This window comes from Anopheles marshallii, chromosome 2 (genome assembly GCF_943734725.1).
Source record: "Anopheles marshallii chromosome 2, idAnoMarsDA_429_01, whole genome shotgun sequence".
NCBI lineage: Eukaryota > Metazoa > Arthropoda > Insecta > Diptera > Culicidae > Anopheles > Anopheles marshallii.
The window spans coordinates 4693456-4837634 of NC_071326.1; the positions used below are offsets into that span (position 1 = coordinate 4693456).

Consider the following 144179-nt stretch of genomic DNA (forward strand, 5'->3'; position numbering starts at 1 on the left):
ATTTATGGATAAAAAAAAATGCGTTAATAAACAGCATCCTTGAGATTAACAACAATGATCCATGCATCCATGGGTTTATATAAATCTATCAACAGGATCTTCATCTTCTAAGTACTTCCAACAATTCGGGACCCATACGTGCATCAATCGGTTCATCATCTGAAGGTGAAACAGTATCACAAAAGCGAGAACAGCTCAGTTTGGGAACGTGTATGACCACACAAGTTTAGATAACGTCCCCGTGTTGTGTCGGTTTTTGCGAGCTGCTGACAAACATGCAGCAGTCAGACATGAAACGAATAATCGCTAATGGTTATTATTGTTATAAAATACAATTAAAATTAAAATTGTACCCTTCCCGAAACATCCGTACGGCAAGCAAAGCCGCAAAAACGCGTACCAGCAAATGTGCCCCCGACGACCAGCTTTTCACTGGCCAGTGTCGTTCTTGCGTGCGTTTTCCACCGGCCACCGGAGTGGGGTGAGGTTCGCTTTGTGCAGCGATGAAAAGCGTACTTTCGTTCCGCCCACCCAGCCATACGAGTTGGGCCGGTATGAGGGCGGACTTAAGCTCGGCGGAAAACACATTAGGCGGGTTTTGCGATATTATACCCGTTGATGGGTACCGTAGTAGCATCTGTTTCTTGTTGCATCCATTTCCACCGTTCCGCCTGGGTGGCGCTCGGTACCATCTCGCCAACAACTGCTCCTCTGGTGGAGGTCTGCGAACTGAATTTTACGGGCTCATGGTTGCCGTAAAAGTTCGCTCGCTATGGAGTGATAACTAGCAGCTCGGTGCACATTTATTGCTTTCACATCGACGATTTCTCGACGAAATTTTCTTATGCTAACGAGCAAAGTTATGCACCTTGAGTGCATTCCCTGCGTGCGCGATCGACGAAGGCGGCAGGCGGTGGGATCGGGCACAGCAAAGGAGTACATATTTGCTTGTATCAATTATTCACGTGGATGTCACAACTGTGTTCGCTAAGATGAAGATTACGTGAAGTTGAGCCCGGTGGGGTGGAGCAGTAATGGGGTTGGGGTTGGGGAGCGGAGCAGGATCAGATAAACTGAAGGAAAGTTTGATGTGTTGTCGCAGTAACGGTGACTACCGAGTCCCGCAACCGGGTGCTACCGTGTGATTACGCCAGCTAGATGACGGACCCGCCAGTCGACCTGTTCCATTTCACTGCTGTTCCGTGTGGAAAGCAGTAAAAAGTCCCATAATTTAGAACCGGCGCAATAACGTAAAAATAACGTACAAACTCGTCCCGGCTTTCGTCCCATTTCGTCGATCGTGCATGAGTGGGAAATGCTCAGTCATCAAGAAAAATGCAATCAGATAAGAAAAGTTTACCGATGAGTGTTAGTTGAGCCGGGGCTGATGGCAGGCGACGGAATGGGTAGCAGTCAATCGGTGGATAGTCGATATCATGCAGCACGAAGTCAAAGCTTAATTGCTGCACTTGAGCACTAACGCTGAAATGGTCGGAATCTGAGTGTGCCGTACACTCTCTGTCAGCCTTCCGGAGACGAAGCAAGGCTAATTGAATAATTCTGTTAGTCCGTTTGATAAAGAACGACGATAAATTGTATTACAGACATTAGAGATTCTGGTAAAGTTTTAATTATTGTACCATTCGATTAGCGAGACACACATCCATTTGTTGTGCGGATTTTAGACGTTCAGTTGGTTTATTGACGGTGATTTTTTAACGTTGGGTGAGTTAAACCATTCGCTTCACATAACTATTTGAGAGTCCATTTTGATAACCACGATTTCAACCATAATGCGCGTTGTTCAGAACAATTACCTAGTTGCTAATTAATTCTATTCAAAAATATGTTTATTTATCAAATTACATCTGCTGAATAACGAATTCATGTTTTATATTGTGTCTTTAAACCATTCAACAGCTTGAGAATATAGGACTCATAGGAAAATTTATCATTTACCATCTCTTATACTCTGTACTATATAGAGTAGACGTCTTCGCTCATCCTATTGATATTTGCTTGTACATGATCACCTCCAGATGTTACGGATAGGTTCGACTCTAAATGAATACGGCGAAGACATACACGATAATATTACATCATCGCTTGCAGATAAACCAAGGAGTTCGACGACTGTTATTCATGACACAACTGTATAACAGTCTTATGTGATGCAAACTGCTGATCTTGAGCCAGATTATTGCTTCAGTTATCAGAAAATTCGGGCAATTAGGTATGATCACTGATACGAAGCACTAAAAAAGCAGGAAAAATTGTCTACATTGGGTTATTTAATTGGGGTTTTGAGAATTGGCAGAGACATTGAGAGATCTAGACCTAGAGAGCCATGGATGGAACATATTTCACTAATCTGAACTTTTTTATTATTCCATTTATCAACATTTGATGGAGAAAATCTAGCTTTGCAATAAAAGATTTTAATGTCATTAATTAGAGTTTACGAGAAGATTACATCTAATTTTGTCATTTTTTTGTCATTCTATTAAATTTCAGCAAAATAATTAAAGTGAGCTGAGTATTCAATGAAAATAGATGCAACTTCAAGTTGATGTTCCTATTTGTCATGGCGTTTTGAAGTTTCGTACACTTAAAGCGAATGCAACAAATTAGCCGCTGGCACAGAAGCGCCCGTACTTTGTCAAACGTTCTGGGCTAGTTCTAAAACAATTGTAAGTCGCTCAACTTTATTCTGGAGCACAAAAATCCGCAACCGTTTCGAGTTTGACCGAAGGCAGTAAAACGGTAATGAAATGAGATTAAATATTACCTTTCCCCGTTGGATGACGGCTTCGCAGCGCCTGCTTTGCTGGAGGTTCGCTTTGGTGCGCACCGTTTGAAATAGTTCCGGGTTGTTGTTCCCCTCCCGCACGGTTCAGTTATCGTCTTGTGTCAACGTCAAATGGTGTTTTACATTGTGTTCAAAAGGGAAGATAATCGTACCTTCGCTTGTACAATCGCGGAAGCAGTCCGCTCAGCTGTTTACCTTCTTTACTGTTTGATCGCATCCGTGCCATCCGTCTTCCGTTCTGCGTGGGATGGTGGAAAGAAACTTTTCTTTCGCGAAAGTTTTTCAATTGCTGTTTCGCGCACGGTTTCCATCAAATTGGCACAGTGCTGCGTCGTGGTAGGCGCAGCATTTTTGGCACAATCGAAAAACACAAAATGCTTTGCGTAGTTCGTCTGCAGCAAGTCGCCCGTCTGAGCGCGGCTTTGTCGATGGTTCGTCAGCAAAAAAAAAAAAACAGCTGCAAAACAAGATGCTGTAAACTACCGGTTTCGCTGCCCATTAAATTCGAAACCGACAGCAGCACATTACAAAATTAGTTGAACTTTTGTCGTAAAAGTCGTCCAGTGGTGATATTGAAGGAAATGAGCATTCTCCGAGCCGTAAACACCTTTGCAAGGGTTGGAAGCGGGCAAACTTTATCATTAACGTCTGGCGGCGAAGCCATAAATTCCCCTTCATTATACTAACGCTCGCCCATATAGATATTGCATTTTCGTTCAAATCCCATGCACACACTGCATTGGCCCTGGGTGTTTGTGTGTGTGTATTTCTACCGTGTGACAGATCCATCACCGTCGTCACTTCGGGTACTTTGGGGCCTCGTCTATTTCGCACAGTCACGTTACACTCCGCTCCAGCACGCTTTTCCCGCAGTAACGCGCGTTGGAAAAATGCATCACCGGCCGTCCTTCGGTCGCCCATAAATGACACCGGTATGGGACGATCCCTGCCAGCCGAGAATCGTTCGCCAAAGCCATCAAAACCGGATTTTAATGGCACAAACTTTAAGTTTTCCGCAAAAGCTCACCCGCAAGGGCGGCAGCTCCCGGGGCCGCTGTTCGTCCGGCCCGACTCCGGAAAACGGCACACTGTTTCCGCAAGTGTTCTGACGAGTGTTCTGTGTGCTGCTTTGCACAAAGAAGAAAATATAATTCATTTCCTGCACCGAACAAAACGCAAAAACAGTGCAAACGCTGACGATAACAGCAAACCACGACGGTGAAGCCTTCGACCGCCTTTTTGCACAGATCCGCTAAGCGAGTTTGAGTTTTTATGGTTCCTTCGAGTCGAGTTGGCTCTAAAAACCAAAGCAAAACAACAAAAAAAAGATGCGAAAAAGCTTTAGCCCACGGTGCATTCATTCGGTGCTGCGCCATTGCAAATGGGCAACGTGTGCACACACGTATATATCGCTTTCGGCTTGAGTGATTTCGGAATTCATATTTAAAATATATATTTTAGGTATAAAGTAAACTTTTACGATGCAATTTCGAAAACAAAATAATAATATTTTTAATATGCATCAACCACCGCCATGCTCCGTTTGCGTTTTGTTGGATGATGGCGCTGTTCGGATGAATGATGGAAGGCCACAAGGCCACCGAGAGTGGCTCCGGAAATGCAGCGGGGCATGTGGTTGTGTGCATTTCAAACACACACACACACTCCGGTCCGTTGGGAAGGATCTTTATTAGCCTGGCCGGGGTCGTTCGAAATGAGCATTTTCAGTTTTCCACATTACGAGTTTCGAGTTTGGTTTTTATTTCCTCATCGATTCGTACGCTCGCTCGCCTTTTTGTATGGCAAAAATAGACTAGTTTGTCCTTCGGCTCCTCGTTCCACCCTCGTTACCCTGTCGGAGCCTTCCTCACCTGCCCGATGGTTGTGAAATTGGTTGCATTTGCATCAAAGGCCACCCATTTCGAGTTTCTTCTAGAGTAAACAGTGTTTGCTGTTTCTTTTTCCTCTCATTTTCTTGCGGTGGCTTTTTCCTTTTGATGGTTGTGGTTGTGTTTTTGTTGTTGTTACTGTGAACTCTGCTTGTCCGGGGGTTCGGGAGCTCCAAATTGGAACCCTATTTTGGACCAAATCTCATAAAAACGGTGACCGTAAGAGCTGGTTATGAAAAATCATCGCATGTTTACCGCACGCTGCCACATTCCCGGCATGCAAACATACGGTCAGGCCGTCTAAAATCTCGTCATTAAAAGTTGCTTCCACCCGGTGGCCGGTGTGGATATGTTTTTGCGCCGGCTACTTCTCACCACAGGCAGGAGGCAGCCACACTCAATCGTCACCGTGGTCATTTCGACGTAAAAGAGCGATGGTTTTAATTTGTTTTCCCTTTGTCCACCGCCCGGCCCGGATTGGGAACTGGACGACGGATCTGACTTTTGCCGCATCAATCGTATTAGACCTGCCGACCCGCCGCCAATAGCTGGCATGGCAGCCCGAATAGCGTGTACCACACCGGACAGCATATGTGTGAGCTTTGAGGTTGTGTCCATCGACCAGAAATCAAATACAAATTAATTTACGGTGACTTTTATTGCTTCGTTTGCGGCGGTTGTTCGTGTACGGACTCGCGTTTGCCGAAATGTGGCACCCCAAAATGATATATCGCTTGCCCGGGCCGGGTAATTCTTCGTGATGTTTTGCGTCTTCCCAAATAAAACAAAACCTCCTTCGTCGAATGTTAAAAAAACAAGCATACATGTGCGCCTTGGCGGGAATTAGCGTACCTTCCCAAAAGCCAGTCGACAAAGGAAAATCATCATCATAAAACAGTCCCGCTGGACGCACGCAACAAAGTTGCAGCGGAATGTTGAATTTCTAATAAGTTAAATTTCTGGCGCGCAATAAAAATATGGATTGATTTTTATAACCCATGTTTTTGTGGGTAGAGTTTTACTTTCGCAAAACGGTGATGATCACTTTTTCCCCGAATCACATGCACGACTGGGTGGTTTGGGGGGGTTTTTTTATGTGCCTGGCTGGAAGAAACGGACGGGTTGCCGATTGCAGACACTGTCGGCAAATGTTCTGCGATGCGTTCTTTCTTACGCCGGATAGTGGCGAATCCCACAAGGATCTGGCGAAATCCTTGCGTTCAATAAATATTTAATGTGTTTAAGTTTAATGGCACCGGCAGCATAGCCTCGCCGATACAATGTTGCACTCAACAGGTAGGATCGCTTCGGGTGTGGATGTTGATTTAAAGTTTCTTGAAAATTCGAATGCAACCGTCCCGGGACGACTCCACCATACAATGTATCGGCTATACAACACTTTTATGATGGCTTTTGTGCGAAATATTTTCTTCCGAGAAATCCAACTAATTTGCGGTGCCTGTGCTGTGCGGTGGGTAATTTGCAGTATTGCTTTTTGAAGGATTTATGAGTGAAGAACTGTTAAAAAATGAAGAAACTGTCTACGTTTTTTTTTTTAATTCGAAGCTTAAACCGGAAATATTCACGCTTCACGTAGAATTTCAAAATTTAACTCTTTCTATTTATTCATTTTATCATAGTTCATGGGTATATCTATAAAAACGGGGTTTTAATGATAGCATTTTTAAAATTATCGTTAAATTAAGATAGTCTCAAATGTTAAACACATATTTCTCTTTTTATCTCCAAGATTACTCGTCATCACCTAGCTCAACTGCTGAATGAGAGACTTTTTAATCTGCAGGACAAGAGGCATTTAAATTATCCCTTAAACATTCTAAGCTAATCAAACTCTTGAAACAGCTTCGTAATTTTGAAGTTACAGGGTTACAGCCGTTAAGATTTGGTATCAGATATCCTCAGTTACTGAAATACCTCAAACAGTCAAGCAATTTCATGGTCTTTCGATTTTCGATTGGAGTTAAACCATTAACTAGTACTTATTAGACTCTTCCTCACAATATTTTCTGTCCAAGAGTTTGATGCGTTGATTTCAAGTGTTCAATTGTGATTTATCGGTTTCCGATACAATTTTATAAACGCGTCTAAATAATTTAGTTAACCATAACACTCTAGTCTTTCTTCAAAAAAAGAGTCTTTAGTCTCAGTCTAAGTCTCTAGTCTTTGCCTTACCATCTATTCTGATCGCTACTGGAGGATATCCGGGAGTCTTGTTTGATAGGCAAAAAACACAACACTTTAAATAAGACGATCAGTTTGAAAAGATCTTTTTCATAGGAGTAACATATAGGAGTAACATATCGTAAGAAATATAAGGATTCGTACAACATTAATCATTACTTAAAAATATTATCTGGATAAGTGGATAAGAATATTCTTGTTATAATTATATTATAATTATCTCGTCACCGAGACAGCCGAAGAATAATTTTTAATCAACTTCCATTTATATCCATTCGAAATAATTGCCTTACTCAAGTGAATAGATGATAAAACGCATTATTTAACCCAATTTCACGTTATCAACAATTACTATTTGTTCGAAGCATGCTCAATAAACTCGGCACATAAACACGGCTGAAGCACCACTTTGAAGCCGGAAGGATACGGGAAGCCCTCACGGGACGTGTAACCTGCTACATGATTGCAGCAGCCCTTGACGCGCCAGCAGGTTTAGGGTTTGTCGCTGATCAGTGGTTTGTTAGCAGTGTCAACAATCTTCTGCGAGCGAATTCGGCTCAAGTGGGTACGCTTTGGTTTAGGTGTCAGATATTTGCACATCACGGTCTCACTCATCAACCCCCGGTGCGTGTGCAGTTCCCAGCTCCGATACCCCGGGTCGGCTACGGGGTACCGTGCCCGTTTCCCTTTGAACATTAGCTCCTGCCAGCAGTCGGGCTTATGTAGCATCGGACCAGCAATCCCTTCGTGCGTTGGCTGGTCAGGGACTCCGATTTCAAAAGCTCTCGAGTGGTGCATCTGTTTGCCTGCAAGCTAATACGTAGATTTAATCAAAACCATACTTATTGAAATGATCAATCAAAATCCACCCCAAAATCTCTAGGTATCCCGTTAGCATGCTTTCGGTTTTCCGCCCTCCCTCTTCTGCCGTTTCGACCCGAACCGCACCTCCCTTCCGCCCGCTTGTTCGATGGCCATGTCAATTGTCCGGTAGGGGATGTCCTTGTTTGGAACCTCATTATTGCACTGTTATAATGCGATTTAATCCCTCTCCTCGATGGTCATGATGCCACCTCTGACAGGATGGTCTCGCTCTCTCTCTCTCTCCCCCTCTGTTTGTCACATTCTAGCGCTTATTCGCTTTCGCTCAAACCCACACGGTACGATGCAACTAGAACCTGCCAAAAGCGCATCAGTAGCGCAAATTTGAGGAACAAATAGGCACAGAAATGTGGTGGGCCCGAAGACTCTCGAAACAAATGTTTGAAATCAAATCAAACAAACAAATTTACATACTCTTGAGCGAGTGCAACCACCTCCCGACCGGTGGGTGGACGGGCGGATGCACCGTGGGGTTGGCGCAGGCGAACGAAAATGCATCAGGGGACGCCTAGTGTGAATGGAGTTTGATTTTGTGCACTTTTTGAACCATAGTAGCGTTGGGGTGGTACGGAATCTGGGCATCGGAATGACGATACAGCATGCGATACAGGCCCGGAAGTAAAAAGGGAGTGCGGGGCACGGGACGTGTCTGTGTGCGGCGAAGGCATTAAGTGCTACCCAAACATTATATGGGTGTGAAACAAACAATCCTCTCGGTGTAACCGCACTCCAACGCATTTCGCATCGGTGCACTATTGCATGCCGTGTTCTCTGATAATGCGCCACCAGCACGAGCAGCCATTGCAGGTGTTGATGGTGCTGGTGCACACGCTTGGCATGGGTCGGAGTTCATTTGAGGGTAGTGGTGAACCACTCCAGCTCAAACCACTTTCCGCTTTCGGTGCCCAGCCTGCCGCCCAGCCTGCCGCCCAGTCCCGCCCAGTCTGCCTCACGCAGTCTCCTTCATTTGACACAAACTGTCGAGTGTTGAGAGAAGAGGCTTAGGAGGGTGGTCGAGAATTCGACTAGCTCAACTCGTTCTTCTTAACTCGCTGCTCGGCTTGTCGCTATAGATTCGCAAGGGATGCAACGGCTGGAATGGATATACAATTTGCTTCTTTCATCCCGACCAGAAGATTCTGGCGCTGCTCGAAATCGTTTTCTCGCCTTTCGCTCAACGAGCGCTGGCAAATGCATCAACATCAAACGGCATAACAATGTAGCCGGCCGGTGAAGGTCTCGGCCACTCTCGGGATGATCCGGTGCATCGGGGAGGGTTTCGGATTGGTTCGCTCATGTTTAGGGAAACGTCGGTAATTGCTTACGAATTAAACGTAATTACGAGACCGGCGAAGAGCGTCGAATCTTCTGGGGACTGGCGATGAGCGGCTCACGACAGGACGAGCCGCGTCCTTTCAGCCCTGCCATGGAACGGGGCAGGAATGGGACAGCAGTGTGCCAGAATGGCTGCGTGCTGTGCTTCTGGGAAAAACGATTTTCAAGTGATACACCACCACGATAACTTCTTGAAATTGGATGCAAAGACACTGGCCCCTAAAACGGGCTGGTAAAATGCGTACATTTGACTGCGTGACCGGACTAAACGAAAGGAAAAGTAGTACAGCTGAAGGGTACAAGCTGCAACGCATTTCCCGTTGGAAAAGATTGGTCCACGGTGCGTTGGAGAGGGTTGGATGCGTTGCAGATGACGGATAGGTTGATTACAGTGCAATTGTTGCTGGCAACTATGGTTGAATTGGATTAAGATTAACACAATTAAATTTGTTATTGTTACGAGGAGTTGAACACGAGAAGAATTCTTGAAGAGTGTCCTTGGATTTTATATCGTTTACTCCTACTGAAAACTGAAAATTCTTGTGCAGTAACACCCTTACTTTTGACCAGCTTACACCTCCACTGTGCATTGTCATCAGCTGAAATCCTCATCTCAACCCAATTCTTTAGAATCAGTGAAACCATTATCGAAACCCTGCGTCTTATCCATTCGATCTGTTTTCAAATGGTGTGCTCCGTGTCAGTCGCCACTAAGCAACGCTTTAATCTGTATCAGCTCAGGCCCCTATCGTCGATTTGCATCTGTATTTATCCTTCGAGGCAGCGAGGCGACGCGGGCAGGATGGCGTTACACTCCAGCGCGCACCTTGAAACTGCAAAAGAAGCTACAAAAGAAGTTCATTTAAACATTCGCTTTCGGTGGAATATTTTTTTTTCCTGCATTGAAGTTCGGTGTGTGCATTCTGCAAACCTCGCTAACAACGTTCTTGCTCTGCTCTGCCGTGTTCTGCAAAAGGCAAATGTTTACTTTCGCTTATTATTGCACGGGCTGCGAGTGCATTTAGCAGCAAGGAAAGGAAAAAAAGACAACGCCAACAGTGCACGTTAGCGTGCCCAGATCCTAGCCAATTTTCGTACTTTGCTCACGGCGACGACTGGCCCCGTTTTTGGAAGCTGGCCCCGCCGTACGTCCGCTCCGATTTCCGAGCACGGCCGCAATGCAACACACGATTGCGCTTTCGAACCAGGGCCCCGTTTTTCGAGAGGACGAGGACGCTTTGCAGACGCGAAATAACACCGGTGTGAGACAGTGAAATTATTCACTGCACACTCGCTTGGCAGGATTGCCGGGAACGCGCGGGCCTGCGTTTGTCCCTTTTTCTTCCGTCCGTCGGCCGTTGACCGATTGCCGTCGAAATGCAAATGGCTTAAAATGTATCTACATTAGAATTAGATATTATTAGGCTGTCATGTCACAGGGCTCGGATGATTATTTTCCTTTCTGCAACTGCGACCTCGCGCCTTCGCATCGCACGAAGTAATGCGGATGGATGCGCGCTACGGTACGGAGTTTGTGTGTGCATGTCCGTTGGAAATTGGACCAAATGTCGGTGTGGAAGATGCGATCGTGTCGCGTCGATGTTGGTCGACTGTTGGGCTGGGAATTGGGATGAGATAGATGCTGCAATTAAGGCAAGGCATATCAGTCGGACTGATTCCAGGTCGAACGTACAAAGGCCTGTTATACGCGCGCGGACCAGTTAAATCAGAAGCGAAATAGTGCTGCTACCGGTAGACCATTACACTCTCGATTAAAACGAGGGGCCCATTTGCTTCCATTTCAATGCGCTGCAAGGCGACGAAAACTGTGCATAGCAAGCACTGCAAACATTTAAAGCTAAATAAATGTAAATTGCCAGAGTAGCCCTTGCAATTTATTGAAATTTTTAATGACCTTAAAAAGTCTTAGTAATCCGTGCAATCTACGTACGTTGCTCTCAGTCAAATTGCTCACCGTTCAGTTCATTTTGGCTTAAATTGAGTAGGAAAGATGCTCTCTTATTTGGAAACATTTCCAAAGCATGTATTTGCTATCAATTAGACAACTGTGGGTAACTTCTAATATTTTGGAAAGAATTCCCTTCGACTGGAACGGACCTTCATCGACCAATGTCTAATAACAGGAGAATTGAAAGGATTTGTTCGTTCCTGGCGTGAACAGACATCAATATCGCATTCATCACTATAGCTCTGATGATGTTAGATGTTAGCTCTAGGATGACGCTAGGGAACCTTATATGGATGCTTCAGGAAATTAAAACAGTTTTATGGATCGTTTCAGGATTGCACTTCAGACATCAGAATTCAAATTAATTTCTTGTGGTTGATCAGAAGGACTAAGATTACTATAATCAGGATGAGAACATTGCTTATTCTTTTTGAAAGTTCAATGTTCTCAATGAAAGGTTGATATTCTGGTAGTAACAGGAACTCCAACCTTGAACTTTGCCGCAGATCCCATGGTTTATTCACAAAAGTTACCCGGTCATCCCAGCCTATTCTTGTACCATTAGAACAAAACTTAAACTACCAAATTCGAAAACCACCGAATATAATTTGCAGCTTAATATCTTCATTTGCGATGCACGAAAACGAAAGAACGTTGACAGTAGCGCGCACAGGGACGTAGAGCATTGTGCAGCATTCGTTAGGCAATCGGATCGCGTCATGACAGTGTGGTCCCTGCTGGAGCGCTCGTCCGTCGTTCACGTCCAAGGTGAACCTTTTGTCGGGCCGAGCACCACCACCGCCCAACTGCTGCTCCGACGTCAATGACAGGGATGTGACAGCCAACATCACTATCACACCTGTGTAAGCCGGGTCCGTGGTGGGCCACCGCGCATGTTCCCCGACTCAGACACAAATAATCCATAAATCATCGAACGTCTTTGTTACCCGATGAGTGGCCTTTCCGAACGCCCGCTGTTGCTGTCCTCACCTCGGATCACACGCGACACAGGCCGCGCACCAATATCGGGACCGGATCATTTCACTTTCTAGAATCGCGACCGTTTGCGTTAGCGCGGCACAGTAAGCATTGGGAAATAAAACCAAGAGGACGTAAAAACGATCGTGGCGATTTGCATCACAACGGCTCAAAATGTTAGGAAGACGTTTTGATCGCGAGATTGGCCGACACGAGTCGAATGCTAATTTGATTTCGATTATTGGAAGATAATTTATTTCTCATTCTTTCCACATCTCCCGTCGATTTAAATCGTGTGAATCGATCCGATCAAGAAATCAGTCATCGGAGTGTTCGGAGAACTGTGTCTAGTGGTCGTTCACCTTTGGGGACGCTGGGTTGAATGGACAACCAGAGGATCAAAATGCATAACAGTTTATTAAGTAACTTTATGTTTTAACTAAAAGCGTACTGAAGACCGAACGAATATCCCCATGACTTCAACGGGCGAATGCACATTGAAGTAAATGAAATTAAATTTGGTCCGCTTTGCTGATGGGTTGGCCAATTCTTGCGGTCTGATGTTGGGTGTTTGACAAAAAGGAGAAAGAAAGGTGCAAAACGCCATTTGCACAATTTGACTGCAGCTTCACCGGACGCAAAAGGATGGACGCTTTTCCTAACCGTTTCATTTTCAAACCAATCGAAATTCGCCGGTCCTTTGGTGAACGCGTTCGGATCGATGCAATTGTTTTCGCCGCTTGTAACACAGCACAGTATGCATGCAATTTGTATGTAAAACTGATAATACAATTTTTCACTTTTCCTTTTGAATTGAGAATTCCCTGCAGAACGGTTTGCTAACAAAAAAACGAAGCATCGTTGTTGTAGCGTTCGGAGGAAGAGGAACTCCACTCCAAACTACACACGCACCCACGCCAGATGATAGATATGCACACACACACACACAGATACACGAAAAAAAACGTAGAAATCGCGTGATACACAAACATGTGCGCTGTGAGCAGCGGTGGCCGAAAAATAAAAGGAACATCGCCGAACGAGTGACACAGTTTGCATTGAAGAGTTCGCGCGCACGTGGCACGAGGGCCAGTTGTGAATATGGATCCAATCAAACATTTATAAATTATTAATTTATTCAATTTTCCGTTTCCCTGCATCGTTCGGTCTGGATGGAAAGCTTTGTTGGTGACATTGGCCCCGGAACTCACCGTCCCCGGTCGGATCTCTCCGCCAGGATCGCCCTTCGGTTCGGAACCAAGCGCCGGTTAACGCCGCGGGGTCCGTTGTTTATGTAAATGGACAGGTCCCTGGGGAGGGAAAACTCCCGGCATACGTAAAATGCACCCAAACACACAAGCGCCAGATCAACCGGATTCGCGCCGAAACTAGCCGCCGGGCAGAGTCTGTCCCCGATACGCACTTGAGTTCACCGAAACTCTGCCGGGGGAGCGATCGCATTTGTGCCGAGGCAATCTTATACGCCGGCATTTGATTGTTTTCGACTGCGAGTGCATCAGTGCAACCTTCAGATGTTCTTTGCGATACGAACGCATCGGTAGCCGGCTGAACGGGTGGACCGTTGAACGATGAACCTTTCCATTGTGAAATCGAATTACTTCTTGCAATAGTTCACAGTGCTGGCAGTGATTCCTCCACCTTGCGCCATCGACGACCGGCCAAATGGGTTTGAAGTTTTAATCAAATTATTCAAATGTTCGAAATGCATTTTTCGACGGCCGACCGTAAAAGAAAGGCGCAACCATCGCGACCATTTCTTGGGCGACCGTAGCAGTAGGCACAATTCGATTAGATTGTGCCGGGCCGTCGAGTGGCGGTTTGCTCATGTTTTTGTAGATACATCAACAATCGAACAAACAGTGTGTAAAACAGCGTTTTGGGCCACTCTGTGCTGCATCTCGCATCGATTGTGTTTGCTTGGAAGTCATCACGAATGAGCGAGCGGGTGGAGTTGACTGATGCAATTCAATAGACGATTCGGGGGATTTGCTTTTGGTTTGGAAACATTTGCGGATGTTCGGACCTTCGTTTAGTGGAGCGTCATTGATGTGAGTTAAGCTGGGTTTTGGTGATGATTTTTTCACTATATTTCTACAGTTGAGGTTACTAAAAAAGGAACATTGCTAAGCTGCACGAAGAGCTGCAATGAAAAATGCAAGTATACTGAAGGTTTCGAGAATATCTACTGAAACATTCCAAATCAATGGACGAACAATTGACGAAATTACAGAAGTTGTTCTCTGTGTTGTGTTGTTCAAGATCTTGTACGAAAAGTGCTAGATTTAAGTATCTCCTTAAATCTTTCATTCCGTTGCTTATTGACGAAATGCCAGAGTTAGCCTTATCCTTGTTTGTTTCTACCGGGCTCCAAAGAACGAGTTGTATTATGTCTTGAAGAACTAACTAAACATTTCTGTCAAATAGTTCGATATTTTTCACTGTAACAGAAGTAAGTTCAAACCATAATTTCGTTTATTTTATGAACTATTATTTTATACGATTTTTAAGACTATTCCAAGTATATGAAATTTACTTCGAGTTGCAAAAAACGATGATTTCTACACTCTCTGGACATTGATGAATGTCCAATATTTTGAACATGCAGTTTGAAAATAATTGATGCACATTTGTTTTACATTATATTCAGTAAACGTTCATTTACAAGTTGTGAGACGTGTTTTTATGTACAACAAAAGCACTGCACATCTGCCATCAGAATTATCTAAAGTACTTCAAGAAATGATTAGTCTGCATAATAAAAATGTAGTAAAACTGTGCATTGAAACATTGTGCTTATCGTGCTGTTAAAAGTGACCAAATGATTTGAATGTATTTTATTTTACTAAATTACATTCCACCACGAGCAAAGTCGTAAATGTTGCATCCACCACGGCGTTACTTCCCCGTCCTTGGCGGCTTACAGTGCTGTATAATGACCACTGACAAATATCGCAATTATTAATGAGCGAAAAAAGGTAAGAAATGAAGTACCACCCCGGAACAGACGTAAACTGGTGCGTTTTCCGTTGGCTTTCGGTTCCGCCATCCCGCTCCCACCAGAACCTTGCCCGTCCACCTGTTTCGGAGAGTTTCGCCGGCAGGAAGATTTGCTGCAAGATAGTCGGAACCAGGCCTCTACCACGGCTGCATTTATTATTATTTAAATTAGCCTAATAAAAGTGTGCAAATAACTGTGGCCGTCCGATGACGGAGTGACGACGGTGAAAAGCGCGCTTAGCGGGGACCACCGGCTTGTGTTGTGTAGCGGTCAACGGACGCGTTTCTTATGGTAGGTGTATACCCCATTAACAGGCACTAAAGGATCAGTTTTCGAAGCCGCCACGTTGGGAGGCCCGGTGGGCCGCTGGTGAGCCGGGAGGGTCTGGCAATAAAAGTTCTTCTGGCGTTCGGCTCATTCGACATTCGACAAGTTTTATTGGCAATTTCTTGCCGGCAACTTCGCCGGTCCGTCATCACTTTCCCACCGCTGGCCAATGCGGCGGCCGTCTACGGGAGTGGAGCAGAAGCGGTACATTTCCGTTGCTGATTATCATTCAATTAAGGGAATCGTACGCTTGTTTGCTTCGAAGGTGCGGCAAATGCAACTGCAGTTTGGTACGCGTACGAGCGGGTGTGCGCGCGTCCAACATGAGGAGTGCTGATTGATTTCTTCGCAAATTTATGCAACGCAAAAGTGTACCGGGGTGGTGCTGCACACCGAGGTGTTACAATGTAAACATGCAACCAGCACACTGCTGTTTGTTGTGCAGTGCGGTAAAGTACGGTGGAGGACAGCGAAGAAAGATGAAGCGAGAAAAAAAAAGCAACCAGGATTACACGCCGACAGTAAGCAAACATTGGCTTGTAGCGAGCGTCAAACAAACAAATGCACATTCTTGTGCCGTTTCCAGCACTAAGCCCTTCTAAAAGTACCCCAAAGCGAATCGTTAATCCGCTTAAAGGCACCGAATCTTCGCTAAATCCTTCCGCAATCCTTGCCAACAATAGGTCGAAGCCGACAAATCGACACTCGACTAAGCGCGCCGGACACAACGAGTCCCAGTAGCTCCCCGAAAACTCCCCACCCCAAGGGGATGGCGTGTCGCAGCATCACAACAGGGCGACCGTCGGCACCTTGGCACCGAGGATTTCGGATGATGGCTATCGAATCGAAACAATTCAATCGGAATCGCTTTGCACAACCCTCCTTCCGTCCAGGTTCCACTCACGCTGACATGGAGACAACCCGTCACCATCCGTATCGTTTGCCGGGAGATTTGGAATTCTACGTTTTGGAGGATAAAAATTGATACACCGTGAAAGTTTCGGCGTATTTGGTATTATCTCATTCGCTCCGCTGTGTGTATGTGTGCTTTTTTATCCTTCTATTTGTTTGTCTTCTCAATCAACGGATGGCGTGTTGTAACTGGAACGGTCCGGTCTTCCTGTTTTGATTCCAGAATGAAACAGTATTGCGCTCTGGTCAACCGCCGAGCAAACCGCAAGTGTCCGTTTTCGACGCGATGTAATCGTAACCAGGCAGGACAAACATTGAAAGCGCGTGTGGCTGCAAAAGGACAGAAATATTTGAATGCATACAGTAAAGGACATTTTTCGACTGTCTCCATCTTGGTCTTCGTTAGCCACACGAACTATTGGTAAAATATTTCAAAAGGTTATGCCCTTTATCTGTGTTTCTGAGGTTGAATTGAGCCCTTTTTAAAATAAATTAAACCACAACGCAATACTTAATAACATCTTTGTTCATCATTCGATCTTAGTTCAAATCTCCAAAACGTTCATTCCATTCGCTTGGCTTGGCCTATTGAATTTTTGAGCTTTAGAATTCCCATCAAGAATTCAAATATAAGGAATATCATAGTTTAAGCAGATGATTTTTATGTAACCTCTCATTAACTTATTCAGAATATAGTAGTGTTACATTGATACTTTACATATTGCCGAATTCGCGAAGGTTGGACGAGCGACTTGACGTATAGACCAAATAGATGGTTAATAATCTTCCGGTATTGCTTGTGGGTAAGTATATTAGTAAATAAAGTAAATTTCATGCAACATTTGACCAATCAATGGTCAACCACCGGCCACTGTGTTCCCAGTACATATCGAACGCTCCCGCACGTGCGCTTGTTGAAAAACGCTTGTTGGGGCTTACCGGAATCCCGGAATCCCACCACAAAGGATACGTTGATTATGTTGGTCAGCACCAAGCGCACACACCGACAGGACCGGCTGACCGAACCGAGACAGACTTTCCGGCCCGGAGATCCTTCCATAGTGTGCCGTTCATAAACAATTGAAATATAATTATTTGGATTGGATTTAGTTAGTACTACAATTTGTGGCCAGCAACTGTTTTGTTTCACTGGCGCGCTGGTCAGTTTTTATATCACAAGCCGCGTGTATGTTGGTGTTTTTATTTAGATTTTTTTTCTATTTTGCGCTTGGGTTTCATTTGCTTTATCCTTACTCAACTCACTGCACCGTGGCCGTGTTGGGGAGGACCAGTTTTACAGTTCACTTTCGAGCACCATCTGTCATCGAGAGCTCCCAGTTCCGGACGACGAATTGCGCGAACGATACCGTGTACCGGACTGGCAGAGTCCACCGGACGGTCCCTGATCCTGGGACTGACAGGCCCATACGGTCCCCGAGGCCATATGTGCGGTGGAAGCGAGGACGGTGCAACGATGGGGAATATGTTTCCGTTTGTCCACATTGAAGCGCTGGCGCTCGAGTGGAAGTAAGTGATTTTTTGTCCGAGTCCGTGTGCATGCAACTGCAACATTGGAAACAAACCAACGTTCGCCGGATGCGTTAGACCGTGCACCGTGTAGCCCCAGGAGGAAGCCGCAGGATAGCTGATCGGAGATAGAGCCAGCAAAAAATATATATATTTAAACGTACATTTCCACTGCGCTTCTGTGTGGCGCCCCATAGGTGGACCATGAAGGGTGGTCAGGTGGCCCTGGTTTTCCACAGCATCATGGAGCATCCCATTCGGCCTTTTTTTTTACTTTGTTTTCCACCACGCCGTTTTGCAAATGCCGTGCATCCGCTTTGAAAACAGATGACATTGAATTGGACAGGGTGGGTCCTCTCCGCTGGGTGCATAAATTGTAGGTAGATTGTTTATCGCGCATCGGGTGACAATGACAATCACAACATAATTACGACCACATTCGCACACGCGCTGCGGAGCTACTAGCCGACTGGCTGGAAGCGCTGTCGCAGAGGATTCCGTTCGAATAATTAAACACAAATATTGGAAGCGTTTAAGAGAGCGAAACGGAAGAAAAAGCGATCGCACCGGAAAGAGACCATTCCGCAGCGTGTACATGGGGGACGCCACTGCCGATTGACGTCCGTTCGGCGAACGGTTCGAGATGTAGCGAAACAGGTTGAAGATTGAACAATTTTCACACCTTTTCCATCGACGGAAAACTGGGAGTTGCAGTTTGATTGCCCTCGTGTTACGCGTCGGTGGAAAAACGTATTGAAATGAATCGAGTTTTTTCGACACAGCGCGAATGTTTCGAGGCAAAGAACCCAAAAAAGTGTGATATTTCCCGGTACGTGGTTTTGTTTTATTCTTTCTATTGGGTCCGATCGAAGGGCAAAAAATGGATGCATCACAGTCGGTCTATTCTAACCGGTGATGGAACACATCGTATGATCCGTGTCCAGTGACACGCCACTGCAAATTGCCAGAGGACATCGGATTATCCTCGTCTGTCAGCGTGCCCGCTCCACGTCCACCGATGCTAACGGCACCACATTATGGTCGGTTTGTCGCAGAAGAGTAATTATAAAACAATTTAAGGCAAACTACATCCACACAGACACACACTCCACAAAATGAAACACAAATAATGTAATCTATTTTCAACCGGCCGGGATCAAAACGGACTGGTCCGTGGAGGTTTTTTTTTGTTCGTTTAGAGCTGGTTGGTTCTCTTTCTCCCGCGATACAGATGATTGGGGATGCATCGAATAAAGCAGTACGGGGGAAAATAATGCAGTCCTACTACTACTGCTGCTACTACTGCGATAAATTAGTGAGGAAGGCCGGTGCCGGGTGGCAATGCATCAGCTAGTAGTGAAGATAAATGTTATTTAAGAATTTGAATAAAATCGATTGGGAATATGATATCCCGATAATGCTTCATGCTTCACGATCGTTTCTCACCGCTGTCGATGTTTAATTTCGCGGTGATCAATGAAGATTATTGTGCTGCGCTGTGTGCTGACCGATGAAACTTAATAGCAGCGCCAGGGGATGGTAATGCAGCGTTTACTCTTGGCCTCTTTCGAGTGATTAGCCTTTTGATGATGATGATGGCAGGGCTGCCCACTGCCGTCCGATGTTTTGTTGGCGAGCGTGTGGTTTGTTTCGTGGACGGTAATCCCTAACCATCCGAACGGCGTTTGACTGAATCGGGTTTTGCTCGATCTTGCGTACAATCAAATGGGCGGGGGACCGCAATGTTTGCCGAAGGAAAATAGCTATCCTCCACGCGTTACATCGGCGATGTATGATCAGCATTAAGTATAGATTATAAAACGTTTTATTAGCAGCGAAACTAATTATATTGTGTAGCAGAACCATGTGCGAATAATCTAATTTCCAATGCATGGATAATCAAGCATGAATATAATCGCGTGGAAAATTATCTGCAAATACAGGAAAATTACTTGTTGGCGTTGGATGTTGAATGAGTAACTTCGAAATATTTTGCAAAGAAAGAATAAATATTTGGATTTTACGAAAGTTCGGAAATATTCGAAGAGCAGGCAAGAACTTTTCGTTGTTGTTTGTGATTGAAAAGACTGTCACATTACGAGTTTTTTAATCTGAAATAAAACGCTACGTTGGACCAAGACATCGAACTCCATTGGCAGTGGAAGTCACTGGACAAAACATGGTAGGGAATTCATTCAGAATAGATTCTACAAAAGCAGCATGTTAACCAAATGACCAATGGTTTTAGAAGTTCGAGTAAAAACGATAGACATATCATTCATCTAATATAACCTCCAATTAAACCACTGAACTAAAGTTAGTTTCTTGATCATTTTTGTATTGCATAATGGTTTCTGGCTTCAAATGGTTCGACATGTTTTTACTGCACTATAGAATTGTTCACTCAATTCTATCGAATATCGAGAAATCAAAAGGAAATGTAAATGTATTCTTTATGACATTTCGAGCTGCAACTATTACACATCAAGCTCCAGGAAACATGAAGATGTCATATTGATAATGCACTTTTACTTGTATTTGGGTGTCTTTCCTTACCTTTTCGGGTTCTGCAAAGTATCAAGATCATTTGGGATGATTTTTACCTGTCAGCACAACGGCGCTCACGAATTGCTCCGGGAATACGATCCCAAGCAGATAGCCTCGTAAACCTTGCTGCATAAAACACTGGAAGATTACGATGGCTGTGTTTCGATTAGGTGTGAGGGGTTTTTGTTTTTATTTTCCTTTTTTTGACTAATCAAACAGCTCCATTTGCTTTTACACTTGGCAAACACCTGTATTCCGTCACGTTTCCGTGCATCGTTTCGCAAAACCATGCCAACGAGTTTTCGCGATAAGTCCAAATGAAATTTTCGTTGCAAAACGCTCGAACAAAAGCAGGTACGTGGCACGGTGCGGGAAAATGAGTTTCGCCAAAGTTCGGTCATGTTCTGACGGTTAGATTTGCTCCTTCGAGTGCACTTCCTGCAAAGATAGTCGGTTCAGCTACTCAAGCGCTCCGCTTTCTTGATGAGCATTTATGTTTACTCCGGTACAATCGATTGCCAGCTATTGGGTGGGGTGAGGGGTTTGGGGTGGGTTGGAATGGGTCGAGGGTGAGTATCTTATCGTAGTGCCTCATCGTGCTGAAAGCGTATCGATGCTTCCCATTTCACAGCAAACATTCTCTCCCGCACACAAACACACATACTCACGTTCTGGTGGTTCGTGCATGACCACGATCTCACCCGCATCTACCACCGTGGTGGGCCACGGATGATTATGGGGTAGCAAACGGCACGAAGAACCTGAAACCCTTATCCCAATTCCGAACCGTTCCGTACCGAGGTTCAGCACGGCATCTTCGCATCGCCCAGGAGTCGGAGGAGTAGTGTGTGGTTTTTGTTTTCGCTCTCCTTTCTTGTCGCATTTATGGCTTTCCCTATTTTTTTGTGTATGTTCGCGACACGGACCACGGATATACTGCATCACGAATACGGCAATCATGATTGCCGGCTTGATGCAGCTAGCACAAAACTAGAAACAACTACCAGCCGATCTGCTCGCTGCGGACTGCAACACTGACGACGAACAGGGTGGTACAGAGGTTAAAATGTTCTTCGGTTTTGTCTCATCCCATCAGGTCCTTGCAGAGTGCCACGTCTGATACAACAACTGATGAACTTAGAACGAAATGAGCTTCGATGACACTACAGACAAAAGCTTCATCCCCGTACAACAAACTTCCACCCAAGAATAGCCAACTTAATTTGCCCTTCCTGGTCGCGGAAAAGTGAATCTTCTAGACGAGAGAAAAGGATCCCAAAAATGAAACTCGATAAACTCACCGATACGACCGGTAATTAAACGTTGTTTTGATGCCAAAGTTCAGCTTGAGCGGTGTTCTGGAAATCCTGGCATCGAATATAATTTAATCTCCACGATAGTTGCCTAATTTCTTTCTTCCTGTACTCAGGGATGTTGGAAAATCCTTGAGACGGTTACACCCCAACACCAACAAAACAGTAACACATGAAAGTTTTCTGTAATAATATTAATAATTTATTTACGGTTTTGCTTCTTTTGTTTTGTTCCATGTTTATTTCATCCTCCTTGCATGTGTTTTGCCAATGGTACAGCCATAACATTGGCCTGCGTTTGTTTCTTTTCCTGCCTTGGGATCGAATCAATAGATTTTACATTCTCGGTTTTCGGTATGTATTTTGCATCGCCATTGCGCCACCATATTACACTTATCTTGATTTGCCTTCGTTACTGTCGCCCGCTGCTTAAACTACTAACACATTCTTACCAAGGTTCTGGTAAAACTCTGACACCCAAGCACGGGTGGAGGGCTAAAAGGAGCACGTGGGAGAAGGGGTTTTTTTAACTTCAAATGTTGCTGCATTGTTTGCCGTTCCACAGTACTGTATCTCACCCCGAGGCAAACAATACACGTGTTTTGTTGCTTCACCTGACGAGTTATGCTTGCATATTGATACATGTCTCAATATGTACATGTTGTGTTTCTTCTGCTATGTACAACTTCACGGCTGACTCTGTCTCCTCGTCTCGTCGCTGTTGACTCTAGTCCCCCTCATTTGCTACTATGGAGGGCCTGCTTTCTTTGCTATATGTTGAGTTAAATAAGTTGAAGTTAGTGGGTGGCTATAAAGGTGGTGCGATGTAAACTTGCATTTGATTTTGATCGTTTTTTGCTCACATTGTGTAGGTGTACGGGCTATAATTTACAGGACAAGATGCTTAGCAAAGCGAGAGCGTTCCGAAATGTGTTAGGCCTAGCGGTAGGAGGCCTGCTTGCGCCCACTGTATGTGTTTTGGGTTTCCTTTATGAGAAAATATACGCACTTATATGCCTGTTGAACAGCATTAATGGGGTTGCGTTTTCTTTTATATAGATGCATTCTTAGTGACTGACGACTGACGATGTATCAAATGGTTCAAAGTACGGCTTTGCAATTGTGTTTTCTTTTCCGTTGTTTAGGCGGAGAAAGAGTTTAAGCTAATATTGTATGCTCTTTTTCGCCACATCCTTTACATCGCATTTGATGGCGTAAAATAGTTGCATTTACCGTCCTCTTGTATCTCTTTCCTACTTCTTCCGTTTATTACCGTAGTGTTTTCGTGTTTTTAAATGGAACATTACACCTTTCATCTCCCGCCGACCACCCTTACTCTGTACACTTGCATCCATTTCGCGTGCACCGGCATGTTGCATTTCCTTACATTCAATTATGTGTGTGTTTGTGTTGTTGTTTTCCCCGCTTTAACGTTTAAATTCGACTGTAGCATCCTCCTATGCTGGCTATGTTTCGACTGACTTTCGTGTGGCGCACGATTCCCCTTTGCTCGCTGAAACATAACGACAATCAACACATTCCTAACGCTAAACTTAGCACAATAAAAATAACTCTATAACCAATCAAACTTAGCACAGTTAAAACCTCCTAAAAACGTTGTACGATCGTGTGCAGGCGTGTGTTTGGGTGGGTGCGAGTGTGCGCGCGCTTACGGAGTTAAAAAGGAAATAAATCGAAATCAAAGCATAAGCTTGACAATAGAAGCAAAAACGACACAATTCCTTTTTCGACACAACAGAAACAAGAACAGAGAAACAAGAACACTATCTATAGCGGTGTGCCGAATGCCTTCCTGATCATCACGATCTACCAAAAACTATTAAGCTAACATTGAACAATATGCTGCTGTACACGCGCGTATCACAATTCGATTCATTACTAGCCATTTTGTTTTCTTCGCTCACGTCCGGCACAAAAGCACAAAAAACACACCTGTAAAAACCTTGTTCATCTTCCATGGGAGATGAATGAATCGGTTCCTATAGTTCCCATTTCTATTCGCTACTAAAAGAAAAGAAAAGTAGTAACAAGTAACTAATCGTTTGTAGCGCCACTAGGGCGCTCTAGATCACCCATTACAGTTCGTTTTTTTTCTGTTTTGTATTCTGCCGATGATGAGTTTCGTTCAGTGAGATTTTTCTTTTTGCGCACACTGCGGTGTTGTGCCGAGGACAATTCTATCGAAAACAATACTTCTCTACACATACTGTCAGTTGTTGGTTGTCGGTTGCTCTTCGCCACGCGCGTAGAAGTTAACAGTTTTCGAATTTTGGTGGGAAATGGCGCCAGAGTGAAAAGATACAAACAAACAAACAGAAAAACAACAGGGCGCATTTGTAATATGAAGGTTTGGTTTTAGCTTATCATGTTTTTTTCCACTTTCACTACGGCTTGCTCCATGTTCTCGTTATAGACAGTAATAATTCTACATCTCTTACATGCGGACTCATGTGTATTACATGCACCCATAAACAAAACCATTCACAATCATTTCTGCACATTTTTTTTACATTTATCTCGTTATTTGTGTGTTTTTGTGTGTGGTTTTGCATGTTTTTGTTTGCTTCCAAACAAAAATTCTATTATTTATCCTGTACACAACATTTTGTATCACAGTGTAGACCTTCGTTGCACGATCGAAAAATATCAATAATCTGCTTTCGCTGCTTTGCCGCAGCCACACGTCCTTCCCATTGTTTAAACGGTGGTGGTGAAGATTTAATTTAAAACACAACTTACGGGTGCCGCTTCTCTCGGGGTTGTTTTTTACGCCGCCTCCCATGTGTGTCTCGGTGGCCCCGAACGGTCGGTTGGATTGTGGTTTTTGGAGGGCGAGAGTTCTCGGCTCATGCAACGCTAAGGAACGGAACTGGATCACGAACAGTACCAGTAACAGCCAGGACTAGGTAGCATCTATGGGCTTACGAATGATTTGCTTTTGTGAGGCTCCAACCGGTCGATCTGTTTGGTAGAAAAGGCGAGAAGATGGAGGAAGAAAAACCAGGCTACGGTTAATTGGCAGATAATGCATTATACTGAGCTGGAGTGAGCTGTGCCATTTGGAAGCGAAAATCACCGTAAAGATGGTTTGCGTACGGATGTAAAATCTTACATGCTTGGAATGCTCACATCTAACACCGAAACAACGAAGCGTACATCAGATGCATCATCTTTAGATTTTGCCAGCATCGGCACAATTGCCACGGAGACCTTCGCGCAGATTGTTCGAACAAAGGAACGAATGTTTTTAAACAGACAGAGCTAACACCCCCTACAGTCCACCGCCCGTTGCAGGCAATAAAAAAAGCAATTCCCTCAAATGGAAACTCATAAAATTATCTCTGAAAACTAGTAAAATTCACTAGCCCGTAATGGCCGATCAGTGCCGACGAACCGGTTCCAACTGGCGGCAGTGTTTTGCTATGACTAAATCCCCATCTTGCCACGGTTCCGCCGGTAACAGCAACCGATTCTCGCCCTTATCTCCACCCGGCACGGAACCTTATCCCTCCGCAGAGACACATTTGAGGTTTTGAAAACAGCTCACACTCCATTTCGCCGCGCTTCACTGCAGGAGCGCACAAAACCGCAGCTAAGGTCGGTACATTGCGCTGCCTTCGAGCCGGTCGCCGGCAAACTACAGAAAACCTAGGCGCATCAGCAAGCCGCGGCCAACCGAGGCAGGAGTGCATCATAAGCCGCCCAGGCAGCATCGCCCAACAACAATAATCATGAGTTTGATCGCCCGGAAATGCGCTCCGTCTGCATCAGTTTCGTTTAGTGCCAGCGTGGCCCGACCAGCACGGCACAGAGTCACCGAGTGGTGTGAGAAGAATTTGCGTAGTTTTTTTTTTAATGCGTTTTTCATTATACAAAGTAGCTTGTAAATTATCTGCTCGCAGATGTCCTCCAGCTTTTATTACCGTGGCGCTGCGGCACTCGGCCGTGGTCACAATGTTGCAGGCGGCAAAACGTAGTCTAACTCTAATTCGCCGAGAACTACCGGGGTGTCTTTTCGCGTCTCGACCGATCGGCGGATAATCGTAAAGTTCGTTATCGATTGTAGACATATCAGTGTCTGCAGGCCCAGGTACGACACTGGTCATCCGGCGTCAACGCGCTGGTCAGCATCGATTGCACAGTTTTTGACCACGTTATCGACCGTCAGCCGTCAAACTTACAGCGCAAAAGTGTGCTTGTGCACTCAGCTGCAAGCAAAAATGCATGAAAATTTGCAAAGAAACCCCGCGTAGACATCTTCAGCGCCGTCAGGAAAAGCGGACTCTCTCATCACACGTTCACGTCGGCTCCCTTGGTGGATATGTTGGCAGATATTTACGACCTATTTTACGACCGTAGTAAAGTTGCATTTAGCGCGTCTTGTAAGACGCTTTTTCTCACCACTATTCTGTCGGGAGTCGGCTGCCGTCAAGTCCGTCGGGCGAACTAGTGTTATTCTATGTTCCCTGCGTTTCCACACCCTCACCGTTCGTCCCGGAATGCGAATGCCTGGTCTGGGAGGTTTGGGGCCCCGCTTGCTCCACGCTTGTCTATCGCGTCCCCTACCCAAAGAATCGATCATCAAAAGATGCAAAGATTTGCCAGATTCGCGATAAGCCGGGAACGTGTTTTCCGAGTGGGTAAATGCTGCAGCACACCGTGCCCGCTTGTACCCTTTCCCGTAAGGCAGTAAAATAGAAAATTATTATTGCCTGGAATATATATTATTTCCTAATGTATTGAGCGACCTCGGGAAGCGATGGACAAGATGTACACCAGCGAGACCGAGCGAGAGAAAGACGTGGATGCGGCTGTCGGGGCGTTACTGTTACCTTTTGCTGCGGCCTCTCGGTATAATGCCGTTTTACGACGATCGTTAAATCTGCTGGGTCTGAAACTCACCTCCTATTGCAAACCGTCGGTCGGTGCGTTGCATCACGATACACGAAACAACCAAACGCCTCCGTCAATGCATAATGCATTCCGGAGTGGACTCTTTCAATCATGCGAGTGTGCGACGACAGCAGAGTGTGCTAACGGTTGCAAAGTGTATTGAATTGGTGCAAAACGTTACGATCTTGGAAGATGCACTTGAAAGGGTGCTTAAGAGCTATTGAACAGAAGGATGCAGAGGGCTGCAACCAGTTAGAACGGTCTTGCCAACTAGACCATGGGGACTGCAGGAATGTCAACTGCTCTCCAAAGTGATTCTAAAACAATCGCTTGTTGTGGAGGTCATTTCCATTCGTTGATGTATCGTAATTACAACATTTTTCATATACCAATAGCTTTAACTCGCCCAATATAGAACCGCTGCTCTTCGAACACAGCACATTGTTATTGATTTGACCGGGCACTATTTAGGGAAGCCACCAAACCACTCGACACAATCGAAGGTTAATCAAACACTCCACACCAAAGTGTGCCACCAAATTAGTTACGACGAGTGTGGAATGCAAAAATCGTATTATTTACCTATCGGCATGCAACGGTGCACCGCGACTGAGTCCCCCATTAATGATGCATCGGTGGATAACGAATGGACTAAATTTATTCATAACTTTGCCAAACCACCGTCTGTGCGTTGCTACTTCGTCAACAATCAGCGACAGCAGCGGTCGGGTCCAAACTGCATTTCTTTTGATGCGTCTGACGGATGGTGGAGTGGACCACTGTCAACGCGGGCTAGTGACTTCCATCCGGCACTACCGGCCAGCGCTACCGATTTGAACACACGCGTCCGTCACTGCACAACAAGAGAGTTAAGCAGGCGAATAAAAATAGCAACCAAAGTGCGAATATCGGGTGTCAGCGGATCGCATCTCGCTCGTTCTTGCGCTCGCGCCGTTTTAAATGCATATTTACAATGCATGTGCGGAGACAGCTGAAGCGCCTAAACCTAAACCCGATGGAGGCTGCAATTTATCGAACGATGGTGAACTGGGGGCGCAATGGTGCCCGGGAGGGGTGGTTGGATTGTTTTGATTTGTTTATTTCCGCTTGACGAATGCAGGTCTCCAGTTCTTTCACTCGTGACGCTGCCCCCGTCCAACATCGGCATAGCGCAACGGCACCTTTTTTGCACACACACCCTCTTGATCCGGCAATCACGCACATACACGCGGACTGCTCCCTCTTCAGCTGGTAAAACACCCCTGCTGGGGTGGGTCGAAATACCGGCGGCATCACACACTATTATTACATTGATTGTTGCCCGGCGAGTGAGCGCAAATCGGGACGGGTCCACCGGGTCCAATGATGAGGGTACCGAACGCGTTGCATATTTTGTGTATAAATTTTGAATAATCGAAACAACGATTCCGATGTGGCGTTTTTTTTTTCGCTCCCCTTTTCTGTGCCGTTGTCAGCACTGCACCGCGAACGTTTGTGTATATGTAAAAAGCGCTCGCCCCAGGGCTGGCGATGGTTGCCAGTGAAGTGAAAAATAGCCATTTGGTGTTTGGAGTGCGCGCTGGAAAAATGGCCAGCGACAACGTTATGCATTAGCGTCGCTACTGCTTTCACTGTTGCACCAAAACGCCCGATGCAGCTGGTGCTGCGCCCATCGCCCGTCCATTTGTGGGTGATTAAAAATAAATATAAATAGGAAATAAATTATTTGCCGCCCGGCCCGCATGTATTATTTTTATTTAGAATTCGCAAATACATCGTCCGGTTAGTGCCAGTGGCTGCATCAAGTACCAAAAGGGTGAGAAGGTTTAAAGAAGGGGGAGTGGACGAGTCCAGTGGACGAGAGGCACTTTTTTGTATTTCCTCACCCATATCAATAACTAAACGTTGATTTGGCTGTGAATGATTTATTGAGATGCAAACTCAGCTCGGCCACTGATGATGATCGATACTGGGCGAAGTAAAATCGGCCCCGAGCGCAACCACTGACGACAACATTTTGCGCACTCCTTCTTTGCTGTGGAGTCACTAACGTCACATCGTGTGAAGATCAAAGTTCCTTTTGGTTTCCATTTTTTTCCATTAACTACAATACCCATCATCTTAAAACCGAAGCTGAAACATACATCAATCGAACTTACCTTATCGAACAGCGGTAGGCAGCACTCTTGCACCGGAAAAGGCGGCACAATTTAGTGGATGGTAGCAATTGAAGCCTGTTGAGCAGAGAGCGAATTCTCTACCGCACTCGCGTAGAAAAATGCACCCTTCGGTGGCGTTAAGCGGTTGCTGCTGGGCGAAGACGAGGACGTCTGTTCCTTTGGTTCGGCCAAAGCCTGCTGTTGCTGCTGCTGCTGCTGCTGCTGCTGTTCCTTCCGATAGAAGTGATCTACGTGGGGCAACTGCAGCGGAGGCTGATACCCGAGAAAGTGGGTGTGAAACATCGGTACGGTCGTGGACTCGCTACTGACGGACGGATACAGGCTGGACGGCAGAAGCTGCGCCGGAAAGTGCGTCGAGTAGAGCGTCCGATTGACCGCCTCCAGCCCGGGCAGCAGCAACGGTAGCGCAAAGTTGTTCGTCTCGAGCCCGTTGTATTTGTACATCGGAAGCCCGAGTCCGTTCGGCTTCTTCAGCAGATCGAACCGGTCGAAGGTGCTCTTGGGCAGCGAGTAAGGAATGCGCTGTTCCTTCTCCTTGTCGTAACACTCCTCGACCGGCTCGACACCGGCGTCCTTGAGCGTGAAGGACTTTTTACTCCGCCGCACCGACTCCAGGTATGCTTCGTACGGTTGACTCTGGTGACTCTCGTCCCGCTCCGGCGACTTGTGCGAGGTGTGCAGATCTTCCGGCTCCCGGGCAGGACTGAACGATCGCGCCTTTTTACTCGCCGCCTCCACGAGACTGTCGTAGACGGTGGGCTCCTCATCGGCCACGGGCGAACGGTCCGGCGCGCCGCCACTATCCACTGGCTGGGTGTACCGTTTGTGATGGGTCCGTGAACGTCCACTGCTGCCAGTGGGCGGCCGTGGCCCGTGACCCCTCACCACGGACGCACTGTCATCGAACGCGATGCAGTCGCCGTCGTCACGATCACAGCCGGTGCTACTACTGCTGGCGGATGGTTTGAATTTGGTGTCTAGGTTCAGGGCCCGGTCGTCGGCACGCGGTGTTTCGGCCTGGCGCGAACACGATCGCGACCGCGACAGTGAGCTGGACCGTGACCGGATGGTGGAGTTGGTGCGGGTCACCGATATGTTCTCGTCCTCGTCGTCCTCCGTCAGCCGATCGCTGTTGGGATCCAGCGAAGACTTGACCAGCGCCTCGTACGTCTTTATGGTTCGTTTACCTTGGGTCGTGCGTCGTACGGGGTGAAAAAGAGAAAGGGTGGATAAGAGAAAGCAGACATTCTATTAGTACCGATCACACTTGCATACTTGAACGCCCCGCGCCAATGGCCACGGATGCTCGGGGTGAAGCCGTCGCGATTACCATACCTTGGCTGCACGGTTTTGATTGATTGTAGAGTGGGAATAAGTGGGATATCGAAAGATACCGGGCTAGATCACCACAGGTGGTGATGTAGCGAGAGGTTATTGATTGATGTGCGGATGTCCCTGCCCTTGGAAGATTGGCAGGGACACTGGGAGCATACATTCAGGCGCTGAGGCGCACTGAACGCAGTTGGCCAACAGTATTATTGATACGCGCTAAAGAAACCCCGGACATTTCTTCGCTTCGATTTGTACTCTCTAACAATTGAATCGCTGCACACGCACGTACACACATACACTTTGCACACTACCGTACAGTTTGATTGGAGATGACGATGGCATGGACCGTAGTACGACTACGACTTTGCGGTACAGTGTGTTTCTTTTTTCCATTTCCTTATGTTTTGTTTTTAATTAAGTTGTGGCACGATTACGATGATGTTGACTCAGGTATTGGTTGAACGATGGTTGGAAGGTTGATTGGTGAAGATAAACTACGCTAAACTATTCGCTACTTAGTGGAACACAGGTTGCTCTCATCCGCCGTCTACATTACACCTCGCCATTTAACTATCCTAACACTTTGCGCCCCTCGTCGCGCCACACATTGTTACGATTCCATACGTTACTCTTGCCTTTTCCCGACGCCCAAATGCGGCGGGTCGGTGGCAAAAGAAAAGAAAGACACCAACGAGTCTTCCGCAGCAAACAAACAAGCTCCCGAAACTGCGCACTGCACAACAACAGTAGTAGCTTTACACCGCCGGAGCCCGATCTCACAAGTATAGCTACACGTGACAGCCCCAGAACGGCTGCAGGTCAAAGTTGTCCTCAAACCGTATGTACACTGGCCGGCCAGAGAGGCGATAACCGGGCGCGAAAACATAGAAAAGAACGCAAAACAAGAATAGATACAGTTGGGAGTGATCATTTGGATCGTTGAGAGATTGATTGCATGTGGGAAAGCGGGTGCCGTCGAATACCCACGATCGTGAAGATACCAGTTCGGAGCAAGCGGGGCTCTAGCGGGTCGGCAACACACCAGACCCTGCCACTCGCTCTATATGTACAACTTAGCGCAACAAGCGGCGGTTTGTGTGTGTACTGTAGGCCGCCGAACCATTAAAAGGACACCTCGCGCGATTTGGCTCTGCACCGTGACACTACTACTGGACTTTATCTCCCGGGACGGCTCTCCTGCTGCACGACTGCGCGTACCGTCCACTACTTAAACACTACTTTGAACTTATCGGCATCAGTTGCGTACGTTTCAATTAAAATAGCACAGAACTATCGAATTCGGTTCACCAACCCCCTCCCGACTCATTCCAGGTCGACACCAGGTTGGCACACACACTCACACATACACACACACATGCACATATACAAAGACTGACTGAAGGGTGGAAAGTTTATCATCCACTCTGACGGGTGGTGTTGCGTAACTCCACGCCATCGAACATGTTCAGATTATGCAATCGTGAGTATTCGTTGACCACCGCTTGACCTGTGTTGAACATAAATGAATGGAAAGGTAAGGCTTGAAGGTCACTGCTGTGATGGCGGAAACCAAATACTTGGGATCTTTAGCAAACATGTATGGAACATGCGTGTGCGCTCGCTTTCGCTTTCTGGGAAGGAAGGATCAAGCTGCACATCTTCAAACGGAAATCAAAGACCTTACCCTACAGCTAACGAATATCTTTCCAATTCCCTCTTTCCTTCATGGCAGTCTAGATGAGGTTTCTTGAGAATACTTTGCAAATGTCTAAGATGGATCGAGCAAAACACCAAAAAGTGCCCTCGGAAAATGTTTCCAAACAGTAGCAAATAACTAAACACGTGAAGACATAACTCAAGTTATCTGGCGGTTTTCTCCAATTTGGAACCCTGCTCTGTACAGCAAACTTCGACTCTGAGGTAGGTGAGGGAGGACACGCTCTCGTTTCGTCCTCTGGATGGCGTAAGAAAACTTTGGTCTTTGCCCTTCTCCCTAGCTGCTCTCGTTAGGCACAGTAGATGTCTAACACGGTGATGAAAGCGATGTCGAACGACACCATCATCGCCAGCTTACCTTCGTCGATCCGTTGGTGTGCTTTTTGTACATCGCCATCGGCGCTCTTCAGTATGACGTACATCAGGGGCATCATCTCCCATGGGTAACCGAGCTTCTCCAGCAGCCATTGGGCCCGCTTCACTAGCTCATCGTCTGGAATGAAAGGTGGTGGGAAAAGAGGGAAGAGAACCATTTCCATTTCGGTTGAAAAGCTTGCTGTGAATTCAAAATGAGGATGAAGAATCTGTGTCCAACTGCTGTTTCTGAGCTTTTCTAGGTTTATGTTTATGGCCGGTGAACATTTTCTCAGCTTGAACTCCTCACTTTAAACTTCCGTTTTTCAAAGGGTATCGTTTATAATCTTATCGCTCCATGGAAATAACGTCACCCTGTTGGGTCATTATGAGCCGCTTATCGAAGGTGTCAATCGCGATTGCAAATGAGAACACACGATGATGTTCATTAGTTTTTTTTGTTTAATTTTTCCCACCATCTTGAGGGTTCCTTATTCTGCTCCCTAATGCCGTTCCGTCCTATCCTGAACGTACTGGAATACGCGACTTGACCGTACAGTGAAAAATGACTTTCCCATCAGTACGTGCACACAATAACATCATCATCCCGAGGTGGAGCGCACCACCTGGACCATCGACCCCCATATGCTCTGTTCAGCGGGCCGTGCGATCCCCTTACCACAGGCGTATAGAAATTCAACACTTGAAGTTGCTTTTTCAAAACACAAGACGCTATAATAAATATTCCATAATCAATCACTACGCAAAACGGAACGGAACATTGGATGCGAGGCACTGCTATAGGATGCCGTTTGCCCCTCTTTCTGCTTGACCCTTCTGCTACTTCCTTCCACACGGGTTTAGGTGTCGCTTCCACCACACAAAGCTTACGGAAGATTTATTTTATATTTGCACTATTATCATCATCATCATCAGCAGCGGCAGCAGCAGTGGAAGCAACATCATCTTCGTCATCATCGCTGCAACCACTCGACACAGCGCTACTACTCCGGCACGGCCAGCGGAACCGCGGTATCGACTTCAATGCCCGAGGGCAACCTTAAGCCTGCTCCCCCTTTGTACTGTGTTCTCCCTGCCCCAAACTTCACCCCGTTGCATTCTCCCGGCGAAATTGCCCCTACGCGGCCAATGCATCCAGTTAGCTCGCGAGTGCAGCCATTCTGACACTTTGAAAAGTCACTTCAGTCATGCTAATCTTGTGCTTAATTTAGCTTCAATCTTCCGAGCAGTATGCACACACTATCTTCACGTCTTCCCTCGCCCGGCCCTCATCGTCCCCTGTCCTTCCCGCGTGACGCGCACGCACGCCCGTTTGTCATTTGATTGGTGGAAATAAGCTTCTTCCCACTCGCGCATTCCGCCCATTCCCCCCGGGCTGTTGCTGGATTTCGAGCGATCTCGTCTCATCCGGGCTGGAAATGGTATTGCATCAGAGCTGTCAAAGTGTCAATCCTGCAAACCGGGACGATATGCTGAGCAGGATCCACCGAAAACGCAAACCTCCTCCATGGAGGGCAGCCCACCATCCCCGTCACTAGAGTCAATAGATCATTGTCGATCTGCCTATCTATTTCTGGCATTTTGCAGCTTAACCGGTGGGTTTTTTTGCTAGAACAAGGTACGCTAAAGGGCACCACTTGAGGATTGCTGATGGTGTGTAATGTAATAGAACGAATCGTTCCATTGGGACGGGGAGATATATCAACCGTTCACTTTCTGATCATGACAAAACGATCGTTTCTGTGAGTTAAAAATTAGTCGCAATTTCTCGTAACTTGCTGCAAACGATGAGCAAGCAGTTAATCACCAGCGGTACCTTATGCAAGCGTGATATAGATGAATCAGAAACAATTCTCTTCAACTTCCAAAACACTTCTTTATCACGCCATCATCGTGAACTTCAACTTGACTTATTCAAAACTGCATATCTTTACCTTTTTTTTGGTTTCTTTAAGCTGCTCTTAAGACAACAGTTCATTTGTACAATTATGTATTTTCATTCGCACCAAACCATGCTGCAACAACTCCATTCGCGATGGGATGCACATTCGCATTGCAACAGCACCGTCGTATCAACAAGCATCGACACAAACAACAACAAACACACACTCAAGCATTTGCCACTCGTACGTATCCGATGCGCACGGGAAAGGATGCACGGCCGAGCCGAGCCGAGTATCCCATGCCGTGCCGTAAGGAAAGCGATAAATTGAATAATTGAGCAATATTTTATTCATCCAGACTAAACAAACCATAATCGAACGATCGTCGTCGGTCGAAGCGATTTGTGGTGCCATACCTTTGCATTTGTGCGGCGGCACAACGAGCCACCCCACCCTCCCAGCGCTGCTACCGGATGACTCAGCAAGGTTAGAACGTGCATCGCGACCTTCAACGATGGCGCGCCACGGCCGGTAGATGAATTTTCGATAGTGGTGCGCTATGCACTTTTGCAACTGCATTACCCACGCACACACACAGAGAGACTCACATATCCGGAGCTGATTTTACGATCCTCGCGCATGTAATGGGAAATGATTGTCGACGATAAATCATACTTGCATTTCTGCCATAACCGACCGGGGTAAAACGATCTGCCACCGCCAAAGGCGAACATCCAGCCAATTTGTAGATATGCGGAAGAACACACATCCCCACTCAGTGTGCAGCAAATAAACTTGCTAATTGATGTTGATTGCTTTCGATTGCCTCAACGCCCCCGAGCGTGTGCATCTGGTTTCTGAGCAGCTGAAATCCGAGCTTCCGATAGTCCGCATTCTGTGATTGCTGTTGCATCCAGCACGGGGTGCCAAAAGGGTGCTACGAGAGCCCGATCTTATTGATGAAAAAAGAAACATACACACACGGTTGTTTTTATGCTTCTTACCTTGGCTGTTTTTTTCGCCCATAAAGGCACCTCCAAGCCGCCGCTCGCCACTCCACCCCGGAATGGAGGTCTCATAGGCCGGCCCGTTTGCCGGTGCTAATTTAAATAATCACCCGGTTTTCTCTTTAAGCTGTCACCTCGTTCGTATAATCTCAGATAAGACTGGCCGACTGGTTCGATTGCCGAACGCACGTGGCCCGATCGAACACCGACCCGGGGCAGGCCGAGTCCCTGGGCACGGAAAAGGCCACCGATCGGGCAGCACACACGCCAGCCTAACGAATCAATCGGATCGTTTATCACGAGCCCCGTTTGATTCAATTATTTTAATTTTATTTTTCGTGCGATTTCCGCCCGTCCGCGCGATACACGTTCACGAATCCGGACCGTGAGGCATGCCTCTTGCTGGCATCTGTACGACCTTGTGTTAGCAACATGTTACCGTAGATGGGAGACCCGCGAGTACATTGTTCATCGAGCACAGCCGTACCGATTAATTTTATGGGCGGCATTTATAAGTATATGACCCGTCAGGATGTTAATCAATCTTTGTTTTATTTGGGTGGGGATTTGCATTGCATTCTGAGCTATGACAACTAAATAGCCTGTAATTCCACGGTGGTTGGCATTCTTTTTACAAAATATGTACACTCAACAAGTTGATTAAGTTTAAATAAACACATTTTAGCTTGAATTTTTGCATCGAAATCCTTTTAATTGCTGTTTTCTGATTGATTTTCTCTTGATTTTAGATATTTCTTCTTAGCGGACGGCTAGGAATTGAATGTGAACTAGGCATTCGCTATAGAAGTTTCATGTTTCGAGATAACTTTTAATTCTCTTTATCTTTATTTATTTTATTTAATAATTTAATAGAATTCTCTTTCTATTTGATCATTTAATTGATCTTGATTTTACTACTTGATTTTACTTGATTCAATATTACTACGACTTACCTTTGCTTTGCACTTTAATTGATTCCTTCTTAAGTCATTCCAGATGAAATCTGATTTACGACTTTAGAATTATGTGAAATACATACAGACAAGACAAGAGCAAAAATATAAAGGAAAAGTACATTTTGATTTCAATTTCTATTGCAACATCGTCGCAATTTCGAGGTTCGTTTAAATTCCTAACTTCAAACATGGTGTTTTATAAACGAGTTTATAAAACACTAAATTGTATTTTCGCATGATGGTTAGTGACGATTTAATTCTTGCAAAATGTCAAAGTTAATCAAAAATTTAATATTTGTTGGACCTGTTTCAGTTCAGTTAAGCAACCTCAAAACTAAATATTTCAATCGTAAAACATTCTTTATCTAAATATTCCTCAACAATGTTTAAGCCAACCTTAACCAAACCGAAGGCTTCGGCTAGTGAATTTTTAAAAATAGAATCGCCCGTTGTTGTAGCCATTCAAACACAAAAGCTCAACTGGGGTGTGTTCATTCCATAAGCTCGACGCACAATGCGCTGGAAGCGTTCTTAAAACAGTTCCTCTTCATTTCCAAACTCGCGTCACTGTGTTCCTTTGTCTTCATCGGCACAAACCGTGTGCATCTTCAGCAATTTTCATTAGGTGTCCTTTTATGCGTACGGTAGCACGGCATACGGTAGTTGTTCATAAACGTTTTTCACATCTATTTCACTCCTTTGTCCACCGCACCGATTCCAACTTGTCGCAAAAACACGCCACATAGCGCGGTGATGGCAACGAACGTACGAACGATGCCATTAAAAAAGCAAGCGCGCACACATTTTCCAAATTTTCACAGAACACACAGGATGATCTAATCTTGCTGGACGTTCGGTGAGCGTGTGTGTGTGTGCGTGTGTGTTTCAGCATTATTCGCGCTAACATAAACATCCTTGTTTCACGGGGAACCTCATCTTTTGCGCTTGCAGCCATCGTGCGAGCCGTTTTCCTTTCGTAACCGCGCATTGCAGTCCTTTTGGCCAAAGCCTGCCCCGGGTGAAAAGTGCAGCAACAAATACAGCAGAAAGGAAAAATAAACCCACCCCTCCCAGGTGCTCGGAAAAGCTCGTTTCCCAGTGCAGACGAATGCGAAACATGCAATAAAATACACCCGAGCATGTCCCGGGCCAATGGTGAATGTCGGACGCCGTGGCACATCGGTGTACATCGTCGAAAGAAAACTCTCGCTCGTTCGGCGAGTTTCTTTCTTCCTGCAAGCTAGAAGAGAAAGCTCGCTTCATGCTCGAGGAAAAACACCAATCCCCATTTCTCGGAAGATACTGTTTCATCCTTCCTTCGTCCATCCTGAATCATCCATTTTCCGGCCCCGAAAACTGCGGTCCCGACGAACGATGTAACATCGTGATGGGTACAAGCAGGTCGTCCTACATACCGAAGGATGCATAGCAGGATGTTTGCTGGCCATTCGCTCCCATTCCTCGGCCGGCAATCTCGGAGTGCAGAGTGAGAGTGAACAGCATGCGGCAGCATCAGACTGGGGCAACATAGAACAAAAAAATCCGCGAGCCAATGTTCGGCTTTTGGCGGCTCAGCATAAAACGATGTCGACACGATTTTCACGCTTGCTGCGCTGCGCCTCCACAGATCCTCGCTGGTCCTGCAAGATGTGGAACACGTGCTCGGTCGGGACAAGCCAGTGGTGGCGAATCCACGTGTGCAGGTGGGGAAAAACTTCAGCTGCGAGCGATGGAGCGCGAAAGAGAGCATTTGGTAGCTTATGCTTGCTGACCGGCAGTCAGAGCGGGAACAACAGAGCGACCTTCCGCACGAACCAATGGTGGGCCTGACTCCGCCTTTGTCTTATGTTTGCACTCTGGCCCTGTCTCGCTCTCGCGCCAGCATCATGCTCGTTGGGCGCAACATCGAAGTATGCTTGCCACCCCACACGTGGAACATGTGCCCCGGTTTATGCTGCCGTTTGCCGTTGGTGGGTGCATTGCAAGCGTCGGGCGTGCAGACCGCATGCACATGCTTGAGCTTCTCTCGAGTTTGCTCTTTCTGGTCCCGGTCCGGACTGCCTTGGCTGCCGCCCGAACATGCTGATTTATGTGTGTTTTTATATGTATACATCTAGTCGCGCACTATCCCCCGCTAATCGCTGGAGATATGACGCGATCGTACCACGCTAGGCACTCGGCGTTCCTTTCTTTTCTTTTCGCTCCATTCTGGAAATGGTTTCCATCTTCGCTGAGCGTGCAACTATTACAACATATCGGCCGGGACTTACCGCGAATGCCACACCGAACCATGGAACCAATGGAAAGCCTCGAGCCTCTTGGGTTGGAAAAATCACACACACCCATCCACTAAGGCCACGATTCGCGCGCGGGGGAAAAGCGAACGGGCAAAACTTACACATCGCAGAAGGAAAACGTTCTTTTGGCGCGTTCTCACACAATCGTGTTGGGAATCGGTACGGGCTTGTGGAAAATAATAACCTAACTTTATGATTGGGTAAAAGCATCGGGACAACTTTAACTGCGGCAAGACTAGTGTAATAGCGGTAAAGCATCGTAAAACCCGTTAAGTCGTAATGATGTGGATGCATAAAACTTCAACCTTCTTGTGTGGCGTTATTAGAAGAATTGAGAAATAAAAGTTGTATAAATTAAAATAACATTTGAGCTCTAATTTTTACGAATAAAATATGTCTTTAATCATTAGTCAGTCCGCATGATGTTTGTGGGAAAAAGTGACCATTCCTTTTATGACACTATGTCGACCTTCCTGAGGGTCGCGAATGTGCCCCTCCTGGGTGGACAAAAAGCCTTGGAACTGCGAAGCTTTATTTGCATATAAATACCCTTTTTTCTGCAACAACTTCATTTACAACCCAACTAAAGATTGATTTACAGCGGATCAGTGACGAAACCCGGTGAAGCAAATTGCATACACAGGTTTATGACACTTCTCATGCGTACGATGTTGCTTGCGCAAAAAAAAAAGGCAAGCAAGCAAGCAAACTCGCCATGTGTGTGCCAGCGCATATATCCGCTGATTCGATTTCCATCGACCGGCTTTTAGTCTTGCATGGTCATGCCAACCCAACCGGACCGGGTACCTCCCCGTTCTTTTACCCCGCTCATCCTCCCTCCCTTTAGTTCTCGCATCGTTCTTCTTGTTCTAGAGCTAATTGGATCATAAAAGCTACAAAACCGCAATTTTGTATCCGACTTCATCCTCTCCGCCATGATGTCTATGCTGTGGCGTAGTTATTTTACCAATTCGTTGCTACAAATCTTCCACCATGAACGACGTAAAAAAAAACGGTTCCTTAGCAGCCCTTTCAACATTTACCCAGGGCGAGCAATTGCACTCGCACGCTACATGAGCATTGTAAAAATAAAATAATGAAATCCAAAAAAACTGAAACACGACAACAACACAATATAATGACGATGGAAAAGATGTAGAAATTATCGCGCAATACAACGCAACGGCGACGGGGAGTTCTATTGCCGAACGGCCGTTTCCCATTCTACAAAGTGACTGATGCGATTCCTTCAACTGGAAGGAAATATAAACACAACAATAGCGACATCAGCCGGGCCAGCCAGCCTTGTCGGCCATCCTTGCCGGTGCTGGGGGCCCGTATGGAAAGCCATAACATTATAACAAATTACGAACGTCTCAGCCGGCCGCACGGCTTATGCTACGCTAAAATGTAATAAAAATCATATTATAATTTACGATCCTGTGCACGCTCTCGCATACCCGGGCCGGCTCGGCTACCCTTTCAACGCCGATCGGTTCGTGGTTTCGCGTTTAACGAGTGGATTTTAGATATGGCATCAACGGTAAGAACGGTGCCGAAGATCGGAGACATGCAGCCAAGCGGAAGGTGTGTGCGGGGCAAAGAAAAACGGGCCCCGGAGTGTGTTTTATGACGAGCTCCGGACCTCTTTGGGAATTGAAATTCACTCACGCGCTTACACTCATTTGCGCGCGGTGCAAGTGTTCGAACGAAACTGACAGATCGCAATTGGCACAACGAATGGGGTTTAAAAAATTGAAATAAAACCTCCCACTCCCCACCCAGTCTGGGTCAGTCCAGCCCGGTCAGAAATGAATTCGCTGTGGGTATTGCCCCGGAGCAGTGCGTGGCCAGCTCGGTCCAAGTACAACTACACGTCGTTAGCGTACCATTAGAAGGTTTTATTACATCTTGGAGAAAATTGAGTACAAATGTAAAGCCAACCGAAAGGCAGCTGATGTCCGCTTTAGACGCAGAATTACTCTCCCCAAACACAAAGTGAGAATTTGTTTTGCTCCAGTACGACCCCACGTTCAATTGAACACTGTTGTGGACAAATTAGATCTGTGACATTTGCCCAGTTTAAAGCTGCCCTAATGACATGCGACAATAGTTCGAGAATAGTTACATTGTCTTCCAACGATCAGCACTCTTGCAGTAGCGACACATCAACTGTGGCCTCCCGCACACTCGCCGGAACTGCATTTTATATGCGTTTCTGTCCGAAAACACGCCATGTACAGCAGCGGAAAATCCACCGTTTCCAATTCATTTCATCCACCGTCTTCGATTTATGACGCACATTCAAACATCTTTATCGTTTCTTGCCCTTTGTCGCTGCGTGCTTCCGTGTTATGCCGGTTGGCAGACGAAATCACCCTTGCATCATCAGCAGCCCCAGGGCTGCATACGACCGGCGCCGAAAAATGCTTGGAGGGCAACAAAATGCAGAAATGGCAGCGGTATTTCCGTGTGCATGCAATACGAGTTCGCACTGCATCATACTCCCCCCGAAAAATATATTTGTAACGAGGATCTCATGCGCTGTTTCATAAACAAAGTCGTAAAAAATATTAACAAATCAGCCAAATTTTTTTAAAGACTCATCAAAAGCAAGCATGCAACGGAATGCATCTTCCATGCTGATGCTCGTAACATGTTGTCCGGGAGTTGCTGCAGCTGAGCTCGTCCCCGTCTGCACACTTTACCGATGCATTCAATTGGAAATGTTCGCTGTGGGATACTTTACAGGAGAGTTACCAACAATGACCGTTGAGCCGTGTACGGCAAGCTTGACTTTGGTCCGTTTCTTGGCTCTCCACCTCCACTGCAGCAGGACTTATTAGTTTCCGTCAAAAACTACACACATAAATCAAGCAATGGATCAAAGGGCGGAGAGGTTGCAGAAGGAAATAGGATCGGAAGTCGACAAGGCATCTCGAGCTGCCAGAGGCGCTCGACACCGAGGCAAACACCACGGAGATGGAACAACAATCCGTTCCACATTGAAGCGAGGAAAATAGGGAAAAACTTTTCCAAGCTCGTAAAACCAAGTATGTTTTACTGCCGCAGACGCGCTGTTCGCGCTCACACCCTGGCACGCGGCTCTCACTCTACGCGGTTGCGGATGATTCACGGATTAGTTTTGGACCGGGATCTGTTCAACCTTCAAACCGCCGTCATCCTCCAGACGTCGTGACCTCGGGTCGGATCGTGTAACCGGCTGCCGCTCCGGTGAGAACCGCGTAACCGAACCGAATTTCTGGCAAGTCGTAAAAATGGAAATGCGCATATTTTCAAGCACGTTTCAGCATCTCTCGGCGGTGCGGTGTTTGCGGTGTTTGGCGCTACCCGAACACACAGATTGTCCTTAAGGACTTCCGGCGTCGAAAGATGGCGGTGTAAATCCATCCAGAGCGGACATAAAACTACAACCGCTACACTTTGCGTTACGACGGTCGCATAAAAAGAGATTCAATAAAAAGATAGAACACTGAATAGTGCAGATTATGCTCGTTCAAAAGATGGAAAACATCAACGACTAAAAACATGTTTTAAAGTACGACACGATGCGTACGATACGATGCGTACTTATCAATTGATTCCATGCGATATTACAAAGTGACACAAAATGCTGGACCCGTTGGGGAAATAAATCAGATTATCAGTCGCATCCCTATCCCGGGCCGCTATAACCTTTCGTCCACCCGTCATCGCGCTTTATTGCCTCTCCAAAAGCAATCACAAATAAATAAACTACAAATTACCACGTCACCACGCAAATTTCCGATTACCGGCTAATGAATCTCGTCCCGCTGCGTGCGGATCACGGGCGGAAAACCAGAATGCACCGGCGTACATGATTTCCAGCATGTTGTACTTGCTCGTTACAGCGAAAGAGTAGCCGCGTATCGGCCATTGAACCATTGCAACTGGAGCTAACAAAATTAAGGAAGGCAAAAAAAATACTGTTTCACAACCATGAAACAAAAAGCCAGCGGAAGATGCAACAAAAACGCAGTCACTCACTGACATTTTAATCGCGCTTTTATTAGTGTTTTTATTTTTTGTTTTCACTCGTTTTTAATCGCCTGCGTTAACGGAGCGCCATTTGCGGTGCAGATAAAAAACCGACGCACGAGGATCGCGAGGCTGGAAAATTGATTTTTAATAGTCTCGTTCGCCCGGCACCATGTTCTGGACGATCTGGTGGCGGGTTACGAAAAAAAACGAATGGAAATAATCAAAAGACTTGTTCCACACGCCACACGCCTGTGACTGGAAAGAAATAAACAAAACGATCCCATCGTCCTTTTGCAGTATTGCCACATACTTGCGACAGTTATTTGCTGCCGCCACTCCGCGCACAGTGTCTGTGTCTCGTTATCACGATCGCTAATCAGTCTCATAACGATGGTAAATATTAAAGAAAAAATACCCACTTCCAGTTCGAAACCGTTCGATGCAACTGATATCCTTGCGAATTCGTTCCGAACGATCGGTTCCCTTTCGATGCTCGCGATACGCAACGACACTTTAGCTTGAGTTTAATGACATTCACTAGCGGGTTGGGTGGGATTCCGCACATACAGCTGCCCTCGTAAAACGGCAAACATTCCAACTGCTGTTGCACCTTTCGGCCAGCACACGTTGGTGGTGATGGCCGGTGGAGCCGTCCGCTTTGCCATAATATCCGTTTTTACGATCGATTTTAACGATCGAAATACGCTCGATGAGGTTTCCAGGTGCCAGGATGATGGGGACCTCCCCGCATGGGGCCGCGCCTATTGAGCGATGAATCAGGACGACTGCCAGGCGGACTCTCCTAGCCGAACGGCCATAAAACTGATCACTCACCCAAAACTAGACACTCCAGGGTTCTGGCTAGTTTGTAACGTGTTGTTTATGACCGATTGACCTTCGCCACGGTGTAAACGGTCCTATTAGTATGGCTACACTTTTGCACAACAAATAGCGACCCGCTGCGTAGGGTCCATTTTATGACAAGTTGCAGTCCCCGATGACATCATCACTTCAAACGGAGAAGTTAAATAGGTGCGGCATTGTGTGGTGTTTGCTTTTTGGCCACCTCAAATAATAGAAAGTCAAACATCTATAACGAGCTGTCCGGAGCTATGCGTCAGTTTGAAGTCAACCATCGATGAGGATGCAGTAGAAATGGCACATTCAATTACAGCCTTTGCTTGGATGTAACTATTTTACCGCTGTCTATAACCATTAAAACGGCATTTAGTTTGAAAAGCATTTCCAATAAAGAGGGAATAAAAACAAGCTTTCTGCCCACCTTTTGCCATGCATTGCTCTGGTTCGAGCCGTGGTCTTCTTCAGACCACCGAGCGCGCACCACCATTTTGTTACTAATCTGAATTATACATGCATTTGGGGCCCTATTCCCAGGCGCGTTAATGCAACACACCGTGAACACCGTTTGTGCAACGAACTGGAACGGAGAGGCAAAAAAACAACAAAACAAAAAAGTGCAGCGCCATTATTCTATCTCGAGCGTGTAAAACAAGCCTCGCGCCACGGCTAACCTGGCTGCACTGGGTGAAATTAAATGTGTAGCCGTACAAAAAGAGGGATTGGCCTGCGGGGTCGTTAGGCGTACACGAGCAGACTAGCATTTGGCCGTAATTCATTTTTCATCATATCACACACCCCGTCCCGGAGTGTCCCACCAGCGCCAAAGCTAACTTGCGCAGCGAATGGATATTTTCCTTCGCATAACAAAAAAGTGGAATCTAGCCATTTTAGACACATAACATTATCTCTCCCGCCCCGTGCCGAGCAAACAGCCCTGGGTGGAGGGTGTGACTAATTTTCACAAGCCCTTTTGTTTTTCCTGTTTTTTTTTCCTTCTGCCCCAATCTAACCGGATGGGGGCTTTGGGCCAACGAACATTTATTCGCCCTTTCTCTTTTGCCGGGGTGTACGGGTTTCTACTACTCGATGCCGACAGCCATTCACGGATTAGATTCACGTCATTCAAACACCCAATCTCCTATTTCATGGTGCATCGTTACATCTTGTTACACCACTGCCGACCAACACCGTCCGACAGTCGCAGACAGGGAGAGAAATAGCTTTGCCAAAGTACATAAGGTACTACACGGAAGAATACTACGTAACCATTTGGATACTGTAATATTAATTAATTCTCCGCCACCATCTTAACTAGCAACAACCAAGTCCACCGGGTGGGGGGTGGGTGGTATGATTGTTCCCGAGGCGGATTCGCCCCCGTCCTGCTTACCTCATCCAGAAGCGAAAGAAGATGTCGCTAGACGGATTGCTGCACGCGATCCATTTCCGGTTGTCGCCATTTTGAGCATTTTATTGCATATTGTTTGTGCACTAACAGCACTGCAAAAAAGCAAGACGGACAAACAGAACACTGCGTTGTAATTAAAGCGCCGTCGTAGAACGGTTCACTCCTCGGTCCCCAGTTGGTTGTGATTTACACCTTTTGGGGCGGGCGATACTTCCACTAACTACGCCCAGTGCTTTATGTTGCATTACCGTAATGCATTCCATGCCTTCCGGCCGGAAGGTTTTGCCTCGTAGAGCATATCCTCTGTGTTAGTCGCTCATGAGTGCTAGGAACTGGCGCTTGGCTCGTTGCTATGTAGATAAATTCAAGTAACTAACAGGAGGACCACGAAGTACCTTGCTGTACCTTAAGCAAAAGGAGATCTAAACCGAGGGGATGTTTTCAGTAGAAGCTAAGATGAATACTTTACTTACAAGTGACGGAACAACCTGAATTGCTAAATTGATTTTTATTAACAATAAAACATAACAAAACTGTTCAATATCCTAATTTAACAAATATACTAACATATATTCAAGAATTGCCGGTAGTTACATCACCCTAAAGTAGCATTCTATTGGATCATATTTGTGATAAAATACTAAACTGTAATCGATTTCAATTCTTAACAAAAAATGAAATAAAAAAAATAGGTCAAGGTTTGTAGCTTTTCTCTACAAAACATGTACTACGTCCACGAGTTATTTCTATTTACTAAAAAGTTCCTTGTTAAATTGAATCACAGGTTAATTGTGAAACCATTATCAAAACAAGTAAAAGAAGAACATCATTTAACAATATTGTTGTTGTTGTTTACCTGACTTTATGAGGCTTTGGTAACACACTTTGTTCATAAATGTTATGTTATTATGGTTTCAATTATCATGGTTCAATACAAAAAATAATCCATAATAATGAAGTTTCAGACAACAGTAAGTACAAGTAAATAGTCCCTGCTGTAGGAGTTCTCTACCAGGCACGTGATTGAACGCTCTGACGATCTCGATTTTTGTCCAACACATGAACTCTTTCACAATGTTTTATGAAAGACTTAAAAAATGTTCAACGAATAAGGCGGTTTGCTATCAAATTTATGTTCAATTCTGACCTCAAGGGTTAAAGCTCTTAGTATTGTTAGTATTTTGCTCAAGAATATTACGTGGGATTTATCTACGAACGGCTAATCTTGGTAGTATTTGATAATATTCACAATCCAATACGAACATTGATAACCAGCAATGAGTTCGCATTTAAAGATCATGATAACATATCTCCAAATATAGCATACAATGGAGTAAATACAATCACCAATGAAAGAAAAAATCAATGAACAAAACATTAATTGATTATGTAAACCTCGCCCGAAAACCCTCCCCACACACAAATTGGCATATGTCCAAGCGGTAGAGATTAAGTGATTAAATGGTTGTTACACGGTTAAAACACTTCTTATCGTAATCGTTCAGAGTTGAGCGATAGGGGATTACGACGCTTGAAAATGTTACTTCCAAAACGAATTCCCTTATCGGCGATATCGGCAACCCGATGGGGGTAGAGAAACAATCTGGCTCCAGCTCGAAAAGCGACTCGATCGATTTAAATTCGATTTTAGTTCCAAAATCGTTCACAAAGTAAGCAGACATGCTGTTACATTGGTTACTTGGTGTTGTGGGTATCCTCACCGGATTACACACGGTGGTTAATGCGGCCCATCCGGCGCAAGAAAAGTGGTCTAAATTGGCGGAGGGCCTCGACGAGGAAGCTATCAAGTTAGCTTCGGAACAAGAGTTGCGCTACCGACTGCCAACTTATATCGTGCCGACGCATTACAAGCTGTATCTGGAAACGCAGGTCCACACCGGAAATCGATCGTACAGCGGAAGCGTGGACATACATTTGGACATCCAGAGGCAAACCCCAACCATCTACGTGCACAACCGCGGACTGCGCATCACGTACAACGAGCTGTATTTTTCCGACGAAGGCGCGAACATTACCTTTCTCGAAACACTGCGCTACACCGAAGATGCTGAGCGAGAGTTTACCATTTTCTCGATACGCCGTGCGCTTGCTCCGGCCGAGTACATCTTGCGGATAGATTTCGAAGGTCAGCTGCGAGTCGATGACGATGGGTTCTACATGAGCTCGTATCGGGACGAGAACGGTGCGAGAAGATATCTCGCTTCGACACAGTTCCAGGCGATTAGTGCTCGCTCAGCCTTCCCGTGCCTGGATGAGCCTGCATTGAAGGCGACGTTTAGTGTGGAAATCAAACATCATCCAAGCTATGAGGCTGTAGCCAACATGCCAATATATGCCATTGCTGGGTATAGTTTATGTTTACAAGAATTCCTCCACGAGATTAACCAACTGTGGTTTCCTTGCAGAGATACGGACGGGAACGTGGTTACGGTATTTGAAACAACGCCACCGATGTCGGTCTACCTGTTGGCGTTCATGGTGTCCGATTTCTTGTACACCGAGAACGAAGAGGCGGCCCAGCGCGTTTACGCTCGACCAAACGCAATCGACCAAACGCAATACGCTCTGGAGGCTGGAGTTCGCATAATGAACGTATTTGATGAGTATCTGGGCCTGCCGTACAGTACCTTCATGCCCAAGGTCGACCAAACAGCACTCACCCAATTTTCCGCGGGCGCCATGGAAAATTGGGGATTGTGCAAATATCGGTAAGCGAAGGGTCCAGCCATAACAAGACTGCATAACATTTCATCGGGCGTCGATTCTTTCGATTCGCAGCGAGGAGTACCTGCTGTACGAGCCGGGCGTTACGACCTATCGGACGCAAACATCGATCACCACCATCATAGCGCACGAGTACGCGCACCAATGGTTCGGTAACGTGGTCACCAACAAGTGGTGGAGTTATCTGTGGCTTAACGAGGGTTTTGCCACGCTGTACGAGTTCGTGGCGGCCGATATGGCTTATCCGGAGCGCCAATATCGTGACTTGTTTAACGTTCAAGTGCTCCAGCGCGCTCTCATCACAGACGCCAACGAAAGCACGCGCCCCATGACGTTTAGCCGCGGTGCAACCTTCAATACCATCGGGAGCCTGTTCGATAATGTCGCCTACTCGAAGGGCGGCTCGGTGCTTCAGATGTTCGGGCTGGTGCTGTCGGAATCGGTCTGGCAACAGGTGGTCCGACTCTACGTGGAACGCAACGCGTTGGGATCGGTTGGTGCGGAGGAGTTTATTGAGGCGATGGCGGAGGTGGTCGACGGTACAGATACGCTGCCCGAACATGTCAGCGTGGAGAGTTTTGTGACGAGCTGGGTTGATCAACCTGGCTTTCCCGTGCTCGAAGTTCGACGCTCGTATTGGGGAGAGATTATACTGACGCAGGATCGATTCTATGCCAACAGAATAGTGAATGACGATACCACCACTTGGATGATACCGTACACGATCCTGGCGCAAGGAGACTCACTAGAAGCACCGCTCGAGTGGCAATGGCTGACCACGAGGGCGGTTCGCGTACCCAGCGACACACCGGACAACGAATGGATATTGGCCAACGTTAACCAGGCCGGATTCTATCGGGTCAACTACGATGCCTCCAACTGGTACATGTTGATCCGTGCACTGACCGAGGAAACCACCTCCATTCCGATGCACAGTCGATCGCAGCTCGTCGACGATGCCTTCCATTTGGCGCGATCGAACCGATTGGATCTTGAGATTGCGCTGGATCTGATGACGTATCTGCGCCACGAACGGGAATATCCACCATGGGCAGCAGCGAACTACGCCCTCAATTACTTCTATAATCGTATGCGGGGTCGCTCGGATTACGTTCGCTATCAGCTGTTCGTCGACACGCTGATTAGCGATGTGTTGCTAACGCTTGACGTCAGTACGGTGTTGCCGGACGAAAGGTTGCTGGACAAGTACCTCAGGCAGGTGATATCCCGGTGGGCATGCCGGATGGAGATCGAAAGCTGCCTCACGGACACCCGTCTCGCGCTGGAACGTGAAGTGAATGGCGAGGAACCCGTGCACCCGGACGTGTCGGAAGTGGTGTACTGTTACGGGTTGCGAACGGCCACAACGGACGCCTTCCAGTACCTGTTCGCTAAGCTGCAGAGTTCGGACAACCGTGGAGAACGATCGAGCCTGATTGATGCGTTGGGCTGCACCACCGACGCGGAACAACTGCGATCCTACCTGCTAACCGCGATTGGTGGAGAATTGCAAGTGGATTTCGACCCAGAGGAGCGGTTCTACATTCTATCGTCCGTGCTGGTGAGCCGCGCTGGAGCCGATGCGCTGATAAGCTTCCTGAGCGACAACTTCACGTACGTTGCGAACACGCTCGGAGTGGGCACCTTGAACAGTTTGATACAGTCCATCGCTGCTCAAACAAACACACCGGAGGAGGAACAGATGGTAAGTGCTCGGCCTTCTCGCAAACTGTGAGCTTGTGCAAATAATCCGTTTTCCGTTTCGTTATGAACACCTTTAGCTAAACGAGCTGCTGTCGCAACTGCAAACGATGCTTCCGGCCAGTGGCATCGAGACCGCCCAGGCCACGATGGCCAGAAACCTGGCGTGGCCTTCCACACGTGAAGGTGTTTTGTTGAGCTACTTCCTGGAACGTCACTCTTTTCAGCCGGCTTAAAGCTAGCCTTCCCCGGCGTACCGGTGATCGGGTGAGATCGTAGAATAAAGCAACGTCCCATTTTGCATGTTACTGTATCGCATCTTGCTGTGCGTGATCCTCGCACCGCAACCTTATCCGAATGGTGAATTTTTGCTTCGTTTGACCACACCAATGAACGATTGTGCAGCACCAAGCTCCACGACATGGGAAACGACATTCTAACACGTACTACCACTGGATATACTAGAGCGATATGCATCACCCTACACAACAGGGTAGTCCACCATTCCAACCAGCGCTATTTGTGTCACGAGTTTGATCGTGTTTCTGCTTCTGTCGGTTTTTGTCTTGTCTCGTACCGAACCTTCATTTCGGTGCGCTTTAGGCTCGGCCACACAAACTGCGAGAGTGAAGTGGTGGTGCCTTGCAATCACATAACTGGCACGCTGTAGTTTGTATTTCCATTATCAAAACCAAGGGCTACCGCACATTACTGCGCTGTGCTCTGACGTACTCGGCGTGGCTGACACGCTTGGGTCAGCCCCGATTTCTGCAATACGTGCCCCTGGTGTCGTTTAGCTAGTTGCGGAAGAGTCAACGATGCATGCAAGTGGCGCTTGACGACTTATCAGCGCGATTACTGCAGCGTGTTGAGCCGATCGACAAGAGTAACCCTGAAACTAGCCCCGTTTTAGTTCACTTTGCTTGATTTGCTCTACATGGAAGTGTTTCGTACGAGAGTTCCAATCAAATCATGTCTGGAGGAGTAACTTGACATCATCAAAAACAAAAGAGCAGCCCTCTTGCAGCTAATTGCTCTCATCCAATGTCTCTACACGGTGTGGGACATAAAGACTGCGCATTATATCACAATTTCATTCCAATGAAAAACACACAAGTGTTAATCGATTAACTCAATCAACCGGAAGCACTTGCATATTAAGGAACGGGGTCGGTTGGGTTGATAAATCCGAAAGGTTGCCATATTCAATTTTCAAACAGAGCTTTTCCCCCACAACTCACCGTTGATGTCACACACGCACGATCGAAAGGACCTTTTTTATTTGCGTACATATTAACAGTAATTATGCTGTTACATGATTTTCCGCGATTCGACGATGGGACTATACCCCCGAATACGCGACTTCCCAAAACAGAACAAAACAAAAAAAAAACAGTCCAACAATAAAGGAAAATTAAAGATTCACACATTGGATCAGAGAGCGAAGCTCAGTCGTAAAGGGGCGGTGGTGTTGGGCTGTGTTTACCACCCGATTTCACACCGATGACCGGCGGTTGAAGTACTACATCAAAGCGAGTAAAGCACACTCGTCGGGAATCGATGACACACAATCGTCATCATCCGAACAACGAACCACATCACCGCCGCGTGGTTAAATTGTATGTGCCGCTGAGCGCGTCCAAGTGCCAAGCGTGGCCATGCCGTGCCATCGCAAAGGTACGGTTCCCGCATTATCTGACCATTAATGATGGGGCGGCCGGCCGGACCCCGGTATTGATTTATAATTAGCTTGCACACAATCTAACCGCAGATATAATTATGATTTATTTGTAATTATTTCCAGTTTTAATTTCAGTTTTAATTAAATTGAATTTTATTATTTACCCACCGCCAACATACTGCCACCGCCGGTGTTGGACTGTGCGCGTGTATGAAGTTCAGCAGTGGTGCTCATCATTTCGCCGAAAACAACAAAAAAACACACACTCGCTCCATCCATCGATGTTTCGATATTCACAGAAAATTAGCAACTCACCCGAAACCTCGGAACCCCGACCCAAAACTACCGGAAGCAGCGCAGATGCGCCGGTTGACATCAGTGGGGAGGTGTAGCATTTTATGTCATCCTCCCGGAATTGTCAGAGATATTCGCTGCGAGTGTGTTGATTGAGGTGGACGGTTGGAACGCGTGCTTCGCTCGCGTGTTGCCATCAGGTTTGGTTTGTCAAACCTGTTTTCCCAAATGTGCCGCACTGCACGTTCCTGGCAAAACACACGTGAAGTGTTTATTTGATGCATATATCAACACCTATCAACACACCTGGCATGCCGCTGCCGATTGCTGCGCCGTGGGTACTGTCAATGCGCTGCACGACAACAAATTCAGCCGCGCGGAGGTGTGAAAAATATGGAAAGCATGATTGGAACCAACTCCCCGAACCATATTATACGGCTGGCACCGAACCTTTACCGAAATTGAAATTCAATGTGCAATCGGACCAGCAACTTTTCGGGAATCCTAATGCGCTTTACGGAAGATCGAACAAAAAATCCTGGAGGCACCTCAACACACGAGTTCCACATCAAAGGAAAGCGAAGTGTTGTACGGTTGTGCACAAAGTATGCTCTCCCTTCTAGGTCGATATTATTTAGTAATTCCTAATGAATTCCACCAATTGAACATGGAGCGCTGCGATCGCTGCGATGAACGTTTGCATCCATCGAACGGCCATGCCGTGGCTTGATTGTGTTCTTCGCTGATGAGTTAATGTAATTATCGTTACTTTACTTTGTACACACACTTCTTCCGCGCATATCGAGATAGGTTTTATAGTTGGTTCGTGTTCTGTTCTAAATAAAATGCTCCATTCATCTAGCGCTCGGTACAATCAGTCAATTTCATTCTTTGTTTATTCGTTCCCAAAACGTTTGCATTACATTGTAGACCACACATTTAAGTGCTGTCCCGAATAGTTGCAACAATGTATTTTCCTTAATTAGTTATTTTTTGTGGGCTCTTGTGCACTTCTAAGCAGTGGTGGGTGTGTTACTGTGCTCACAACACTACAAATAGCCTGACCCGGTCCTTGAAAGGATCGCATCATCATAACAATTATGCTCTCTGTTTGCGTTATGCTGCGCACAGTACAACACACACAAACAGAGCCGAAAGGCTCTGGTTGTCTCCGTCCGCCCGCAAAGGGTAATCGTAAATTTTACGAAAACAAATACCCTATCCTTGCATTGTGACATTTACGATGGCCCTTAACACCCGCAAGACGCAAGGGTATTAGCTTGGCGGTTTGTCGAGCTGTCGACTCGACACTTCCTGTGAACACATTCCTTGAGAATGTCTTTCGCAGGCAGAGGTACAGTGACGCGACCATTAATAGAAACGCCGACTACGCCACGCTGCTCCAGCACCGAACACTGTGTGAATCGATTACACATTTGTTCGCCGTTGCAACATTGTACGGGTTTTGGGTAAGCTGGCCGCGCACTCGCCACACGCACGCAGAAGGCTACAACGCACAAGGACACGCCTCAAGGAAATTAACGATATTTCGTTCTGGTTCTGGTTCGATGCTGGGAAAAGTGGTTCGCGTAAGCGTTTGAATGGTTTGCAGCTGTGGGCAGTGAACGTGAACCGAGCGCACAACACACGCGGCAAAGGGCAGGCAGTGTCTTCCGGGCACCGGATTGCTTCTTCGCGGGTGACATTTTCTTACGCGCACAGCTTAGGCTATAAACATTCAAATTGTACTTCCACGTTGCCCGCCAGCAAGTGCTATTCATAAATGGGTTGCAAACGAAAAATTGACAATGTTGCGATCATAAATTTCATACGCCACTGGCTGATGGTGCTACGTATTCCCAGACCCCGGGTTGCATATAAAGTTGCAAACGGAGCTCTAAACAAAGTGTTTAATTTTTTAACCTTAGCGTGGCAAAAAACCGGCAAAGCAAGCGGAACGGCCCGCTGGGAGGAAGGTATTATTTATTTGATTTAATTTTTCCCAAAACACGATATGCCGAAAATGGCTGCCACGGTTCCGTTGTGTTTTGTTCTTCCTCCGGAGCAATCACACTGGGCGACTTGTTCTAAACAATACACAAATGTGCACCATCGAGCATTGGGGGCGATCGCAATGTCCTTCCGCTTCATCTTGCCTTTCCGCCGGCTGGCACGATTTGATTCCATCACTCGAACGTCATTCTTTAATACATTTTGCATAAATTTGTGACAGTCTATGCCGCGCGCAAATGAAAACAAACCTCCGCTGCCCGGTGTGGCCGAAACGAGGCGAAATCCAAATCATCAAACGGCTGTTTTGTTTCACGCTCAAACCCAAACCTCCCAACCTCAAACTCCTTTTTTTCCGAGCAGTTCCGATCGGAAATGCATCGTTCAGGCACACGATGACAACCGTGAAAAGAGGGTCCCCGGTCGGTGGCTTTCGTTTCTTTCTACCTTTCAGGTCTCCCCTTAACTGAAACCGGCAACCGATTGCGTTGGACATGAGGGCCAGCCCTGTGGTGCTGGTCATTTCCTTCACTCCACCCACGGCACACGTGTAGGTTGGTGGCGGGAAAACCAGCCGTCGATCGTCGAATATGTAAATTTACTTTACCGAATCGCATTCGCCAGTTTTTCGTTCTTCGCTGCCCATTTCGGGCTATGTGCTAACAACAATTCATTTCCCTCCGACTGCCAGTCGTTCTTGGGAGTGGAAAAAAAAGGAATTCGACGACCGGGTAGTTCAAACGCCACATTCCACCCGGAAGTAAATCCATTCCCTGAATCGAAATTGAACATCCGTCGACATGGCCAGGTGGATGGCAATGTCGGTGGTAACACGCCCCTGCTGGCCGTAGGCGGCGGTTACCCAAACATCATTCACACAAAGAAAGGTAACAACACACTTGTACATACGTTTTTTTAAATCCATTTTTACATGTCAAATTCGGTGTGTGTTTGGAGTTTTTTGTGTCATTTTTGCTTATTGGTTTTGATTGTCTCTTGTCCCGGAGACCCGGGGTGGGTTTAAAATCCGCTTCAAGAGGTTTAACTACCACTTTGGGGACGGCTTTATCGGGTATTAATGACACGTTGGATCTTTGTTACCAATCCCGTGCACAATGGGAAATTTGAGGGATGAAAAATCACAGCAAAATAATTACTTAATTTAATGCATATTACAGTGTGTGAAGTTAATGAGGTATTCCTAATTCGATCTTTGTGCGACAACGGGTAAATGCAATGAATTAAAGGCGACAGCAAATACGATAACTAAGCCCTAATTGTCCAGTAAGCTAAATATATTAAACTGATACTAATTAGATCGCGATAAAGATTAAAACTGATATAATTTTTTTTTCATGACGACCACATTACTTTAATATATTGAATACTTGATCTATGGTACAATTCATATTTGTTATCCTCAATTTTTACGTGTAAACAAATTCAAATAACATTAAGTTATGTAATGTTTATACCTTAACCGCATGTAAATGTTAAATACATTTGTATTTGTAAATATTTATTTCTGAGAATTTATCTCTTTTGACATTTTGTATCACTTAAAATTTTCTTATTAAAATTGAACTTGAACAGTTGATTAACATTGCTAAAATATACTGAAATGCATAGCAAAGCAGAGCCATTCAGCTAATACGCAAAAAATCTAATATTCTCTTCTAAATATGCTAAAAGACGTTAAATAATTCATGAATCTGTAAAGTAAATATAGTTTCAAAAAAATTCTACGGTTGACGAAGTAGCTACATTTGTTCTTTTGTTGTGTTTCTGTTTGACATCTATTTTGTTTTAATGAATTTAATTTTAAAGCTAAAGTCAGTGCTAAATTGCTTAACTTTTTGTTTAATTTGATGTTATTCAAATCCGGATTTTATTTTAAGACCTTGCAATCACTTTTATCAGTAAAAATTATCAATTATCGTTCTTGAACTAGGGAACCGGTTACTGCATAATTATTTTCAAAGTTTTCAAAACCAACCAATTATTGAACTACAGATGTTCAGCGTTAAACATCGTTGGAATGTGGAGTCAATATTATGTTACTTTGTCAAAAGCGCAATAACTTATTTCTAATTCTTTAACTGCAACTCGAACAAAACTCAAATCGTACGTCAAACGGTCAATTTCACGTCAATTACCATTGTTCTAGCAGTTGTTCGCTGAGCAACCTACACTCATATTTGAGTGTATTTATATACCCTTCTACGCCCTCTCCCACACCCACACCTAATGGCGCGAAGTTTCATCCTTGCAGAACCACAGGTCTATTTAGCAGAGAACATAAATGCAACCGGCACAATTGGTTTTGCCACTTTCCAATTCCCCGTGGTCAAAACCAAAGCAACATCATCGTGCATCCTCCTGACTGTCCCGTGTACGCTTGTCGCCGTTCTGCGCTCGTCTAACTCCTTCCGCATTGATGGCCCGCCGGAGGGCTCCAACAGCTCGTAAAAGCTTGCAATCGTGCTGATGCATTTGGGGCCGATGCGTTCGATTAGCACTTTTTTTGCGCGCTGACCGCGAACGACCATCGGAATTGTAGTCGAAAATGAGCAACTACTGACCAAACCCACCAACAAGCTAGACAACCGGTGTGCCAACTATCCATCCATTCCCACTAATGATCATCCCGACCCCGGCCGAACATGTGCTGTGTGTCGGTAAACTGTCACAGGGGGCCCCTCGTTTTTGCAGCCCAGGCACCGGACCGGCAGAAAAAGTGGCAATTTGCAGTCCATTGTAGAGCGAGCGTGCGCCCGCGCCCGATCTCGGCAAATGTTTCGCGCGGCTGAGGGCGATCTCATTAGGCCGTTTTTGCTGGAGTACATTGTTTAGCAGCGGATCTAATTAATTTGGGAACAAACTGCATTTGTTCAACCGCAAAACTCACCGGCCAGGATGCACTTTGCAATGATGCACTTGCTCGACTCACAATGCTGAATAAACGGTGGTGAAGCAGTAAGAGAACCTCCGAGTGGGGTGAGCTGTGTCTTCAATGTAGAAAGGAAGGCGATACCGACCGATAAATCATTTTCAACCGCTTATGATGCCGAGCGGATGCACAGCGTTCTTCTTGTGGATGGGTGTGGTACAAAGGGTCAAGCCTCTTCGCATGGAGTATGTTCGATTGAGCCGTTAGTACTTTTTATCGCATCTTTCGCCCGGGAGAGGAAGGCATATTTCGGCAGTCAGTAGCCGCGTCCGATTAACTTTCATACAGGACGCGAGTTGCGAGTGGGAAGTGATGTAAGGGTGGAAAATTTATTACCATGCAATATTTTCCACCGGTTCACCTTGCGGGTAACGCAAAACCTTCGCTGCTTTCGTTGATTGCTCCGCAGAGGAATCTGTATTAATTATGGCGGCATTATCCTTTTAGCACCTACTGGAATTTGTACCGATGATAAATAGGCGAAAGGGATATTTTAACAAAATCTCAATCGTACATGTTTCTGCAATTAAAGCGAAGAAACAATAATTACACACTCGCGTACCTGGGAGCAGTGGAATGAGCAAATGAAGTCATTTCATTTTCCATCAGCAGCTTCCTAGTACGTGGATGACTTTCTACAGTTTACATGCTCATGACATTTAGCTTGTAAACTTCGGTTCAAAACAAACCACACTCATTCGCTCCCTTTCTCTCAAAGGTACTAAGGCTAAGTTCATCTGTAACATCATCACGTGAGGATGAATAATTCATAACGTGGCGCATGCATCTTCGCCCTCCACTCTCAGCTTGCCGCCTTTATTAGCATTAAGCTTCGATTCTACGCGCTCCAAATTCAGAACAGCAGCAGCAGTTGAAGCAGCAGATAAATCATCAAACAATGTGTACTCCACACACACACACACACACATAGCAAGCCTGATCCTCGCACGCTTGATCCTCACCAGGGAACCAGGGTCGGGTGTGGGTTGCGACCCCAACGCGATGCAGAAGAATCGTGCTGCATTTTTCTTCGTCACTTACCGGTGGGGGAGCCCACATTCTGGAGTCAGGTTTAGGCAACGTAAAACCAGTCCACGGTTTGGGCACTGCCGCTACTACGCCCCGAAGTTCAATGAAACATTCATGTGTCTCCATCCGTGACTGAGCGACTTTGGAGCGCAAGGCCCCCGTTCAGCTACCGTGCGGTAATCATCTAGGTGGAAGCGGAAGTAAGAACGTCTTGCCGAACAGCCGCTCCATAAATTGTTCACCTAAAGCGATCTGCACATGCGACCCCATAGACCGATCGTGTTTGCTACTGCTCTTGATCAACGGCGGCGCAACGCCACCACCCGGCCCCGGGCTGTTGCCGCTCCGAGATTAAACGTAGCACACATCTTGCCAGTGTAAGCGCGTATGTAAATCTTCCACTAATGTGGTGAGCAGAGAAACGCTGCAAGGGTCGCATAAGAGCCGGGCATAAATAAAAACCATACCCGAACTGAAATGGAACGATGGTTGGATGGATGCCCACTTTCCCTCGAACAAATACAGCAGCAGCAGAAGCGTACGTAGCAAAACGCTTAATAATAAAATAGAATGAAATATTAATTTCATTACCAGTAGTCCGAAAATGATTATGGTGTGAAAATTATACGACGAGCTTTCTTAATTAGTATAATTTTAATTAAGTGCTCACAAGTGCATCCGCACCGGGCACAATTGGGGAGGAGGGGGGGATACAAAAAGGCTCCGAGCGATGAGTGCGATCCGGTACTAAAAGGTACCCAGGCCACCTTATGCTACGAAAGGAGGAGTGCAAATAAAAAAAAACACAACCATCTACGATGCACACAGCTCGGAACAATCGGAACGCTTGCAGCGCTTTTGCACCATCGGATGGACGTCGGCAGCTGGAACGATCGCATTGGTAGCCTGGAAGCCTGTAATTTCTCGTTGATTGCGCCGCTGCATCACAACACCTAGCCGATGTGTGGTGTTGCTACACTTGCGTACATCTCTCTCCTCCTCAACCGCGCGAGTGTAACGGACCCCCGGAGGGTGTTGGGCGAACACTGTACACATGCAGCGAATTGTTCGCTTTATTGTTGCTGATAGTGCAAACATGGTGGATCGAGTCTTAGCTTCTCATTACAACTTTTGCTGTCAAAATAGGGTGCTTTTGAGAGAGGGCTTTATTGTTTTAAAAACTGCCACAAAAGGTATGCGATTCTTAGGCGAAATCTAACCTCACCTCACAGATTCTTCACAGCGCTTTATCGCCTGGTACCATACCGATATGATTTAGCACAAATATCCAACCACTCGAAGGGTTTGTTGTTTAGCATGGTATTTACATTTGTTTGTTGCTTGTTTTACAACCCCAAAACAGAAGCCCCATCAGGAGTGCATGCAGTTTCGCCGTCTTTGATCCGAAGACCGCAATGAACGTTGTGGCGGTGGTAGATTGTGCGTTTTAGGCCACTCGTCTAAATGGCGCACGGTCCTCTGCCATCAAACCAAATGCTCACTGGCCCATATCTTGCACGATGCAGCTGAATGCAAATCATCATTCGGGTCTGTTTTCTCGAGACAGCTGTGCATTAGTCAGATGCCACACCAAGTCCTCACCCTTGAACTTGGCTGGGCTCATCCCTACGTTCCGGTGGGGATTTTTCCATGGCTCGTCTATCATATCTGTGCAGGTTTGGAAGGTTGATATATGCACCACGAATGGTACTGCAGATAAAATACTTTGACAACTCGCTTGTTGTAGAGTCAAAAAAGGGAAGCCAACAATAGTCTTTCTGCTTTCCTAAAGACACGCTCACACACATGCGGCACTCCTGAAGGAATCCTCCGTCGGTGCACTGGAAGTCTAAGCGGAGTCGCTCAATTTCCGAGAGGAACCAAAAACGGTACAACTTGTGTTAAGTGCGAACGGTTGGTGTGTCGACCACATTTAGGAAATTGTTTTACCGATTCCACACCAAACAACAGCAGGGTCCCACAATCCCTCAGCATCCCGGCACACTCCACCAGGACCTCGCCCAGCACTCCCGTTTTTCACAAAACACCCCAGTACAGCCAGGGCCAAAGATTGGACCAAAGGTGCATTCAGCTGGGATGGGAAACTTTCTTTACACTACATGTTTTATGACGCGGGCCGCGCGTGAGTAAAGATGTGCCGGTGCAGAAGAAGAATGAAATTTGTTCCGTTTGTTTGTCTGCTTGTTTATGTGTCCCCAGCGGGATCCGAGACACCGACCATGCAGAACGGGCCCCCGTAAACTACCGGGGCGGAACAGAAACCGTTTCGTCTTTTCTGATGAGTGATTAACATTGTGCCTTGTTGCATTCTCCTGCTAAATGCCATTCGAACGGAAGGAACACGACCACAGCATCCAACACTCGGGTCGCCGGCCCCCACTCCGACACCTGCCCAAAAATACCCGGACCCACCGAACATTCGGACGTCCGACTGTGGTCGTACGCAAAGGTGCAAGAGCACATCCTTCTACGAATTCCCGCATTTTGCTGCCAGGTTTCGGACCTGTCCGTGAGTGTGTGGCTAAGATTTACGACTCAAGATAACAACACATCCACGCTGTTGGACGTGGACGAGCGTGCACGGCGAGAAGCATGGGAATTTCCCCCTGGTTCAGTTTGTGGATTCAGTTACGCTGGTTCGAGTTTGGTTTTTTTGGGAACGCACATTGCATGTCCTGCAGCAAGGACTTTCACACATACCACCGCACAACGGATCCAGTTTCTCAACGCTGGTTTCATCCTGGGCAGTGTTAATGGTACCCGTCTCCCCGTGTTGAAATCGGTGCCGCTGATACGCTTGGGTGGAATTTAATTAACTTGTCCAAACACTGTACACTGTGGCGTATTAGGTTTCATGATATTACGCAGCGCAGTTTCTTTCGCTTTCCGGGAACATTTTCACAACAACAAGAACTGCATAATAACTGTCGTGCACAAAATACTTGTTTTAACGTATAAAATACGTTACGTATAAAATACTTGTTTTAACGTTTTTACGTATAAAATGCCTTGTGTCGAGAAAATTGTGACCGGTCCAGAACAATCTAATCATTACCTCGGATTTGCAACTCTCGGTAACTGGATCTATCCTTGTTCTCTAGACCATCAGCATCAACTGGTTCGTTAAGGTTGTGTGTCATCAACGCCATGCAGTTAATTTCTGGAGACAGCAGGCCTTCCCTGAGTACGCAAGTGGTCAGGCCTTCCGTCCATGGTCAGGTCGAGGCAGGGGATCCACATTCCACGTCTCAGCTCATTTCTCCCGCGTGCATTAATGTCTTGTGGACAATTCTGCCCGCATAACAGCAGAACACAATTGGGGGGGGGTTTGGTCCGGACACGCGTGAACGCGTGAAATTCCATTTCAAAGCAAAGGCTCACACGCATCCCCACAAGAACCAAGCCGGTTCTGGACTTCGGGCGTGTAGGTGCAAAGGAAAATCAATCAAACGCAACTAGCAAATGGCAATATTGCAGCTTTCCTTCATCTCCCCACATCAATCATCTATCCGGGAAGCATCAGCTGTGGGAGGGGATGATGCTCGAGTACGAGTAGCTACGGGTTCGCTTAAACACGTCCCGGAGATCTTTCCCGATAGAGAACGATCTTCATACCGGTCTGGTGTAATGGAGTTGACAATGATCGAGCGAAACGAAAATGTTCCTCTCGAACACGTTTTTCGCACGGGAAGCGGTGGTGTCGATCGCGCATTTAACACTATCCACACTGTGCTACAAAATGTTGCATTTAATCATCACACACCAACGAAAAAAACCTGTCCATTCCATAAGAAAGTCCCGATACTAAAAGGCTGGAAAATGCATCTTCAATTCGTCCCCTTCCGCACTTATCCCAGCACTAGCGCGGTCACAGTAACAGCACCGATCAATTGCAATTTCTCGCCCATCCGGAAACAAGAATTGACCTTCTTGTATGCTGAGGGCAGAACGGGTTATACAGTCGAACAAAAAGTGGATGCATCCATTTTTAAAAGACTAAAGAAAATGAACTTGTTTCCACTTCTCCATTCCTGGCTGGCCAACTCGTAAAAAAAACCTCCCTCCCCCTTCTGAACGATTACCCACCCCACAAGCGGGTTCGGTTACAATGTAGAAAAATCAGAAAAATCAAAATGGTTGAAGCAGGATTTATTTTATTTTATTGTTATTGCAATTGGGACGGTTGGTTTTTTTGTTTTTCGTTTGTGCTTGTGCCTGTTTCACTCATTTTCTCACCCGGGAGTTTTGCTTTATTTATTAAATCGTACCAGGAAGCGGGGTTGACAGACAGCGAGGAATATTGATTCCTGAAAATCAAGTACCGGCGCTCCTTCCACCCAATCCCCCCACCCCCGTCTATGCATCAGTTGATCATTGCACTGCACACACATACACATACACATGAACGCATCATCCCCAAACGACGCGCGGGGACCTCGCGCGCGCATGATGCAGTCGCATGTTGGGGTTGAGTGACAGTGACATTGACATGAATTGGTGTTATTTCCCTCCGTCCCCCCACCAATACACACACATAAAAACGTGGGGTCGCGCGCGCGGTTCACTGCATGACGCCCGGTAAGGAGTTTTCTGTACGGTTGGCTAAAGTTTTGTACAAACCCTGGCCAGTTTTACATCAACTCCAGCCGCCTTCCTTTCGGGATACATTTTGTTCGGCTGTGTTTTTTGCCCAACTTCTTCTTTGTATTCGCTTTTTTTTCGCCTACCCTTCCCTGGGTTCTCACACCCTCTTGGCACCACAACCACGTGCGCGTGGGTTCGCTTATCCATGCCGTTTCTGACGTGTGATCGAAAGTACCGCCCGGAGAGCAAAGCGAACAAGAGCAAACAAAAAGGAAACATGCGAAAAAAGGAGGGAATTGTTTATTTTGATCCGTAATGAACTGTATGGCCGATGTAAATTGTTTGCAAATTAGCCATCAGCCACACTGTCATAATCACCCTCGCAAACACATCTCGTGGTTGTCGTGTTTTTTTTCGAGCCAGAGAGATATTCGTACTGAAACATCTTCAAAAAATGGATTCCTCATTGACTGATTTATAAAAGTCGCATGCATTCTTCGGTTTCTTTGCGGTAATTTTTCTTCATGTTGCATAAATATGAGTATTAGGTTAGGCGTTAGGTCAGCTAGACGGTTTGTCAATATTTTATCTCGCATTTCATTCCTATTTCGCACCGTGCTACCGGTTCGATTCTCGCGATCTTCCTCTCCCTGCGCCCAGGCAGAAAAGGGTTTAGGTGGTAAGATTAACACCCTTGTGTGCATTGCAAAAGAAAAAAAAAAACGGTGGAGCACGGGCGTCACAATCGTAGCGCAAAAACCGTAGCAGACGCTCGTGTTTACCTTTGTAAACGCTTGTACTTCTGGATATCGAGCAACAACATCGTTTTTGCAAATATGCCATCGTTCTGTTTGTGTCCACTTAGACCGCCCGAATGGGTTCCCCCCTTCCCCCCATCTTCCCCACCAGACGGCACGCCATGTATGCTACAGTGTTTGCGGATGGTATCTTGTCAGGGCAAGCGCACGGTGGGAAAACCCTTCACCTTCACTAAACGGATATGCATGCGACACACGGCGTGTACACACGCGGCAAATGTCGCTCAATGGTCGCAATTGTACTGCAAATCGGTCGGTAACATGGCAGTACATTCTTGGCAATAGCGCTGTGGACAGCAACAGGGGTAAGAATTATGTACTCGGTGCGATTTGGGACAATTTTATCGGTTGGTGAATGTAGCGATAAATAACAATATTGTCCAATCGGCTCATATCGACAGCAGTGTTACTCTTCTCTTCCACTCCAGGGCGTTACAATTCATCCCCAAATAGGTCGGCAAATGTAAGTAATCGTGCGGTCAGCATCGGACCGAGATGGTAGGAAAGGCTTTCCTTGCAACCGCAAAGGTCAAAGAAAGCAAACCCGCTTCTCGCATGATTAAAGATCTCGCAGACAGTTTGGAGTACGGTGGGTGATTGTGTCGAGTTATTTATTGAGTTCGATAGCTCAGTGCCCATAAAAGCAGCTGTTTGTTGATTTGCACAAATGGGGACACATTGTACTGAGTGAAGAATAGAAACGAGCAATAGAACTAGAGTCGTTGACGCACTAGTTTGAATGCCTATTTTATTGGGTGTGTAAATATGTTTTCAGGGGTGTTTTTTTATTCTTCAAAGGTGCAGGAACTAGTGGGGTAAATTATAACATCATATTTATTTGAAGGCTTGTCCATGAGAAACTACAAAGTTTTCTTAACTTTTTGGCAAATTACATACTTTAGAGCAGAATCAAATTCTTGTCTTTTGAGAACCAAGAAAAAATAGTCCTTAAAGCAGAATTCTTCATTGAACATTGATCCGAGTCGATCGAAACAACTGGCAATCGAGTAGTATCAAGTCATGCGTCTGAAGTATAAGGAGAGTGAGGAAAAATTACCCAACCTCTATTCTTCAAACAGTTATGAACTGAAGCAGTGATACGGGGTAACATAAGCAGTTGATACCATTTCCCACTAGTAAGCAGTACGTCATATATTAGTCTTTTCTGATCCAAGGCTCTCCGTGGGTAAACATTTCAATTCGGTGTCGATTAATTACTCATTGAGCTTGGCATATCTTTAGGGTTATCTTAAAATATATCCCATAAGTTTCCTGGAGCAAATGACCAACTTCAGACTGGGTTTTCTTCATAAATAGCAAACCAACAACGCCAATAAGAATGCATATATATAATGTTACTATTAAACAAACTGATATCCGACCAAAAAATGTGGCACATAAGTTCTGACTCGTTACTTCCCAGTGGCGTCAAACTAACTTATAGACCTAATGTTTTATATTTGTGGAATTTCAATATTTATTTTTGAAAAGGGTTTTACTTACCAGGTAGGAGATTAACAGGTTCTGGTGAAACACACGAATGAGTAGCTGAAAGTGAGACAAACAGAAGAAAACATTATATTACAGGGTAGATAAAGGAGCACACGTGGTGAATATACTATAAAAGTGTAAACCATTCAGTTGATAAAAATTGAAACAAGAAAAGGGACATCTTTATCCGACGCCGTAGAACGAAGGACAAACAATCGCCCAGCAACGAACCTGGGTTTCTGTCGCACAGTAACGACAACAAGGCTCACCGAAATCGGCCCCATCCCCTACTCCCTTCAAACCCCTTTTTCCCCATTGTACAACGGCTGTGGTCACGACCGATTGTTCACCTCGGCGCACATCCCCGCAGACACTCATCGGCGTTCAATACTGCTTAAGGAACTTTATTTTTACATTTACCCTTTTTACATGCACCACACAAATACACCAGCGCACACAGAGCGAACTGGGAGCCGGGGCGAGTGCGAGGCGAGCATGCAATTGGCACTAGCTTCAGGTTGCAACTATTTACTCAAAGAATGTTATTTACTTTTCATCATCGCCGTACGGGCACAATCGTCGCGAGTCATTCACCGGCCCGAAATTGGTTAAACCATGGATGCAGAAAAAAACAGAAACTTAGCCATTTATAAACGGGACGATACGAGCGATACCACGGTCCACCCTTTGCCGATGGATCGACGCACGTGACCGTATGTCGGTGGCGATGTTTTGACCAAAGGGCCCTCGCAGGTCGAACCCACTGTGTGACAGTTCCGCTCATTTTTCCCCGACGCTTGGCGTAAACTCAGGAAGTGCTCTATATTTAGTCACACACTCGCCTCGGTACGATTACCTTTTACAGCGCTTCCAACCAGCTTCGCACCATTAGCTGACCAATACCAGCACCCGGCACCAGCGCGAGCGCGGTCGTGTGGTACCTAACATCACTACACGCAACACACTCCAGTATGTTGCTGTTTGCGAAAAAGACGACAAAGACCAGCAGCGTTGCTTGCACTTGCAACCCTTGTGCCGGGGACGGGTCAGTCTGTGTGTGCAAGGCAACATCTTATCAGGTCTTTACTTGTCACCCGCCTCTCACTCCTCCCCACCCAGGTGGTCAGGGGTGGGACACGACAAGAAGGAGGATTCGGTTCGGTTTCATCGGTTGGCACATTCGCGTCACTTTCTTCTACCGAACCCGCGGCCGGCCCGGTGAGACCTTCAGATCCACCCCATCTCTACCACCGCGACCGAGGGACCTCCACCACCCACCCCGGGGGACCACTCATCCACCATCGGCCAGCGCGCAAAGCGGAAGGTGAGGCGCGATCACGAAGGCAGCACGCGCCAACCAGCTATACATTTTATCTTCCTCAAGTCGCGGCCACATCACAATGTTGGTGCCGCGCGACATCGATTCCGCCGACGTGCAATGCTGGTGTAACCCAATGCCGAAAGCGTTCCGTGGCTGCAGTTTTTTTTGTTTCCACCCAAAGGCAGAACTCGAGCAAACCACTTCCCATCGCATGGGCACCCATTCTGGTTCTACGTTCAACAATTACGCAAGTGCTTTCTTCTATCAATAGGATTTTGTCGGCGACCGTCGCCGCCGCCCCGACAGCACCCCGTCGTTGGCGATAGGGAATGCGGGTTCGCCCACCCCCCCCCCCCCCCACCCCCCCCTTTCTTTGATTGACCTTCAGCGCACGGTTGCACAAAGTCTCACGTTGATCCACGCTTGGTGAAATAGAAAAGGAAGGGGCAAACAATTGTCTAAACATTCATCTGGCGCATTCCAGGAGCCGTGAATTTCACGGCTAGAAGAAGCTGTCACGCTGCTTAGATTGTGGGGTGAGAAATTAGCTAGTCACATGCCCTCCTCCCCCCCTCCCCCATCTTAACACTTCCGGCGTTTCTTGGCGTTGCAACCACGCCAAGAATCATACACGCGCCGCACAATTTACGCCTTTTTTGCGCCAGACTGTGCGAGACCGGGCGTTGGTGTTGGTGCACGCGCCATTTGGACCAGTACTGCACTTGCTTTCCACGCGCAGTACACTCTCGCGCTGTGGCTCTCGTTCGTCGCTCTCCCGCTCCAGCACCAAGTCCGGTTGATTGCATCACTTCTCGTACGCTCGAATGATGGATGCACCAGAGGGAAAGGGTGGAAAGGAAGTTGGGTGGCTACAGGGTGGGGAGGGGGGGGGGGGGGAGGACAAAATAAAATGCGGCACATATCGGGTCGGGCAAGTGCTTCCGTAAGTGCAATTTATGATTCAATCGGTTTCACCCGCCCGACTGATCGACTGTGACATTACACAGGGCACGGCGTGAAATGTGCCTTCCTTCCACGGCAATGGGGGGAGGGTGAAGATGTACAGGGAGAATTGAAGTGTGCCGGGTACAGATTGCACTAAACCAACCATCTTGGTCTACGCGTCACACTTCCCGACAGTGGCACACGAGTGATCTTGGAATGTTGGAGAAGGAACGTCTTTTGTTGCATTTGCGGAAGAGGAACTTCGCTGGGGAGCGGTTGGGGTGGTGGCGAGAGGTGGCTTGTTTTGCTTTAACAGCCACCCACAACACTCTTCCGGCCTTTCCCGTTACAAAACAAAACAAACAGACACACAGCTATAGAACCTGCAGTTGGAAGCTTTGCATCGACACTTCGTCCTCCCGTTTGGTTTTTGTCCCCACCTGCCCCAACTGCACTTCAGGTTGCAAGCACTTACCAATACTTCTCCACACTTTTCTCTCGCACACCAATACCATCAATAGCCCGAATCACATTTTTTTAAACCACCCCAAGCCAGGGTGTGGGTTCGATTTCTAATTTTATTCACATTTTCTTGCAATCGAAAAGTGCAAGGCGCAGTTTGAAACTCAACTACGTTGATGGACCAGGGGCAGAGTAGGGAAGAGGGTGATCTGTCAGGGTGGTGGTGGTGGTCGATCAGTGCAATGATGATGATTCTAGCACTCTGCTTATCGTATCGTACGCCGGTCACTAGTCATCTACGTCGGACCGGTCGGACAGACAACGTTCGTCAGCATCACCGTCATTGGCAAGCGAAGGATAGGCGATGCAACACCACACCACGGGATGGGATGGGGACCCGAAGTGCATCCACTTGTGCATCGTTGTATGCAAGTGTAAATTAATTTACCTTCCCGGCGTCTGTCGCACCCCGCAACACGCCGCGCGGCATATAAAACGAGACGAGACATCGCCACCAGACGTGTGTCCGTGTGTCACTGGGGTGGCACGAATCTGGTTGAAGTGGATGATTTATGGCTGGGAAAGTAGTCGCGGTACCTCTTTCGGTTAGTTGGGTGTCACTGGTTCGCGTTACTGACGAGTGTGCGTTTGGGTGTTTTATTACCCTTTTTTATACATTATTTGAGATATCTTTGGCAGTTTGAAGGAAAAAGAAAACATCACATCAAGGAATCGGACAAAGAGCATTCAGCGATAGAGATGTCTGTCTTTATGAACGTCTAAGCGGGTATCACCAACATGTATGAGCACCACACACTCATACGGCCGGGAACCAAGCCTCCCGTGTAAGTGTCGTAAGCATTCCAGAGTCACAACCTTTAAGTCTGATGCGTGCTAACAAATAAAGCTCCACATCTGATTGCGCACGAGGACGACATTGACGGCACAAGACTTTAATGGGAAATTGAATAGCCTTCTGAAAGGCTCCGGAACATGGTGCCTTCGCGTGTATGCAACGATACTTCTGCTTGTGGACATCCAGCGCGTAGTGTTGCGAGTCCCGCTGTATCTGGCTACGGATGGATGAGCATATTTTCTCCAACTATCCGCGGATGGACAAACACACAAACAGTCAACATCCGCTCCGAATCCAATTTTCACAGCGGCTATTCTTCTCGACCGTTCCCTCGACAACTTCAACCCCTTTCTCCAGACAGCGGAAGCCCCACATTAGAACGCAATCCAGACTCACACCTCGTTACTGATGACTCGCCCTGTGTATTTCGTCCAGCCCCGCCTTGCCAACCCTGCCAATCTGGCTGTGGTGAATACATGAAGTAAAGTTTTCAAACCCGAGCCCGCTTTTTGTGTTTCGGGATGAACACCGCACGCGACCACTTCCTTCCTGTGAGCTTAGGCGCATTCGCGTAAATACACTCTGCTCCACTCGCATACACTCTCGGCCGCGATGCACTTCCAGTAGAACGAATCTGTGTCGACAGTTGTGGTGACATGCCATGCACATTCCAAAGAGGCGCGAGAATAAAAAAAAAACAACCCCCAAAAGCACACACACGGACATCACGGTCCTTCGACACTCCATCGACAGCTGATACCAGAGCTGAATCCAAACGTACCAAAACCCCCCTGTTTCGGTGAGCGTCCGCGGGTCACTCGGATATATTGGTGAAATAGCTCAGCAAACGTGCCCAAGCACTTTTCACTGCTCTGCCCCGCTATCGCGATCGCGAATTCATCCAGGACACTGCAATTTGGGGCCAGAACTTTGCACTCAAATCCGACGCAGAAACAATGTGAGCGGATGCGGTTTTTTGTCAGTCATCGGTCGAGTAGATGGGGGTTCGTTCGGTTGAAAAGTTGCAACATACATCGCCACAAAACAGTTCTGCCCGTGACCGTGCTGGCCACCTTCAGAATGGATGGAGACGTATTCCACGGACCGCAGCGTACCGGTGGGTGGCGTACAAGGAGCGGACCAAAAACAATAGCCACATCACCGACCTAGGTCAACGATTGTTACAATTCAAACCATCGGGTTTTACGTACCCGTGCGGACAATGCATTACAACCCTTCCCCGGCGACTCCACCACGCTTCTTCCCAGAGGAATACGCTTAATTTAACTAAATTGCGCTCGCTATTGAGGTGCAAATGTAGGATACGCCATTGCTCCCTCCCCAGCTTTTGTTGCCGACTTCAGGCTCGGCTTGTGTTTTGCGTTTCTCCTTGACAGCATAATCATAGGACAACATCCTTTCGCAGAGTTCCCCCAAAGGCTTTCGGAAGGAGAGTTACAACTCTTGTACTGAGGGTGAAGATGTTAAATTTTCTATAAACTTTAAAGCATTTAAAACATTTTGCACATTGTTCCGGAGTGGTCAATCGCCCAGAAACATGCACGCACAGGAGAATTCCTGGAGACCGACCGGGGTGAAGTTTTTCCAATATGAGGCGGTTCCCACGAGATGTCAGAAACTTTTCGGAAGGGACCGCCATTACAACATTGTATCCTGGGCGGGAAGCACTTTAATTCTTGCTTACTGATACTAGATTCTAAGCGATACAATTTAATAACCATTACGATGCCTCTAAACAGAGTGGTGTTGGTGAGGTTTCATTGTAAATAATATCAAAATACTATTTATGGGAGTAGAGTTCTGGCGTGAAAAAACAATTTTTCCAAATTTCTACTTGTTGCATCTCCTCTCATGCATAATTATTCCAACATTCTCGTTCATTTCCACGCACAGATATCAAATCGCGAAAAAGTCTCTCGCGAACATGGCTCGTGATGGCCTTTATTAGCGTGTGTCATGCAAACTTTTTGTGATCTCGTATCACACAACATTCGCAAAATTTGTCCCCTCCGCTCAGGGAGCCTATGATTCAACGATAACAGCACGTCCGTTCCATGCGGTGTAACTTGATTTGCTTTTTCAGCTACAGCTCCAGATAGCCCGACGCTCCGCCACCACATGGAGCTAACCCAATTTTAACTCTCCCCGCAACACTGTTTTGGCTTCCGTGCGTTCGCTTTTACTGTCAAAAACGTGTTACTTAACGACAACCGCACACAGGGTGCACATATTAAATGAAGCGAAACCCCCCGAAAAGGGTATACAAACACATCGATCCGCGGCAAGAAAACGACAATTTAAAGTCGATTATTGAAACTGTTTCCATCGATAAAATCATTCCCCTCGCGGTGGTTCGGTCGGGGCTGGGTAATCATTGCCGAGTTGGCTCACTGGCCCCCGGGATTTTGTCGTGGGTGGGTGCTGGGTACGGTACCTTGCTGCATCGTGCCAGGATGGTAACGGCAAACGGCAAGCAAACGCATACCCACCCGTCTCTACGCGGTGGGCCTCGCTTAATTAGAAGCGGAACGCAAGTGACTTGTCACTCCTGGAACGGTTGGCGGTCGTCGTCGCCGTTGTCGTTGTCTGGCACTGGTTCGCATGTTACGCCAGCCAAACTCTGCCTCTAGTCGACTTGTTTAGCGTATCGAGCGTATCGAGAGGGACGGCCCAAGCGAGGCGAAGCAGCGAACAGCTGAACATTCAACTGTCACTTATCGTTATTCTGCGTGCTCTTTAGTGTGCAGCGAATCCGCTCGCGGAAATAAACTCCGAGTGTTGATAGGACATAAAAAAACAACAACAGGAAAGCAGCAGAAAAGATTTGCAGCACAAGCAGAAAAGTATATCTTCGAAAAATATTCGTTTTTTTAATACAGAATTTAGATACATTTTACTGATGGAATTAAATTTTAAGTCCATCAAAAACCCTGCCTCACTGTCGGTAAATGCTTCCGCATTTAGATTTCCACTACACCCTTAAGATAGTGGGGTGGGTGATTTCTTTTGATACACTAAGCTAGTCATGGACAAGTCAACCAGCACGCACACACTCGCTCTAAAGCGTGCACCATAAACACAATCGCGGTTCCCCCGGAGCAACCTATACCAGACACGAGCCATACACGTACGTTATGTTTACATAGCAAATCCCTTGTCGAGGTCACTCGCAGCATGAAATGCAGGCAAAAATCGCCAGCTGATAACACAATTGCCAACCGGGAGGACCTGGAGTAACGTCAGAGACCACACTGTAAACCGAAAAACTCCGTCCACGACAAGACTAAATGACATTCGTCCGTTCGCTTGCCGTGCTACGGCTGGGGCTGTAACACAATGTAACACGGTGGCGGCAAACAAAACGATGCGCTTACGGAAGCGAGTAGTGCGTTTAAGGTTGCAGACTGTTGGCAAAATCGAAAATGGTTGCCGGGGGTGCGAGTGGACTAGAATAGAGGGCGCCCGTATCAAGCGATAAGATTAGTGTGCAGCGCCAGTCACAATGCCGGGTTCGGAATCCAATGCCACCCACCGTTGCATCTACACATGGCACACACACACACACATGTATACACAAACAAGACAATGATGGGGCTCGATTAAGTCGCTTTATCAGCGTGGAACTCTCAATGCGTCTTCCAGCAACGAGTTGTCAAATATGGGCGACTTTTTGCAGACTCGCCGGTAATTGATCCAACATTCGGCCCAAGCACTGAGCAAGTTCTGTGACTAATTAAAACGATGTTAAACGCTTATCGGAAATGCTGTACTCCCCACAACGCTTTATCATCTTTTATCACCGACGGTATGCAAATTTACCAATGTCAATGATTTTCCACCCCGCTCTGTCTGCCAACCCCTCCCGTCGGTCGGCACACACTGGTTCAGGGCTCCCGTGTCTGTACGTTAATTAATGCATCGCAAACGGTACACGAGCGTTTAACGGGCCGACAGCTTACAGATAGCAACGTCAGCTGGCTTCGATACGGCAGCAACAGGCAGCTACTTCTATGTAGATCAATTTTACGAATCCGACCTGCACACAAACTCTGCAACACTTAATCCTATCCATTCGCCAAAGCTCCCGGGTACGGATGAACACGAGATGGCAGGTTGGCTGTCCTGGTCCGCCTGTTGCCACTACACGCGCAACGGTTTTACGGGGGTTTTGCTTTTGTTTCTCCAGTTTACCTCATGAACATTTTCCTTTATTTTTGTTTTCCCTTTTTTCCAAGCACCTATGCCTCCATTCCATTTTCACCCAACTGACCTCTCCGGTCCACCGTTAGGCAGAACACAGTAGGAAGAAATTAGAGGGATTCCTTTTTATTTGATTTTGCTTTTTCCATTAGCGATCGCACTCGCCGTGGTGCGGTAAGTTCGTTGAGTTTGTATGGCATTTGTCGCTGCACCACCGTTTGGATGGTTTGTACTTTGGGGCGACCACTACCACACACGACCACGCAACTAAACGATTTAAAGTCAATCAATAAAATTCATACATAATTTATGCAATGGGGTTGATATCCCTTTCCGGCACGGTCGTGAACAACAGAGCTAAGCAGACACGGCAAATGGAAGTAATGGTAGGGAATTCAAAACATAATTTTGTGATAAATAAAAGGTTCTACTGAAACTTCAATAAGCCAGTTTTAGAGAAAAATACAATACAAAACGGAAATTTAAATACTTAAATTATCCAGCACTTAATGCTGAAGGATTTGAAATACATTCCTTAGACCATGGAGGGACCTTGTAATGGTACGTTCAACCATGTGATTGCAAACGAAAAATAATCTTTATTATATCGAACATTTGTGAATGCAACGTGAGAAACTTGTCAGTTGTTCTATTTGAATTATCCTCACAAAAGAATGCATGCACCTTGCAGTCCACACGATTTATCAAAAATATTAATCAAGAACAGCTCGATATTTAGATGGGGGAACCAGCAAAAAAAATCAATGCAGATGCGAAAACACAGGGCCTCCAAAAAAATGGGTCACCTTCAAGCACGAAACGCATCCCTTGGTGAAGATGTTGCAACGAACCGTTTGATCTCGACCGCATGCGAAAAGCCGCCATCGAGAATGACGAAGCGAAACATTATTCGCCAGAAGAGACAACCGAAAGCCGGCCCATCAGGCGCCGATTCGTCACGGCTGCTACCGACTATTGTGGCAAATATTCGACCGACAGATTAGCACAAACAGACCTCACACGCCCTGGTAGGAGGTCCTTGCGCGATCATCGCAGCGCAGCGCACTGCCGTCCTCGCCCTCGGGACAGTTGCGCCCCACAATCGTGCTGCACAGTGGGCTTTCACACACGCTCATTGACGCTCGGTAATAAAGGTTTCGGTGCCGCCGGATCACACCGGGCCGGGCTACCCACACCCCGGGCTCCATTGAACCGGCGAGTGGAGAAGGAAAATTAATTATATAATTCACACAATGCATCGGCAACGGCTCAATAGACCGGCCGACTGGGCGAGACGTAGCGAGCTCTCTAGCTCACTATCGAGCGCGATCGGCCACTCGAGACGCTCGATCCCTCTTCCGGCGCACAGCGAACCCCACCGTTGATTGATTCTGCATTAGTACCCCGTATGCCCAGCACTGCTGTGAGGACTTCTCCCTGGGGAAAGGACGTCCCGTTCCTGTGGCGAACGATGACGAAGATGATTATGGTTGAGTATACACAGTGCATCATGATCAGCGCCCGTGACTCTGGCGGCGAACAACCTTCGCTCCGTCGGCTCCGCCGGTTGCGGGCGAAAGATCGTTCATTTGTCGATTTTATTGGATCCCTTGGCGAAGGCTTTGTTTATGCTTCGCCGGCTCCACAGCACCTTCAATTCGCGGTTGAAATCAATTTTTAAAGAAGCTGCCTGTTGCCTCAACACCGTCAAGCACCGTGTGCGCCTATGATGATGCTGTATCGGTGCCAACAGATCGGCTTCGGGGCTTGGCCAACCCAGAACCACCCGTCTGGTAGGTGAGACAATGGTAGTATCCTCCAGTCGCAGTAGGTCCCCCCCCTCCCCCCCTTCCATCCCCATCCCGTACTTCCAACAGGCGACGAACCTTCGACAGTCGTTGATCGATTTGTGGCGATTTGAAACGGTCCTCCTCCAGCCACCATCCAAATGGTTTTCCTCACCCTTGCACCCCCTGCAACTCACCCCCACGACGACAGGGAAGGCGACGAGACGATGCACCGAGAGTGGCCCCAAGTGGTACCTTCGCCGCTTCTCGCTCGCTCGACTTTTTTTGCTTGCCCGAGTTCGTCACACGATCAATCTTCAGAATTGTTTCCTTAGTTGCAATACCTGTCCCTCCCCCCCTTTTCGGGACATCGCAACCCTCACGCGGCCTGTGTTCAGCTTCATTATCTTCTTCGCAGCCTTGCGCCGCTTTCCCTTTCACCCGGCTCCACCGTTTCGGGAAGATGCCATGTTTTCCAGCCAGCCGCACCGGTATCGGCACACCGTGAGATGGCCCCGAGTGATCTGCTCGTGAGTTTGGACCGTCGTCCAATTTATGCATTTCTCGAGGTCGTTCGGGAGCACGGCTACGCCCAAACCACCGGTATTTCTTTTCTCTTTTATCTGCCTCTGCACCCCATGGTCATAACTTTAGCAGATCATAAATGACGCGATCACTTCGGTAATGATGATAATGATGTTGGGAACTCGTTCCCGTTGCTCATTCCGGCGCCCCTGCCAATCAAGCTCACCGGCAGATCCACCGCTCGTGTTTTTGTCTCGGGTTAGTATTGTTTTCGCATCCTTTTATCGCTACGTTTCTTCCCAAAACAGTGCCGATGTGCATCGCTGTTATGCACGGCGAATCGATCATTTTCTTCCGCTTCCGTTACCGTCACAGCGCGTTACCTTTCCGATATCGGACAAATGAGTTGGGCATTGCGTAGTTAGAAACGATTTTTTTGTGAGATAATGCTCAAAGAATAATCTGATTGCAATTGTTGATGGAATGCTCTACTCCAAGCCCACCATAGACAGGTGTATCTTCAGACAAGCATTAAAGGCTGTGCAGATCCAGGAAAACGACACGATAAACTTCAAAAATAGCAAACTGGAGCAATGGAGCGTTCTCAGCAATTGAGGTATTCAACTTTCTTCAAACCAATTTCTCCCATACATCCCCTCGTAGACGCTCGTCTACTGCAAGAAACGATTTAAGAAAGGCTATGCACAATACCTTCCTTACCATCGACACGCGTTTTTGGCAATCGTATTGACGTGGCATGATGCGAGGTTGAGCACGACTTTTGATACGATTGCGTTCACCTCTAGTATCGGCTGGGCAATTGGCTACAAAACAAACGGTGCGATGCGGCGCAGCAACGTCAAATCGCCGACTCACACACACCTGATTATATCGTCATTGCGTCGAAAAATGCGTATTTTCAGAATCAGCTCACGAGTGCAATTTGGTGCTGTTCACGCAACTTGTGATGACATTGAGCTATAGCACCGTGCACCCTGGTGGGCCGTAACGTACAGATTCAAATCAGCCCACGGTATAGCTCTGGTACTGTGTTCCTGTTGCAGATGCCCGGCCGCAAACACCGTACCCTCCCTCCCAACGTCCATCCGGCGTGCTTGCGAGAGCTGCAATGAATGCAATTATTTCACGTCACTCACCCATTCAATCAATGAATTGAAATGACTTCCTATTTATAAAGAAGCTCGCTCGGGTGGCAAATCACACTTTCCGAGCTGCATTGCGAAGGCATTCCGACTGGGTCAGTGCAGATGCAGCACTGAGCTAGTTAGTGCAGTGCAGGGGATCGCATGCTCCAGCAAATGCACTGTACTAGATATTTAGGTTTCTTTTTTGTAGCACAAGAAACACTGTTTCACCGAACAGTTGGAAAGAATCTAAGAACTTGCCATAACGATACATGCTGCCAGGTCCAAAAAACGACCTGGCGACGCTTGACCCAACTATTCATCAGCGCACAAGTAACAGAGTTAATAGTGTTCAATGCTCAACAAAGCATAAAACAAAACCCCTGAAAAGTAAAGCATCAACCAGCAACAGCAACACACCGAACAATATCGTGCAAGCCGCAAACCGCATCCCTTCGAGCAGCGTTCGTTTAAGGAAAAATTGTACACCGCCACCATCGCCGTCGCCGGGCTTACCGACGGCAGCCAAACCGCCGTTAACATAACGTCAATTGTATTATTTAAAAACACATAAAAATACAACAGTCATGATTTTCTCATCTTCGACACATCATAAAGTTATCAGCTTTCCCCGGGTGTGCCACGCCCAGAACCTGCATTCCGATACGTCCAGGGACCGTCTGCGACCGTCCGTGTGGCGTGAAGCAATCATGTCTCCCCCGTCCGTGTGTCCCGATCTTTCCGATCTCCCGGACGATTAATGCCTGCGCGAAATGCCTGTGAGCGGCAGACATTTGGAAGTTGGTGTACACGTTCGTCTTCCACTGCCCGGTGTGTGATGGGGCTGTTCATACCATGCAATTACCAGTTGATATAGCGGAAAGATGCAAGAATTGCAGCATGTGAAGCCCCCAACGCCTCGGCCGCCCGTCCCCTTCGCCGACGCTGACGAATGGCGTCCCCCGAACCTGCTGATTTCTTCCAATTCTTGAGCAGGCAAAACAAAAGCCCAGCGAATAAACACGGCACAAAAACAAGCTAACAAAACACCAGTCAGTCGTACAACGCCGCACGAGAAAACAATATCATTTCCTTCGTTTGCCTCGGTACCCGGTAATAATCGAAAATTATCCATCTCGATTTGCTCGATTTGATGGTCCACCACTCTCGCGGTCCGCTCCGGTTCCTGATCTAACCGTCCCGAGGGGGGATGCCACCTAAAGAGCTGCAGAGCTCCGATACACGCGGTGACTGATGACCGAATGGAAGGTAGCCACTTTGCTACCCATTTGGTCGGCAAACGATGCTATGCCCATATCAACCCGCGATTGCGATCATAATGATCAGTTCAGGAACACCGCCAACGTAATGATCAGTCGAACGATGCAGGTCGTAGTTTCGCTTCGATTCGGTGTTTTGTTTAAGTTTTTTGTTTTTTACCACCAAAAGTCATAAAAAGAAGTTGCAGCTATTTTTAAATTCGTTAAGGGAATTGTGCAAAAAATCTCCACCGTCTTTTTTCCAGGCCCTTTGAGGCAACTACAGTTTGAATCGCGAAGATATCAAACATTCTACTATTTCATCAATACTTTCTTTTAGCTATAGAATCATTCAAAGACTTGTCTAATTGAAATCCTCAGAGCATGGACAATCAAACTGCACTTAGTAACGGAGCATCGAAAATGCCGTGCAATCAGCCAGTGCCGACAAAAAATGGAGCAATATCTTTTGTTTGCGATCATCAAACCCGTCAACGGGCGCGTGCTGCAGTCGAAACATTGTCGTACCGCGATAAAGCATGCCACAAATTATATCTAAAGAGCTGCACACAATCGGACAACCAGATAAGCTTCAACTTCATAAGTGTTGCCCCAAAGCCCTGACGCCATTCGGCTAAAAGATGCGAAATCATGCCAGCTCCGAAGGATGCACACAGGTAAAGAGATACGGCAACACCTACACGGGTTCGCGCGGCATAACGCACCGCAGCCAAAGTGCTGCAACTTACTTGCAATCGGCCACCGGTGTAATAAATCCACCACAGACAGTGCGACTAGGCACTGGTTTGGGGAACCCAGGAGGGTGTGGGAGGAGAAATTGGCCAGCAGGAGAAGACGCAATGGCAGTGCAAACGTATTATCATTGTGCTACAAACCGCGAAAAGGAGAAGCTGAACTGATTTCCTTTACCTTTTGTCTTAACTCCCGGGTTTGCAAAAGCACCCCGCAAGAGAGTGAGATGGTGATGCAGGCTGCGCGCGAAGATCTTTTACCCCTTGCCGAACCGCTTTGTTTACCACCGGAGTGGCTCGACACCCCGTAAAAGGGGGCGAGAGAAGAGATGATAATTACAATCATAAATTTTTATTTTACGACATGCATTCAACAGTTGCGGCATTTGGCCGCACGCGCGGTTCGCTTTGTATGAACAAGTCGGTGGGTTGCGCTGCGGGATGGTCGGCAGGGAGGGAACAAGGGGGTGGCGGCCACATGGTTGAGCGTTTGTTTGTATGCTTATGTTTGCTCGCGGCTTTGGAAAACGCCAGTGCCAGGGTCAAACAGAGCAGCAACAGCATCAAAAGCTACAACTTCCTTTGCCGAGTTTCGCAGCTTCGCAATGGGTTGAGTTATGGACCGGACGAGCAGTTGCACAGCGCACCTCTACCAAGTAGTGCTGCCGATCGATCAAAGCGCCAGGCAGCGCCTCGATCATCCCACCAGAATGGAAAAGGGAAAAGTGAATCAATGAAATCTATCAATTTGTTAGGGTAATGATAAATAAAGCCACCCCATAACCATTAGCACAAATTATATGTTATAACAATCGCTTCCAACCCACTGCAGCGGCGGATGAAGCGATCATCACACACACGCATCTCAACACTCGCAACACTGTGAGGCTTTAATTTATCAGGCTGATTTTTTTTTTTGTTGCTGTTTCCCGGGCTTTTGGGATTCCAAGGCACCACGGCGAGACGGGACATTATGTTACGGCCGCACGTTTAGGCTATCATTTAGAGGCTAACACGTTATGAGTTCGTTATTTATTGGTGTGCTTCTTCATCGTAGTTTTGCTACCGACCTGCAGGAGGCATCCGAAAGGGGGATCCTTTTTTATCTTGTTTTCGAGGTATTTAATCTCGTCTAATCTGAGAAGGAGCATCATTAAAACAGGCAAAGGGTGTAAATAAGGAAGAAGGTAAATTAAGGGCGAAATACAAACAATCCCAGGCATGTCTCTTATTTCCCCTATTTTATTAGACCAGCTTCTACAAAGTACTCTGAAAAGATCAGGATTTCTGAGCACTAAAATTCGCTATTAAAACTCACAATAATTCAGCGCAAATTCGCCTCAGTCATCGCTAATTTTAGGACGTTTCGCGTATTTTGGACACCAGGCGACACACAGCCAGTCGTACACTTCCTGCAGGTTTGCGAGAAGCGTCACGACTGACTCGAACTGCACTCAGCAACAATCTTGCATTTTACAACTTCCCACATCGCATGCGTCCCCGACACGCTGCACACATGCACACGGATGCACATTTCGCGCGAGCGAGCGGTGCCGCGCCTGTGTGGGTGCGACATCCTTCAATTTGCAGCGAGAAGCTGAATAACAGCTGAGAGCGAAAAACCTGTGCCGCTTTCTTTGGCCGTTTTCCCTCATTTCCCATACACCAACACGCGCGCAAGTGTACGTGTGCAGGGGTGGCAGTAACTCGGACGAGAGTTTTGCCTACTTACACAGTGAGGCGGCACACAAACACATCCACACGCAAACACACCAAGGACACTCCTTGCACGGATCCTTCACGCAGCCGTCTCCTCGCAGCCGGGTTTGAGCCGGTTAGCAACAATGTTGCGCCAACCAAGGGGGGTGAGTGAGAGAAACGCGTCATAACAACCGTTCGTACCCAAACAAACAGAGCCACAGGAGCCGGGAGCCGGAAGCCGATGGGAGCGTTGCCGCTTCGGGCCGCAAAAGAAAGCGGCGCGGGGTGGAAAAGCCGGCACGAATCGCTTCGCAGCCACATGTTTTCCTATCCGTGGGCCAAACCTCTGGCATGGGTGTATGGGTGACCCGACCGCGTCTATGGCGACGACGACGGCACGATGAGCAGACACGTTGCATGTGCACGCACACGCACACCAGCACCGACACGACCCACATGGCTGGCTAGCTGGCTGGCTGGCTGGCTGGCTAGCTGTAAACCGATTTTCCCACATCCGAGACACTTTTCCGAGACCCTCCCTCCATCCCCGCCACACAAACTCGCGCCCGTCCCGATGCGCACACACTCCGGAGGTGAATATCTCGGGGATTTTTTTGTATTACGCTTCTTTTTTTGTTCATTGGATCGCCATCCACCACCCAACAGCAGTGGGTGGATGGAAGCGTTGACAATTGTCCTTGAACTTGACGCTGATGTATGCCTCGTTCCGATTTATGCTGGCCTCCTCCTCCTCCCGGGCTTCCCCCGTTTCAATGGTCGCGCACTTGTCCTGTCCCCACCACCCCGGCAGTGGAGTGCTGAAGAGCTGTTGCTATATCGATGGAGAATTTTCCGTTTCCTTTCTCATGGAAGCTCGTTGACATTTTTTCGTGTTGCTGTTGTTGGTTTTGTTTCTGCTCTGGACGTGTGTTTTTTTCGTTTTTTATTTTGGTTTCACCGTCCCACTATTTACTGCCGGTACCGCTCACCGGAAAGGTTGACTGTTTTTCCGTCCACCGCTGAAAAGGGCTGTTTTTCTCGGTCCGCTTTTTGTTTGCGTGTGTATTTGCTTGCTTTTGTGTGTTCGCTCTTGTGTGCAGGAACCTGATTCTGCTCATTAGCTTCCGTCAAGTGGAATGAAGTAACGCTGCTGTGGCTCCACCACGGGGGAATACTTTTCTAAACCCCCCCATTCCAGGTTGCAACCTCGCCGGTACTACTTACTTACTACCAAACAAACCCTTCTACCGCGTTGGTTGCAAGCCCGTTGCATCACAATTCCATCACCCCCGTCATGTAAAACCTTCCGCGAATCCTTCGGTGAAAAATTCCTGGTTTTACTGATCCGCAACCCGCTCCAGCGACGCGGTGCATTATATCATGCAGCATTGCATTGAGTGTATGGGCCAGGTACTGCGTTTGTCTCCCCCTTGAAGTAATGCACATCGAGGACTTACTGTAGGCACACACGCGCGCGCACACCCTTGCACTCATTAGTGCACTTCTTTATGCAACAGGATTGGTGTGAGAAAAAAAATCTGGCGCGCATTGCTCGGCACCGTCCTGGATGTCACCTGAAAGCCACCATTATTTCAACGAGAGCAGGGAGGTCTACGAGCGAACAGACAGGCATACTTGGAACAGCGGGAAATCAGTTCCTTATCAATTCTTCTATCACAACCCCATGTCCGTAAATGAAACACACTCCTGCCAATAGCATTCCGGATTGTTTATGAAACATACAATTTCAGGGCGAGGATATTCAGTGTCCTCTGCTGCACGACCACCGGTGATCGGTGAGCGTTTTCGAAAATCGGCCCAACAACCGATAGGAAATGAGTTTAATGATATCGTACATTCGCGATGCATATTTCATAATCCATATCTCGCCATCCATCCTGGAAGGTTTCCGCGCACGGCCAAAGCATCCTTAGGATACACCCGCCTGATGCATGCAGTATTATCGTGTGGTGTGCACACAGAAAGAATGATTGGTCAACCGGACAGCGGCCCGGAGTTTCCGTGGGTATGTTGCCAGCTCAATCTATCACAAACCGAACGGAGAGCGCAATGTGCTTGGTAAATAATACCACTAATAACTTCACTTCACATTGTTTATCCGGCGCAACATATCCGTGGACCCTTTGGCATAACCGTGACGAACGCATGCCGACAGTTGTCGGAAACCTTCAACCACGCCTAAAGCGTCACTTGTGCACACCGGTCGTGGCTAGTTTTCGTGACCAAAGGCAGAGGGGGGACAGAATGGAGAATATTAATTAAAATTTGCATATTTAAAAATGAATTCTTTAACATGAATATTTCACAAAGGCCCCCCAGCCGAGATCATTTGTAAGAGTAAATATGAGATGAAATTGATGTGTGCGAGTATCGCAGCGAGGCGTTTGTCGTTTTTGTTGAGGATTTCTCGTCTGGACAAGATTTCGTCCTGATCGAAATCAGTTTACGCATGGTTAACTTAAGTCGGAGTAGTTTGTCGGAGGGATCAATAATGCAAAGGGCTCTTAAAGTACCTGAATTCCACAGCGACTCTAATGGATGTATTCAAATGTTGGTCTGGTGTGGGCCTCAGAGCAATGCGGCGGCCAGCACCAATTAGGGTGGTCAGTCGGTAATGAGGATTGCTCCGTCATACTTCGGTTGTGCCACACAGGAACTCGCAACACACGGTTCCGCACACCGAACCGGCGATAAACTTTATGTAGCGAAAAATTCCGTCCCATTTCAATCTCTGTCTGGGCCACTGTAAATGAACTCCGTGAGCGGAAGCTTTTCCCAACCGAACTAAATTTACGACCATCCAATTTCTTTTCCACTGCACCGAAGGTCCTTGCTGCTTTTTCGCTGCGTGTGGAATCGAATGCGTGTCTGTGTGTGAGTGCCGGCGCGATTGTTGTGCATCAAAAGCATTGTTTCTACTGCGCTCTTGTTATCCTCCGTCGGCAGTAGCTGGTCTGCATACATCGAGCGAAACCTGTCGTTGAATAACAAAAACAACCAACCAATGAAGATGGCTCCCGTTCCCAGCGATAGAAGACCGGGTAAGGGAAAGACAAAAAAAAAGCACGACAGAAGCAGTTTGGTGACAAGAGAATATCGCGCACAAAGCATGACAACATGCAGCAGCACAACGCAAAACCAACGGAAAAAGCTCTCTAATCATAAAACAAAACTGGAGGGACAACAGAAGGAAGAAATAAAGTATACACACTGCCAGCCCAGAACGGATTGATCCCAGTCTGCAGGCATAAGGGATTGATTGTGGTGCATGCATGTGGTAACAGCGTGAGGAGACTCACTCCTTCTCACCGTTGTACACCCCCCCCCCCCCCCCCCTTCCCGCCCTCCTCGTCCACAACTCGTGCCAATTCTAGCATACACACGACACACGAAGACGGAAAGGATGCATTGTTCCGGGCGACTTTACATTTGTTTTCGTCCTTTCTTACATCGAAGATCTCGATGCTACGTGCTCGGTTGCTGCACTGGTGAAAACGTGGAAAACCGAAACCGGGACCAGGAAGCGTCCCGGAATACGGGGCACACGGCCCCTCTTGTTCCCTGGTTTCAAATCATCTTGCGTTAGCCGCGACTCCTCGGCTTGATCTTCCCCATTGGTCTGCCCCTCGAGTGCCGGAGCGCCGTATTTCAAGACAGTCGGAATGCATCAAGAAATATTTCCCTGCATTTTACGATTATTGCCGTTCTTGAAATTGATGTTCATTATCTTCGTCCAACCACCGGAAATGGAAACCGAAAAGACTAAGGAAAGTGCAGCAACCGAAGGTCAGCGTGGACACTAAAAAACCCAACCAATGCACAGAGTGTGTGCTGCTGCTGCTGCTGCGCGTTCTGCTAAATCCAATTCAATGTGTTGGCCGCACTGATCCGGTGCTATTACTTTCATCGCTATCCTCAACGAATGGCCACCCATCTGCCATAACCTACATTCACGCTAATCCGGCCAGTAAAAGACATCACCCTGGTCACTTGTGCTGATAAACCTCCCTCCCCGCCCAAGGAAAAACTCCGTTTCGCTTTCGATGCATATCGTTTCCGTCAATCAGTTTCTAATTGTCCTAGGTCAGTGTCATGGTCGCCCCCGGGCTCGCAGCATTTTGTTATCGTTTCCGACTCGCAGGCTGCCACGCTGAGAGACGTGACGACTGCGAATGCTTACTGGGGCGAGCGAATGTGTTTGGGGCAAAAAGGCGCCCACACTTTAGCAATTCTTTTTACAACAACACAACACACACACACACACCTAGACACACAAACGACTACATCAACTACAGCAACACTAGCTTCAGCAAATAATTCACCAAGTGCTGTGGAAAACGCTGGAAAAATGGTGAAAAAAGTGAACCTATTCCCGAGGTTTGTTCTCACTTCGAGTGTGAAATTGATTCGAAACTGGAAACGTGCACGTGTCTATCATTTCATTATGAAAGCTCGTTTTTTTGCCTTCTCTTCTTTTTCCCTTCGAATGGGATTGGCCGTGCCAGGTCTGGCGGCCGTAGAACCGGGAAGGTTCGGTCGTCTGTTTGTTCGCCTTCCGAGATACGACCGTACAGTACGAACAACGGCGGCAACACCTAGCACTTTTGCGTCTTTCTGCAACCATTTAGTTTGGTGTTCTTGTCTTTTTCGCACTCTGGCTCTCTCTCTGTCTTTCGGTTTTCATCGTTTGTTTTTCCTCCATTTAACCAGTCAGCCACACTTTCACAGTACATTACATTTCCCACAGTCAGCGCGAGCATGTGAGTGTTTTGTTGGTTTCGACTGGAGCATTCGTTTTTCCTTCCCTCCAAACGGAGCTCTAACAAGCATATCGATTACGATATGGGCTTTCCCGCGAACAAGACACACACATACACCGATGGGAGGGTACGATAAGCCCCATTCGCCGGTAAAAAAGATCCGATCCGACGCGAGCTGGTCCGGGGGTGGTGGATAGTGGAACGCTTTTCCAGCGAAGAAGTTTTCCAACCGATTCAGGCATGAAAATGATCGGACGCACCATGGAAAACATGGGCTGGTGGGGAGAGGAGGTTGTTATTTGATAAGGCAATTTTCTGCGCTTGTGCTGGCACCACCGCTTGCAGGGCCATGCATCGCTGCATATCCCAAGGTCACTCAGATGGCGTATATGCGGGCCGGTGTGGTATTTTATTTAAATTGAAAGTATTACAATCATGCTCCCGCTCTTTTCTCGATTGTGATTTATGATGAAGGGGAGCATTGAGCGACTCAACCGTTACTGAGATTAAGGTTGGAAAAACTACAAGTTTTCCAACAAGTTCCCATAATGTAAGACACATGACATGTCATCCGCCTCCGCTAACAACGCAATTGATCTTAAAAAAATCGTCTTTTTTCATCTCTTCACGCCAACTACATCAACAATACACAGCTCAGCAAACCAAAACACAAATATGTAGCGAAGTCATCACCGCCTATTTGTTTTATCCTCATTAATTTTAAGCAAATCATTAGCTCTTTGACGCTTCAACGATCTCAAGAAGGCACGGACGTGTTAATTTGTCCTCTCTTGTCTTGCAGATCGTGTCAGACGGGTCTATTGATTCAGCGATCGCTAATTTAAAGTCAACTCATCAGCGTCACAAACATTGCTTTCCCTTGCCGTCCTAACGAGCTGTTGCGCTGAGGTGACGACGACTGATCGATCTCTTTTCGAGCAAAGTTCTGGCTGTCTGCTGGCCAATGGCCCAAAGTTCACGGACACGAAAGGAGCGACCGCCGGGCGTTAATATGCACCGCACGCCAGCGGGTATCGAAATTCTATCGGTTGCAACTCGCAGTTGCACTGGCACGCATTCCAGGGTACGGCTGTGAACTGCTGCTTCCAGTGTTAATGTAACATTCCGCTTACATGCCTTACAAAAAGTTGGGAAGAGCAACTTCACCAACAAAAAACAACGTACTCACCTCCACTCCCGGTCTCGCTTTCTGTACGGTTAATGCGCAAAACACGATAAAAATGGCAAATTATGCCATGTCTGGCCATCATGATTCTGGTTCGCTTGCGATCAGTTCAGGGAGTTGTACGCATTTTTTTTTCGTTCCTTTATAAACCGATGTCGGAGCAGTTTGGGGCATTTAAAATCGAATAAAAGACGAGCACTGCGTCCCGGAGGCTCCTGCATAACCTTGCGGGTTCGTTGCGTACCTGTGTGTGTGTGTGTGTGTGTGTGTCGATTTTCCCTCACGACAAGCGATCCTGCGGAACTTTTATAGCGACGGCCCCCAGCTAGGGGAAGGAAGCGAGACATGATCCACGCAGAACTTAATGAGCTGTGGAGGATGGTAAAATACCATCTTCAAAAACGATGTGAGATACACCGACCCGGCGGTAGAAATTGCAATTGCAGTTGATCCATGTGATCATCTTCCAATTTCTGTTTTATTCCTCAAGGATTTTTCGTATCCGCAAGAATTAAATTTCAAATTTAATTCACCGTTTTCGTTCTGTTGCAAATATTTTTCAAAAGTATTTCTGTTAAACCATTAGTAATTTGAAGTTAAAATAGTGTCCGTGAATAAACTGCTGCCGGCCGGAAAAAGAAGCGACGCACGGTGAGGCAAAAGTAAACCTACAACCATCAGCCATCTTTTACTTAAGATGGCTTCCAATGATGCATTGGTAAGCCAACTGAACTTGACCCTCCTCAGCATCGATCCTATCGTGATGCAACGGTTAGCAGAGCAATTCTTCCTTTCGTTACCTTACCAGTATATCGCTCCTGCGGTCGCTGTGGAAAAGCGCTGTGCTCCAGTTCTGTGCCATTCGACCAGAATGAGTGTGTGTGTCTGTAAGTGGTAGGGATGGTTTGCAAAATCGTTTATATTGCTCGTGGTACTTCAATCCATCCGTTCGCGTACACTGAGCACAAATGAGTCCGCGCTTTACATTCGCGAGCCCTTTCTCCTCGACCGAGCAGAGAAAATGTTTACCCAAACCTCTAGCCGATCTTGCATGCAGGCTGCTTACAAGAAATAAAATACTCCGCACAACATTGATCATGCATCACGATTGGTAAATACAACAATCGCTCGAGAGGGTGTTCTTCCCGTTTTCCTCCCCCTGACCGCCCGCATAAACCCCATCGCTCCATCCGGAGCGCCGGAGCGGGAAGTGTGGCCGCGGAAAATCGGGCGACCCGCCGCAACACACGGCAACACAGGGAACACCAGAACCGCGCCGCGTGTGCCCGCGATCGCAAGAAATGAATCAATGCGCAAAATGAAAAATAAATGGCAAAAACAGGTTTATTAGCTATACCGTTTTTGAGTCACCCCTGTTCCCTTTTGGCAGAAGTTCTGCCATGTCCAGAACGGGTCGCCGGGGTTTTTGAGTTGCGGCGCACCGTTTTTAACCTTTTTTTTTTTTTGTTGCTCTTGCTGCCATTTCTTCCCTGTCAACTAAGCCTAGATTGTATTGCTCGGGCTCGTTGCTGTTTCCAATGCTAGCTCGAACAGAAGCTCGTGCAACACAGCACAGGAACAACAGCGTCCGTGAGGTGATCAGAGAGTGGTTCCGGGCGAAAATCATCGGCATAGTTTAAGGATTTGCTTGGAGGTGTTTTTTTTTGTTGCTGCTTGGTTGAAGCTTGCAGCAAAGGAACGTGATATTGGATCGGTTTTTTTATTCTCGTAACGAAGCGTTCCGCGGTGGTGGAATAATACGGGCGAAAAGGTTAATGATCGTAACGATGAGGTATTATCGCTACATTGGAAGTCAAATTTGGAGCGCAGCAAACGGTGGGCAAACATCCCTCAAAGCGTTGCAGATCTTCCACCACGGTGCACGGAATGTGTGTTTGCTTTTGTTATGTTACTGCAATTTGTGGAAAACTGAGCTACAGCAGCGTCGAGAATATAGCTTTGATTATTCACTTTAAATAAATATCAAACAGCTCAAAATGTTAAAGGTTTACCACGCAAACGATGACGTTTATCCCTCAGCTCACCTTCACGCATTGGAATGGCTCCAATAATTTTCCGTCAGAGAGAGCTCAGTCAAGGAAAAACAGTTTGTAGCGTGTAACCGACACAAACACACGCAACAGAGGGAAAGATAGAACAAGAGGGACAGAAAACGTACACATTTCGCGTTCGTTTGTCTTCGATAATCTAAGCTAACTTTAAAACCGAATTATACTGATTGCTGGCCGATGGCATGTTTCGGCTAAGACAACGGCGACGGACTGCGTTGCACGGACCTGTAAAACATGCGATCGTCAGCGACACCCGTGTGTCACGGAAACCCGATTGCAAGTCAAACGGATGATTGATTGCTCATGCATCAATGCATGCGTTCTTGCTTTCTTTCACTCGCAGCTCGGACACAACCCCCTCGCCGTTCCGTCGACATAATTGGTTGCGCGATTATTACGACCAGACGCACTGCGGTCACCATTAAATGGGGTTTCGGCGCGGCAAAAAAACGGATCTACAGCTGATAGTCGGTACCGGAACGAGCATCGTTTTACTGCCAAAATTGCAACAACCGAGCAGCGGCGGGAAGGAAAAGCAGACAGACAGACACACGCATTACAAATAAACAAAATGGATACTAATTTCAAGGAAATACCTTAAGCGCCACCTTTTCACTCGTCCGATGCTTACACACCGTGAGTGCCACCTGCAGTGGTCACCTCCCGGGAAAGGATGTGCTCCAGCATTCGTTAGTTTGGCCACACCGTGTGTCGGTGTTTTTGTTCCAAATTATTCGCAGCACAAGCTGAATTACAAAACGACTTCCCGACGTATCTCGCATGTCCGTTACGACATAAAAGGATATTACGCTCAGCAGATACTTATCCCTCATCGTTAAGCTGTGCTATCTGTTATCTGTAAAAAGTTGGCCCGCAATTGGATTTATCAGTGAAATTACCAGCCTCAAGTTGAGTTGGCATCACGGTACGGCATCTATGGGGCTAGGTGATTGCTTTCGAACCATCCACAATCGGTGATGCGGAATGGTTAATGTTGGAAAATAATCTCCTGCCAGTCCCGTGCATTTGCTGCCTCCTTCGACAGTCGTAACATTGAGCGTGACCTTAATCCCGTGGCCGTCGTCTTCGCCCGCGTACCTTTCGCTGTTGTTTATTTTATAAATCCGCATCCAACCTCCTCGATGTCCAGACGCTCGCCGCCCTCCGAGCCGGTCAGACACGTTTCAGGGTTCCGCAACAACAAGGTGAATCGCGGGACAGTCCACCACTTGATGAGGGTATGCCGTGACGTTTGAAAAATTTTTGCGCGCGCAAAGATTCGAGTGCATGCCGGGCCGAAACCTTTGCCACAACACCAGCCACCGTCCGCGGATCAAGGGGGAAAGATTAAAAAAGAATCAAAAAGTAACTAAACTTTCCGCAGGCATCTCAACATTGTTGACCGAATTCGCAATGTTGCCGGTTGCTGGTTGGCTCTACGTCTGCATCCGTCTCTCATCCGGCTTTCCATCCTGCGAACGGACACCTTTTTAACCGAACTCTTCACTGCCACCACTTTGCTTGACGCAGCACATTGACAGTACAACCTCTCACGGCTCTCTAACGTGAAGTATTACGGTGGAGTCCCTGATCGGTGTTTTTTTGGTTTTGTTGCAACAACACTACTCAATGCAGTGCGGAGGAGCCGGTTTGAGGCTGCTCCCGTGTCTCAAGGTTTCACTCCCCAGGAGAAGAAACTAGTCGTATGCGGGGTCACCAACCTTCCCTTCCAGGGTCCCACCTTCGGCTGTCTGTGGGGCCCATGTCAAGTGAAGGGGGGAGGCTGTGCGGTGATCCTACAAGCCATACCACCAGAGCAAAATGGGGTAGAACGAAAAACCTGAAATGAAATAGATCAGACAGCATACAATTATGCTCGATTTTCGACGCAAACCGTGATGGGCACTGTTCCTACTTCCAGCAGCAACGGGAGATCTACTCGGGAACGGAAAAAAGGCGCAACAGCGCGACTTCATCCCATGCAGCATCGTGCTCACGTTGCGCGATATGCTACGGAAAGGAACCGCCTTCGATGCCAAGCTAGTGCACAACCGTTTGACAGGACGGCGGCACCGGCAGCAGTTCTCTAAACCACCAACAAAAGCCCATTCATTCTTGGGCGAGTCCTGCCCGTGGCACTGCTCGAACCGTCACTCGTCGACGCGCACAGCAGAAAGCCAGCGTTGTCTATCAACGGTTCTGGTCGACCCGTTTGGAGGGTTGTCTTCCGGCAAGACGAAAAACGGCACAACATATTGGGTGCAGAGAACTAGACTATACCACCATGCTTCATCCTATTGCCGGGTGGATTGTTTTGCCCGCCCGATAAGACACTTGTTATTGCTTCCAACCAACAGTACGCCTGCAATCGATGACAGTCGATGAAATGAAATAACGTTTAACAACAGATTTATGCTCCACTCAGTGAGATGAAGGAAAGTTCATGGTGAGAATTTTAATCTCAGTCGGGCAAGACGACACACATTTCGTGTGCTCTTCTGTCATCGAGATATCTCACAAGCAATACAAAAAGACGTGTAAAATCCACCAGCCATTACCACCTGCCAGCCAAGTAGTGTAAACTCGGTGTCTCAGGAGATACTGGGGACTTCCAAAGTACTTACAGTCAGTTGTCTATTTGACTTTAAGAAGTGCCAGGGTATTCAGTTAGATCTAGTCCCGAGGTTATAAGGCTTGAAGCTAACTTTAATCTTCGTATTCCTGCCGTTGCAAAGAACTCCTGAGCTGGAACTTCAGATCGTCATCAGGTAGTTAAAATGGCAAGAATTGCACGTTGCCCATATTCTCGATTAATGTCTAACGGATGTAATCAAGACACTGATATTGCGCATAAGCATTGCGAAGCATAATTCGAACCCTCGCATGTCTAGCGCTGCCAACTGCTGTAAATGAATATCTTTACATTCTGGACACCACATTCCCAGGACCCTCTCTACATGGGTTTCCTAGACGTGTCTAGGGCTCGTGTGTGAATTTCCCATCGCAACCGGTTGTTCCTTGTGTGGCTTTAATTGAAACATTATGATGAGTGTTATTGTTTCCCGTGCCCAGGAACATGGACATTGCCCGCCGCTCGCTGGACAATCAGCAAAGTCCCAAGAGACAATCGTTGCCGTAACTTGATTTTCCACGGTAAAAGATGTCCCCGGGCCTTGTCTGAAGCACGCGTTTAGCACATAAATTGAACCTACTTACTGTCGCATCGATAAACAATTTGGAAAAGCTGAATAGGTTGCGAATGGAGCACTCCACCACACTCCACTGCAAGCATTCGCGCACTTTGCAAGCCTCGTTAGCTAGCGAGAGAATCAATTTAATTGTAAATTATATTTCCTTCTGTTTATTCCATTTTGTTTCAGCGGCCCATCGGGACGGTCCAGCCAGCAGTCCCAAACACCACCAGTTGCACTGTTCCAAGCACTCGTGGCTCGTGCCTGTTTTTTTTTCGGCCATTTCGTCCACGTTCATTTGCCAGTGAGACCCCACAAAAAAAACAAAACAAAAAGAAGCTTCCCACCCGAGTCACAGAAAGGACAGCTGCACGTGAAAAACGTAAATAAACACATTCCACCGTGTACGCCACATTGGCCACAGCCCGGCGCGGCGCACGAAACGATATATGTGACCAGGGCGGAAGAGCAAAATCGTTCTACGCCCCGAAAACCGAACCGGTCGGACCTAGGAAAGGAAATGGTTTCGGGCGGGGAAAAAAAAGCTTGCGCATTGTTGCCAACACCAACGTTCCAACGAGCGGCCACGCGGAAGTGCCGCAGACAAATAGCACACACGCGTTGATTAAGTACGACGTGACGCGATGCTCATATTCCGCGCCGTCTCTATTCGTCCGCTGGCCACTGGCGGTGGTCTCTAACGACGAATATGAATGTATCAATCATCTTCGTTCCGACGGTCGCATGCAACATCGCCACCGGTCCATCCATTGTGGTCATTCTCCCGCCGGGATGGCACAGAAGGGGAAGATGTGACTTTTTCATCTTTCGTCCCCATTTCCTTATTGGTGATGGTAATTCGCATTTCGCACTGTGTGTGTTTGGGATTTTTTTTTTGAAATCGTCGGACGTGTAAACTGACCACAGCTAACCGCATGCTGACTGGGACCGGTGCATCGGAAGGGGTTCGGTGGACGGGTGGGTGGAAATGGAAGAAAAGAACAACGGAAAAAGAACAAACACACACACACACGGTCCCGGAGGATAATCGATCGCTTTAGCGATGGCGGGCGAAGGCGAGCGCGCGCGCGCGTACGTCAAACGTAACGAACCGGAAAGTGCAACACATCGAGTGCAACGTGCATGAGGTGGAATGCATCAGCCGAGGAAGGGGGGACGGGGGGGGGGGACAGGAGAGTGCGACTTGAGTGCGAGGTGTGTAGTTTCTCAAAGCAGTGCGCACATTTTGCGACTTTGCCATCCGTCCGCCTGGGGGGGTTGAGGGCCCCCGGAGGTTCAAACGGTGCGGATTAGGCGCGCGCGCGGTGATGGCGGTTGGGCACGTTGGGCGGAATTGGACGAAAATAGACATTCGGCGCAACAGTGTTGCTCTCGCGGCTCGTGGTGCTAAAATTAGCGGGTGGCGGCACTCGGCGCATTATTTCAGTCCGATGTCGGGGATTCGCGAAATTGAACCAGTTGCCAAACGCGAACGCGCGGCAGATCGAGCCTTTTTTTCCCGCATGTTTCTCTGTGACGAGCGTGTGTCAGGCCAGCCGGCTGGCAAAAGTGCATCGCATTGCATCAATCGCACCCGTTTCCCCCACACACACGCAGCCAACCGACCGGTGTGTTTGTGTGTGTGTGTGTGTGTCTGTATCGCCATGTGCGTGTGTGTGATGCGTCGCTAGATGTCGAACCGTTTGGCTTCCCCATTCAGACTTGCCAAAATACTGCGCATACCCAGTTCCCATTATGAGGAAGTGTACTTGGCCCTTTGTGAGATTGTTTCCTCGGTGCGCGTTTTGTGGTTCATTATAGCGGCGTTCTTCTCTCAGAAAGGCAGAATCAGTACAATACTTCCTCACCGGAAGATGTGTACAGCTGGAAAACAACACAAAATCACCTCCGGGTATATGACGTGCTGAATGGAACCAGCTCGTGTCACCAGATGTAATCTTCCCGGCAAGACATTCGACAACGGAACGTGTAACGATTCGTCCTCGCACCAAACCCGGAAGAACCAGTTCTGCGCGAGTTCCCCCGACGGCGACCTTTTGTAGCCCATTTTCCCGCTCGCCAGAAAAAAAGCATCATACCCCTTTTTGTCATGCCTTCCATCCAAGACAAATTTCTTTCATTTGCATACAATAATCAAATTATTCAAATGCGCTTTTAATTGCGCCAGATCCCGTAAGATCATGCGCTGTTTGCGCGAGAAGAGGCGAAATTACGTTTTAATTTACAACAAAAAAACCCCTCTGCATGATGCGCGATTGCATAAGCGCAGGAGCTACGGTACCTTGGCAAGGATGCGCCATCTCGGTTGCGGACGCAAGATAAGAGCACTCATCTGACACATATGAATGGAAAACCCGAACCTGTCACCGGAAATATGGGTCCGAGCTGTGTGTGTGTGTGTGTGCCGCGGAACGCATTACGGACTATTAATAATTTTCTAATTAGTCGAAATTCCACACGTCACGCGCAAAAACCCCCCTCAACAGTTCCAAACAAGCCCACCAGAAGAAGGCACTGTCGGTGGCGAGCAAAAGATGATCTTTACGCGCAGAGTGCTCCGTGTACTCCAAATGGTATCCGTCATAGATGTCTTACTCAGCGGGCGCACATTCGTATGTGCCTGATGTCCGCAGAATGGTGGTGCTCTTTCGCATGCAGGTATGCGTCTTACTCAGGAGGAAAACAGTAAATGTGAAATCGTTAAAAATATCTTCACTCAACGCGTCTATGTAGCCGATTTGAAAGGTTTTTTGCGCAAATATATTGAAGGCAAGTTCTTATGAGATAAGAGTTGGTATCCATCTCCATACATTAATCATCTCGAATGCAACTCCTCAGCTATGGACATAGAAGTCTGTTATTTCTAGAGGTGTCAATGGATACACAAAAGAATTACATCTCGCTGTCAAACACCGCTAAACGACATCGGAACCTTAAGGACGCGAAGCATAACCACTGGATTGACCTTTGATGTAGGGTACTGCGAGGAACGCTCCTTTCTATAAACGCCATCTGAAGAAGTTCCTCAAGGAGGGTAATGCTGCGTGTCTATTGAAAATTTGGAGGGCAGAAACCGGAAACAACAGCACAATCGGATTAAACACGCTTCTTGTTTGTCGCTGCCGCGTTGGCTTATCTTTTCAACGGCGTGTTCCCATTCATCCTTCGTGACCACATCAACTAGAGCTAATGCTACTCACACTGACCGCAGCAGCAGCAGCAGAAAAGGGATGCTTTGCTGTTCTAAAACTGCTCACTCACATTTCGACCACATTCGTCTTCATCGCACCGTGAAATGAGCTTCTGACGGACGCCAAAAAGTGTCGTCAAATGGCATGCCAGATCTCTATCGACGATGGTAAACGACTCAATCAACACCATCTCGGGAGTGTGTGGCCAATGTGCATGCCAAAAAAGAAAAAAAAAGCAAGTGGGCCCCTATGCTGCTGCAAGGATTTATGTGCGCCGTAACCGGACCCATCAAAACCACACTTTTTCTCACACACACACGCACGCACAGCCATACACAAACGCGCACATTTATTTGACCGAAGAGAAATGGGTTCGAATCCGCTTGGTGGATGTCATGGTGAAGAACAGCAACATCGCAGCAGCAAAGCAAAGCAAAAAAAAAAGGAGCGTAACATGTCCAACTCGGTCGGTAGAGCAAAAATTAAAACCGGTTATGATCGTACACATCTACGGCCGGCATGGAGGATTGAGTGTGGCCACGGGAATAAGCAGCAACAAAAAAGCAACATAAATGTAAAACACCTCGCCTCGTTACGGATGTGACATTTGATAGGGCTCCCCAAGCTGCTCCAAGGATGCACCCAGCACGTCACCCTGTGTCCAAAGCGCTCCAAAATAAAATCAAAACAAATGTACACCCGAGCGACGTGGTGCGTATCACAGCCCATCATAAACGCTCATTTAGGACATTAACGTGCCCGATGCGCTCCTTCGCCGTGCGAGCTAATGAACTGTACGATAATGCTGCTTAATAAGCAGGTTCGACAGGACGAACAACGGTGCGATCAGTTTGGCTACCGGGTTTCGGCACATGCTCTGCCACCAAAACACTCAACGATCACGGCTCAATTGCTGAAGGAGCTGCGACTACTGCATCTGCCTGGTGCCAATCTCTAGCAATCGCATGCCAATGGGCGAAAGGGTCATCTCGGGGAATGCTAAATGAACTCGCAGCAACGAAAACCATCGGCCAGCATGATTAACGATGATAGTTCGCGTCGTAATCAATCAACCGCGAGCGAACTAGCAAACATTCTTGAACCGCGAAACCTGTTCTAGAATGCACACAACTTTCCTGGCGACACATTCATGCATCACGGTCCGCCATGCCAGCCCCGGTACAGTGCTTACCACACAGACATCTGCGATACATGCCGAAGCACAGAAGCTTAGCGTCGGGAACGGGTTTGTCTTAAGGGTGTGTAGCCATCATTGAAAGCTTCTAATGACATTTTTATCATTCTGTGGTGGTATTTTAGAACAAAAAACGACTTCGCAGTGTTGCAGGGTTTTCGCGTACTAGTGCGGTGTTCGGTGCTGTTTCGGAATGTTGTGCATGGTTAACATGGACATGTGTTGAAGAATATCTGGTGTTCTGTGCGACTGGGAATTCTCCCAAGTTTGATATCCAATCCTTTTCAACTCGCGATACTTCCAGAAATTGGCAAGAATTCGAAATCTAGCTCTTCAGATTCTAGTTTAACTTGAGCAACAGAAGCTACTTGTTGAAGCTCTTGGAATTGACAAGAATTCAACATCTTCTACGACGACACACTCCAGTTAAACTATAAGTTTGAGAAATTGAGAACGTTCCCAAATACTTAGAGAGACTTGCAGCTTTGGGAGACAAACACACTTGGTTGGTATTGGCATTTACGTATGGCAAAATCTTCAACCATACTCTGTAAACGAAGCCAAGACGACCTGTCATTGCCAAACACCAAAACACGGCTACCTTAGAGAGACATTGGTGTATAAACATCATGTGCGGCTTAGAGAATGCCGTGTTAGGGAGACTTTGCAGCTTTGAGAGACAAAAAATGTATTGCAATGAAGAGACTGTCAAAAATGGTCTTCTTAGGGAGACTTGCTAGCTTTGAGAGACACTATCTTAGAGATACTTGAATGTACATCCAAATTTCTTTTTCTAATAGCAGTTGGACGGTAGGCTACAGAAATTGGGAAGAATTCGAAATCTAGCTCAACTCATTCTAATTTAACAGTAGAAGCAACGTGATAAAGCTCTTAATCCTCTTAAGGAGGTAAATGAAGTAAATTGAACTGTACCACGGAAGCACTTCGGAAAATGGGAAGAGTTCAGGGTCTAACCCTTTACAGTTCAATTTAACTTGAACGTCAAAATTAACTTCCAAAAGTATCACAAAACTGGGTAAATTCTAGAATTACCCTGAAAAATTGCAATTCAACTTGAAAACGTTCCAAAAACGGTTTCAGTACTGCCCCTTCAACAGCAAAACCCTGTCCATTTGAATATGCCTGACTCATTCCAACGTCAGGACACTGGAGTACCTCGCAACATGTGTGTAAGGGTGTTTATATCCGTATCCTCATGCGGACATACCTTATTCCTTCTGCGAAATGCGCTTGTGCAGTACAACGCAACGCAATTGGGAAGGATCGAGGATCGATGGTCGGAAAGATCGGCTAATCGTTCTCTCGTGCAGCGACACGAGAACACAACGTGCCGTCAAAGTGTTTGCGGGATTGCGTGCAAACTTTTATTTAGCATACGGGCAAACTTAATCTTTGACTACACTTTCAACCACTATCGGAAACGATGGCGGCTGGCGACGTTGTTGACGCAGCTTCCTTTCGCGGAAGGAACCCGAGGCTGAGTGTTTCGGAGAGGGAGAGGAATAAGATATAACAAGTAATAATTGCACAAGTGGAAAAGTTAAGAGCAATTTGGCGATACCCTGTACCGCCCGTGCACCGTACGCACCCGCGACGACCGCCTCCCCTTGCCATTTTCCTCGGGCTAACAATCCTCCAAGGATGACACGTTTCGCGTCTGCACTTGTGCAAATAAGAACAAATAATAAAACTAAAGAAATAAAACGTTTTCCCGCTTCTTCGCCAGTCCGAGAGCTCATTCCAAACAGACATTCCTTGCCGGATAAACAACGTTCTAGTTCAATGTAGCTCCCGCCGCAAACTGCTAGCTTCCAGAGGGCGGCTACAAGAGCGCCTTATTGTTTTGCCAAAGCCAGTACAGGATAATTTTTCATGTATTCATTGTTGTCCGCCGTACCGATCGCGACAAGCGAAACATACGTTCTCGGGGCCCATTCCCGCGTGTCATTACCGTCCTTTTACATCTGAATACCGTTGCAATTATTTGTTTGCCACTATCCTGCTTGCTCCCGGTCGAAACCAGTGCCACGGCAACGCCACCATAAGGCCGCGACGAACGAGCGCCACACACTTTCCCGTGATCAATTTTGTCTCAACCCGTTCGATTTGTGACCGTCGCGGGGCAGAAAAAAAAGGGAACGTTCTGCCCGGCGATATGTGCGAGGATGCGCGTCTTGCAAGGAATGTGCCAGTAAGGGAGGGAAAGAACACGGCGAGAGCGTGAAAAGAAGCAAAACAAACCGAACCAACACCGAGCAGCAGCAGCCGCCCGTAAGAGGCAGAGCGTTTTTTTTCGAAAAGAAGTAGATAATTAAATAATATAATTATGGTAATACGATGCGAAAAAAGGGCTCGTTTTGTGGGGAGGACACAGAGGAAGCAGAAAAAAAAACCAAGCCACTCACTCACACACACACCACAAGGATGGATGGTGAGGCGTAAAGGTGAACAGCACCACCACGACCACGGCTAATCATGAGGCATACCGGAGGAAATACGCACAAAACGACACCGTCTTTGCAAACATAAAGCCCTCCGAGCCAGGTGCCGTTGCAGGTTGCACCGTAGCGAGTGGTGGCTTTTGGCCCAACGCTCTGCAAACGTGGCATGCCGAACCGGTGCCGGGTAAAGGTCTGGCCTGGCTAACGAACGAACCCGCCGGTGCGTACAAGGAAGAAGGTTTTGATCGCCATCAAACAGCCATTAAACCGGTCCTGCACGGATTTCCGAGTTGTTTTTTTGTTTGTTTGTGGCGAAGGTTCGGGCTGCCGCAGTTCATCAGCCAACTGATGAAATGTAGTGCAAACGCGTGGGAAATGGGGCGCTAGCTGCAGACGGGGTTGACGGTGGGCAGCATAGATGTGCGGACCGCTCACGATCACAAAACCGCGTGTGCGTGCGCCCGGCCAAGATCGACTTTGCGTGACGGGGCCTAAGCGTTGATGGAGCATAGCACTGCATACAATACGACGACGGTAGCAACCATGATCACGAAAGGAAACAATCAAACATCAGCCATCTTGGCTCGAATTCGTACTCAAGGAAGTCATCTGCAGGCGAGCTTCTCACTGTGGAATCCATTCAATCATTTTCGCAAGTAACAGGGTAAGAAGACCGGACTCACCTCCAAGATGCTGCGGTTCGGCGACGTGGTGCGGCACTCCCGGCGACCGTCGGTGTATCGTCAGGGGCACGCTGGAGGTCCCCGGTGCGGACGCCATCGATCCGGTGGAGGAGTCGCAATCAAACGATCTCGTCTGAGAATTATGAATCATATTATGCTTCAGGTCTTTCAGCTCTGATAGCTTTGGTATGTGAATGTTAGCTACCGGCTCGGGTGGTACCTCGCCCTCGTTCAACGCCCGCTGCTCGTCCTGCGTCTGGGCACGTCGCAGTGCGGTCTGCAACGCCATCACACGCTGTCGCTCGGCGGTCAGGCAGCACTTCTCGCAGTGGCAGGTGCGATACTTGCAGTAGCGCTTGTGCCCCTTCAGCCCAATCTTCAGACCGTGGTTGCGGCAACGGGCGCAGTTCGGCGGTGTCCGCGGGTTGAGCGAGTTGTTGCACGAGCTGGACGCACCGTTGCCGTCCGTGCGCGAATCGTACCCGGAGTCGGACATTGCTTCCGCCCAACGGTCCTGTGACACCATCGAAAACCGTACCACACGCTCGTGTGGTTCCGCGCTACTTCCAGGGATGCGTGCGACTCGGTGACCCGCCGCAAATGCCTTCCTTTTTCCCCCTCCCACAGCGGGCTCGCCCTGCACTCCTACTGACTCGCTACCTCTCCTGTTTTTCCTTCGTCTAACCTCAACTCTTTTACTTCCCCGCGCTTGCTACTCCTGTCTTTTGCGACTGGCGTCTGTTTTGTCCCGATGCTTACCGGTGCACTTGCACATGCATTGGTTGCCCTGTGGCAGGACAGAAGCGCTCTACAATACCACCACACCTCGGACTCGGATCTCCGGGGCACGCTAGATGGAAAGGTTATTGATGCTTTGCCGCTCCTACGCCAGTCGATCACAATCGTCGGCTCGACGCGCCACCCAAAGTGTGTCTCTTGTTGTCGCCTATTATTTCCTCACTTATTTCACTGCCTCCACTCTGCTAATGCATCTCCCTGCCTCTCCCCAGGACACGGTTTTTTTGTGCAACCTCTAACCCTTACGCCACCACTTTCTCTTAATTCTCTCGCCCTACGACTCCTCCGCTACACTTCCAATCCGTTACGTTCGATCTCACTCTGGACGCACCTCTCTGCTTTTCAGACACTTATGATGGGCGCTTTGCACAGCGGCTCAACATTTGGAAGCCTGCTCAATGTACAATCCTGCCGAAGCTAGTTCGAGCTCGCGCGAATCGTTGGCTATGGTGTGTGGCATTGTCCCTTTTCGAGAAAACGTCGTACAGGACGTGATAAAATCGAGCTCTGCTAATCCACTACTTTCCTTTTCGCCGTTAAAAGTAGATGTGCAAGGTTAAGAGTTTTGTTAGCTTATGGATAGATGTCGCTTGGTTGTTTTTTCAGAATACAATGTGCTTTCCACTCGGGTACGATCGTTCTCGGACTACCGGGAAGGTTGGTTGTTGTATCGATGGATGCGTAGCTATAGGTGACCTGCAAGAAGGATTTCGAAGAAAATGTAAGCCAAATTGTATGCTGACCAATTAATATTAATTTATGCTAACCAATGAAGAATTAAAAATTCACAATGATGTACATGGCGATCCATTTTTTATTGGATAATTATATTAATTCGCAATTTTTCCTTGTCTTTAAATGATAAAAAATTGAACATAAGGTCAGGATATGGCTTCTAAGTACAATATGATTATGTTGGTGAGGATTATTATACAGGGAAAAAATAAAGAAAATACTAAAACAACTATTTAAACAATAATAGTGAAATATCCACTGGTTTTGTACATAAAGTAATATACTACTATGAACAATTCTGACAAAACGGCTAGACAAGTTTTTGCTTAGGGCAGGATAAAGCTATCCGGACTATTGAATTTTGTAGTACAATTAGTTTGCTGTTATTGAACTTTAGTTTCGTTTTATAACTGATAATATAATAATACGCAATTATACGTCCTTCGCAATCAATTGGTTAATGAATACAGGTGAAGTAAGTATTTCTTTGTATGAAAATTAAAGCCTTATTAAAATTAAAACCTTAGACATATTTCTAATAATGTTTAAAACATTATGTTAAATAAAAAAAATAATAAAAGAATTAAAACGTCGTAACCTATTCTTAAAATAACCTTAAGATATAATTGAATCCGAATATTCAATGCGATCCGATAATATACACGAGAAGTTTTATGGCAAAGAACGTATTTTAACATGAAAATTTAATTTACTTAATTTAATTTTACTGAAAATTCATGTTTGAAATTGAAGATTCATTTAAAAACTTTACATAAAACCACTGAAAACACCCACAGAACAGTTAAAATGAATACTAACCAATAATCGAAGAATGAACATAGAATAAACCTTGAAATCTTCAGTAATTTTTTAAATATTTTAAATTGAGCTGTATCTCGTTTTTTCGATATTAGGTAAATCTTTCAACTTTAACTTTGGTGAATTTATGACGTTTTAACTGCATAAGCGATCGAGGTCTTTTTAAACTGAACTCTACTAGACGTGACACATTATATTGGAGGTGGTTAACGAGCTACTCATTAAAGATTCAATGTCATTTTTACCAACAGAACGATAAACAACCCGATAGCGATATCGCAATCGTAATCGAATTTGATACAAACAATAACTTTACAATATCGCTTACCATGTACTGGTGATAGAAACACTCGTATTTCAAATCGTTTTCTCGAAAACCTTTATGATCTCGCCTCAAACGTCAAGCACACGCGTTAATTCAGCCATTAAGAGGCGTCCGTTTAATTTTTTTTTTCTGTTTGCACCACTGCACTCAAGTACTATCATTCGAACAAACCTCTCGATCGCACCAGCGGCATTCTGCGGGAAAACAAAAATGATACACACGTTGATTTCACCACCAACTATTTTTTTTTTTGTGCTCCCAGTTTCAACGCATCGCACTACACACGTGGCGGCTGCTGGGCGACACCAAACAATGCACACAATGCACCCGAACTGCACTCAGAATGGATGTTTCTTCGATTATGCTGTATGCACCTGAAGGCTCGCCCCAGAATGTGTGCCAAATGCGGAAGATTCCTGCACAATCGCGCTCACCCCAAATACACTCACACAAGCACACGCACACACACACACACACGAGCACGAAATTTGGATTCGGGAATTAATCAAAAGACTGTGGTATTGATTATCTTCTTATTCCACACCTTCGCGCGACCGGTCAATAAGAATAACAATATCTCACCGTTTCGCGAAATTCGCTTATCGTACTTGCCGCGAACCGTGAGTATTTACTTTTCTAGCCCGAATCCGGGATTCGATACCCACCCCGCTGGTGGGATGCACGTTATCAGCGGGACCGAAAAGTGCGGCCGAAGAAAAAAAAACACCTCGTACACGTGTGCGCCCGTCCCCTTATCAAAACAGTGCGGCCCCCACCTCTTTGTCTCGTGCGGTTTGATTTTTAGCGGCGCGATGTTCGTCTATTTTGTCAGTCCCCGTCAATGCGAGTTTTGTTGGCAAAAAGGGGTTTATAAAAAAAAAAAACAACAAGATGGGCCCCACTATCTGTATTTACACACCGCTCGGGATTTTATTCGGAAAGTCTACCACGAGGCGTTATGTTCACTGAGCCACAACCTAGACGATTAACGTTCGTCCTCGGTGGTGCAATAAGCTTATTTGGGATTAAGGCGTCTTTGGAGCGCTGATCCGTTTACGCACAAACGTTCGTGGCGCAGTTCGCTGTTGGTGGGTTTTAAACTGTTTTCTAGCACGTGCCCGGCTTAAGAACTTCACTCGCAAGTCGACACACTTTGTACAGACACACGCGCGCGCTCCACGATCAGTGATCCTCGACTGTCGGCTGTATCTCTCAGCAACACTTTGCAATTTTTACCGGCGGCTTTTCAAACTCTTGCAACACTTCCAACAGTAACTCTTCCGAATTTGCGCCCTTTGTTTTTTGGATGGGTTTGGTTATTTTTTCGACTCCTTCACACGTTGACCGACACCACCAGTCGGACGCCTTTCGGAAACGGCGAACGTCAGAAACAGTAAAGTGTTTTGTGTTGCGTCCCGAATTGCCGAGGCTCTCTACTGCGCGATGCGATGGGAACGATGCTGCGGAACAAACTGCAGTTCGCCAAGTGCATCGACGACACGCAATGCAACAGAGTTGAAGCCCGAGTCTCACTGTCGTCCGTCTCACTTGGCCGTCGACTCGCGGGTTCTCGCTCGCTCTCTCGCGCCCAACGAAGCACACACACACACACCGACAGAGCGCACGTCACGCTCTCTCTCTCTCTCTCTCTCGTGCGCGCGGTCGTTTGCGTTCGTTCGTTCGGCCCCATACTCAAAACAACTGGCTGTGCCTGTGTGACACTGTGCGGTGTCCGCGGGGTCCACTTTGGTTTTGTATGCGTACGCGCGGTACAGGCGCGTCTAAACACACACGCAAACGTTTAGTGGCGAACACTTTTCGCGAGCATCTTCTCCTCACTCCCGTTGCAGCCCTGCTTCCAGACAGCACGATGGAGACGACCGAGCACGTGTATGAATGTACGATCGCGTCTCCCCACCAACACACTGAAACATATCAGCTCTGTTCGCTCTCTCTCACACTCGTCGTTCCTTCTCTTTCCCAAGCACTCACACTCACACAATCGCACTATTTCTCAGGGATACTTTATGCGACAGCAACTATTTGCATGTGGGTGGCATGCCAAGGGGGAGGGGGGGTTGGTGCGAGGTGGTGCGCCAACATCAAGTTCAGAAATCAAGGCAGAAAGAGGCAAAGGCAAAGCGCGCCCGTACGCAATGCACGCGCCAGAGCCCGATGAAGCATTAGCGCGGCAGATCCCTTGGTTGGGTAGGGTGCAAGTGCGAAAGGACAAGTGCGCTATGGTAAAGGATCACATTTCAAGGATTTTAAGATTCTCACACATCGGCAAACTGGCCAACTGGCATGAAGGTGTAACATGTGTACACCGAACTGAAGGGACTTTTCAGCACAAAATATCAACGTTTGCTTTCGGTCTCGGTGCATTGTACCGGGGAAAAATGTTTCAACTTGTTAGAACTCGTGAGCAACGTTGTATAACAGTTTTCAATATTTTCCTGCCGGCAAATTATGTTTGATAACTTGCTCAAAATAATGAGAGTATTTCTTAACTGTCGTAAACTGTAGGAATAAATATGTTTCGTAAGTCCCCTTTGAGAGCTAAAAGCTTGTAGTATAACAGTATAACAGTTATGTAATATATTGTACTGGGAAATGATATTCCATTAGCTTTTTTTTCTAACCATCAATGAGAGAATTATTTTACCGTCCAAGCAAGAGCTCTTCAAATTTTTTATGTTTTAGGTTAAAACAAATTAACTTCAGGAACTTTTAATTTGTTAAAACAGTATAACAGTCGTCAATATATTTTATCAGGAATTTGTCAATTTTTTGGAGGTGTAAACCACCATCCTGTTTTAACAGCACTATGAACGTTCTGACACAGAACTAGTGAAAAAAATTGTTTAAATTCTGATGTAATTCGTTACCCACCGAAAACACCGTGTATAACACCATCCCTATTTTTAGACATAAAAACCGTACATATAAATAATGGCGCTAAAGACGCGTAAATACGGTTAACCGTAGAACTTGTACAATAAAGAATTTATATTATATTCCCAAATACGAATTCTTCATTATTTTGTTCGATTCTTGAATAGAACTGTTTCAAAAGTCACTTGTGGAAACTAAATGCTTTTATGACAGTAGAAAAGAATAAAAAATATTGCTAGGAATTTACACCACATATCTTGCTCAAAACAACAAGGCGATTGTCTTATTTCTCCACAGATGAATAAACCAACACAATTTATATTGCGGCACTCGAAAAGTCACACGTATAACAGTTTCAAAATAAATCGACTGTATAACAGTTTCTGCATCAACAAAACAATGCAACTGCGTATGAACAGCGAAACGTTATCATACACAAAAAAATGGCCATAAAAACACACGTGTCGTCCATTTGACAAATGTGACCAACGGCCCTCACACGCATTCAATTGTGGTTGCCCGACACCCGATCGGCACCTACGCACACACTAAATTCAATCAAGCGCTACAACCGGAGGATGCCAGACAATATTTGGCGGTTTTCTCTCATGTTTGCGTGCCACAGCCCGCCAGGGGCTGGCACGGGGAACTTCGGGCAAGGGTGCGGAACACTCCGAAAACATATGTTTTGTTGTTTTGATTTTGGTACTACGGTGCTACTAGGGGCCCGCAAAACGCAAAACGGCGCCTTTATCTGCTGTTTCTCATCTAGCGCAATCGGGCAAAGCGCGTTTTTTTTCTTCAATGTTTGGCTCATAATACACGCACACTGAGACAGCACACTTTTCGCACACACCAAAGCGAACGCTACCATGACAACGTGTGTTCTCCACTACAGCACAAAAAAAAACGGGGAAATGCATCCGCACGCTGGGTTACGGGCAGCGCGAATGTGCACGTGGGTGTGTGTATGTGTGTGGGAGGGGAGCCACGCAGGGGGCCCCCCCCCCCCCCCCCCCCGTCTGGCATGGGAGAGGAAGACGGGCAAATGAAAACGGAGCAACATTGTTGCATTAATTATAAGGAGCGCGCTCATGTGTGCGTGAAGTGGCGCGACCCATACACAACACCTTTACCAAAGGGGGTTGCCCATCGGGCCGTGGGGGGGAGCGGGGGTGAAATGCAGGAGTACGCAGGAAGGGTTGCAGACTGGTTGGTGGTGGAGACCAGTGCGGTTTCGATGCACTTTTTATTATTGAACGACCGAGCGAACGTCTTCGATGCACACCACTGAACGACATTGCGAAGAAGGGGGGGGGGTGGGTGCCGTGGGAAGGTCTGTAAGCTTCCCCTTTTCCACCCCTCGCAGCCCTTCCCAACCCCTCCTCCTTTTGGCATTTGGCTTCCGTCTCGCAGGCCGACGAAGCCACACAGCACCACGAGGAACGGTGGCAGGTGAAGTGCAAAACCGGCAGAGTGCATTCGGAGATGCACAGTTGCAACGTTGAATAATCAAATTCTCACTGTAAATGCAATGCCCTTTTTTTCACCCGCGGCTTTCAAGTGCGTTTGTTTGTGTGGTTCGTTGTTTTATTTTTGTTGCATTTTTTTTTCCTTCCTCACTATCACTTCCAGCCGTGTGTGTATGTGAATCGGCTTGTAAACGCGGGGTCGATTTCGCACACTTTTTATGAAACACTGCACCGTTGTATGCTGCGCTTACAGCGGAACCGGTACAGGATGCAGTTTGCATCCCGCACAATCCATTCGCCCGTGGTTTGTTTGTTTTTGTCACGATTTCGACGGTCTTTGGTGGGCGCTGAGTGTTTTGGGGTGGTGGTCCACTTACCAAACCCCAACCGACAACGGCAACGAGCGAAATGCTCTCGATAAAGACCAGATCCGCGTACGAGCGGCTACGCGGAATTTGCACTGATAAATGTGCAATTACGCACACATACACGCACACGCACACAGGTGGACATACGCATACATACAACGCTGCACGCTGGTCGCAGCCGCCCGTGGACGGTTACGAGGGCCGGGAAAGGAAAGTTGTTGTAGGTCAGCACACAGCGCCGTCAAACACGACTAAACGCTTTGGTCGTCGTTCGGTCGTTCGGGGTGCGCAACAAGTTTTTGATATCCTCCCTCACTGCCCTGCGTGTGTTGGCCGCACTGCACTACAACCCGAATGTACGCGGTGGGCAGGACGGTCGAAATTCCGAGCAGCCGAAACGGCCTCGGTGCGCTCTGCCCGGCCAACACCACACGGGGGTACGGCCATGTGCGAGAGTTTTGTCTGCCTTGTCTCACCTTTAGAGGCTGCTTGTGCTCGCGAAGATAACGCGCGTATGCGAAACGGCGAATGTCAAAAAATCACTATCTTCCCCCGGAACATTAAACGGCCAGCACCCAGCACCGACTGGGGAAGCGAGAGCGAACAGTGTCCGCGAGCAGTGCGAAATTGGTGTGTTGGTTTGTTTGTTTGCTTTTTTTTTGTTTGGTTGTGTGTTTTGTTTCGCGCAGAGACTGCAACACGGCGCGGGTTCCGCTGCAACACATTTTTATTGCGTATCGATACTACTACTACCACTACCACTATTATTGTCTACAGCTGCATAGTTACATGTGCATATTGATGGATCCGACAAACGATTGGTGGTTCGTTAATATTTATTTGAAGAGTGATCAAACTGGCAATGGCAGCTATTTATGATTTATAGCACATGTAAGTGCTGTATTTAAATTTAAATTCACACCGAATGTGTGCGACGGAGTGTGCGAATATACATCTGCTACACCACAGCCTCAGCGCTGCATGCTGTGCGATGGTGTGCGTGGGGCAAACAGTTCCCAAGTAACATTTTGACGAAAACGAAAATAAAAAATCCCTTGAATGTTCTTGAATCTTCATTTGTGTAACGAAACACACTTTTAGCATTATTTTAATTTAAAAAAAATTCATTTGCTTGAACAAATTGGTAAAACTTTGGAATACAAAACAAAGCAGGAAAATAGTTTTTTTCGGAAACACTGAAATTGTCATCTCTGGGGAATTATTTTTGAGCCTATTGGATAACAAGTATGCGTGAATTGATGAGTTTGTTTTGGAAAAATCGCATTCGAAAATTGAAAACTTGTAGAGGAGAGGTAGTTAATTAATTGATCTAGAATCCACCTCTCACAGTGTGAGGTACAGCAGCTCACCGCTTTACACTAATGTTTGGGACCGAACACTTAAGTGTGTATGGAATTTTCGCGTATATTGAATTTCCTTAGAAAAATCGTTTGTAGTACATGTTGAAGAGTTGAAATTATGACATGTATAACTAAAAGGACTTCGCATGTTTATCATATTTTTCTCAAAAATAAATATAAATAATAATATTATTTATAACATTAACGGGTAATATTTTTTTCCATCACAACAGAAAAATTCAAATTTAAGCCTGAATTCTACATTTCAATCCTCGTCTTGCAAAACACGATAGGGGCTTTGAAATAATTCATTTTTCAGCTGTGTCTATGCTATCTGTAGCATGAATTATTTCAAGCAGCGAATGTAATGCCAATTGCATAGCTTACGGCGTAAAACATTTCGGATTTCTTGCATACAAGTATATCACACGTTGCACGCAATTTTGTATACATGTTCGGTTTCGCCTGAAAGCTGGACCCGGCGAAAACGCAACCCATCGACGTCGTCTGCATCTTACCAACACAGACACATAATTTCAAACCGAACGGTTCATTGCACTTTGCCGCATTTTCGTCATTTACAAATCAATCCTTACATGTTTTATTTCTTTCTACTTTTTAAATAAGTTTTTTCCGGCTATATTATTGCTGTCGTATTGCTCTCACCCCTTGTCTGTACAACTTTCCAGTATCTTTTCATAAATGGTGGATAGCAACGGCCGATAACATCCCTAAGACCACATTTGATGTAGGCCACTACAGATAATTTAAAACATAAACTACAGATACATATTCCGTCGTTTACGACTAGTCTACGAGATCATCGAAAATATCAACATTATTGAATGTCTTTCACGGTTACATAGATCGTTTTGAAAAAGTCGCCAACTAGTGCCAACCCCCTTTAAATGATTTTGGGGGGGCTCCACTTCGGCTCCAACACCCTCGCACCTGAATAAACATAAGCATCCTACAATGCGAATCATATGGCAAACAACGAATGCTTTATCCTTTTCATCCTCTATAGTTTGTTATATTTGTTGACGAAAGTCAGCAATACATTCACTCTATGTTCAATTAGAACGTCATTTTGTTCGAGGAATCTGCCTGTAGCAACAACAACCAATTTCCTTGACACCCATTAAAATGTGATATTTTCCCAAGTTTGAGCCATCAACAATTAAATGGGCTTCAACTGCATAGTCTAATAAGATAGCACGATAATCATGCCGTCCAACTCAGATTCAATGATTGATAAAGCTCTGCCACGATAAAACACCAGGCGTCTCCATGTTAGTCCCCACTTGTTAATAGAGGAAGTTCCTTATCAAACACCATGCGCCTCCATATTGTTCGATGAACTTTTCTACTTCTAAATTCTTTGTCTATTTGCACAAAAAATCAATTTTCAATTTCTTAACTAAAAACCTCATGCCGTTGATACCTACCAAGTAAGGATTGGACCCTTGAAGATAGGATAATATATGTCATCAGCTCGAGTCACCACAGACGTACATGAGTTTATTAATAATTTTTACTTTTCTTTATTCATTAGTTTTAATTTTTATTACACCAAACAGTTGAAACTTCTAATAACATGTATGGACAATGACACGCTTTGTTACAGAGATAAAATAATAAGCATAAATATCCTTTTTTGTGTTCTTGTTTATGCAAAATGTAGATTTTTTTTCAATTAGTGTGATTTTGTCTTATAATTTTTCTTAAGTGTTTTTTCACCTTTCACCCATTTCCCATTTTTATGCGGCTCACGCGTTTGCTTCTGCTCTCTTACCTATTTCCTCTTCGTAAGTATATAATTACATGAATAGTACCACTTGCGTTTTCTCTCTGCGTCAGATGTTCGGTTCGTTTGGTTGCGTTGAAGCAGTTCCGCTTACATCCGTGCATGTTTCTTACATCACTGGGCGTTCGTATTCTTGATCTTCAGCTGTTCTGGTCTGCTCGCACTGTCACAGCTGCCAGATGGTGTTGCTCTACTACTTATGCTTCGCTTACTTCGGCAGATCGCGGCAGCATCGTGCCGGACGAGCGTCGGCCATGTGCCTTCCCACGTAATACGGTTACGGTACGTACTGTGTTTTGATGCCTTTGCTGCAGTATGCTTTGCGCTACTGCCCGGCGTCGTGCAGTGCTTTAGTTTAGAGTGTTTTATGTGTGTGGGTGTGTCTGTGTTCACGGTTGGTTACAGGGCTTGAAACGGTTTTAAATGTGCGTCAACCACATCCGTACAGTTTTTGTTCGCAAACACGTTCATTCACTTTGTTTGTTGCTTTATCTTTTCCGTTGTGTTGTGTTTGTTTCCTCTTGTTTCCTCGTGATCGTTTCGTCATTGTTCCTAGATTTGGTTTTGCTTGTTGGTTTTCTCATTTTTACTTAAATTTGGGACTCGTGTGTGTGTGCTTTTTTCTTCTTCTTCTTTTGTTTCTCCACCTCCTAGCCGCAGGTCATGCATTTCCTCTAAAAATCGACCTTAGTGTAGTCGCTTAAATATCTTACAGATTTAGTATCGTTTTTTTCGTGTTTGTTTTAGCTTTGTTTTTACATTTTTGACCTTCTTCCTCTGACATATCCATATTTAAATTTAAGGTAATATTGTTTCGTTTTATTCTCTCTTTCCGTACCAACCCCTATCTCCCACACTGCTCAATATTCTTGTTTGTCGGGACTTTTGTTTTGCTTACTTTCGCTTTGCCTTTTATTTTCGCATCAGACTAGATTCCGCGTGTTTTCTTTCTCTCGCTTCTTGCCGTTCATTCTTCCAACCTCGTCGATCATTGTTTTGCATTGGTTTAGTAGTCGTCTTAAATTTGTAACCGTAAATTTAGATAGAAATTTGGAGACGGTCCTCTTTATTCCACGTGGCACAAAAAACATAAAACTTTCGTTTCCGTTTTGTTTTCGCTTTTAGTGTTTCATTTTTTGTTTATACACATATATGTCGTTAACATATTCGTTCCCATCGTTTTTTTTTCTTGGTTGCAGCGAAACGTTAAGCCATTGTTGCAATTCTTACAATCGTTGGCCGGTCGATCCAGTTCGCTGCCAACCATAATACCTTTGCGTGTGCCCCTAGTCCGAACAGTGTTTTGTTTACTTTCTCCACTACAAAAGTGGAGTTATTTTTTTGTTTATAGTTCCGAAACCAAAACCAAAACAAGATAAGGTTTCATTCTAGCCTCCGAAACGGTGTTTTTGCGTTTTCTTTCTCTCTCTCTTTTTCTCTAGAGTTTATCGCTCTGTGTTGCAATTTGTGGGGTTTTCTAGTTCGTGCTTTGTTTTTCACACTTTTTGGTTTCCCTTTCGTTTTCTCTTTCCATTTGTCGCTTTTTAGCTTCTTGTTTTCCTTTTTGTTCATGATTTCAGTGCAGTGCGCGGATACTTTGTTCAATTTGTTCTCATCTTCGTTTTTTGCTTAGTTTTTCCACTTTTTGGTGTGATTTATTTATACAATAAGATTGACTTAAGATTAAGACTAATGAAAAACCGAAATCAAAACCAACGCAAGCATTATAAAACTCTTCTAGCCTATTAGCTTGTCCGTTTTTAAACCCGTTTCTTTCACTTTATTTTATTTTTGTTTTACATGTCTAAAACTTGTTCGCGTGTTTTGCGATTTACAGTGTGTATTTTTTTGTGTTGCGATTTGCACAAAACTAAACACAAACCAAACACAAAATCGTCTTTTTTTTGTACGTCACCATTCACCTTTCCATCGCTAGCTTGCTAGTTCAGTAGTTTGTTTTTTTAATTTCTACGTGTGATTTGGCGTGTGAAGGGGCCGTGGTTTTTCCTTTCGTTAATTCGTTTTCATTCACGCCCCTTCTTTATACCGCTGTATCGCTTTTTCTTGCATTCGGACTATAACGCATTTCCATAATCTCGAGAAGGTGTGGCGTGTTGTTTTAGGCTATCAAAAGTTTTGCTTAATTTAATCGGTAAATACATTTTCTGCTGCACCGGTGCTTGAATTCCGATGCGTCCGCGTGACATCCACGAAACGGTCATGAAATGCGGGTTTTCCCTTTGTCAATGTGGGTGTGTGAGTTTCGCGTCCAGCCTCTGGTATACATATATACCGTCCCGCCACAGGACATTTTGGTATGGCTGTTCCGATTTTTTGATGTTTTTGTTCGCTCTCTCTCTCTCTTTCGTTTGCTTTTTGTGTCGAATGCAATGAAAACTTCCATCTCTTATACCTCCAAACGTAGCATCATTCTTGCCTTCCCGTTTTAGCTGAGCTGGTAGCGGATGTGCTGACCGAACTCCGGCAGAGAATTTACCCCTTGGTGGGTGCCAGGCTTTGTCCGGTACGGATTATTCTGGAACCCCTGCCCTTTTTGTTTATCGGTGCCCTTTTATGTACAACGCTCTTCCGTTATAAAATGCCTAAAAGTGTAAAATTTCGTTACCATTTCCTTTACAAGTTTACGCCTGGAGTTAGCCTAAATGGGGAGGGGCGCTTTTTCTTCTGCTTTTTCTTTTTCGTTTTGCTTTGTCTAAATGTTTCTCGAGAGTTCTCTTGAGTAATCGATTAAATTTGGTTGTATGCCTAGATAAATAGTACTAATTACACTGCCATCCAGCTAGCAGTAAGAGAGGTCACAGAGGTGTCGTTCCACCGCATAACGTACCGGAAGCCTGGCGATTCCGATGCCGGATTCGCTCGCTTGATGGTGTTCGAAGCATCCTTACTCTAGTTCATTTCGTTTTCGTTTGACTTTTGTTTGTGAGATGTTCGAAACGTTGGTTTTTTTGAGTCTCGTTTTCTCGTTTTGTAAGCGCAATCAGTTGTTCATGCCTTTGCTTATCTTGATTTTGTCCCAGATATTATCTCCCATTGTCGAAATCTCCCGTTCGAAATTACTACCATTTTTTTCTGTGTGTGTTAGACCTCGTCCTATACAGCACGAAAACCAAGCTTCTTCCGAGAAATTTCTCACGAAGCAGGTCTTACACTGCACGAGCAAGGTCTAAAGATCGAAAAAGATTAATTTAACACGCTTTTCTTTGTGTTTTGTTTTCTATCAAAATAATACATCGAAAACATTGCTAAACATTCCAAATCAGGCCCTGAAAAGTTATTTTTCTTCGCACTTTAGTTTCGAAACACGTTTAACGTAAAGGTTCTCTTTTGTTTGATTAATTTTATCCATTGTTTTGTGTCCATTTTTTTGTTGTGGTTTGCTCATTGGCCCGGTTGATTTGACTATTTTGCTGCGTTTTGCGTTAATGCCAGTTCTATCGTATCGGTGGATGTGATTTGGTTTGCGCTGTTTTGTTTGACTTTATTCGTTACAATATTTCCAAAAATTTCCAAAAACATAACCGCTACGTCGTTTGTTTGTTTGGTTTAGATTTTTATGCTGCTGTTGCATGATGTTGTTACAGTCCGTCTGATGTTTTGGATGTTTCCTACTTCTGTTGGTTGGTTTTTCTTTGGAACATCCAGGCGCGATGTTGCTCGCCCGATCGTTCGCTCTTGGATGGATGTTCTCTATGAGGGTATTTGTTCTATCGCTCCTCGGTGTCGTTGTCCTTTCCCGAATAAATGCTCTCTGCTCGCGATGATCCTGAACCATGCTGAACGGAAAAGCTGAACTGAAAAGCTTCCGTCTACTGTTTACTGTAGTATGATGATGAAGAAATGATAAACACAACTCGGTTGCCGCGTGAATGAGATTACGAAAGTGTGTGAAAATGGTGGTTCGAAATAGTATTTTCTTCCGTTCCCGTTTGTATTGGTTGGTTTGCCTACTTCCTTTGTTGACCGAAACAATTACTGCTATCCTTCTTACACTTCATCGTTACCATTCACTAGTCTCCCTTGCCCGCCGTCAACGCCAAAGTGTTTAAATTGCGCATTAGGAATATCCAAAATTGATATTGAGTGCCGTTCCGTTTGCTGTTTTTTTTCTGCCGCACATACATGTGTGTGTGTGGTAAGTTCGCTATGCTAACGCTCCCGAAAAGTGTGCTCAAAGGTTCGTGGTCCGAAAGGGTTTTCGCATCGCTTCCCAAAAAATCTGTTTGTGTTCGTACTCGTGCCAGTTGGTGTGCCAAGGTTTGTTACAGTCGTCGTTACAGTGTGTTCGAGTAAACCGTGTACTATTGTTAACCTGTCTATTGTTGCTTTGGTTGGGTAGGTCAAACGCTGGCACCGCGGGCGTCTCCTCGATGCATCCCTTGAGGGGGATGCACTCGTCCGGTGACGCCACGTTTGTTGTCAGCGCCTATATGGAGGTGCACAAAATTAACCGTTTTGCTATTGTTTGCTCTATTGCCGAATGCAGCAGACGTGAGTGTCAGTGATGTTGTTGGTGACTACTGCTGCTGCTGCTGTTGCTGCATCTACGTGGTGGAGTGTAATACTTTCAACCCATCTATTTCCTGTATATGTCTTGATGCTGCATGCTCGTTTGCTGCTTGATAGTAGTGATGTAACTCTTGCCCTTCGGTCCCCAATGTGGTCTTGTTCTGTTGTTGTTGCTGTTTTGGACACCTGGCAGCCTGTCCAGCTTGCGTTCTCTTAGTTGCACTGTGGAATTTATCATCGATACCAGATCACTCACAGTATGTATATATATATCTCTCACTTCCTCCCTTTCTCTACGTGATGTAATGTGATGTAAGGAGATCCTCCGCGTAAAGAACCGAAAACTTGCTCCCACGGTAGTCGAAGTACCGCGTTCCGTTTGTGGTAATGCAGTGCGTATCGAAAAATTCGGGGAATTTCGCCTCTATTGTGATGTTGAGAATTTTGTCCAGTAGCTGATGAAATAGGGAACAGTGTGCGTACGGAACCTCGCACCGGCCTGGTGGGAGCGTTCCCGCCACAGTCGGCCCCGGTACGGGTCGGTGCACTAACGCACAAGGTAGTGAAGGGGGAGGGGGGGAAGCCCAACTCCGCCTTACTACGCTCGATGTTTGCCGCTGTTTTCGATTACCTGCCTTGTCTGCCTGTTTGTGGTGAAAATTGAACTGAAACTCCGGGATTTGTGGGACTCTCTCGCTTGTGCCGGACCCTTCCTTCGGTACGATGGACGGTGAAGGAAGCAAAAGGGCTGCGTGCAGTTCACACGTTCCGTCCGAGGAGCTCCCGAGTGCCCACGAGCCCGGAAACAAAACCGTAAACCCTGTCCAAGTCCAAGTGTTTCCGCGACCTCGCAAAGTCCCGAGAAAACTGAGCAAAACTTGAAACGTTCCAGTAGTTGGTTGTGTGATTTGCTTGCTTGCTTGCAACTCTAACGAATTCGCCATCGCGGGATATGAACGGAAAATGAAAAGGAAAACCCTGGAATAGAGAAGTTGGGTGTGCAATTTTCGCACGTGAAGCGTGTCATTATTACCAAGTGTTTTGGTTGGTTGGTTGGTTTGCTTGTTAAATATACTGTTGCGCGTTTGATCTGCTTGACACAGCTGTAGTGGTAGTAGTATTAGTAGTAGTGGTAGTAGTGGTACCGCTGGATTCAGCACACCGAAGCGCTGCAGCGGATGTAGCTGTTGGGTTTTACAATAAAGTTTTACCGCTTATTACTGTGTGTGTTTGGGTGTTTGGGTGTCTGTGTGTATTGTGTGTGTGTTGCAATCGAAAAGTTTTGGCACAAATGTTTCGGGTTTTGTTTCGCAATTTGTTTGTTTGTTGTTCTTCTCCTCGTTGTGTAATCTGTCCTCAGTGTAGGTTTTCTGTGTGACCCAATGCTGCTGCGACTACTGTATATGTTCTTATCGGTTTCTTGGAAGTTCTGACTGTTGCTTGCCGTTCCCGTGAAAAGTTCTCTTCCGTAGTTTCTGCTTTTTGGTTTTGCTTAGTAAAACTATTATCTCTTCAATTGTTTTTTTGTTGCTGTTTGTGTGTGCATCTGTGAAATCCTTCGCTATTTCGCACCCTTTCCAGGCTTCATTGCCTTGCCACTCGCTACAACTCGCCATCTCTCAGTGTCTTTTGCCGTCTGTGTGCTGCTTCCACTGTTTGGACTGTGAAGTATACTGTTTGGCTCTTGCATTGTTTTGTCTCTTTTGTTTTTTGTTTGTTTCGTTTAGTTAGGTACTTTATCCTATTTCAACATAAAATACATCTTTGCTACCGCCACCGATGAATCCGCCAACCCCCCGTGCCATTCCGTCGCCATCGCCGGATCGTCGGACGAGATAGTTGTAAAACATTGTACATGCCAGCGGGCGTTGTACCAAGCGATGGCGGACACCGGCGGCAGGTATTTGGGTGTCCGAGCCCATGATCCGGGCCCGGCTATTGTGCTGATTGTGGCAATCTTGGATTGCCGGTAGGTTAATGGGAAACTGAAAACCGCGTAAATCGAACGCAAAGATCCGAGAAACGAAAAACGGTGTGTTTAATGTATGTACATCTAACTCCACACTCGTTCAGTTCTGACTGCCTGCCTGCGGGGTGGTTTGGTTTGGTTTGTATGGAACCTGTTCCAGTTCACTATTTTACAGTTTGTGGTATGGTTTATTGGTTTTGTCCTGTTCCGAACGTTTGACTATTGTTTCACCGTAATGCATATTGGGGGGTTGTTTCTTTGCTTTGTTTTGGTAGCTGTTGGGCTCTCGCCATAGTGTCGAGGGCCCAACATTAGGTTCTGTTCTAACTGCTGTTGTTGCTGTTGCTGCTGCTGCTGCTGTTGCTGCTGGTGTGGATTGGTTGTTTAGTGTGATTGTGTGCCGGTGCGGTTGTGTTATTTGATTGCGTGTAGGTGTGTGCATTGTGTGTTCGTTGTTTGACAACATTTGATGTGTCGAACTCGTTCGGAGTTGGAGAGTCAAATGAGATGAAAATAAGGAAATTATTGAGAAATGCGCACCGTACCGCTCATCCCAGCCGCGGATGACGTTCGATGCGTCCGTTCTGGTCTATTGTGCATTTGTTACAAAGTAGAAGTGTTGTTTTGCTATCTGTTTGTGTTTTTGTGGGATTCACGCATTCACCCAGCCACGTGTTTGAACGGGGGGGGCGTTTGGGTTTTGTTTGTGGCTGTTATTGTTTGCCTTCTCCTGCCAGATGACTCCGGAAGTGTCCTGTTTTGTGCCCTTTTTCCAGGGTGTATGTGTTCGTTGTTGATGTTCGCCTGGTCTTTCAATGCTTTTAAAAAAAGCCCATCCGGTCTGGGCAGAAATCTCACAAAACATTCGACAAAAGACAACTCAACTATGTTGGCTACGGATCGCGAAAAAACAGAACCAAAAGGACAATGAAACTCCCAAGAAGTACCGAAAGTATCCTTGTTTTGCTAGGATTTTTGGTTTTGGTTTTTTTCATGAGAGAGGGGCAGGGAAGCCGGGGTTGGGTTTTCTTTACCCCTACAATCCTCCCCTCCCCTCTTGCTCTCTCTCTCTATCTTGTTCTATCTCTCTTACGTTATCTCTATCACTTTTTTGTATCCTTGCTGGGATAAGACAATTTCCTTCGCGTTCGTTTCGTTTCGCAACAGCGTTCTTCTGCACCATTTTGTTTTTCTTCTGCGTGTGTATGTGTGTAAGTGTGTGTGCGAGTGCTTTTGTTTTCTTCTGCTTCGTTTTCTTTTGCATTTGGGGCCAATTGATCATTCGCGAAAATTGTGCCAAAAGTTGACGTTACGTTTTCAACTTGGATCTTTTGCTTTTGCTCTGTACGGTTGTTAACGCTTCCGAAAATTGGGTGTAAATTGACAGACAGAAATAAACTGATACATAAAACTGATGACGAAAGGGGGTGGGGTTTTTGTGGGAAGGTGAAGATTTTGCGTTACCAGTTAGCTCAAATAGGGACTTATAATCGAATTCGCGTTCGGTGCTGGTAATTACTATTGGGATTGTTTCTTGTGCAGTTTCCGTTTTTTCTTTTTGTTTTCGGAGAAAGGTTGTTGTGGCGTTAAGAATGGTGGTTAGTTCACATGTAGTACTGGTTTTGAGTTTTCCACGTCTTGCCGGTTTTAAAGACTATACTATTGCACGTGCTTGCTGCCACTGACCTGTCGGGTTTTCCTTCCTGGGTTCTCTTCCCCCAGAGTGATCGGTCGCGAAAAGGACTGTGGATGGCCGATGTCTGCCCCAACATAACCGGGGCCCTCGACGACCATCCCGGGAAAACCGTACACTGTGAGGACACCATCCCCAGGGGGTGTGCCACCAAGAAACGCTCTGCCTCAATTGAAAATTATGGATATTCCAGATTCGGTTCATTTGATCGGTATTAGTATCAAAGTTCAAGTTACTGCTGATGATCTTCGTATGTACTTCCATTCTTCTTTGCTGTTGGTTGCTGCTGTTAGTTAGTTAGTTAGTGATTTAATTCATTTTGCATGTTTGTCTTAAGTGTGTTGTCATTTGGAATTGGTAAATTACGTTTTTTTTGTTGTTTGTTTGCGTATCTTTGCATCTCTTTGCTGTCCTGCTGGTTGGTTTCGTTTTGCTTGCTTGAGAAATAATTTTTGAATACCTCTGATTATTTCGATACTATTTACTGTGAGTTTGTGTTTATTTAATTTTTTTTTCATTCATTCATTATGTTTGTTTCTTCGTATTTTTTTTTGTTTGCTTTGTTTTGCTGCATTTAAATAGAGAATAAATACAATATGCTTGTGGTGTGTTTGTGTGATTAAAATTAGATTACAAAAAATAAGTTTATACCCCTCCATACCGACCGCAGACCGAGAACGGCGTAGCGGCTTTGGCCGCTGGGCGGCAGGGTCCGCTTGTGTGCGTGTGTTGGTGTATGTTGTGAGATCGTGTGCGTATGCGTGTGAGTGTTTTTAGTTGTCTGTTGCAAGTAGTAGGAATCATCAATTATCAGTCCAATGTGTTGTACGATCAGAGCCCTTCTTACGAAGAGCCTCGACAACCGGTTTTGCTCAATCCCCAAGCTCTATATATATGCGGTGTGCCCGTCCGTGGGTGTCCGTTCTTCCCAGCGAAGCGCAAGACAAATCCTTGCAGGAGAGTGCAGGTGTGCATTTCGAAAAACTGTTCGCCCAAACGTGTGTTGAATTTCTTCACTTCGAGCGCCCTTGAACAGCGCGGTTTCGTTCGTAGCTCCAAACATACGATCCAAACATAAATTTACTATTCCCGAATCCCCCGCACTGCGGGTCCCTAGGAGAGTGACATTCGAGGATGGTTTGAATTTTGGACAGGTACTGCTCCTTATGAAACAACGCCATTGAGAAACGGTAGGAACCGTAGAACACACCTCATAAAATTGCCGTGACCGGGTGCGATGCGGCAACCCAGCAGCCCCCAAACAACCTCATCCCCAAGCCCATTAAACGCTTCAATACAATCACTTAAATCTACGAGAAAAAATAGTTGATGACCCTAGCCGGCCCAGACCTGGCCGCTCGCCTCAAAGCTCACTGGATCGGTTGATGGAAGGGGTTGTTTTATGCATTTTGTTTTCCACTTTTGTTTCATACTCCTAGCTTCATCTGCACTGGTGCTGTATTAGGGTTTATCTGTTTTATAGTTAAATTGTGTCTTCTTCTTCTTCTTCTTCTTATTTCTCTTCTGCTTGCTTCACTTTCATCCACCTTTCCCATTTCATTCCATGCTTCGTTTAGTTTAAGTAGGTTGGCTGCTATTCTTCTGTTGTTTTTGTTTTTGCTTTGAGTGCTTGCATTGTATCATATTTCTTAGCGTACTGTGAGAAATTGGTATTGGGAATCAAATGTAACTTAAAAATCTGACTCAATTTCGCAAATCAGATTCGCTTCAAACAGAAATCACGCTGTTAGCCTTGCACAGTGCGTCGGAAGGATTATACCTATACGCATGGTTGTGATAAATAGTACACTCGCACGAATTCTTGCGGGAAATTCATCGCTTTTTGGCTGAGTTCGGTCACACCGAACCCTCAGTGTACTGATGGTAACTGATGTTTCTTTGCAAAGTTTCGTAACTAAAGCATTTTCGTAACCGGGATCGAACAGCCCGAAAAAAGGAAGAGCTCGTTTCGTCTCTTTTCCGATGTCTTGTCGTTGGGGAAAGTTGGGAAAAATACAGTCAAACCATGCTAAAATGGACATCAGTAGCGTTCTCGCTACGCACTCTAAAGCACGATCATAAAGTGTTGCGTAAGGTGTGGAAACATCAGCGACAATACCCAAGTAAGCAGCATTTTGTGGAACATGGTAGGAATTGGTTTGCTTATCTTATCCAACCTCAGCCACTGCTTGCATGTTTCTGTGTGGGTGTGGATGTGTGTATGTCCCTCAGTAGAACAATAGTGTGTGTTTAGTAGTCGCCTTTTGACACCTCTTTGCTTATATATGAGTTTTTTTTTCGTTATGTTCGTTTAGTGATAAGTTTTTGGAAATTTTCTTCTGCTAGGATGGATGCCTCTGCTTAATTGGTTTTGAGTTCTGTTACTTGTTTATTAGTAATGCATTTGCTTCTTCAATTCTGCAATGGGGGGAGTTTGTTTTTGCTTAATGTTAAAGAATATGCGTGTGTGAGAGCTTTGTATTGTGTAAAGTGTTTGTTTTTTTTAATTATTTATTTTTTTGTTGCTTTTTTCCATATTGGATAAATTGCTGTTTCGCTTAAAACCGTTGTTGCGAAAGTTTGCCTTGTTTAAACGAAAAGCATGACAGTAGTGGTCACCTATACGATACGCGACACCACGGCACAAACTTACATTTGTGTCGCTGTGGCGTCGAAATAAAGCGGAACTAGACATCATTCCCGAAACGTATCAACACAAAAGTTTTGTGAAAACTGAAAAACGATAATTTGGTAGATTTTTTCCCATTTCGCTTCTTCGCCATTGTTTTGCTTCTTAATACATTTCATTACGGTTTTGTTTGTTTGCTTGTTTTGCTGCATGTTAATGGGATTTATATTTGTTTTATGTTCATCCCCTTGTTTTGTCATAGAGTATGGCCATCTTGAATTGATGCGTTAGATGTATGCTTTTATGCTCAGTGTTTCTTGCCTCAGTTTACTACGTACTAGTGTGTTTTGTTTAATTTTTTCCCTTTCCTTCACTCTTCGCTCATCTCTTGTATCATCTCCAGAACGAAATCTGAACCGTGAGCGTTCACATGAGTTCATGTTCTGGTTTTCGGTTTCAGTTTTCATTGCTTTCCACGAAATCGTTTCATCGACGACAGCTGCTTCCATATGCGTGTGTGTTGGTTGGTTGATATTTTGGTTTTCTTTAGATAGGCTAATCTTCTCGTGGTAGTAGTCTTACCTTTATAAGTGTATTAATTGTTTTTTTTTTTTGGTAATTTTATTTTCCCGTTTTTTCTTCTTCTTTCTCTGCTGCTTCCTTTTAGCTTTTTCAGCTCCGTAACAGTGTAGGTTTTATGATTTGCTTTGCTGCATTTGCATTTTTGTGTGATATATTATCATCATCATGTTCTGAATTATATATTATTAAACTTAAATTTAGTCTTCCTCCATTGCTACCCATGCCCTTACTATCCCATCGCCTCTCACCTGTAGGTTTCTGTAGTTATCTTCTTTTTTTTTTGGTAATTTTTGTTTTATTGATTATTTGCTTGTTTGCGCTACTTACTTCATACACGAAAAAGTGGCATCACCTTGGGTTCGTCGCCTATCCTTCGTTTTCTAAACACGGTTTTGAGCTTTCCAAAAAACTGTTATCTTCTGCATTGTTTTGCATTTTCTTCTGCTGTGGTTTGTGCTTTGTTGAGGTTTGTTCGAAACAAAAAATAGTGGTCCTGTAGTTCTATTGCATCTTGTTGTATTGGCTTTGCTGTTTTATTGTTACTGTTGCCGTTCTGCTGCAACAGTATACTCTGTATTGTGGTGGTGGTGGTGGTTGTTTGCTGTTGTTTTATACTCTTGTTTGCTGTTGTATTCCCGTTGTATACTTCTTCCGATGGTAGAATGGAACAGAAAAAAAACTACACAAGATCGCGCCCGAGTAGCCGAGCACTTTGGTGGGGCGAGAAGTCTATTAAAGGGCCCGTTTATTCTTCCTCCTGCTTCCGCATTTCGTCGTATTCATTTGCTCCATCATTGTCGCAGTTTTTTTTACTCATTTTTTACTCTCTTTTTTCGTATATAAAACTTATTAATTAGTTATCTTTTCCATTTTTTCTTTTTGTAAAAATCAACATTATTACTTTATTATTCTTTTTGAAGGCACTTTAGATCGGACGTGGTGGCCCAAGTGTTACCTTTTTTGTTGTTGTGTTTGTTTTTGAATTGCCGGTTTGAAAAGTGTTTGTTGTTTGTTTTTGTTTGATGTTTCCGGGCGCGCTAGCAAAAATTTATCATGTTGGTCTCGTGAACTGTCGTTTGTTCCGTTTTGCCAAATTGTTGTACATGTAACCGTGTGTCTATTGGTAGTTTTGTGTCTGTTTGTTTCCTAGTGTTGGTATGTTGTATTGATTTTTAAGATTTCTCTCCCATCGCCATTGCCGAAGTGTTTGACCAAAATGGTGGTAAAGTAGTCTTAGCGCGCCCCGTTTTGTCTTTGGTAGATGTTTGCAGCCATAACGTACCGTCGTTAGTATCGCCAAAAGATGTTTTATTTTTACGCCAGAAGGATGTAATTTCTGTTTGACGTTTGCTTTGCCATTCTTGTGGGTTTCGTTCTGTTGCATACTGCGGTACGCGTGATACGCGTACGTGACAGCATCAACATCACGTTCAGCCCCAACCATTCGAAAACGGCATGCGATGGCGTCAGCAGACTGCAAAAAAGAAACTCAAATATCTAAATGTTCCGTTTTTATTTCTGTTTTGAATGCCTTCATTTGCTATTGTAAGAACGGTTTTGGATTATGTCAGAGATTAAAAAACGTGGCTATTTCAGTTTTGAGAATGCTCGGCTACTCGCCCGACGATCACAACTTAATCCCCTTTTTGTGATGTGCTATTCCTTCCTGGTGTACGGTGTCTTGGTGTAAGTGTGTAAGTGTGTGTTGTATGTGTGTATTTGAGTTGCGATATGGTGATAGATAATGTGGTATTCATATTGAAAATATGCGTCCAGAACGATTATGAATTTGCTCGCTTTTCAGCAGGTATCACACCGTGTGTTGCCAACCCATGGTTTGTAACAAATTTTCACACGCCTTTTCCAGATATATTGCCTTCCAAAAATGGTCGGTAATAGCGCGAGTTGGTGGATCTTTACATTCGAAACAACTTTTGGTGAATGAGATTTTTTTCTCCAAGGAATCGTTGGTTTTTGCACTAACCTAAATTTCTCCATCGCGAAACACTTTTACACGCCAGGCGATCCATTCGCGCACAGTGTGATACTCAATTTGGTGGATGAAGATTCACAAACTGGTTACCAATATACAAGTACCATTACATTGGAAAACCTGAACCACATTGATGGCCAAAACAAGAAACATCCTGACTGGTGGTCCGAAAAATGCGTTCACTATGCACCGTGCCATCTCCGTGTGGAGGTGCAGGGGAAAAAAGACCTTCTACAATTTTCGTTACAATTTGTCGATTTGTTTTAAAATTTGGAACAAGTTTGAGGATCCGATCTCTACCATTTCGCAGGGTTATCCAGTACAAAATAGTGCGCAGTGCCATCGAATCAGGAGCATCAGTGGAAGATTCACAATCGGTTGTGCGGTGGACATTCGTAATGTTTTCAAATATGAGTTCGCTTGTGTTTCGAAAGTGCGAAACCAAAAAGGCTCCTACTACTGTTGTACGAACTTAGGGTTGTTACTAACTAAGTACAAAAAGAGGCAGGCCACTTTCCGTCGTCCTGTCCAGATATCCAAACTCGAGTGCGTAGTGAGTGCTCGAGATCAGCACTCGACTGAGCAAGTGAGTGGAGTGTCCTCAGGGATGTTGAGCATCTTGGCATGACTCAGAAAGAAGCCCCCACCCATTGTATTGCCATGTTTATGGAGTGTATGTATGTGCTTGTGTGTGTGTGTGTGTGTGTGCGTGTGTGCATTGATGAATGCGTGATTGTAGTTAAGTATCCTGTAAATCATAAATCTCAAATATTATTTCTCTTGTTTGAAGGGGTCACCGGCAACAGAGGGCAATGAAGGGGCGCCCCCCTTGTAATAGTTGCTATTGACGCCATGTTGTTGATTGGCTAGTGACTCTCCCAACTGCTGGGTGACCCACGGCTGCCTGTGTGTGGTAGTGGTAGTAGTAGTATTTAGTAGTTCCTGTTGTGGGTACATGCAATAACTAACCGAAAACCAGTTTCTCCGAAACGAAAGTCTACGAAAAAGGAAAACTATATCGACGATCTCTATCTCTCTCTCTCTCTCCCTCGCTCTGTTACTTGCCGCCAACCTGTACCGCCGGTTCCGGTCGCTTGGGGGCGACACAGGCGACACAGGCCGTCGGCTCGGTATGCCGGAAATGGAACTGAAATCGATACACTTGGGCGATAAAGGCCCAGTTTTGGGTGACTATTGCAATCAACAATTTCTCGATTGCAACGGCAATTGGTTCCGGTTGTGGTTTTGGGGGGTTTTGTGAAGATTTTGTCCTTTTGTTCAGCTCAGTTAGTTTGATCTCCATGTTTTTTTTTCTTCTTTTGTTTGCCCTTACTTTGGTGCTGCTTGTTGCTCACTAACGTTGGCCTAAAGTTTTAAATAGTTTAGAAATAACCGCTACCATGACTGTTTAGTGTTTTTTTTTTTTAATTTTACTTCTGGTTTTGTTTTGGTAATGTGGTTTTTCTCTTCTGTTCTTTGCTCTTCTCTGCCGCTCTTCTTGCTAATTACTAATATTTGATTTATCTTACTTTGGGATTTACTTTTCATTATTAAGGAATAAAATTACAATGGTTTTTTGTTATTTTCTTTCAATTCGTTTCTCTCTTGCACGTGTTTGGTTTCGCTTGCTCTCATCTCTTAATAGTCATGTGTATTTTTGGTTGCATTCTACCTTTTGCTCTTCCCTTATGCTGCATGTGCACCATGTGCTTTGATGCATCCTCTTCCATACGAGTGCTCATCTCTATGCACTCCTATTCGCCTTCCGTGCACTTTTCCATGGAAAACTTGCCTGTGAGCATATTCGGGCACGCGTGAGTGTTTCGTTTTGTATGCCTTTTCCAATAACTTTACACATTATGCTACACATCCCACGATGTAAGGAAAATTAAAACGCACTTTGCCCGCCATTGCTCTGCCCTCTTCGTCTATCTTCCCCATACCGCTATGACGTGTTAGCTTTTGCGAGCACAAATGAATTAAGCTTTCTGCACAGTTGGCTTGCGTTCGGAAAATGTGTTTTAAAATGGTGTTGCGGAAGCTCTTTGCTGAACGTCCTTTTGTAAATAAATCTACGCCCGCCGCGGCACTTATCGGCCAGGCGCCGGGGGCACGGAAAAACAAAACCTTCCAGATTATCGTTCCGGTGGATATCGGGGTGCCAGATATGGGTGGCCTTACCTTCAAGGCTACTCCATTAATTTTCATGTTTCGTTTTTACATTATTCTTGGGCTCACGTTGTCACCCATGCTTCTCTCAAGGGTACAGTTTGATGTCCCCACTTTTGAGTAACTGCTTCCGATTTCTCAATAATTCCTCATTTTACTTAACATGAATTCATAGCTTCCAGGATGGAATATTCAAATCTCGCTCTGCCGATGGATGCGTGCAGCTCGGAAGAGAAGGACTGCAGCCCGAAACTAACAGGTGCTTTTGCTGTACAGCTCATAACTACGGTTATTGCATTTCCATTAACGAAAGTTTACTCAGCTTTGCGCACTGCAAGTTTAATCGATCGATATTACACTGTGCCGCACTTTGATAGAAATTTCATGTAAATTCTTCCTAACAAGAACTCAGCACGTTTCTTACTTTGTTTTTGTTGTTATTTTGCAAGAGAACGAACGAAAGTAACACCGTGAACGATTGCTTGTGCTATTACCGGTGCGCATGTTACGCGATACATTGTTGTTGTTCGAGGAGTTGTAGCTCATCTTTGAAAAGAAGTCGTGTTGCGATGTGTTTTGGCCGTGTTGGCCACTTATTGTTTCGTAGCAATGGTTAACACGTGTTTGCTTCATGCTTCTTTGTTTTTCTTTTGTTTTCCCATCGATAAGGTAGTCAAAATATGAATCTTACTCACGTTTGAGACCTGAATTTGTTTCCCTTTTTTTACAGTGCTTCCCATCAATATAGAATTTCTTCACTTTCGCTCCGCCGTTTCCGAACCTCTTTACGAAAAAACCCTGCAACTACTACTGTTTCTTAGTTTTTTCCACCGCAGTTTCTTGTATTTTATTGAGTTTCTGAGTTTCCTAACCGCAATATTTCACATTTTAATTTTTGTTTGTTTCCATTTTTTTGTTTCGTTTTGTATATAAGAAAATATAAGTTAAGGCAGATTTTGGTAAAATTACACACAATTGTTTTGTTTTTTTCTCTTCTTCTTCAAATACGCGCAGGATTCGCTCGTATGCGCCCGTCCTTGACTGTTTTTATGCCCAAAAGTTACTGTTTTAAACTGTAGCACTCTGTTTTGTGCCTTCGTTTGGTTTTTGGTTTCTTTTTGTGTCACACGCAGTTCATACATTATTTAGCCTTTCGTTCGTTACCGTGTATTGGTTTTATTTTTGAATAGTTCGCCACTACCGTCACATTCTGCTTGATGCTTTGACGCTTTTTAAAATTGTTTTCTTAATTACATTTTCTTAAGATTTGTTTCACATTTTATTTTGTGTGTGAGTGTGTTAATTTTTTTTTCTTTAAAGATAAGGCGCGAAGGTGCTTCAAATAAGCTTGTACTTTTTTCGTGATATTTTTTGCTGCTGCTGCTGCTGCTTCTTCTAATATCTTTATTTTAGACCGGAAATCCCAAAAAACATTGCCGAGAACGTATTTTCTTCTTTGCCTTCCACCGTGTTCTTTTTTCTGCTGCTGCCACTTCTTGCGCTGATCATCTTTCTCCGCTTCTCTTCAGCCGCTCCCTCGCGCTCTCTGTCCTCAGCGTCGTATCGTTCGATTTTCTATTGTTATCATTGTTTTGCTGCATTAAATTTTTGTTTGTTTGAGTGTTTTTAGTTCTTTTTTTCATATTGTCCTAGAATGCTCCTAAACAAGAGACCGGGAAGTTTTGAAACGAAAGTTTAGCCCCTTCTGTACCTACGCTTGGTCCACGGCACGCTTCCAGATAGTGCCTCGTGATGCTGAGATGGTCTTTAAACTGGATATATAAGGAAGGGAAGTTTGAATTTTAAGTATAATTACGGGTACACTTTGAAGTAAGTGTTTTTTTTTGCGGATTACAGCTATATTTGGGTAAGATTTATCTTGAATCTCTGTGATGTCTGCGAGGCTTTCACAAAAATATTTTAATTTAGAAACATTTTAAAGCATTCTTTCGACTGTTTGATGTTGTCAAGATCCAAATAGACATCCAGCAAACATGTTGTGTGATTTTGTATTGAGGAATATAATTTTGTTTGAAGTCAACCTAGACACCAGCCGAAAGAGATACCTCCGTTTCACCACTGCATCTATCTGGAGCGTGCGAGATTGTTCTTTAATTGCATCGTTGGCTATCGTTTCTGTAAATTTTGCTTTTTTTTTGGTTAAAATTTTGGTTCTGAGCAAATCAACAATAATCAATGCTTTCCAACTTTTCGTCTTCCATTAAAATTTTGCCCTTTTTTTTGGTTGAATTTTGACTATAATTTTGAACCGCTTGTAGCTTATTTTTCCTTTCTTGCTCTCTTTTTTTCTCCTGGTGGTTGTTGTTTTGTTTTGTTGATGTTGTTGTCACCTAAAAGGGTAAGCTTGTTGAATGTTTATCTCTTGTAAGCACCTCACCACAGACTTGGTTTACTATTTGCTTGTTGTTGCTCGCTGCCATTAGCTATTGGTTTTTGTATGTTTCTTTTCGATTGTTTGTTTTGTTGTTTGCGAATTGTTACCAGTTGCCAGTTTCCGTATGATGTTATGAACTGATTTCTCTTGTTTCCTTGCCTTTCTTGCTGTCAAATTGTTTATTTCTTGTGTGTATTTGTGTGTAATAAACGAAAGTCTATCTAAACTTCAAACTAAACCCTTCTTCCTCAAACAAAATGCTAATGAAAACGTCACCGGCCAGCGGCCGTTTGTTTCAAATGCCCGGTAAAGGTTTATAGAGATATATTATAATATACATTAAGTATTTCTTTGTGATAATGGTTTCCAAAAAGACGGCCCAAAAGTGGCAATTAGACAATTGCCATTCTCTGTTAGTTACTTTGTTGTGAATATGGTCGGTAAAATGATTGAAAACTGTGACGTATGGAGAAGTTGTTTATTCCCATGCTGCCGTCCAACTAAATATTAAACCAAACAACCCATTTTGAAAATTCCGATTTTCGCTAGAGTTGCTCAATTACGCTGTTCTTACGTTCAATATAGTTTTTTTTCTTCTTGCGGTTTGTTTATCTTCTCTGTTCTATTGATTCATTCGCCGTCCCATTGATGGTGCCCGTGCTGATGTTCGCCATTACTGCATTGAAATCATATGATTACCGATTCGCGTTGAAATGCACTGTGTAATGAATTTTGGTTCCTGTTTCAAGGGGTGGTTGTGTTTGTTTAACTGAAACTGATTGCTCTTGTAGTAGCTGCTTCCGAGCGCATTCATGTCGAGTAGCTTTCACAGCACGCTCTTTTTGGTCTTATGATTTTGAGCTGAAAGTTTGCCAATTACCAACATCTTCTAGAAAAGAGTTGTTCCAATTCGTTACCGATCGAACTCAGTTTATTCCGATAGTTGTTTTTTTAAATTCTTATTCCGTTTTAATTCATAGTTATTAATAATCTTCATTTTTATAATTCTGATACATACAAATTTTTCAAATACTTGCCGATCGCATAACGTTAAAAACGGATTCAGATTACTGTTACCGAATTCGATTGTTTTATTGGTATTTCATGATGCTTTGGAGTTTTGTATAACGAAGCCTAAACGTGTTTAAAGTATGCTAGCGTGCTGCAGAAGGAAAAGCTAATCTCTCTCTCTCTCTCTCACGATAAATTTCGAGCGCTCGCTGTCCAACATCGGGCATTAATTTAGTCCCGTAAACTACTCAGCCGTCGAAATGGATTTTATTGTTTGTTATATACGTTCTCAAAATCTTCCAAATGTTTGGTACTTGATGTTGGTAGTGTTTGAAATTTTTGTTGTTGCGTTTCTCCCTTTCTCTCTCTCTTTCTCTTTCTCGTTAAAAATATTGTTCCATATAATTTCTTTACAACATTCTTATGTGTCCTTTTTTTCGATTACGCCGGCGCCATGACACCGCCGTTCGTCACGCCATCTTATGCGCTTGTCGCTTTAGTAGTTTTTGAGTAGTTCACTTGCTGCTACATCCGTTCGTCGGCGTTGTATCGCCATTCGCTTAAAAATATATCCTTAATATGAGGTAGATTTTAGATTTCACGAAATGTTATACGAAAGGTTAAACAATAAACATCGCGATTCAAACTGCTTTCATGTTTCAAAAGCAAGAAAATTAACTCGTATCTTACTGGCAATCTGGTGTAACGTGAATGTAAACACATGCTCGCCAAGAAACACGCCCTTCGATTTTTCCGTTGCACATTAACTGGTATGAAGCGCGTCGCTCCGAGTGGACGAAAAGGACTACTTTGATCGTTTAATATTCGCTTCACCACGCACTGTTGGGATTGTTGGTAAAGCGCATCCCGACCTAAAATTTACTACGTAGGAAAGCCCTGCGAAAGTTCTAAACAAGGGGAATGAATTAAAAAAGGAAATCATCCGTAGGTTACGGTTCTTCTCTGTCTCTAGCATTAGTAGTTCGTGCTGCCCCTTTTCCACGACTTTGATCGACTTAGTCTTCGCTGCTAGGCTGTTACTGGTACCACGTTCGGCACGAGATGAAGATGATGATGAGAAGCTATTTATTTCTGTATGCTTGTATTGTGTGTATGTTTTCTACTGTGTGTGTTTTGTGTAGTGTGTGTATTTGTTTCGATAGTATGATCAGTTTGCCCGATCATCCACTAAACTTCACTCTCGGACCAGCCATGCTGTCCGTCATGTTCACCCTCCCTTCATGTCCGGCATTGGAAAACGATTGTGTTGCTTTTCCATCATTCAGATAGTGTATGTTAACCAGCAGCCAGCACCTAGCAGTTGCTGTTGTTTGCTGTTGGTCTTGCACTGGCATCATAGCTGCTTCCCATGGTTTCTTCTTACCACTTCTCCACCCCCAGTGGCGTACTTCGCACTGCGAGAAGTCGAACCGCCGATCGGATCTGATACCCTTTTGTTTGTTTGGTGTAGTTCGAGGTGCCCATCTCAAACCCTGCTCGAACGGTCCGGAACTTCATCTGCCGCTAGTGCGCCACCAGAGGCTTATATGCATTTGTGTGTTTGCTTGTGTATATATATAAATATTGAAGTTTTACGAGAATAGTTTACATCCATTCGATAGTCTCATACACCTGATTCAGTTGGTTTAAATCTCTCTGTGTGTGTGTTTAGTCGCACGCGCGTGTGTGTGTGTGCGCGAGTAATTCTTCTTCCTCTCTGTTTTGTTTTGTACAACCATATGTACGTTGCCTGTATATACCGGTAGAGTCAACGACTGCGAATTGCCTCCAATTGTTGTGCGTTTGTAGTTACGACGCTGACTGGCCGACAGAAACATCACATCCTCGACAAGGCTCGATCGCTGCTAGCGGTACGGACATTACAACGGAAAAGGGAATAGTTTGGAGGATTACAAGAATCAAGGGAGTTTGGTAGACTTGGGGAAGGAGGGAGCTCTAGTTCTATACACGGTCGAGGCACGGTGCCCTCTACTGCCTTCTGGTTCACAACTCGACAACTCGTCGAGTACTGTGACTATTGCTTGGTGAGTTTAATGTTTCTCTCTTTCTCTCTCTCTCACTCTCTCTCTCTCTCGGTTTGGAGACTCTGTTTGATTTCCTCCCGATGGCGTCTAGTACGCTTTGTGAGGCTGCTAGGGATCAACCCAGGGCCCCAGAGAACCTCAAAGTTCCCTGTTGTCTTGATTGGGTTCGTCGTCTTAGTCCGGTTGTGTTTTGTTTGTTTTCACGTTGGTGACTTGAGCGTGATCGGAGTTATCGGTATGTTCATTTTCACAGCTACAACGATGATCATACGCATATTGTGCTTCGCTTTTGCCATGTGTTGTTGTGTCGCAACGCAACACACTCTTCTTCCACCTGCTTTCACTCTCTGTACATTCTGTCGGCTGGTAGTCGATACTGCTTATTGTTCATGCGGAATGAAATAGTAGTAAACTAAAGCCTGTTGTTTGCTGCTGTTGTTGTACAAAATCATCCCTATGTTTACCCTTAAAACTCTTGCGTGTTTGTAGTTGGTTGTTTGACGGAGACCGAACCGGGAACAGATGCGGGTGGTTTGTGGGTGCGGGGGAGTCCTACCATGCAGTAGTTTGGCCTATTTTCACATACTTCAAATGACGATGTTTGCTGCTGTGATGGCAACGCGCTACGATCGTAGAACACGCACCATCGGTTTCATGAAACTCTCTCGCTCGCGCTCGGCTTATTGTTGGTTTGATCGGTGCGATGATCACACGGTGATGTATTGTGTGGATTCGGGCGAGTGCAGCTTTTGCTTCTGCTCGCTCACTTTGTATATACAACTATGGTACAATTGGACTACTGCTGCCAGCAAAAAAGACCTTGCGCGTCTAATCGCTACCCAGCAGTAGGACATTACGTTAAAGTTCAGACCTTACATGGCTATGGCTATACAGATTGAAGGAATACAATTTCATGCTCGTTTCGGGTTTCTCCCACCGGTTTCACATTTTCCGCCTGGCTTACATTGTGGGTTTTTGTTGTAAATGACAGTAGCCCTTTTATCATATCATAGTTCTTGTGTTGTTTTTTGTTCGTGGCACATCACCGCTCCGATTTCGGACACCGAGAGCTGATGCTGCCAAAGAAAGAAAAAAACCAAATGTTTCCCAACTTGATGCACGTTGGCTTTGGATGGCCAATGAATATGCTAGAGGTTGCCAATGTGCACAGCAGCGCTACCACTACGTATGCACCTTGATTGGCTTTCACTGCCTGTTGGCATACGCACACCCGGTTACGCACAACGCACTCATCATCGTTTGCCTTCCTCTTATTCTTCTTTTTTTACTAACACTATTGTAAACTGTCGCTTCCTGCTACGTTTCTCGGCTGCTTGGTAAAAATACTTATTGCGATCAAAAATAAGATTGTATTATGTTGTTGGTTTGAAAATCGTTACATTGGTAAAGTTCTCTGGCACTATTGTTGAAATTATTATTGATTCATTCGGTTTGTGTGTGTATGTTTCGTTTTTAATGTAGCTACCCGGCGCGGGTACTCGCTCCGTGCGGTCCCTGCACTGTTAGTATCCTGCTGAATGCCGCTGGTTTGCATTTCTTTTCTTAGCATGTTGGTGCATTCGAAGATAACGAGAAAACCGGAAAGTGGCTAACGCAATACGAAAACGCCTTCGTAAAGATTTAACGCCTAAACAGGGTTTTATCTAATGTTCCGGAAGGAGAAGATGTTGTTTGAAATCAAAAGTATGAATTTGTTCAATGCGTTGAGGATCATTGCTATGCGTGAGAAGTTGTGCAATAAATTTAAGTATAATTTTTAATACCAACTTTCAAACCTCGTATGTATTACACCCAACGAGACAAAATATTCCAATTTGAGATCCAAATTAGTCAAGCAGATATTCAAGACTTTGAAGATTTTTTAGCAATGTTTATGTCGGGGATTGACATTTTTAGCGTTGGAAATTAATCGCTAGTATACTCCAGGGTTTTGAGGCTCCATTTTGAAGCGTAATTTATTGAGACACAATAATTTCTCATCAAAATCAATCTCCAATATTATAAGGATTTAGAGATGATTTCCAGTTTACTAGATCACGGAAATTTTCGTGAGATAGTTGTGAATTTCAAAATTTTCATCTGAATTAGTCAACAAGATATTTTAGGACTTATGGGATATTGTAAAGTTTATCGAACAATGTAAATTTTTGAAGTAATTTGGGTATAATAATTTGACATCATGACCAATCACCAATAATTTACAAGATTAAAGAGAATTTCTTTAAAGTACGATAAATTTTGTATTTTTTTTTTGTAAAATGACTTTTGATTTAATATTTAGACATCATATTTCATCCAGGATATTCCAGGTTTCATGAAAAACTTTAATATGTTATGGACATAATAAAAAATGTAAGCCAAATCCTTCTGTATCATACTCTTACCCAACCGCCATAGCAATGATCTCAAGCTCTGTTCTAGGATGTTCTTTACACAAATAGCCCAGAACAGTATTTTTTGGTTTATCGCCAAACATTAGATTTGATCTTACAATTTTGGTTTGTTTTTTGAGATAAGTTCCACATTTTAAGAATTTCCGTTTTGAGCTCACGTTTAAAACTGCCTTTGGGTTCGTTTGAGATTTTTGATACGCACCGAGTGCTCACGACTGCTGTCAGAATGTGTCAGTATGCTGATCTCTCTGTGATACGTTACAAGCGAATAGCGATATTCGAAGCGCTCCACGCGTTCGCGTCACGTTTGCTGCTGCAGAGACAAGAAGGCTACACGCACGACCTAGCTCCAGTTCCCGCCTGGCGGAAAAAGGCACAAAATCGAACGATGCTGTTTTGGGTTTTTGCTTAATACTTCACCAAATAGCGGGCGATTGCAGATGGTGTGGTAGCCCGCTAACAAAAATGTTCCGTAGCCATGTTCCAATCACTCCCAGGAGGTGTTAGTTCTGGTGTGTAACCTTCACATGGCTCGAGTACCGGCTGGCAAATCATCTACGGTCGGCAGATGTCAGTGTCCGAAATTGCCGTAAACGTGGTGTATATTACATTTGTTGTGCGTCAGTAGTACTGCGATTGTTCGCGCCCGCAGTACGATTCACTGTTCGTTTACCTATAACTTTCTAAAATAAGGCAAAAGTTGCTGTTGAAAACTGTAACCAATAAAGTTTGTTGCGATGAAAAAAGTGGTTCCATCTCACGATGCGTACGGCAGTGTCGCCGATTCCATTCTCGGAGCGGCCCGGAAATGCCGGGGCCACCGGGCCGGGAACGGAATACGCCGTGCTACGTTGCGAATACGCAGTTTTGTCGAAACGAAATGTTCATGGTACTTGGATTGTGTGTGTCTTACATCGATAACGACTTACATCTCTGTCCGTAATAGCAGTAATCCTAGATTTGTGTGTTGTTTCGGTAATATCACAAACATTTGTTTCCTAACCGCACGATGGGCGGCAGTGCTCACATGGTTTTGTTGCTTTGTTATCATTTCAAAAATCATAAGAAGATATCCCTGTGTTTACTGTGCAGCTGTGTCCGCGGCCGCGGCCAGCCCGTTTGCAGGGGCAACCCACTCACAACACTCGTCACCGTCCGAGTCCACCGGAACCGGTTTGAACACATGTTTGAAGCTCCTGAAGGTGCCCAGCCCCCACCAAACGCGGCCAGCGTAAATGTCTGGACGAGCGCACAGATACTATTTCAACTGAACTGGAAAAATTCAAATCAATCCGGTTGGTTGCATCTTTTTTGGTCCAAAGAATCCATCTTCCGGAGCAGTCACGAGTCCCACTGCTTGGGTGGGAGCTCACCGCCCCCGGGCGAAGATGTCCGTTTGGCTTTTGGCAATGGCATATTACTCTATTGTTCTATTGTTTGTGTGTGTGTGTAAAATTATACTCTGTATAAATATATATGTATATATATCTATATGTATATCTATCTGTTACTCTCACGGTCGTTTATCAGCTTTGTTACGCACATTTAACAGTACTTTGCGTTTTTGCTTTCGCGTTTTTGTATAAATAGTTATCCCTTTGCTAACGCTTCCGTGCCATAATGTCTTGTTTCTCTGCATCATTTCTCGCTTTGCTATGATAATCTTGCATTCCCTATCTTCTCCACCACGCTCTCTTGCTCCTTCCTTCGCTCTCTATCCTTTCCGGCATAGGTTTTCCTTGTTGCCCGCTGACACTGGTATATATAAAAAACATGTTGTATATAAAATTTCAATATTAAACAGCGAATATTCGCAAAAATTTGTAAAAAAAGAAGAACAAGAAAAAGTAAATTAGTTTTCACCTTTCAGTTTAGTAGTTTTCGTGTTTCCAATCGTTGCGATCGCTCGCGTCCATGGTTTTTTTTTCTGTGGCTTTTCCTCGTTTGTTTGTCCGGTTGGAGCCACAAAAGGCTCACCGCAGAAAGCAAAATGGGGAAAATGAAATGAAGATTTGCGACGTGCGTGCGTGCGTATTTCCTTTGTTTGTCTTTTCGTGTATCGATACAATGCGTTGGGAAACAATGGCAACCCGACAAAAACGGTTTGTTTTGTTCTCTCTTTCTGTCGATTGCGATTAAATATTCTACTCCCATCTGCACTTCGTCTTTGCTCTATTGATTTAGTTACGTTTCTAATACATATTACAGGTATGTATTAATAATAATAATAATATATATATATATAGTTTACCTTTTTTATGATATATATCTGATCACATTTTTAACAGTCTGCTGAGTGTTGTCTTTTCTTTGAGAATTGGATTTTTTTTTATTACGTGTTGTATCGTTTTTTTGGCTTGTTTCAATTGTGTTTTGCTTATTTTTTTGTGGGTTTTAAGCTTTCAATTTGTTGATTTCGTCGTCAGTGTTCGCGCATATTTCTATTTTTTTTCATTATATTGTGTTGCTTGCTTTTTGTTGCTGTTGCTGTTGTTGTTGTTGTTGTTGTTGGTTTTGGAAAAGAAAAATGTTTAAAAATAAGGATGTTTAATGGTAAATTTACTGATTTCAATATATAAAACGACTATATGGTTTGTGTGTGTTCACTGTTCTGCTTCTTCCATTTTTGTTCTCTTCTTCGTCTTCTGGTGGGATGCGAAGAACCGGGGCCAGTTCTCTGCAAACCACTGGGCAGAGAAAGGGGGTTTATTGTGGGGAGGGGGTATGTTGTCATTACTCCCCTCCTTCGGGACCCCGACCCGGCTCCCGGCCCGCTTGTCCCTCATCGTTATTGTGCTCATCGCTGCCATCGGGCCTACAGATGATGGGGTTGGAGGTGTTGGGGTGAGGTTGGTATGTGAAGAATGTCACATTAGGTGAACCTTTTGCTTAAATATTTCCCCCAATTAACTCTCCCGACCTTGTGGTCTTTTCACACCTGCCCTCGGAACGCGGTGTGCATGTGGCGTTGCGCACACATACACCCACACACGCGTTCGCAGCGGCCATTTTGCTCTTGTAATAAGATTTGTATAAAAATATAAATATATCATCTTTGTTGCATTTATTACTATTGTTTGTTTTCTGGCTTTTACTGTTTTTTTTTTCTTATTAAGTTGGTTGGTTGCTGTTGTTTGCTGTTTGGATTTGTATGTTATTGAGTTTGGTTGGTTTTCGATTAAGTTCCTCTTTGTTTTTGTTGCTGCTTTGATTCAATATTATTATTGTTTGCTTTCATTAAAAAAGTGGTTTTGTGTTGTACTTTAAATCATTCCGGTTTATTTCATTTATTTCCTTTGCTGTTTTGGTTTAGCCTATTGAGTATGGTTGAGTTTTGTTTGTTTGCTATTTTGTTCTGTGGTTCGAATTGTTTTGCTTTACGTTTCGTACCCTTTGTTTTATTGGTTGCTGAGGTGATATCGTCAATCTGCTTCAACACAGTGCATTTTGATTATGTCGTTTAGCTTAAATACCATGCTGTAAAATGTTCTGTTTTGCTGTTGCATTATTTAACTATTGTACGGTTGATTCACTTATTATATTCGGAACAGCCGAAGGTCGATAGTCCGTCCGATCAGTGTCACTATATACACACATACAACATATCGCCGCTGCTAAGTAGTTTCGGTTTACTTATGATTAAAAAAGTCACTTCCGATCGGTCGGTCGGAGGTATGACCTCAGGCACTTCGACTGTTTTTTTGTTTGTTTTGTTTTTGCTGAAGGAGTTCGAGTGTTTCATCCGGGGTATGGTTTGGGTCTATTGTGTTTGCTGCTATTGTTGTTACTATGGTAGGGTGGTTGGTGGGAATGAGGGAGGGAACTGAGGGGCTCGGTGAGGTGGCGTGTGTTGCTGAACAAGAGATTGACGATATCACCCCAAAAGGTTTATGGCGGGCACGCTGTTCGCGCGCGTTGTATGTACGGGGGGTTTGTTTGTGGTAGTGACTATTGCAAATGAAATGGAAAATAGAGATTTTATTTATTTACTGTTTTTTCATTCTATTGTGGGTTGCTTTAATTACTGTTGCGTTGCGTTCTTCTCATGGTTTTTGGTGCACACACGTGCACCAGATCTTGTCCGGACGCAGATCGGGGATCGCAAAGATGGCCGTGCGGATCTCACACGATCGGTCCGCTGCACGGCGCGCACCGGACGAGTGTCGATGTTAATGGTGACATGGCTCGTCTTCCTACTGTTGCGTTTAGAGTGAAAAATTATGAGAAATAAAGTTTGCTTCATTTCGCTATTCAGCTGGTGGTGATGTGTTGTCTTTTGCTGATGTGATTTATTTGTTTTATTATATTAGTTTAAAAACGCACGTAGGCACAATCCGGGGTGGATGGATCCCGCCCGGGATTGGCCGCAGTCGCGCTTTGCCGGTTTCTATTGTAAACTAAAAACTGTGCAATATATTACCATCCAGTGGCTGCAGCTGAGGGATGCTGCGAGATGAATGAGAATATATTTTTTACTATTGCAAAAATAGAAGTGAAAATTCTTCTGTGAATTCTTGTTGTTTTGTTTTGTTTTGCGTTATATATTTTTTCTCTTTCCCAGATGTTGTCCGCGTCCATTCCTGACCATGGTGATGGTGGTATACTTCATTCCTTTTACGTGATTAGATATTTACTTTTTAACAAGCCTTTCGGCTTCTGCTCAGCGATGTTTGGTTCGCCGTTCGTATGCATTTGTCGTCCAGCATACATCAACAAATTTTGAATTTTGCTTACTTTGGTTGGTTGTTTTTTTTACGTTTTAGGTTGTTTTCGTTTGTTTCAATTCGTCTTCCGCTTCACGAACTAGCCTGGCGCAGCTAAATCGTTTTGCGCAGATGTTTTGGTTTTAAAGAGCAATTTTGTTGGTTTGCTTTCGTTTCAAAACGGTGTGATAATTATGCAGAGAATCCAAAACATTATTAGTTTTTCTTCTCTCGTTTTGGGTTTTGCTGTTAATTTTGTTCATAAAATTGGATTACGGTGAATGGTAATGGTAATTGTTTGGTTGTATTTGTTTTTTTTGCATTTCATTTATTGATTTGCTGCTTTATGCTTTTAACAAAGGATGGTTTACTCAATTGGAAATGAAAACGTGACTTTTGTTTTTGGTTCAAAGATGAAAAATCATTCCAGTATATTTTATATGTTTTGTTTCCCTGAGCAGATTTGTGACACTGATGGGCTACAGTTAAATCTTAAAAAAAACAAATAATCAAAGATTGATTTTCAACTAATTGTTGGCGAAAAGCAAGTTTCAGTTCAAAGAAACAAACTAGAACAAACATAAAAATGGAAGACGCATACATTTTTCAGTGAAGTAGTTTATAGATCATATAAAAAAAATAAACAAGAAGCTAGTAAAATCTATTACAAAACCAATTTAAATAAGAGAAAAATTTGAAAAGTTATCAAAATGTAGTATATATAACGAAAATTGATAATATCAACATCATAAATCTGCTCAGCAATCTGTATAAAACGTCTATTGCTGTTTCTTTTTATGTTCCTCCCTGTTCAGGGACGTTGTGTCTTGAAACGGACCAATCAACATAAATTCACTGCCAATCGGGTAGTTAGATGAAAATGAAGTACAAATAACAATAAACATGATAATGCACCAAAGTCCGTACTAATGCGTTATTGGTTCAGTTATCGGCTTAAAACTGCTACAAAACTGCTGTTTTACTTTCCGTAACAAACGAAACAAAGATCCGGTTTATCCTGTTTGATGAACTGAACACAAAGAGGGTTTTTTTTTCCAATTATGGTGGGTTATTTTGCTGTTGTCTTTTGTGGTTTTGTTTTGAAATTTCCATGTACTAATGCTATAGTATTCAACAGTTGCTGTTGCGTGATAAAAACTCCCCATTTGTTGGGGGTTCTCTATCATGTTCTCATTTTACTGTTATTTGTGATCAGATCGTTCTAGCCAGACTGTTTCAAAAGTGATACATTATTAGCCAAAGTTCGATTGTTTGCTAAAATCAAATTGCTATTGCTCCTCTTCGGACGAGTCGGGCTACCAACCGTCCGGATCACGGATGTTTTGAGTGATAATGGATAACGATCGTCACAGTAAACCCTTGTGGTCCAGCTTGATGGTGGATATGGACTCTGAGGTAACCGATAACGATCATTACTCGAGCAATTACTTATTTTCGCTTCTATCGCAGTGTAGAATGCTGTGACCAAAGCTGTTAATGTCTCAGCTACACGGTTCGATAGTCGCTCGTTGTTTTGGTTGTTATTTTTGTGATCAGATTTTGTTTGGTTTCATTTTAATTTACTTTGGTTTAAATGTTGTCAAATGTTTGTTTTTTTTTTGTTTGGTTGCATGTTTTGTAGTATGTTTTAAAATTTATTTTAATATTAGCATGCGAGTTTGTGTGTTAGTTTGTTTCGGTGTATATAAAGTAGCTAACACGCAAAAGGGACACCGAATGGTTGACCGAAAGGCTTACTGACGGTTGCAGCCGGTGAAATGCAGCGAACTTGCACGGTACACAACCCAAAGAAGAACTCCGTGCCGGTGACTTCAACGCCGGCAAGCGCTGGAACCGGAGACGAACGCATGTGCTGTGGAGGTTTTGTGGGATTTTCTTTTTATAATGTATTTTTTTTGTGTCCCCACTGTGTCCATGCCCTCTGAAGCGTCTCAAACTCACCCAGCTTTATTTGCGGGAACTCTGGTGGGAGGTCCCGGTAAATCGGTGGGTTAGAGTTTTTCTCCCAGCAGCCGCTTGCTGCTGACTGTACAGCCGGTCCGGTTTGGTCGCCGTGTGCACGTTGTGACGGTTCACCGTTCTTCGTGTCAACCATTGGTGATGCGTGTGAAAATTGGTTTCGAGTTTATTACAATTGAAATGATTAATTTGTATGACGTTAAATATAATCAAACAGCAGTTTTCATTCGCTTTTGGATTAGTTCTTTTGGCTTAAAACTTGGAATCATAGTAAAAGACTCGGATAACTTCGCTTCTGCTTCGTGCTGAATTGCTTTAAAATAAGGTCGATAATTTCCTTTCTCGATTTTCATTAGATTCTGAACTATTTTTTAAACTGTTTTTAAACAATCTCCTTTTTGGCCCTTTAATTAGCTTAAATGGCATGGAATCGAATCGATTGAATTAAAACGAGAAACAATGAAGGAATGCTAAACAATTTCAAGCAATTTCGTGTGTTATGCTTACAAAGCCCTATAGCAATGGTCGTGACCTTTCTGTTCACACACTGCTAAATTTATACAGATTTGTTTCCTGTCCATGTCTTGCTCTTTAGTTTATAATTTATACTGTACTTTAAACTATATTTTGCTCAAACAGGGAAACTGTGTTTTTTCTTCGAATTACGATGAAAGTCTTAATGAATTCAAGTACTATCTCTTCCTCTCTGCCTCGCTTTTAGATGAATTTCAATCACAAAAATTTTGAATCTTTAGTTTCCGGAAGGTGTGAACACGTCCGAAACTGACCTCCGAAAACAGAAAACAATTCAAACAAGTAGTAAAACATCGCTCCAAATTTGGAAAGCAAATTTCTTATTCTCTTAACTCCACAATATGAACATCAGGGATAAGAATGAAATCTTGGCATTGATTTCCAGTGCTTAGTTCAACCTGTTGTTGCTCTAATATATTCATTTGAAAGTTTTGTTCACGAAGTTTGTCCAGTATTGCGTTGATGATTGTGCGGTTCGGGCTTACCCGTACGCAGCACAATCTAATACCTTGAGGGGGGGGGGGGGGTTTCTTCTGTTTTCATTGTTTGCATTTCATTTGCTTTTGCTTGCGTCTTGTGTCTCTTTCATTACGCTTGTTTAGTTGGATTTTCAATTCATGTTTTCACTTCGTAAAAGAAAAAATTCTCCTCAACATTTTTCCCACCCTTTTGTTGGAGTGCTGGATGGTGATCTGATGGTGTTTCGGCACTCAATCTCTCTCCCTCGTCTCGTTCCCTCTGCCCAATAAGATGGTGTTGGGCATGGTTTTGGGTGGGAAAATGGAAGATTTGCTTTATTTCGTTCTTTAATAACCGGTTTTTCCACCTTCGTTCTTCTTCACTTTGCGTTAAAAACCATAAAGGGTGCTGCCGATGTCCCCATCCCTGTGGATGAATGGAGATGTTACAGCAATACTGAAGAAAACATATAAATAATCGTAGAAGAATCGTCACTGTCGTGCGTAATTCCTCCATTGTTGGGCGAGTTGAGAGTTTCATGAAACGTGTCGATGGGGTTTCGATCAGGTTTTCTGCAATCACAGCGCGTATTATTATAGTTCTACCTTCATCACCCGCGGTGTGTTGCAGTATTAGCGGTGACTGCATTTTGCACGGATAATTAGTTTGTTTGTTTGCTGGTTTCTGTGTGTATTGTTGTTGTTGTTTTTTTACAAAGAATTGGCAATATGGGGGAGTATATCAGGTTCCGGTTTCGATCTCATGGTCAAGCGGCTTTATACAACATTCATGAATCTTATTTGCATTAAATTTAAATTACGGTTAATGATTATATATCCTGTATATGACTGTTTCCCACACACGCACACACGCGTACATGGTTGAAGATTTGTCTCGGATCTCTGAAGAAGAGACCTCGCTGCTGTAAAATCAATCGAATGAAACAGTGTTTTCGCTCCATCTCTCTCCCGCACTCTCTGTTTCTCCCTCTGTACAGCGTAGTATATGAAAACTATCGAATGGTTGTAAACACTATTCCCTGAGTATGTTGCATTTGCTGTATACCCTTGCGTCAATTTCTGTCCTCAAAATTGACTAGTCTATTTCAGGTTGTGCTGTATTTTTGGTTGTGCTGATCGGTTTTGATTCTGTTTGTGGCAATTATACCTCAATTTACTGTGATGTATCCTGGCATCGTGGAGGACAATGCTGGCATTCGTTACTGTTACCATTTTGCTATTGTGTTTGCAATTGTTGTAGTTGCGTAGTTGTTGTCTATCCTGTAATATTGTATCCCGTGTTGTAAGCTATGCCGGATCTTAATGCTATGTCAACCGCGCACATCCGCGTGTCTCTTTCTCATCTGAATTGTATATGCCGAAACATGTTTGTCTAAAAAGGTTTTGCGTTAAAGGCCGTTGCCCATTGCCAACGCAAAAAGCACTCTCAGTCCTTCCGTTACTAAAACTGCTTGAAATTGACGCCAAAATGGTTGAACACAAAATATTGGCCCGAAATTAAAAACGAAAACGGTTGCCCAACAGTTTTGCCGTACGTCTTCTCACTTTTCTCGCTCAATGTTTGGTGGTGTAGTTGATGATGTAGCGTAACATTAGTGCTTTTGGGGGGATTCACTTTCTCCCCACCGCGGGGGAATTAAACACGTTCTTACGTTTCAGACTTTACGATTGCTAGGTGTGTTCAGTTTCTGACGCTTTGCTGTAAACTGTATTGCATTGAATTTTTACGTTTCGTGTTGGTTTAATTTAGCATTTCCACTTAACGAAGAATTGTACATCACATTTTGGGGAACGATCTTACACGGAGCATAGAGACATAGATATTCGTTGGTACATTTGTAAACACAGAATGTCGTCGAATAAGACTTACGCGTATTAAATAAGCTTTCGGTTTAGCTTCGAGTGAGTCAAAATGGTTGTTGGATTCAGAAGACACTAAACTAAGAACCCAAAACAGAAGAATTGTAACTGTAGCCGTTCTATTGCAATCTTTCGCACGATAAATTAACAATTATCCGTGATTGTCTGCATCGAAAAGAAAGTAATAAACGAACATTTCCACTAACTTTCATTTAACGTTTTCTAACTGCGTAAACTATACACGCTTGGAGGACTATTTTGTGTTGTTTTACTTTTGAATTTCCGCACGTTTTTTTTATATATCCCACGGGTGGTTATGCAAACTTATGTTCAACGTTGTTTAAAACAAAACGCGAATTTAATGCTTAAGCAAACACACTTCCACTTCATAATGGTCACGATGCAAAATCGAAATGATATGTCATTATTCAAAACTGTCGAATGAAGTTCGTATTTGTGAAGAAGATTAAATGGTGAGAATGGATGTTGGGGTCTTTCGTTTTGTGAGAAGTACAAGCTAATTAAATGATTTCTTAAGCCAATTCATGCACGATCAAAACTTACCCAAACATTTCTTACAATTCTAATTTTTATCAGTCAGCCGATATCGAGACGTTCGAAAAACAACAGCTGTCAAGTTTTAGAATGTCACTCAACTCACAAACAAAAGTATGTCTTCGTTTGCCATGCCGCTTGTACTTGTAGTTGTCGCGAATGTCTTGGTGAAAAAAAATCTCCACAATTTGCATAAATAGAACGACGGACTAAGGTTGAAAAGTGAAACTATTTACAAAACGTCTACCGACTTCTAGGTTTGTTAGCAGATTATCAAGAACCAAAACCCCGTGCATCCCGTCTATAGTACCGTCGTTTGTTCGTCTGTCCGATGGAGTCACTTTCTTCGGTTAATCCACTTCCTGAAGAGTTCTACCACGCTTTCTGATAGTAGTTAGCTGTTTTTTTATTTCTTCCCCGAAAGCAGCTTCGCACGCACACTTGAGCGGCGCAGCGAACAACGTTTCTGCAATGATAAAAGCACAGACGGATAACCACTTCCACCATGGGCAGCCATTTTTCTGCACCTGGATGCACTCTACAGAAAGGGAACGGGCGCACACGTTGGACCTTAACTGTCGAATTGCAGCAAAACAAGTAACCATATTTCCCAAGCCCAAGGTACTCAGTGGACAGGAAAGCTACACGCCATCGTTATAATGGTCCTAAAGAGGCCCAAGCTTTGAAACTGTGCACCATCTCCGTCTGCAGAAGAGGATGGCAACTTCGATTAGACGAAGCGATCGAAATCACACGCGCACACCGGCCCGCGCTCGAAGTGTTGCGGATGTTGGTGTCCTCAAGCGTCAGCTACAGGGTGACGTTGTAGAACGGGCTACGACCAGTGCTGTGTGAAGCCCGTGATGAAAATCGCGCAAAATCACAGACTCCAACAGACTGGCAATCCCCGGCATCGAGCTGCGTACGATGCACGCGCATCCGAGAGTTCGACCAGACAAAGAAACTCGTCCCAGTCGAAGTTAGGATGGCGGAGATCCTGGCAGACTGATTGCCCGGGAACGGTCTGTACGTCTGATTTCCCCTTTGGAAAGAAATAGCCAGCAGTGTGGGTCGGTTGCCCACCGTGTCCGAAACGGGTATTGGAACTCGGAACACGAATGTCCGGAAAGCTTTCCTGCTTGGGCTTAGAACGGTGGCTTCCTGGTAAGCAGCGTTACGGTGGCCGTGCTTTTGACCAGTTTTGGAAGCGGAAACGGAGATGTCGTTCGGTGTGTCACCCAGTGCAGGTGAGCTGTGGTCCGGCCTCTATATACAGCTATACATCCAGAACCTTGCCCGAGGTACAGCGTCCAACTAGAGCTGCCGCTGCGGCTCCCTTCACTCATGCCGGACGTGATTTGGGTTATTTAGTTTGCTGTTTGTTCCATTGGTTGAAGTATAGAATTGAAAAAACGCTTGCTGAGTTATCTGGCTATTGTTTTGTGTTACACTATGTTTGGGGCGTTGCATCTGCACTGTAACTCACACACTGATTAATATGGAATTGATTAAGTTTACTGCACGGGTGCCGCAGTAAGTAAAACACATGCACTGTACCTATAGCTCTACCATTTAATAATTCACCTGCCACCTTCTATTACTGCTGTTACGTTAATGTTGTGTTTGTTTGTTTTGCTGCTTTATCTTGCTGTTGCGCTTGTGAATGTGTTGATGCTGATGTGTGTAGTGGTAAGATACTGGTTTTGAAATCGTTACTTACAAACTAAGTGTATGCTTTCTATCCATTTATTATTGTTACTATTTAATGTTCTTGCTTCTTCCGCGCTCCGTCGTTGTGTCACACCGGCATAAGCGAAGCGCTGTGCCACCGGGTTCAGGAAGGAGCGTTAACAAATGCCATGCACCGCCACCGGGTGGACGGTCGGTGCCAGCGGGTGCACAAAGGGATCGGACTGTTCTCGATAACCCGACCAAACCAGCTGCACAACAGCTGCCGGGTTCAAGCGAGCTACTATCGCATCCACACCACACCACAAAACCTATACGTATCTTCCCTAAAACACTTCCAACAAAATACATAATCCGTACTAAAGCAGTCGGAACCGAATAGTACCTTCTAAACGATAAGCACAAACAAATACTCTGTAACAGTGTACTCCTCGCTCGCTCTCTTTCTTGGTTTAAGTAGTTGGCCGAAAAGTTTTGTCATATACCTAGTACCCGCACCTCGCGGGTCTGCCTATTATACCATAAATGCCTAAAAGAATGCCGAAACGTCGTTTGTTTCCAAAAGGGCCGAAAAGTTCATTTGATTTACTTTCTTTGTGTTCAACAATTATTCCCTAAACTAGAGCAA

General features: G+C 45.4%; 2 protein-coding genes across 2 annotated transcripts; one reads left to right on the forward strand and one right to left on the reverse strand.

Moving 5' to 3' along the window:
• Positions 1-28833: 28833 nt before the first annotated feature.
• LOC128719156 (uncharacterized) lies at positions 28834-98280 on the reverse strand. Its single transcript, XM_053812778.1, has 4 exons — positions 97742-98280; positions 63998-64042; positions 32210-32344; positions 28834-29990 (listed from the first exon to the last, which is right to left on the reverse strand). Exons 1-4 carry the CDS (start codon positions 98265-98267, stop codon positions 28834-28836), a joined length of 1863 nt encoding a protein of 620 aa, XP_053668753.1. The 5' UTR covers positions 98268-98280.
• Positions 46342-49343, forward strand: LOC128719155 (aminopeptidase N-like). The gene is made up of 4 exons (XM_053812777.1): positions 46342-47027; positions 47088-47390; positions 47461-49111; positions 49188-49343. Exons 1-4 carry the CDS (start codon positions 46342-46344, stop codon positions 49341-49343), a joined length of 2796 nt encoding a protein of 931 aa, XP_053668752.1.
• Positions 98281-144179: the final 45899 nt, after the last annotated feature.

Excerpts from the sequence above, each read along its gene's own strand:
- LOC128719155 (XM_053812777.1), top strand. The coding sequence starts at position 46,342 with ATGCTGTTACATTGGTTACTTGGTGTTGTGGGTATCCTCACCGGATTA. Across the intron at positions 47,391-47,460 it reads TGGGGATTGTGCAAATATCG|CGAGGAGTACCTGCTGTACG; the intron begins GTAAGCGAAGGG and ends TTCGATTCGCAG. Across the intron at positions 49,112-49,187 it reads CACCGGAGGAGGAACAGATG|CTAAACGAGCTGCTGTCGCA; the intron begins GTAAGTGCTCGG and ends GAACACCTTTAG.
- LOC128719156 (XM_053812778.1), bottom strand. The coding sequence starts at position 98,267 with ATGGTGTCACAGGACCGTTGGGCGGAAGCAATGTCCGACTCCGGGTAC. Across the intron at positions 32,345-63,997 it reads ACCTGTTAATCTCCTACCTG|ACGATGAGCTAGTGAAGCGG; the intron begins GTAAGTAAAACC and ends CTTTCATTCCAG. Across the intron at positions 29,991-32,209 it reads ACACCAACGGATCGACGAAG|GTAAACGAACCATAAAGACG; the intron begins GTAAGCTGGCGA and ends GCACGACCCAAG.